Source organism: Diplotaxodon limnothrissa, linkage group LG22 (assembly GCF_057381915.1).
Source record: "Diplotaxodon limnothrissa isolate DT_005_m linkage group LG22, D_limnothrissa_male_GT1.1, whole genome shotgun sequence".
Taxonomy (NCBI): Eukaryota; Metazoa; Chordata; class Actinopteri; order Cichliformes; family Cichlidae; genus Diplotaxodon; species Diplotaxodon limnothrissa.
The window spans coordinates 29,699,313-29,821,208 of NC_140616.1; the positions used below are offsets into that span (position 1 = coordinate 29,699,313).

A 121,896-nucleotide genomic window follows, 5' to 3' on the forward strand; every position below is an offset into this window, starting at 1 on the left:
GCGGACATGGCGGACGTCTTCACCTCTATATATAACACCTCGTTGTCCTGTTCACTGGTACCATCCTGTTTCAAAGCAGCAACCATCGTTCCCATCCCAAAACAGTCAAATGTCACATGTCTGAACGATTTCAGACCTGTGGCACTCACCCCCATTCCCGCCAAATGCCTGGAGAGACTGGTCATTAAACACATCAGAGCTGCTTTTCCACCATCCCTGGACTCGCACCAGTTTGCATACAGGGAGAACCGGTCAACCGAGGATGCGATCGCCACAGTGCTGCACACATTACTGAAGCACTTGGAACACAGGAACACCTATGCACGGCTCCTCTTTGTAGACTACAGCTCGGCTTTTAATACCATCCGGCCATACAAACTCCGTCCCAAACTCCACCAACTGGGACTTAACTCTTCTCTGTGCAACTGGATTGTGGACTTCCTCACTAACCGTAGACAGAGTGTCAGAGTGGGTAAGAACACCTCTTCCACCCTTGTGGTCAACACCGGTGCCCCTCAGGGGTGTGTTCTGAGCCCTCTGCTATACACTCTCTTCACCCATGACTGTATTTCCTCCTGCGCGTCCAATCTCATTGTTAAGTTTGCAGATGACACTACAGTGCTCGGACTTATATCCAACAATGATGAGACAAACTATAGGACAGAGGTGCAACAACTAGAGTCATGGTGCCACGACAATAACTTGGTCTTAAACACCAAAAAGACCAAGGAGATCATTGTAGATTTCCGGAAGAGGGGTCATAACAACCATCTGCCTCTCTTCATTGGCAGTGAGGCGGTGGAGAGGGTGAGCAGTTTTAAATTCTTGGGGGTAACTGTGACCGAGGACCTGTCCTGGGGCAACCATATCACCTCAGTTGTACGGAAGGCCCAACAGCGCCTCTACTACCTGAGGAGACTGCGGAGCGCACACATTCCCAGATCTCTGATGTTGAACTTCTACAACTGTGCCATCAGCAGCGTTCTGACGTATGGATTTCTAGTGTGGTTCCCCAGCTGCACCAAGGCCGATCAGCAAGCACTCCAGCGGGTGGTGAAAGAAGCTGGCAGAATTATTGGAACAAGTCTGCCAGAGATCAGTAATATCTTCCCCACTCGCTGTCTGAGGAGGGTGCACAGTATCCTGCGGGACCAACATCACCCTGCGCGCCACCTTTTCCATCTGCTGCCCTCAGGGAGAAGGTACAGGTCTATACAGGCCAGAACATCCAGACTGGCCAACAGCCTGTATCCACAGGCTGTGAGGCTCCTGAACTCTCTGCCCCCCTCTCACGGACAATAACCATATCCAACTTCTTAATAGCAATGAACTGGTCTGCATTGGTGCATCATATCTTTATTCTCTTCCCCCTCCTGCCCCCCCCCCCTCTTTCTTAAATAGATAACTATCATATCTGATATCATATCTCACAGTACAATAATATTGAATGGGTTGCATTGTTGTATTTTGTCATGTTTCTCAGGTCTTTGTCTGAATTTCTACGAACATTATTGCTAAGGATTGTCTTATTGCATTGGAGTCACACTGGGTTAAATATGTACACTTGGGTTTTAAGGGGTATTTATTATTTTCTTCTTTTTTTTGGGGTTGTATGGAAGCCCCAAACGCAATTTCATTGTTCTTGACAATGACAATAAATAAATAAATACTAAAAAATAAAAAATAAAAAAAATAAAGTAAATTCTTGAAAACGGTTGTTATGGGGATTTCTCTCCTTAGATACCATTTTTATCAAACCAGCTTGAAGGCTGGTGATTTCATTTGACCACTCTGACAAATAAACTATACGGAGAAGCAGCAAAGAAGGATTTATCCCTAACACCTAACTGCTCACTCCTGGTGAAAGAGAAGAGAGAAGAGTGGGAGGAGGTGAAAGACCCATCCTTGGAAACGAGCCAAAAAAGGCTCTGGTTCATTTTTTTCCACAAGTGTAATTAGGTGTGCACCTGGAAAACTGCGAAAATACAAGCAACACTTCACACGCACTGAATGACAAAGGGCAGCGCAAGCTCGGAGTCGACAGCACTTGATGTTGGAGCGGCTATTGAAGAAGAGCGATAGTGAGGAAGCTTCCCCAATGGACAGTAGCCCAAAAAATGGTAATCCTTTTGCATTGTGAGATGAGATACTGTAGTTAGCCAAGTGACCTTGGCTCTGTGTGAGAAGGATATTGCCAGAGGGCTGTACGACTCATGCTGGGAGATACTGCTATTTGGCGCACAGATACTGCAGCTGAAGCCCAGCATGCATTGCACTTTCTGTGTTTAAAAAAAAACACACATTCTTGCAAGTCTTTTATTTTGCTGTTTGGTGTTGTTTACAGTACAGAATGTTTTTCATATATATATAAGTATATATATATATTTAATATTTCAGGGGAAATGATCATTTTTCATTGGTTATCTTTCTCTCATAGTGACAACAGACAAACTCTCTTTCCTCTCCGAGGATGTTCAAAACCAGTGTGAGCCGACCTCTTAGCCCCACATACTGAAATTAATTAACCTATGCTTCATTTAACCTGCCAGACCCTGTACCAATTTCAGATGTTGAAGATTTGCCAGCAGTAGAAAATGAATTCAGTACTTGTACTTTTTTTTTTCTCCTACAACTATTCTTAACCCAGCTGTACTTCTTGAGACACAGCATTAATGAGTCAAGGCAACAAAAATATATTGTCTTGGTTTCTAATCTAAGATGTCTAATGACAAAATAAAATGAAAAGGAAAATGCTGACTGTAAGCTGTTTCTCCAGCAAACACTCTTCCTAATTTAAAACTGACAGATTCAATAGAATTTAAAGCTTTTTTGAAGGCACAAATCCTGACAACATTTGAAACCACAAAATCCATCTACCATTCATTGTTAATTGAACAACTCCAGGGTAGCATTTGAGGAGAATTGTGAATGTTCACAGTATTGATTGCCCTGTACCCGGCCTTCAGAGTAACACTGGCGGCACTGCAGAGAGTGCACAAATCCAATCTTGCCGCCTTTTTTTGTAATTACCAGCTGACATTATCCCATACATTAAAATTTCATGACCTGGGGACAAAGGCATGCTGTCAATCAAAAAATGAACCAGTTAATTATTTATTTATTTATTTATTTATTTAGTTTGTGGCTGCTTTTATGTTTTCTACTTTTGCAGTAAAGACATATAGCTTCAATTTACAGATTACTAAGGTCCTGTTTAATCAGTGATGGTCTAATTATATCTTAGCAAGCATATATAGCATATATACATTGCTTCTATTACTAGTAACAGTCTAGAGGGTTGTGTATGTTGAGGTTTTCCAAAATGGAAACAGAGAAAGTCTGGGTTAATGGTTTCAGGTGGTTTACTAACAGTAGTTGAAAAGTGCAACGCTGTAGCCTTCCAACCCTAAATGGACACTATTTTGGCCCCAGCCACCAGTCTGTCACATGGCTAACACAGAGAGCCTGATATCATTCATACATATTAATCTAAGTAAATTAACCTAATGTGAATAACTGTATGTTTTTGGACTGTAGGAGGAATACATTTAAATACATTTCATTGCAATGTTGACCCTGTGCTAACTTCCATATGACAAATAAAACTGAAGCTGAAGCTGGAGTACCCAGAAAGATCCCACGCAGGAATGGGGAGAACATGCAAACCCTGTACAGAGAAGCAATGGCCAAATGATGGCTTTAACCCTCCTGCCATCCTTTAAAAAACTCACACCCATCACCCTAGGGACCATTCTCAGCCACGCCATAAAAAGACCATATATCCATATCTTATTCCACTTTAAATTAGCCAACCTTGTAAAACTACTTCTCCCTGAAATATTCATGTAAAGTTTTAATTATATTTTCGTTGTTTTAACCCTTCAAATCCCAGTGTTATTACATGAGCGCCCTGTGTTATAAGCCCCAAAAACCAAAAAATGAAACTAAATATTTCCACAAAAAACCAGTTGAAGTAATATGTGATTGTCATTATAAGTAGGCCTTTAGATGGACCAAAGATTGGCACCAACATACATTTTGACCTGCCATTATTTTTTTGCATTTTTTTTGCAATTTAAAAATTAAAACTTCAAGGCCCTGAGTCTTCATTGACATCCAAGAAAAGAAGAAAAAATAAAATCATATGATGATAATTTGGGGTTGAAAAATAGCATTTATAATGGAAGTCAATGGGCAGAAAATGGTCCCCAGGGTGATGGGTGTGGGGATTTCTGCTGCTCAGCCATTTTAGGCTGATTTAAGGAATTCACACTGGAATATTAACATTGACAGGTAAAAACTATCCTGTGGCAAGTTTGGTTATATTCCACTGAACACAGTGGAAATGGCAGCCATTTAACACATAGCAGTGGCACAAAAAGGTCCCAAGAAGGCAGGAAGGTTAAACTCAGGATGTTCTTGATGCGAGGCAACAGTGCAAATCACCATGCCACCATGTTGCCCCACATGAATCTTGAGTGACCTATTTCAACTGATTTCTGATTTATTTTTCATTTCCACTTACTTTTTAATGCTGACTTTGACACGTGCTTTAAAAATAAACTGCATCATATTATTATTAGCTAGCTAACAACAACAGTTACAGTTTTTTTCAGGAACTGCTTAACGTTGCTAGTCATTATTTTCAGTAACTGTACATTTTGGTGACCACCCTATATAGGTTATCAAAATTCACCCAAGTGTTGCTGTATATAACTGACAACTACATGGAAAGGTAACTACTAACAGGAGTAGGCTATAAGAACTGAAAAATAGGTATTGTTTTGCAGTGGGACTAACGCGTTATTGTGTAACGCATCACAGCAACTACGTTATTATTGTGGTAACGACCATGGTAACTAGTTATTATGCCGAAATCAGGAACGCGTTAATCGTTACTGGGATTTAGATAGGGTCGTTATTTGTTACTTTGTGTGTTGCGTTTGACTTACCTCGAAATCGGAACACGGACCTGGGAATAATGTCACACTCGAGTAAACGGCGTTCTGGTTAGCCTTGTCAGAGAAGTCGGGATTCCAATATGGCCATGCCCTTGAAAACTGTTGTTTTGCTAGCCCTCTACAAAAAGAAATTACTACTAAACACATATGCAGCCATAGCTGGACTCGGTGGGCCGATGGTGTGTGTAGTTTATTTTCGTTATGCTGACTTTTTACAGTCAGTTACAATCACTCATAATGCGTACTAGCTAGCATGACGGAGTTTATATACTGCTGGGCGGGTGCTATGATGTTACTGATAGTGAACTTTATTTTATTCGTAAGGTTAGTTATAAGAGTTGCCAACCGTCCTGTAAAAAACATAATCGTCCCATATTCAGAGAAAATATTTCATATTGAGGTGAAAAGGAATGCAATTTGGCCCGTACTTCAGCTACGATGAAAAAAAGACACAAAGCTGGAGTTATTCTGTGTCTTTACGCTGCAGCTGTCTCTTCTTCTCTCATTCTCTCCCCCTCCCTCTCCTGTTGCTACTTCAATCATGAAGCTGATCAATGATCAGCTGATCGGCTTTTCTGTCCTAAGTCCCGTCTCTCTTGTTTGTTTATTTTTGTTTTCACTTTGCGCCAGAAAGAAGAAACCAGTGGAGGTCGCGTTAAACAACAGCAGCATGTTTAAGCTTGGTCAGCTGTTGTTAGAATTTATTTAACATTACCTTCTACTATCAGCTGATGTTTGCTGGAGCCAGGGCCGTAAAAGCTGCTGGTCATAATATCGGTTTGGTTTTCTGGTGAGAGGGAAACATGAAGATAAAACCAGGAGACGTCCTTACTGAATCTACGGAGCCCCGCAGGGGACATGGGAGAAAAAAAATTAAGACGGACTTTTGCGAGATCTCGCAAAACTAACTCGGGATCTCGCAAAACTTTTGCGAGATCTCGCAAAAGTCCATCTTAATTGTTTTTTTTTCTCCCATGTCTCCTGCAGGGCTCCGTATGAATCATAAGAGCTGAACAGGGGATGGAGAAACAGGTTTACCTTTTAGGTGACATGAATGAGTTGAAGGTGTCATGATCCTGGGTCCTTTTGACCCAGCGTTTTGTGTTTTCTCTTCGCGATTTTGGTTCTGTTCTTCCTCTGGTTAGTGTTTACTCTGTTCTGCCCGTGTGTTCCTGTATCTAGTCCGCGTTTCTTAGTTTGTGTCCTTTCATGTGTAAGTTCCTGTTTTATTGTGAAGGTCTGTGTCTTATGTGAGTGTTTTCAGTTTGCCTCCCTAGTCTCGTCATGTTAATTACTCCCAGCTGTGTTCCCACCTGTATGTATCTCCCTGTGTTCTCTGAGTGTATTTAAGTTGTGTCTTCTGTCATAGTAGTTGCTGGTTCGTCTGTGTTGTTTCCCCTCGGTCTCCCTGTATGTATTTCCCCGGACCTCCCTGCACCGTCATTCTTGGTTTGTGTTGTTAGTTTACCCAGTTTAGGTTTCAGTTTCATGTTCCTAGCGCCTTTGTTGTTTGCATTTTTGTTGTTAATAAACACTCACCTGCACCAGAGCTGCCGCCTTTTGGTCCTATATATATTCCACACGGCTTGCCCCTGCAAACCGTGACAGAACGAACCAGCCACCATGGACCCAGCGGCAGTAAATCCGTCCGAGGAGCTCCAGGACGACATCACATACAATGTGGAGATCCTTCTCAGCCTATGGCTGGAACATCCCCCGGAAGAGCTTCGCCGCGCAGCAGAAGACCGGCTGCAACGGCTCTTTTCCGGCCTGCCATGGCTATTGGACTCGCTTCCTCCGACCATGCAGGCTTTTCTCCGGCTCACACCGCACCTTCTCTCTGCCACTCCTGCCTCGCTGCCCGACTCGCCGGATGTGATCTTGCCCGGCCCGTCGGAGCCGTCTGCGGGGAGGAGACGCCAATCGCGCCGCAAGCGCGCCACCCCACAGCTGGACGTTCGGACTTCTAATTCGCCGGCTGTGCCACTCTCAGCCACTCCTGCCTCGCTGCCCGACTCGCCGGATGTGATCTTGCCCGGCCCGTCGGAGCCGTCTGCGGGGAGGAGACGCCAATCGCGCCGCAAGCGCGCCACACCACAGCTGGACGTTTGGACTTCTAATTCGCCGGCTGTGGTGAGTGAGGACTGTTTTCCATTTGCGGACTGTATGACGGTTCATTCAGGGGCGGTGTTCTGTGCGGCAGATGACTTTGTGAACAGCATATCACCTCCCCCGCAGCCACTCTCAGCCCAGTTAGCTCCCGCGCAGCCACTCTCAGCCCAGTTAGCTCCCCCGCAGCCTGTGCCACCCTCAGTTCAGTCTCCTGTGCCACCCTCAGTTCAGTCTCCAGTGCCACCCTCAGTTCAGTCTCCTGTGCCACCCTCAGTTCAGTCTCCTGTGCCACCCTCAGTTCAGTCTCCTGTGCCACCCTCAGTTCAGTCTCCTGTGCCACCCTCAGTTCAGTCTCCTGTGCCGCCTGTAGCGCAGGCCCCAGTAGCTCCTGTGCCGCCTGTAGCGCAGGCCCCAGTAGCTCCAGTGCCGCCTGTAGCGCAGGCCCCAGTAGCTCCAGTGCCGCCTGTAGCGCAGGCCCCAGTAGCTCCAGTGCCGCCTGTAGCGCAGGCCCCAGTAGCTCCAGTGCCGCCTGTAGCGCAGGCCCCAGTAGCTCCAGTGCCGCCTGTAGCGCAGGCCCCAGTAGCTCCAGTGCCGCCTGTAGCGCAGGCCCCAGTAGCTCCAGTGCCGCCTGTAGCGCAGGCCCCAGTAGCTCCAGTGCCGCCTGTAGCGCAGGCCCCAGTAGCTCCAGTGCCGCCTGTAGCGCAGGCCCCAGTATCATCGGCTTCACTCATTCACTCCGTGCAGGGAGAAAGTTTAATTTCACCTCAAGGTGCTTTTCCTGGTTCAGCCGCCATTGGCACTGTTTGCCGCTCCAGGGCTTCCCCAGAGGCTAGGTCCCAGTCCTCAGCTGATTCTGGACCCCTGGAGTTTAAGCAGCCACCTGGGAATTGCCCCGTGTCAGTGCTGTCTGAGCAGGGCCAGTGCTCAGCACAGCACCCATTTCCTTCATGTCTGCCAGTGGACTCCATGCCTGCGGGCTTTGTGATGGCTTCTGCTGGAGGGTCCAAGGGGCCCGTCCAGCCTTCGTCTCGTGTCTCCGCTGGAGGATCCGAGGGACCGCTCCAGCCTTCGTCTCGTGTCTCCGCTGGAGGGTCCGACGGACCGCTCCGGTCTTCGTTTCCTGTTTCCGCTGGAGGGTCCAAGGGACCGCTCCGGCCTTTGTCTCCTGTTTCTGCTGGGGGGCCCGAGGAGCCCGTCCAGCAGCCTTCCTCGTCAGCTGGTGGTTCCGAAGAACCACACCAGCCTCATGCCTCGTCGGCTGGAGGGTCCGAGGGGCCCGTTCAACCTCCTGTCTCCGCTGGAGGGCCCGAGGAGCCTGTCCAGCCGCCACCTGCGGCCGCTTCGGCGTCGCCTGGTCCGGCCTCATCAGAGTCTTCATCCTCGTCTGGTCCGGCCTCATCAGAGTCTTCATCCTCGTCTGGTCCGGCCTCATCAGAGTCTTCATCCTCGCCTGGTCCTGCGGCCTCTGCTTCTGCTACGCCTGGTCCAGCTGCATCCGCCTGTGCTTCCGCTACGCCTGGTCCAGCCGCCTCTGCCTGTGCTTCCGTTACGCCTGGTCCAGCCGCCTCTGCCTGTGCTTCCGCTACGCCTGGTCCAGCCGCCTCTGCCTGTGCTTCCGCTACGCCTGGTCCAGCCGCCTCTGCCTGTGCTTCCGCTACGCCTGGTCCAGCCGCCTCTGCCTGTGCTTCTGCTACGCCTGGTCCAGCCTGTGCTTCTGCTACGCCTGGTCCTGCCTCTGCTTCAGCGTCGCCTGGTCCTGTGCCCTCCAAGCCTCGGCCGGTGCGCCTGACACTTGGGCGCCGCCGCTGCCTTCCGCACGGCCGGCCCCCGGACCGCCATCGCCTGAGTGGCCGCCGTTGCCTTCCGCACGGCCGGCCCCCGGACCGCCATCGCCTGAGTGGCCGCCGTTGCCGTCCGCACGGCCGGCCTCCCGAACTGTATCCACGTCGCCGCCGTTGCCGTCCGCACGGCCGGCCTCCCGAACTGTATCCACGTCGCCGCCGTTGCCGTCCGCACGGTCGGCCCCCTGAACTGTTTTGGACTCCTGTGCTGTCGGCCCCCTGAACTCTTCTGTTTTGGACTCTGTTTTTTTTTCCTGTGTTTTGGTGTGCTTCGTTTCTTTTGGTTTTGGGCTCGTTTTTTGTTTTTGTCTTTTGGCCTTCTGGTGCTCCGGTTTTGTTTTGCTTCGGGCCCTCCTTCCTGGGTCCCCCGCCGCCCGCCCTGGTCGGGTTGTTTTCTGTTTTTTCTGGCTGTTTTGTTTCTTGTTGGGCTGTCTGGAGCCAGCCTTTGAGGGGGGGGTACTGTCATGATCCTGGGTCCTTTTGACCCAGCGTTTTGTGTTTTCTCTTCGCGATTTTGGTTCTGTTCTTCCTCTGGTTAGTGTTTACTCTGTTCTGCCCGTGTGTTCCTGTATCTAGTCCGCGTTTCTTAGTTTGTGTCCTTTCATGTGTAAGTTCCTGTTTTATTGTGAAGGTCTGTGTCTTATGTGAGTGTTTTCAGTTTGCCTCCCTAGTCTCGTCATGTTAATTACTCCCAGCTGTGTTCCCACCTGTATGTATCTCCCTGTGTTCTCTGAGTGTATTTAAGTTGTGTCTTCTGTCATAGTAGTTGCTGGTTCGTCTGTGTTGTTTCCCCTCGGTCTCCCTGTATGTATTTCCCCGGACCTCCCTGCACCGTCATTCTTGGTTTGTGTTGTTAGTTTACCCAGTTTAGGTTTCAGTTTCATGTTCCTAGCGCCTTTGTTGTTTGCATTTTTGTTGTTAATAAACACTCACCTGCACCAGAGCTGCCGCCTTTTGGTCCTATATATATTCCACACGGCTTGCCCCTGCAAACCGTGACAGAAGGGAAGTTATGAACTGTTTCTGAGAGACAAATAACACAAAGGATCCTTTTTTTTAATACGACAAGACAGTGTACATCACTGTCACAACAGCGTTTGTTTTCGTTCAAAGGCTTTATGGTTTTTCCTATAATGGCGGGCCGATTTTTTGTCCCAGTCCAGTATGCAGCTCATCTGCAGTCTGGTGTTACCTACATCTTCCTACACGGAAGGCAGAATTTCCGAGCTCTGAGTACAATCGAAAGCACCACAACTGCAGTTTTCCTGTTGGATGTAAAAAGCGCACATGACGCTGTGATGTAGGTTAGAATCATAGCGGCAGTTGACGACAGTCCAGGCGTGGGATTTCTCTCGTGGAAATATGCACATTATTTTTTCCCTTCTATTGGTAGGTGGCACAGTGCAGTTGTGGCAGGATAGTGCTAACACATTAAGAAGAGAATTCTGAGTAAAGCCAAAGTTACTTTCCCTAGTAACTAGTTACTTTGAGAGTAACGACTAATTTGAAGTAACTGATTTACTTTTGATAGAAGTAACTAGTAATGTAACTAAGTTACTAATTTAAAGTAACTTACCCAACACTGTAGTTTTGTATACTTAGCTTAGCATTTTCAGATAATACATTTATCGACAGCCAGAACCAAGCATACTTTTAGAGCCAGAAGCATTAGCTAAATGCACTAAGTTTGTTGGGTTCAAGGTTATTACATCATCAACATTAAATATGCAAATAACAACCAAAAAGGGGTGACAGGCAGCCCAATATTTTTCTTTGATCAACAAACTCAAACACATGGCTACACACTTTAGGTTTCATTAGCTCTCCTATCAAGAAGGGGAAAAAAGAAATATGAGCTTTTTCTAAATTTAAAACACACCAGTGGTTAGAAGAGTGAGGCGTGTGACCACTGGAGGGTATCCACATGAATTTATACCTTCACAACTCACACCTTCAAACACAATTACCAACACACAGTCTTGTGACAGGCTGACACCCCCGGCCCTCTCTGCAGATCAGGACTGCCGATCAGCAAAGGAATTGGGACGTTAATGTTAGAGCCACATCAAAGGAAGGTCTGCATTATCCCCCCTTTAACAAAACTCATTTTCGGACCCTGAAGCTGGAGTTCAAGCTTAAGAACTAAAAGGGATATGTAGAAGCAGAATATTTTTTTATCCCCTTTCCCCAAGAGTCATATGCTCAAAAGAATAAACGACTTCAATAATAAGACTATTATTTTATTGAGTCACTCACCTTTATACAGTATGCCTAGGGAATGTAAAGCTCTAGCTATACATCTTTGTGTGTAGGTAGTTGCTATTAGCCTGTAGTTAATACATATATATGTATATAATACGCCATTTCCCTTGACTGTTAATTGATCACATTTTGGTTTTGAAATTGTATAGATTGCTGCTAGTCTTTTATTTTGCTGTTTGCAAGAATGTGTGTTTTTCCATTTAAAGTGAGTAGTAAAGCTGTCCTCAACTATCTCCTGACTGTTCAATACAATAAACATCTAAGAGAACAAACTGACTAGTTAATTAAAAATACTGTTGATTGGTGTCAAAATGAATTCTAAAATTACAAGAACAAAAAAACAATCTTGAACAGTACTACAGACTGCTTGATTTTGAGTTACATTCAAAGTAGAATGAAATAGGACTCACAGCAGATACTTCAGCTTTCCCTGCTATGATATGCCAAAATATCTGGTGTAAAAAAGGTAAATGCTCTGCACTTACATAGGGCCTTTTAACCTCACCAGTTCTAGAAAGTTCTCTAAAAAGTGGGTGTTGTGCATCCTCACACACTTACACACTAGATACTGGAAGTGCTGACCTGCTATAGGAGGTCCAGAGTCTTGCTATTTTGCAGATGGGGATGGAGCACCAATGCAATAATACATCTTAATTTACTTTTAATTATTTTTGTCTTATTAAAGAAAAAAATTACAAAGATAAATGTTCATATTACACATTGCCAAAGTTTTATATAATGAAGTCAGTATATTTAGAAACCACTGGATGATAATCGTTTATTCATATTCCCTTTGTCTCATTACATGTGAACTACAATATTAAGATTACAATGGATTTCCAAACTTGTTAAAAAAATTATTTTAATCAAGGTTGAGAAATAATTATAACTTTTCTTTCATTTGCATGACTGTGTATTACTGCTAATGTGACCAGGACCTTTTGTGTGTCTGAGGGACCAGTTCTGGCCTACGGGCCAAATGTTTGTCACCCTTGGTTAAATATTGAAGGTCAAGGAAATACAACAACCACAATGAGTATCTTCAATATTTTAAACGCAGTATTATAAGCCAGTAGATTTGGTCCTAAACCCCATGGCAACAAAGGAAACCACATCCTCCATCACAACCAGAGATGTTGCCCAGAGCAGGGAAAAAAAGACAAAAAGAGAGAGAAAAAGATATTATGGGACATCGCTCTAAATGGGACTCCATTCCTACTGCCCGGCTTCCAGCCTAACCACATTATCTGCACCTCCTCCCTCACTCTTCACAAACTCCATTCCCACCAGCCCCCCTGCACACACACGCTCTCTCTGCTAGAAGCCATCATTCCACCGTGTATGTTCAGCTGGCCCGTCAAGTCCCCATCTAGCCAAGTGCCCAACCATCTGTTGAGCCTAAGACAGCATGCAGCTCTGAAACCAGAAAGGAAATGTTCTATCAAATGATGAACTTATCTGCATTCAAACAGCAGCTTTCAGGGTCTCTGGGCTCAGAACTCATGCAGGGCATGCCACAGAACTACAGGCGAGGCTTCACTTATAAAAGACGTAGTCTTGGCTTTGATTAAGCAAGCAATGTGCTTCCTTTTAACCTCATGTATTTCAATTTCTAACCATTAAAATACAGTTTTTCCTTCTAGTTACACCTAATTTTTTGTATGCTTTAAAAAAAGTATCAATAACTTATTTGCCACATATTTCTTCACACTGTGAGTTCACATTGCAGGCCTTGAAATATGATTCGGCTGACTCAATGGATCTGATAAAGGTTGCTGCAAAAATAATTCCAGACACTTTCAATGAAACCCAATGACAGTAAATATTTCCTATGGCCTGAGGGTGTGAGGGTATGCAGTCACCTTAGCCAAGGGCATGAAAAACTAACAGGTCTCTGCAGGCCTGAGGCTATTATGGCTGAGTGAACTTCAGCTTGGGTGAGTTCACCCTGCTTAAACTCACTGCAGTTAAGCTACCAGTCACCTCTATTATCCTATTAGTCAGCAGCACTTACAGTACAGTATGGAAATCAGCCGTACTGGTCTTGTAAGCAAAATTCATTGGAAGCTTTCCAAAGTTTTAACCTTAAAGATTCTCGGCAGATATTAACTGGGGATGAGCTTGTCATTTACCCTTGCATTTATTTATATATTTATTTTAATAGAGGAAAAGGAATGAGTGAGAGAGAATGATGAAAAAAGACCCATAAATTGATGAAATAAATTCTTTATCACTTTATAAGCGCTTGGTGATTCCTGCGGCACCGAGCTGCGGGCTAACACCAGGACCCGGTCACGCATGCCAAAGGAAGGGAAAGGAAGAAAAAATAAAAACATCCTGATGCAAGTGTGTGCGAGTGAGGATGCTGAGGGGCGTAGCAGCGCTGTGCCCCTCATGGTCAGCGCTCAGGAATTAAAATGCATGCTCCTCACTGCCTGGGAGAGAGTAACGTGTAGCCCGTTTACGTGAGAAAACCTGTTTCCAGCCTTCCCTCCTTCACGGAAACAAACTGACCCCCCCCCCCAAGAAAAGCAAAAACGCACGGATGTGCCGCTTGTTCCAGGAGGGGGGGAGTAAACCTCCTCCCAGCGCTGTCACATTCAAACAGGCAACGGTGCGAGGTTGCCAGTTTGGCGCTATCCCCCCCTCTTCCTCCCTGCTCCTTTAAATTGGACCTTTGGAGCTGTAGCTTGTGGCTGATTTGCATTATTCCGTTGTTTGTGGAGCTGAAGCTGAAGCCGCCGTCACTCCGCGCGGGAATAAAGGGACTTCGCCCGCAGCTCCGGGGACTGACTTTAGGTGAGTGTGGGATCACCGCGCGTGGCTCTAACTGTGTGGACTGCGGTAATAATCACGTCCTATTCTACGTATAGCTTTTAAGCTTAGGTGCCTTACAGTGAGCGGCGCGCGTGCAGGTTTTTAAAGTATTTTAAAGTGCGGCTGAGAAGGTGTTGCGCTGCAACTTTCTGCTGCAACAAAAATAAAAAATCTGCACAATTATTCAGTTGCGCACTGAGAGAAAAGAGATGCATGCTTTCTAATGTTGAGAAAGTGTCATGCTGAAATGTGCACAGTTAGGAGAACAGTTATCAGTGGCCGTAAATCATATTTCACTCTCTTTGTGTAAATATCTCTTAATAAAGGAAACAGCTCGCACTGGAGGGTCATGTTGAGAAAAACAACTTATTCTCTTTGAGGACTGGATTGGATTTCCCACATTTCTGTTCTTCGAGATTTAAGAGAAAAATGACCAAAAGGACAAACTCATCCTCTTATACTCTTATCCCATCAAAGCATCCAAAGAAGGCAGAGATATGCTGCATGGACCATTCACTGCGTTCAGGGTAACTGTTGAATATACAGTAGCAGTGCCAAAAAGGTACCAAGAGGGTCAGTACTGACTATACTGATACTTTTTACTTGTTAAGGCAGCTTATGTAGGCGAGAGCTTCGTGTCATGGGTCAGCTTTGTCAACTTTCCGTGTATTTTCAAACTGTGTGTGTTTTTGGAGACCTAGAATTTAAATGTAGCTGTTTCTAAAGTACTTATGGTTAACTGCTGTTGTTTAAATGTGCTCTAGGCTATGAATAAAATAACCATGAGAGTAAATGCAAAAACGTTTAAGGTATATGTTTAACACAATTCAGTCGGGCTATATACTGAACTTACGGGGTAGAAACAAAGTATCGATCCTATCATGCCAGTATTAGTCCGATACCAGTGTTGGTATCAATGACTGTCAATATCTACTGAAAGGGAAACAGGTCTGTGCTGAGTACATTTCAGGAGCTGTCTGGGGGATGCTGCAAGCAGCCTCATTAAGTTAAAGCAACAATGTTCGCTGTCAGAAATCCTTTCAGTTTGTTGTAAACATTAATCACTCCGGGTTCCATTGTATGCTTAATATCCCAGTGTTCATAAACTCCAGGTTTATGAGTTTTGTAATGATCTGTATTTTGCACGAGACGTCACCTCATTTACTAATGAAGGCGTCTGCCAGCAGGCTGGTTCATTTTCTCCTGAAACCTCTCCTTGCCATTATAAATAATAAGCAAGTAGAACCCATTAGCTCAGCCAGTTCCTCATCATGTCTCCAATCAGACTGGATGGCGTGACCTTGGGGTGGGTGGGTGGGTGGGGGACCGTGCTGCAGCATTTAGAAAGGAGGGTGGCAGAGATGGAGATGGGTTGCTTTTGGTGGCATCCGTTATCAAGGAACCCAATTATATCAAGAAAATGTGGTTGCCATAAGCAATTGCCATTTGTTACGCCGTATAAGATAGTGGGGCTATTTGGAGAGAAATGTGTGTTATTCTGATAATATGTACTTCGGACAGCTCTGGGTGTCGGCCGTCTCATCTTAATGTGCGTCTTTTAATTTAAAAGAAAGGTATGATTCTTCAGAATGAAAAGTCCTTTGTGAGCTCCTTTCAACAACGGTGCATGGAAGAGGCAATGAGTCACAGTGAATCATGGCAGCCTCTCACCAGCTGCCAGCCAGATGAAGACACGCTGCAAGCAAAAAGTCTGACGAAACTGCAGCCGCACTCGTGTGCTGCTCTTTCTACTTCAAAGCACGCCGTGGTATAACGTATAGCGTTCCACGAGCACGCCTAACAGCTTGTTCAAAGTTTGAGTAAGTTTCTCTAACAATCTGACTTCCAGTTTTGTTTTCAGATCTTTCCTGCGAGGTATTTCCAGCTTAAGCTGCCGTGGTGTAAAGGCTGTGCTAAGTCAGTGAAGGCTTTACTGTAATCAGTTATTCAGCTCTGGCATTCAGAGTCTCCGCTCCAGACAGAGGAATCCCCGTGGCTCACCACAAACCCAATCAGGCCCTTTAAGTACACAGCTTTAGAGCAAGGTCTGGGACCACGAGTGCAGCAGCAGCAGCAACAGCAAAAAATGTTTCCAGTTCCCCGGGGTGGTGGTCCACATGCATCTGCAGCCTGTACAAGGGTATTTCACTAATACTTAGTGTCTTTTGTTCAGGCTTCTGTGCTCTGTCACACAGTCTTTTTCCTTCATAGTATTCCCTTCGGACTTCTCCCCGGCTTTTTGATTTGCCCTCTGTTTCCACTTAGCAGTCCTGGCTATTTTCCAAGAAACACCTCAGCACCATTCTCCAGGATAAACAGGCTTCTTGTAGTCTGGCAACATGTGGAGAATGGATTGGAGTTTACTGTATGAGCGAATCTACAAAAAAGCACCTAGGCTGCACCCCCCCTTCTGAGGTTTTAATCACAGACGATTACAAAATGACAATTTGAATGCGGCAACAAAGCGAGCCGTTCCTGTGATTGCTGCCGTAATCTTTCCCGAGTGCAATCAACAACATCGAGAGTGCACATCAGTCCTGCAATTAGGCTTGTCAAAATTACAGCGTGGCTTTTTATCCGCGACTGCTTGTTTGATAATGCTTATTGGCAGGTGCCTTTGGAGGAGCAGAGGAAGGGAGCCCACAGCTGATGCATTATGTAAAGCCATACTGTATCGTGCAGGCAGATGTTTCCTCCCAGCGACATAACCATACATCTCCATATCACAGCGGCGTACTCGGGAGTTCTTCCTGTGATTTTTTTCATTGTCTTTCCCATGGACGCACGTGCCTCGTCCTTGACTTTCATCTTGTCATTGTCTACACAAATTGTTCCAGTGCTGTCTAATCATTTTCTGGTCCAATCAGTTAGTCTGAAAGCGTGCATGCCTACTTCAGTGTCGTCCTCAATGTAAAGCATCTTTGCTTCCTTTCATTCTACTTATAGTCCTGTTGACAGCACCGCAGTATCTATGACCTTGTCAGGGAAAATGCCTTCATTCTCTTCTTTAATAGAGACTTACTGTTACAATACGTATCAACAGTAAGTCACTATGATATACAGGCTGTCAGCTACTTTCTACTTAACTTTAACTGCTGTTTTGTCTTCATGAGGGTTTTATTTGCCAGCACAAAGTAATTTAGTTAGTGGGCTTGACACGTGGATACGTTTTTTGTGGATTTATTTGAAGGAAAGGCTAATTGTTATGCCTCGGAGGTCCGTCGTTAATTAGAAGTTATCTCGGGCAGCTCTCACATGGTCACCGCACTAATTGGCAGTCAAAGCTGTGTACCACCTGGCCCAGCCTTTAACTCACCAGGTGCTCCCAGCAAAGCCACTGGCCTTGGCATTATGTAGCTGTGGCCTCTTAAACGAAGGCAGACAGCGGAGACAGACAGATAGAGGAGAGGGGAAGAGGGTGGGCACCATATCAGGACAACTTTGCTGAAATGGCGAAGCTGAAAAACAGCTGCAAAAGGTTATTTCATGCTACGTAGCTGAGCAAGCCTTTTTTTTTTCTTTTCTTTTTTTTTTTGGAAGCCGGCATGAAAGAAAGGTTCTGAAAAATTTGTGTAATCTTTTGATACACATGTCGTCACACATCACACCTCTTTGTTTCGGATTTCTAACACTTCAGGCAATGTGAGGTGGCAGCACATCAACACCAAGCGCAGCCTGTGCAGGGTTTGTTTACCTGTGCTTTACAGAGGAAAAATAAGTTCATCCTGTGACTGAACAATAGCTGGCATCAGAGAGGTTCTGTCCACAGAGTACAGAGCAGATAAGAGAACAATTGTGTAATTAAGTCTGTTTTGCTCTTTGCGGGGGAAATATGAATGTTCAAATCAATTAAAGCCACATTCTAAATTTTTAATTCAGTGCAGTTGCAACGTGGAGGTAAAATCTGCGGAGAAAAGGCGGCAATTCAATCAAGAGAGAATGCTGCTGCTTTTCACAGCGCGCTGGAAACTCACACCAGGATCCCACAAAGTAAGCTGGAATAGTGTGAGATTTTTTTTTCCCACGCGTGATTGAGAGTCATGATGCGTCTCTGCCATGGGAGAAAATCCATCTTTGACCCCCATTAATCTTGACTAACTGGTCCAAATCTGCAGCAATCACAATGCCCAATCATAAAGTCTGTAGAAGAGGCCAAGGAAGTGTGACCTGTGTATGACTCAAGCAAAATGTGCCCAGCGTCGCCGTGCTCCGGAGGACAAAAGACCTCTGTCTTTTTGTGCCACAAAGTCAAAAGCTTTGTTTTTGTCTTGCAGCTCCAGCATCTAGGGTTCACAGTAATACCCGAATGTGTCGTGCCTTTGTTCTTTGATCACAATGGGAATTTGAGATGTAAAGCGGATTTAGACAATGTGCCATATCTTGATGGATGGAGCAATAGAAGAAGCGCTTAAAAAACGCTTTGGAGCTGCGTTGTGTTTGCAGCTGTAGGCAAAAAACGTTAACGCTCTACAAGAGAGCTGGGGATGATGTGGATGTGTTTGAATTGTTGTTTTTTCTGTTTATTTTTCCAGGAAATGTTGTGTTTAGGCGCAGAGCTTTGGCAGTGTGTGCTTTATGATAGCAGCCTACGAATTCTGCATATCAGTATATTATATGAAGCACGTCATCGATGAGAAAGTGAGTTATTATCAGCAGGATATTAAGCACCAGCAACAATTAGTCTTAACTAAGTTGCAAGAGTCCATTTAATATATATGTATAAAAATCGACAAACCATAAAGAATAACAAAAACAGCAAATTACTGCCATATGAAGACTAATTGGAATAAACAGGCCTATCACTGCTATAATTACTGATAGTGAAATCATTACTTCCCCTAATGCTTCACTGCAACCACCGTTAATAACACTTCATTAATTAAACATACTATGAAAAACAGCAACACTGCAACTCTGCACTTTGGCTCAATGGAAAGGACTTCTAGACTGGGCCCACTGTAGCTTTACTTTGCTCTGGAGGTCATCTCAGGAATAATGAGGTGGGAGAAATGTAAATACTCCTGTTTGCTTAACTGCCAGAGCACTTAGAATACCTGAGACAAGCCAAATTTGAGATTTAGGTTCGTAATGAGGAGCTTATTATGATACAAGCTGGACCAGTGGAGTGAAAAACAGAGATTTTTGCTATGCCAAAAATACCTGAATTGGAATATGCACAGGAGGATGGATCAACGAATGGATGGATGGAAAACCCTCTTATCTCATTGGTGTGACATTGGGAATTCTTGCCTGTGACTATAAATATGGAGATGAAGAAGTTAGCTTACTTCAGTGCAAGGGCTGAAAGACAGGCAATAAGTTACCCTGTCAAAGGGATGTTTGGCAGCTTTTAGAAATAACCCTGCTGTATTGCTGTCCCCCTCCAGTCTTCAAGGTAAACTAAGTTAATCTTAATGTTGCTCAAACGTTGCATGGACAGCAACAACAAGTGAATTTGTAAGACAATGACAGCTACAGGGTATTATTACCATTTATTTGCAGTCATGTTTGTGGTAACTTGTAATTGCAAGTCCAATATCCTTTCGCCTTTAAGCTCTGTGTCAGTGCTAACACCTCAGGGAAGGGAATCGGTCCTTTTACTGTGCAGTAATCACCACTGTTGCCCAGCATGTTACTAATGAGACTGTCATTTGATGCTGGGTAGATAGCGAGTGGTGGGTTTTCTGAACCTTGTGACTGGGTGCAGCTATCTCTGATGAAAACAGCTTTGAAACTAAAGCAAATTGCAATTCAGTTAATCCCAGTATAGCAGTTGAAACACCTCATGTGTAATCGTTGAGTTTCATACACACTGATTTGATATAACCTTTGAAAGTGTAAACCAGCATGGATTATATCGTGTTTATGCACAGGCTCTGCATTGATTTTCTTATTTCACAACAAGATACATTGTGAATAAATACAGTTGGACCAATATACTCTGTATATGTGCCTTTTCAACAGGCTACACTGTATATATAATAGATGGACATAGCCTTTGGATGTCATACACCGGATTTGGACTTTGCCTCAACATGAGTGCTTTTGGTCCACAACTTGAGTGACCAGATGAGGCCCAGTAGATAGCTATCAGCTCCAGCTCCCTGTGTCGGTACACCTGTCAGTCAAACAGACATCCCTCAAACAATAATAACCAATAATAACCAGTCAGAATTGGTTGACTATAGTAAAGCGCAATAGTTGTGGCTAACAGAAAAATTGTTATGTTGAACATTTGTACTAGAGATGGCACGATACCACTTTTTTATGTCCGATACCGATACCGATATCATAAATTTGGATATCTGCCGATACCGATATGAATCCGATATAGTGTTTTTTAATCAACAAAACTGTTTTTTAAATATCTTGCTGCATTTTGTATAAGTTCATACTCAAGTTTAAAACAACAACTACACTAAAGCTATTCTGTTATACCTGTATGCAAAAAAAAAATTTTCATAGTTCAGCAATACTGATCAATCTAATAAACTTAAACCTACACCATCCTCCCTATTCTGGTATTTTAAAGAGTACTTAGCGTAAATATTAAGCAACCTAACTAATAGGGTTCCAACTCCCAGCAACAACAAAAATAAATAAATAAAAAATAGGGAACCACCCCTCACGCTCCACCTCATGATGCTTAATCGACGTAATCAACCTTAATTTGATGCAGTGTGAAAAAAAATGCACAGAAATCAATTATTTTTCAAGAAATATTAAATAGATTCAACATCTTTCTTCAACAAAATTGCAGACTGCACAGATGGTACCTTCCCAAAGGAAAAAGTACTATAGCTTACTAGGGTATATATATTAGACTTAATAGTCACTATATACAGTAATTGACTTCTATTCCTTTTACATCAGATTAAAACTTTGGGTGTAAGATTTGGATAATTATTTATTAAAAGCTCGACATTTTAAATGAGAATAAGAAAGAAAAGTATGTCTTTGTGCCCCCTTTTCCCTGTTAATGCCCTATCGGCCCCCTGGCTAAACTTTGCTAGATCCGCCCCTGCACAGTTACCAGCGTCAGCTACATAGAAAAAGATCCTCGAGTAGAAAGTAATATTAAATAAATTCTAACAACAGCTGATCAAGCTTAAACGTTCTGCTGTTGTTCAGCCGCTGGTTTCCTCTGTCTGGTGCAAAGTGGGCCAAAAACAAACCAGAGAGACGGACTCGCGACAGAAAAGCCGATCAGCTGATCATTAAGCAGTTTCATGATTGAAGTAGCAGCAGGAGAGGCAGTGCTTGTTAAGCTTAACGCAGGAATGCTTTACAAACATTCAGAGATGGACTTACACACTTGCTTTACTTCTCTCGGGGATAACTTTGTCGGAGATGAAATGCCGGGTTGCTAGCGAAGCTCCAAATGCTATCCAGACCACCGACAGGTCCCGCATGCCACAGCTGCTCTATCAGGTGATGCATACTGCTCCGAGTGCTAACGTTCTGAGGTGAGTTACGGCGCGTTGCAAGTTTTGTGAGGTGCTTTCGTGATATTTAATGGATCGGATTACATTTTTTATTTTTCTCCGATATCCGATCCAGTAATTTAGGTCAGTATCGGACCGATACCGATACGTAATATCGGATCGGTCCATCTCTAATTTGTACTGGGCCAGTTTTTCTAAATCGGGACATTTGGACTACCAAAAGCTACACCTTCATTTACAGCATACAAATCATACACAACTAATTTGTGTCACTTTATCAGCATTCGTTTTACTGAGAGTTTACTGAGAGTTTATTAGTGCTCTAAACCTCTCATAACCGTCTTATAATTTTAGAACTTTTATTTTCTGAACACTTTGCAGTCGAGCTTATTAATGTTTCGTTCGAGAAATCCTTGAAATGGAGGAGAATGGGCACCAGTCTTCATCAGAGCAACACAGACATGCTAGTTGGCTTCTGAAATGGTTATGAATAATTACTGTCTTCAGTTCTGTAATCAGTATTGGAAGTACATCTGGCTGGCTTCTGCATGGGTATACCAGGGATATCAGAAATGTACAGACTCTTTCTAATTTTCTAGTATTTATTGCCTTGTAGGCTGGAATGAAACCCTATTAAATCAAAGCTGATTTTTCCATTTTCCTTTGGATATGCTGAAATAAAGAGCCAAAGGTAGAAATGAGAAGCAGCTAATTTCGGGCAATGTATTAAAAAAGGGGAAGCAAAACCTCCATCGTTGCGTAATGCTGAACATCCCGTAATTTTTGCTTTGATAATAGGTATGACTGTTTTGAAAAGATTTCTACCACCCGAGTAATCTGATTTAGAAATTGTCCCACATTTGTGTCTTCAGCTCATGAGCCTATACGCAGTTTTCTTTTTGGTTCTGTCCACAGAGTTTGTACAAATGGAGGGATCCAGGAAAAAGACATCCTTTAGGCTGACTGGGTGGTTGACTTGACTGTGTTCTTTGGGTTGTTGTCAAGTTGAAAGATGAAATTCTTCTTTGACATTAGCAGTGTATTTTTCTTCCAGAGGGCAGCAGATTGTCGCCTCAAACAACTTGGTGTTTGGAGCCATTCATCTTCCCCTCTACACTGACCAGAGCCCCTGTCCAGCCTGTGGCATGATGTAGCACTTCAAGAAGCGTACCAGTGTCATTCCTCCACTAAAGCAAGAGCCAAAGCAGAGGTATGTTTTCCATTTATTTAAGTATTTGTGATCAAGGTTATGTAAAAACTGCAGAGCCAAATTTCATGAAATTTGGGTAAAGGTGGAAAAGAAGCAAATCAAGAGCCTGTCAGCTTTTGTGGCAATCCTGGTCATTGTTAAAGGGCAAAATGTGGCAGATGATGCACCCTCCAAGTGCCCAGAGGAAGACTGCTTAATTATAGCAAAAGTCGTAATCACACGTTTTTTGGTTGCTATTGTTATGTTGCTTATTTACTACGATTATTCAGAAACATAACACATATCGTGCATTTACTGAATACGGTTGTCTGGCTGGGAGTTTGGGCATGGCTAGGGGGTGTTTTTGTATAGCCAGTCTTGCAAAAGCAGCCTCTGTGAGAGTAAAGAAGGTGGCGGACAGAGCCCCAGTCGCATACCTTGGGAAACCTGCATGGTGGTTATGGGCAAGCAACAGAGAGCCGAACTTTTGTACACTATAGAAAGTGGAGTGTGAGGGAGACCCAGAAGGAGCCAGATAAAAAGGTGGCTGCACAAGAACATTTTTGTAAACTTCCTCTAGCTCATCTAGTTGCTCTTCTCTAGCTAGATCAGATGGATCTAGATTTAGATCTTGGCTCAAGCTGACTAAAGTGGCGAGTGAGCTTGCCTTTTAAAGAGATGCAAAAAAGGATGCAATTTACCTCCTGTATAGTACAAGAAAAAGTTTAAGTAAGGAATTACCCCAACTTCTCACTTTTTTTCATTATTTTAAATCATCTTCATGGTGGGCAGGACAATAGGCCAATAAAAACTCTTTTGAATATCAGAATAAGCTACATTAAAATATATATAAATTACTCCAATTTCTTGCTTCTTGATCAGCATTTGATAACAGGTCAGATTTTTACAATGGCATTTTCATAATTTAACAAATGCCTAAGCAGCCTGTCCTCCTTCACTCAGTGCACAGCTTGGAACAAAGGAACAAAAGCCAAATCTCCGCCAGCTACTTTTAATATGAGTCTGAATATCATGAGCAGCACAGAACACGTTTAGCTCAAACTCAGCCTCCATCAATCTCAATCCAGATACCTCCTTCTGCAGCAGCTTCTGCTCAACAGTTGTCTCAACAAGTAATAACATGTATGGAACTGTTCAGCTAACACAGCTTTTTCACATCCTGATGATAAGTCATTAATACATCGCAGCAGCACCACACTGAACTGTCACTGTGGAAGATGCAAAACATGGCATTGTTGCATAGCAGCAGGCATGCAGTGCCAAATCACGACAACAAATCACATCAAGGCACTTTATATTGTAAAATACCAACAGGATAATAATACAAAGAAAACCCCAACAATCAGACGACCGATTATGAGAGTGGGAAGGAAAAACTCCCTTTTACCTTAGGCTGAGGGGCTGGGGGTGAGGGGAGGAAACTGGAGAAAAGACACACTGTGCAAGAGAACCAAAGATTAATAATAACTAATGATAATGCAAAGTGGTGTACAAACACATGGCTGAGGTGCCCAATGCATGAACATGTGATTTGTTTCACAACACTTGCATCTTGATGTAATGGCAGTAATAACCTGATAAATAGTCGTTATTGGGCATAGTTTATGTTTAAAAAAGCGAGTGTAGCTAGAGTTTTGTGGTCCTGCTCTCCTCACTCTTTCTTTTTTTGTGTGTTTTGTGCCCCACATTAGCTCTTGAAGTGGGACACTGACGATATGCAGTCTCTTCCCCGCTCATTTACTCAGCTGCTTTTCTGTGAGTGTTCAAAGAGTTACTATATAGCATTATAATGTCCACTTAACAATGCACATATATTTCTTTGCAACACTACCGAACCGTTTAGGGTGTCTGCTATTATGGGTCCTTGTTAATTATTGATTTTTAAATATGGTGTCATAAAAACCTACAGCAGCTTCAGGAAGTTAATTGTAAGTACATAAAGAGTGCTGCTTTCACGGCTTTAATTGGGATTTTCAGTGAATAATTATTAGAATAAATGTGTCTATGCATATCGAGTGAAAAATTTAATTGCAGCTGTTGTTTCTCCAGCTATGATGACAATGATTGCCCCTAAATTTCACTCATTGTTAATTATGTAAAAGACAAAACGGAGGGGAAACAATCAGACCAGCACAGTAATATTGCAGGATCTATAACTTACAATATAAAACACCTTAAAATTAAAAACTGAATACCTGCCATGAATCCGCAATGTGTCATTTTTACTCTGCTGTTTTAAACCAAGTAGTCTGAACTTTATATGTGCTGGTAGGAGGATTTTGTTAGCTTTGGGCTGAGTTAGTCTAGCTGTTTTATGCAAAGCTGAGCTAGCCTGCCTCTGGCTATATGGACACGTAGGGGTTTAACACAGATTTTTCATCCACCCCTCTGCAAGAAAGTGAATAAGAAGGTTTTTGTTGCTTTTAAGCATATCATATCTTAGATCGCATTTAAAGCCAAACTGAGAAACCACCCATTATACAGATATTTGCATCCTCTATGCAGTCACATGGGTAAAGTTTAGAGCTGTCGTTGGTATCATCAGGTTTTGTCTTATATAAAAATAATATCTGTGTTGCAGACAGTAGATCCACACTTATTTGCTTTATTGGTATACCTCTAATGTAATTTCTTGTGAATAAATGTGAATTGAGGTTGGCTTATATTCTTACAGAAAAATGTTCTAGAAAATCATGTTGAGATGTAAAATTGATTTTCCTTAGCAGACCTGCTGTCTGAAGCTGTGCTGTATGTATGCAGACGTTTCTTGTGCGGGGATATTCCTTGAGGGGGAAAAAAGGTGAGATAGTATATTATAGGATATAGTATCTTTGTACTAAGTGTCAAATGTTTTCAAAATTTAACCAGCCTAGATATCAGACAGCCCACTTTAGCCTTTCGCTTTAGTAAGGACCCATGCTCTTTGTATTGTCCTGCTGAAATAAGCAATGCTTGATTTTCTCCCTGTCATTACTCCTAAAACTCATTTCTACCCAGTCATGTTACTAATGAACCAATCAGTTTATTGTTGTCCTACTCCCAGCAAAACAGCAAATAATTACCTGTTCCAATATAGGATATAGTATCTTTGTACTATTTCAATTAAATATAGGATTTAACAAGCCAGCGGTGGATCTCACAGACAAACAGGACACTGCATGCTCATTGGCTAACGACTTGTTAATGATGACAAGTTGTTAGCAATCACTGGGCAATCTTCCTTTCTGCCTCTTATAATGATCATAAGTCACAAACTGAACTTCATAATTTATTCAACAAGACCTGAAACTAATCAGGAAAATGTTTACTTGAGTGACAGAGCGAGGAAGCCAAGAGCTGTTTTCACATGGACTTCTAAAGAGTGTCACCCCCTTCATGCCATTAAAAATTATCTGGGTGATAGGCACTTCTGCACTGCTTCTCTTTAGCAAGCAGAAGCTATGTATATCTTTTATACTGCTCATGCTCTCTTTATATGGATAGATCAACCCTGTGGCTCTGGTGCCTTTTTAATAGTCCAGCTCAGTGTGGATGTATGTGTAAGTTTGACAAAATCAGTTCTCTGATGCTGGAATAAAAATGGATGTAGTACTGATGCTGAATAAGTTGTCAGTTCAGTAACTGCAGTGAAATTAAGAGTAGGGATTGCAGACAATGGTAAATTAAGATATCTTATTTACATTTAGACAAAATGACAAACTTTCTCTGAAACTGGGTTGGTGCACACCACAGGTGGGAGTCCAGATTTTGTTATAAAACTTTCTTTGAGTGAGTGAAGACATGAATTTGCAGCTGGTGGTGTTACTCAACTTTTGATTCACTGTTGTGCTGGACTTACCCGCTGAGCTTCACAGCAGGAGAGACTTCATCTCATTTCTTAGAATTGCGAACACAGACTAGTGCCTGTGTGGCTTACAAACTGTATCGTTTTCATTTCCATTGATCAAACAGCCAAATTCTTCTATAAAGTTTATGTCACAGATGTTGTTATCAAAGCAGAGCTGCAGAAAAGAATAGAGGGAGGAGGAGGCGAAACAGGCAGATGCTCACCTCCGGTTAATAAAAGGACCGGAGTTCTTAGAAAAGAACTGCTTTCTTCTGTTGGATCTAGTAAATATCTGAATCAGACCTGAAACTTTCTCATCATCCAAGTAAACACACAAAATCTCTTTGTCAGATTAGGTCAGTTCATCTCATGGGGGCTAGTAATCAGCTTAAAGGATAATATCGCCATTATTGAGTTTTTCCTTATCTCCAATGGCTAGTGATCTCCTGTATCCACCTCTGACAATTTCTCTTTGCTATCTACAAATTTGGTTTAGCTTCTTTTATTGCTTCCATTTCCTCCTGAGTGCATGAAAAGACTTTTGTATAGGCTTAATACTTTGTAGCCTTCCACCAGAATGAATGTGATGAAAGTAGACAAATTCATAATCACCAGTCACAGTCACTCAGTCGAGCTTTTCATGAATATGCAGTGCTGATAGTCTGGCCTCCCCCTCGTGAAAGATGTTTTCCCACTTAAACATGACCTTAGTTGGTTAGTTAGCATTCTGGGATATAAAGCAATAACTGTAACAATTAACACATTGGTTGTATTAACCCTGCTTTTACATGCAGGTGATGTATGCAAACTCTGTTATTACAGTTATTAAAGTTTTCAAAAGGGTTACAGGTTTGACTTGCAAATAAATAAAAGTGCCTGCCTGTCAGTATCTTCTGCTCCAGTAATGTTCTCCTTCTTTAAATCCCCCAAATTTGGTTTCATTTCTTTTATGTTACTGACTCCTTGCTGCTGATGCGAATCCCAGTGTAATCTCTGAAGTCAAAGCATGGGCACATGAAGAAAAAATCAATTTTGTGTTCAAGTTTTATTCTTGAGTATGAAAGCTGTTTTTTGAAACAAACAATCCCAACTCGGTGTCTACTTTTCACCGTTCCTTTAGTTTTCAAATCACCATTGTATGGTTTATTTTTCTCTGTTTGCATCACCACTACAGGTTATTTTGACTCTTTGGCATTTTACAAATCATGTAACTCTCTTTAAATAAAATGTCATCATCTGATATTTCATGACTTTTCCTAAAATTGGTCAATTTATAATTCAAAGGGGGGGGGAGGAAGTAAAAGAACCATTGCAGCCACTTATACCAAGAATCACTTATACACAGAATTATTTTGACCACATTTCAATGTAAAAAGCTACTCTTAAAATTTGTAACATATGTTGTTTGCACAACATATAACATTGTGGCAGGGTATGGTTTCTGGCTCAGCTGCAGGGCAGGGGTGGAGCAGTGGGTTTAGGGTGTGGTGTCAGGTGAGGCTGAGCAGATCTCCATCATCTAATCATGCATCCCCTATTTGAGTGGGATTCATAGGACCTGATAAGAGCGTTGCTGGATGGAAAAGAATTGTGGGAGCTTGAAAGCTGCACAAGCAGTTGAGGAAACATCCACTTACCTTGCAATGCTGTGTGCATGGATCTTCTGTTACAAACATGAACCACCTAGCTAGATGTGATTGATAAATAAATATATATAGGACTGCAGTTAGATAAAAGATGAAAAATTACTGCAGGACTGAAATTGCCATGGATGACATGTTAAGCCAGGGCAGATTGTGGAGAACTACTACGAGCAAATCACACAAATCGAGCTGCAGACCGAGGCAGAGCAATGTGAACGGTGGATGAGAGAGAGGCTGTAGGTTAGGTGAAGAGGAGGTAAATGTGGATGAGATGATAAACCATCTTTGTTCTATTTTTAGAATAATTAATTTATTAATATGTGTTTCTTATTTGTTGAAGCCAGCTGAGAAATGACTTACCAAAGAATTTGTCATTGCTGTTGTTGCTGTAAAACAGGGTGAAAATAAAGTCAGTTGCCAGAGAAGCCTCAGTCACGGTGGCCCATTTCTAGCTAAATCTGTGCACACAGCACTAGAAACAACATAACACATTCACAGGAATCAGAGTCTAAACACAACATGGCTGAAATAATGATCACAACACTACTAAATTAACAATTTGTTGTTAAACATTAACCATCTCATGAGTCTTTGCGCTTGCCAGTGCAGAAGTCTTCTATACTTAGAAAAGTCAAATAGAAAAACAAAACAAGTTTGCTCCGGTACATCATTGTGTGGCCAAAGATATAGAAAGAAACTACTGAGTAAATGTTAAAAAACAAACAGCGTCAATTTAGTTACTCATTTTAATTAAGTATGGTCATTGTATGATGACCATATGTTGTATGGTGAAGGTACTATGGTTTCAGCACAAAGGTGGGGAGTGCCTAGGACTTCCATGAGAATTGTGAATTTTGTATCCTCAAGACAAAATTGGACTTGTTGAATTTATCAAAGCAATGCTACAGACATTAATTATTATCAAAAATCATTTCTGGACACAGAACAAAAGTAACAAAATACAGACAGATGTTTTTTCACATTACCTAAATCAAATGAGCAGAAAAGACATGCTGTGTTTCTGTACCCCCACCCTTTCTCTGTGCTCTGAGGTCTTAAAATGACTATTATTGTTTATTGCAATTATTTCTGGAACAATATATTATCCAGCAAAAAGAGCTGGCCTGACAGCCCTAGCACCCTAAAGTGCATTTATGGGCAGTGAACTGAAGCATTTGAACAAACCCTCACTCACTGGAGATGTCTGTTTTCCAGATGGATGTTTAATTGAAAAAGAAGAAGAAGAAAAAACAGCCAAGCTGAGATGAGAGAGTAAGGACAAATTAATGTTACCTAACTTCACTGCCTGCAGAAAACCAATATTCAATTAGAATAAGGTGATGAACTTATATTTAATTTAAAATTATGCCCACATCCATTTCAGTGGACGCTATAGCAATTTCACAAAGCTGAACAGTATTGTAATAAAGTTATCAAATATGGAGTCTGCTGATTCTTCTTTTATATTTGGGGGCTTTCTGTATGGAGATATTATGCTGTGTAATATAGGTTGTGTAATCTAATTTGAGCATTTTTATGTTAGTCTCCAAAGTAACTGGACTATTTCAATCTAGTTGAATGAAAGTCCTGTGCAGTCAGCGACTGTCTGAAGTCTAGAAAACATGGACATCATCAAATGCTTACCTTCCTCCCTTGAGATGCTCTGCCAGGACTTTACTGCAACCACCTCCAGCTGCTGCATGTTTGTGGGTCTCACTACCGTCACCTGTGTCTTCAGTAACTGAAAAGCATCCTCTGCTGAGATCAGGTGAATCACTTGGCCATTGAAAAATATCCTATATAATTGCCTTGAGAAACCCTTGGGTTGCTTTTGAAGCACCTTTTAGGTAATTATTCATTTGCACTGTGAAGTGCTCTCTGATCACTTCTGCATCGTTTGACTGAACGTGAGCTGAGAGTATTTCCCTGTACACTTCAGAATTCATCCTGCTACTTTTCTCTTGATTCTAGTACAGGTTAATCCTGGTTTTATCTGTCCAAAGAATTTCTTTCCAGAACTGTGCCAGCTCTTTAATCAGGCCTTCCTGTTATTCAGTGTAACCAGTGCTTTGCACCTCTGGATTTACATTCCTGAAGATGTCTCTGTATAGCAGACCTCGAGAATAATATAATAATATTAGCTCCTGGGGGAAAAATGTGGTAGGAATTTGATTACACAAGAGGGAAAAGAAGAACTGAGAAATTAGAATTACCACAGCAGAACAAGGCTTCATGTAATTACAAAACAGTTAGATATTTTTTAGATCTAAGCTTTAGGTAATTAGAAGCTGGCTGATGCAGCCGAGTAGCTGGATATCCTTGTAAGGACTGGTGGAAACTACAGGGTGGGCCATTTATATGGATACACCGTAATAAAATGGGAATGGTTGGTGATATTAAAGTCCTGTTTGTGGCACATTAGTATATGTGAGGGGGCAAACTCCAGATGGGTGGTGACCATGGTGGACATTTAGAAGTCGGCCATCTTGGATACAACTTTTGTTTTTTCAATAGGAAGAGGGCCATGTGACACATCAAACTTATTGGTAATGTCACTTGGTTTCAACGCAACGTTATTACGGTGAATGGCCCACCCTGTAGCTGGTTTGTGTGGAGAGAGGGGTTATGTGGTGTGAAGTGGCGATCAAGAGATGTACCCTCTGTCCAGGGTGTCTTGAGTGTTGTGTGAGGCAAAAACAAGCACAGAGATGCCTCGAATGATTTCACTTGAGTTGCAGGAGTGACATCATTGGAGGGGTATCCCAGTTGCATTACTGCTTCCTTTAGATTATGGTCTTCTATTGTTTTCCACAGTCTGTACTGTTGTTCAGTTGTGTAACATTGGTACATTTTGCTTCAAAACATAAATATTAATTTTCCTCTCTGAGCCGAGTCCCCACACTCAGATGTTGTGGTCCTGTAGGTGCAGCCCTTCTTTCTTCTTCATCTTTCTCACATGAAAACAGAACATGCTTCCATTTTTCAGTGATATTTTTTATTTACACTGATTGAAATCACAAGTTTGATGTCTGCTGAAGTTGGAATGACCAATTCTTAATCGCTGTATAATTGTTTAGTCCTTCCTGTTGTTTCCTCCACCTTTCACCATTCTTAGTTCATTTAATAGGTTATACACAGAGCAGAAAATAATGTGAAGAGTCAGGATGTTGCTGGATCTGGATGGGTGACTGGATAACAAAAAGAAGGGGAAAATGGAGCCAAAAATAGTATGCCGGGACTGTAACAGTTTAGCTCGCAGAACAAGCATTCCTGCTTTTGAGACGTTGTTATATCGTTCCAAAAGGGTCAACACAGCAACTTCTGGTTCTTCAAGTCAAGTGTGGAATACCAACTATACTTGAGGCTGACTTCAAAAGTAAAATCAGTCTCAAACACTTGTATCCATGCATCCATTCTCTTCAGCTTATCCTTATCAGGGTCATGGAGGGAAGGGGGCTGCAGCCTATCACAGCTACCATAGGGCGAGGCGGGTACACCCTGGACAGGTCGCCAATCTGATACCAAAGTGGTCCTAACACTCTTATAATCAACATGGTAACAAGTCTAAAACCAGTAGATGGCTTCATGGTTACTGTGTTGGTCTTTTAACTCAGGTTTTGTCCATGTGTGAAGTTTGTATGTGCTCACTATGCTGCACAAATTAGCTTTGAGAGTTTTCCAGTTTTTCCCTCCATGCAGAAAATGAAAATGTGACATTTTTCATAAACCAAAATGTTTTTACTGCTTAATGACAAAAATATCTTAAGAATGTTCAAATGAACTATTTAATTTTCAAAGACAGAGACAGCTTACAGTATTTTGTTTTAAAGGACTAATTAACCAGCTCTATATAGTTGCACTGACACAGGTAAACCCTGATTTAAATTCAAATTGGGTGCCTATTTGCTGTGAAATAAGCACATGATTGTCTGCTGGTTCCCAGTTGGTTTATATTATCTGGTTATTGGTGTCAATAAATTCTGTGATAAATATAAAAATGCAAATTTCCATTCAGCTAGAGCAGTCACTTTATGTCAGCATACAAGTCTTGCTAAATCCTGTGCTTCATGTTTTATTTTTAAGACGCATTTGCAGCATAATTAAAAGCGCAGATATCAAGTCCTGCTGATCAGCCTAATCAACACTGAGAACTGTTGAGGCAGGACGAAAGAACAGAATCATAATCAACCCTGAACCTCTCATCTTTGATTTCAGATAAAGCGCAATGTAGATAAACTGAAAAACAACAACTGATACTAATTGATTAATTTACCAGCCACAAAAAGTAAATTGCTTCTATATTTGCTCATTAATACAGGGTGTGTGACTAACGAGGAGGGTTTATATCGTTAGAATCTTCCAAATGTTCCTCTTGCTGTTGGCCACAAATGTTAACACTGCAAAGAAAAACACTGCTAATACACATATACTATACCACAGCCATTCAAAGAATTGTTTTTATCCTATGATGTGGGATATGCATGACATGAAGTGCAACCTCACATCAATGTTTAAACCCATATTTAAAGCAGTGTTTTGTCTGCAGCACACTGTTGACTAACATTTTCTACCTGTTTCACAGTATGAACTCATCAGATATTTCGGTATTGTTAATGTTTTAGGAGGACAGGGTATCTGACAATGGTCTAAGAAGCACTGAAGCAAATTTCATGTCAGAGTCCCACACACCACCATGCATCATTGTTAAACTTGAGGCTTGGTCCTGAAAAACTGCAGACTACAGCTTTAATAAGTATTTCAGAGATTTCTTGGAGCAGTAATAAAAGTTAATGTGGAAAGGTAAGCAGAAAGAAAAGTAATCTTTAAACAACTGGAGAGAAGCCTCAGAGGGTTCCTGCTGGAACCTTTGTAGCCCCCACCCCAAAATAAAAAATGTTTTTGAAGCACCCTGAAAGCACCCTACTTATTTAAACTACACTGAAGGATGCTTTTACTTCCAATATATAAGCTCTAGGAAGGTAACGCATGCCAAACAGAGACTGCCTGGCAGAAAATGGAAAAATACATGTTAGATGTTAAAGCTGCCTTCTACAGAGAATAAGACCTATACTTCTAGGAGATATTTTGGTGCTGAAAGAAATCCCATGAAATCCCCTCCACCCCATCCCTCTTCAGCTCAAAGGTAGATTATGTAAGATTTATGTAAAATAGCACCCCCTGCAGGCACAACAAAGAGTGACTAATCAAAATCAAAACGAATGCGAACTCCCACTCTGAGTTCTACATTTACAGGGAGGACAGCATGCATGAGGCAAAATAAATATGCCCTAATCCCTGTTTGCTGAACAGGATAGTTTCAGGATCAGGAAATATTATTATAATGCCCGGAAGCCTTGTAGCCTATCAAACTCAAGTATTTTTACTTAATCTTGAGTACAGCTAGCTGCTATTAGCATAATTCATATACACTGAAACATTATAACTTGAAGTATCTCATTACAATGTAATGCTCTGCTTGCAAATGTCTTCATTCAACTGAATTTTATTTCGACATGCACCAACTATCTAAACGTTGCTGCACACAAAGCACATCCATACAATGCATCAACACTTCCTGTGGGAACCACTATACAAGCCAAGTCCACAAATAGCCAACTTTGTAATCTACAACCAAAAGGATCCACTGCCAGTGTCCCATTTGGTATCTTGCAATGTGCTTAGCAAACATTAGCATACTAATCTGCTAAACCAAGATAGCGAAAACTTGTTAGCTACTTACTGGGTGTAATTTATTAATTTATGCACACAAATTCTGTTTATCCTGTGCAGAAAATAAATGCACATGCAACATTACAGTTACACTAATAAAACATACGCATGGACAAGTTTTGTTCTTACCATATGTTTAGGTTAGGGAGTCAGAATAATTCTGTATACATGAGCACATGCTTGCTATCTGCAATCTGCATATACCCATGCCTGTCTTCTTTTAAAGAATGAAGTGTGTTTAATTTGAGGTGGATCATGGAGTAGATGATGTCATTCTAAGTGAGAAACCCAGAGAAAGACAAAACAACGAGGAGGAAGCCAAAAAAGGCAAACCTTTCCAAAAAGTAAATGGGCTGATTCTTATGTAGTGCTTTTCTACCCTCCTGGAGTACTCAAAGCATTAAAGGATGCTTCAAAAAGGAATTTAGGGTTAATATCTTCCTTGTTACACCTGGTAGAGAAGACACACTGATCATTTTATTAAAAAGATGAAAGCATTTAGACAGTTTTTAACTCTCAGTGATGCAGCACTGTTTGCTTGAGTTTAGAAACTGAAGAGGAGTTTGGACCCGGAAACGGCTATTGAGATCAGACTTAAGAGATGGATTAAACTGTAAGTGATGACATCCAACAAGGATGGAAATCTTGTTTTACTCAATGCAGTTTTAATATGCTAAACCAGGAGTAAGCAACATTTTTCTTCATAGACACTAAGCAAAGTAGTAAGCAAAGAGCCACACTTTGAGCAAATTATGCTGAAAAACAAAAAACAAACAAAGGTGAATTATGGTAGACAAAAAAATACTTCAAAACCCAAGAACTTTATGTTAGAATGAATTATTACAGTCGTACACCTCAAACTCATTAACAAAATGTTTCTTTTTGATTACCTTTTTCGCAGTAGGTAGAAGTTGTTTATCTTTCCTTTATGGAGATTGAGATAGTTCATGAGCTGGTTCTGCCCCCCTGGGATGTATTTTATATACTGCACATGTGAAACAGCAGCATGATCATCTATTTTTTTTCTTTTATTTACTGTTTTGTTTGTTCTCTGTGTTGATGAAACCTAGCCGGGAAATTGTTGCCCAGTTAAATTAAAAAAGTGTTGTATAACAAATTCAGTTGAGAAAATGTTGATGAATCCTGGCTTTGTGTGTGTGAAACAATCATACACTCAGTATAATCTGAGATGTGTGGCTATCCACTGTTTGTGAATTAGGCCATGTGAGCATGTCAGTATGCTGGCATTAGCGTTTAGCTTAAGTACAGCTTCAGAGCAGCTGGTCTGTTGAGGACATACTTTGTTTCTGAAATAGTGTTTGTTTTAAAACCTTTAATATTTCACTTGTTGCTATTCTTATATGAATGTGTGGTTAGTCTAAACGAGTGATGCGCATGTACCACTGTCTGGAGCAGTGTTTGACCATAAATGAGTCGCCTGCATATTCTGCTTTTGTTGATAATGTCATGACTATACCAAACCATATTTGCATACATGTGTTTTTTTTACAAGGCTAAAGTTGGACATTTCTGAGAGCATTTACTCTGCAGTTAAATTAATGCTGATCCAAGAATGTGGTACACGGCAACACAATTATCCACAGGGATTAAAGTGGAGCTAATACTCTGGAAATGTGCTTATTTGTCTGTTTGATAAGAAATTGTTTTAAAAGCAGTATTACAAATATTATATATAAAGGCCAGCAGTAAATATATGTGTGTGTATGTCTCTGTTTGTTTTTTTGTTTATTGAATTTTAAATATTGAACATATTTTATATTCATATGGGCAGCAGTGGTTTGAATGGTGACTGTGTTTACAGAGGTAATTTGGTCCTGATTAAAGAGTACATTAAACAATAAACATATAAAGGCTAATTTACATCATGGTGCTCTGCTCTCAAAAACTGACATAGTGCTCATTTATAAAGCGCTTTACAAACCCGAGCATTACGGCTAACGGCTGGATTTTTCCGTTTCATTGCTAGCTAAACAATGCATAGCCACTTACTAGGGGTGCAACGATACACAAAATTCACGGTTCGGTTCGGTTCGATACTTTGGTGTCACGGTTCGATATTTTTTCGATACAAAAAATGTTCATGCCTTTTTAATTTGTCATTTATTAAAATTATAAATATATATTTTAACTCAAAAGTACAGTTTTTAAATTTAACCCTAACCCTTGTGCGCATTTTTTATTTTGACAGCGAATGCGCACCTGCGGACCACTTATGTGCACCCCTGGTTATTTAGCTCGTCATATTGCAGCCACAGAAATTCTTTTGTCCATGAAACCATAAAGCTGCACTTTCTTTTTGCCTTATAGTCTCATTTGTCATAACTTCTCCGTTTTGTGGTAAGCTTTTCTTTGGCTGTCACTTCTTCACCCCGACCTGTCTTATTTGGCTCAGCAGAACTAAAATATATATACTGCTACTTTTACACACGGACTCACATAAGCTCAGCGATTCTCTGCACGATCAACCTCTCACATGTTTAAGCTTGCTGCGGGAGATTTCACTTGTCATGTTTGCATAGTAAGCTAACGATTAATAAGACGATGTCAGAGAAATTGGTGCACAAATTATCATCACTCACAGATCAGTGCTGTCATTGCAAAGTGAAAGCAAAAAAACAAGCGCAAATTCAAACGCGATTTCAATATGTCACATATTGACAGTGGCTCACCGATGCCAATGACATAATTACCCAGCTACATTTCTGAAAGAATGCAAAAGCATTGACATATATTTTTCCTACAATAGCCTGACGGGCAGGGCAGAGAGATTTTTGTAGCCCGACTGGAAAGATCGCTAGCTCCGGGACGTCGGGCTAGCGATTTTGCAAGCCCTGTATCTGATTGAGGAATCACTCATCTTTGGAAAAGAGAGTTTATTACAGAGAAATGTCTCTTTCCAAAATAAAAGCTATACTATCCGCTTCTTCTGGGCTATATTCTCAGCAGCATAAGGAGAATCACGTGCTAACAGCTGTCTAAATGACTCGGCTAAAGTTAGTAGCATGCTTGTTGTTTTTGTCTTTGCACTAGGATGATGTCGGCGTAAATGTGCAGTCATATTCGTTGTGTTCCCACTAGTGCTTTCAGGTTAATCTCGTTGAAATGACCTTAACGCCACAACACGGCAAATCTCCGTTAACGAGCTACCGCCGATCGCCCCGTGCATGGGGCTAGACGGCCAACACGTTAACGAGCTAACTGCGCTAACACACTAGTTCACACCAATGTAATTAAGCATTGCATGGCACATCCAACATACTGTTTTACTTTAGTCCATGACTCGCTTACCTTCAGGGTCATACGTCACATGAAAACCAAAATAATTCCAAACGCCAGATCTGAATGAGGGTGGGGGAGGTCCATCTTGCAAGGAGAGCTTAACTTCTGTCTCGCTAGCTTGCCCTGCGCTCTTCCTCCTGACTATGCTGTCTGTGTTGAGCGCTCAGTGGATCTGCGCTCGACAGTGCAGCCTAGGCGGAGTAGTCGAACGCAGATTCACTGAGCGCTCAACACAGACAGCATCGTCAGAAGGAAAGTTGATAAAATAAATTACAAATGTTGTATTGTTCGATACATATGCGTACCGAACCGAAAGCACTGTATCGAACGGTTCAATATCGATACGAATATCGTTGCACCCCTACCACTTACTGCTAAAGAGACAGAGAGCGAAAGTGGACAGTATATCTTTGGTATTTTAACATAAAACTCATTGTTGCAGTCAGAGGCAGCCCAACAGTGATTCCCTCAAACTGATTTTTAGTTTTAGTGTCCTTATTTTCCCCTGAGTTATCGATTCTTTCACTAGCTAGCTAACTAGCTAACTAATGTAAGTCTATTAGTTGCAATCAGTCAACCAGCTACATCGCATCACGTTTCATACAGACAGAACACGGCTCTAAACATGTTTTTAAAACTTTGAGTGCTTATTTCTTAAATCCTGCTACACAGATAGAGATACATCTGTGTAAGTCTTTGAGAGCAGGGCTCCATGATGTAAAGGCAGTTACAGTGTCAAGTATCTGCATCCATGTAGAGACTGTATGAATGTTTCTGACAGCAGAATTCTCATTTAGTGCTAACACTAAGTTAAAAATATTCATATTCATTATATTTCAGAATTATTAGCTTTGTCAGCTTTAATCGGCCTACATTACAGACTAGCCTGACAGCTGAAATGAATGGACTTTGATGGCAACACTGAAAGAGCTATGAAACAATTTGAATTTTCTGAGTGTGCAGTAGCTTTATAAAGCTGTGTGGAAGCTGAAAAAAAGGGGATCCAGGACATTTACAAAAAGGAGACATTTAAATATTAAAAATATAAGTCCAAGTAACATGAACGTCTGTCTGTTCATCATGAATAATTTTAATAAGTAATGGTAATAAGTGAGTGAAGTGTGTAAGACATAAATGTGCAAAAAGCACAGTCTTCGACACATGCAACATTTAGATGTGTGCACTTTAAGGTATCTGCTCCATTTAAAAAGAAGACGTGCCAAAAATAGAGATCTGCAGAAATCAAATGGGCAAAAATGTTTCCTGTAACCTCTGCTTACAGTCCCCATGGTTCAGCCATAAAAAGTGTTTGCTTTGCACATTTTTTTTCTCACTTCAGACTGAAATACATTTCTTTGACATTTATGCAAAGTACTCCATCTGAGCTGAGTGGGGGATTCAAGAAATTTGGGTGAAAGGAGAAAGCCGGTGTGTAGGCAGCAATCCACTCCACATGCGCTGTTGACAAGTAGCTCGCTGGCAAATCATGTTGTACCACTTGCTGGTCATTTCTTATGTTTAGTTAATAACAAGATATTCTTAGCATCTTTACAGAATTGCTCTGACCTTCTTACTGCTTTCAAGTGTTACACCGACTCCTTTTAGAATTGCTAGATGGGTGGGTGTCCTCTGTTTTCACTTGTATTGAAAAGAAATAAAATGAAGTCCTGTGAAATTCCTTTCTCCAACACTGTCTCTAAAAGTAAATGTGCTGGAATGTTTTTGGTTTTTTTTTTTACCCTTTTCTAAATATTATGAAGGGCATAAAAAGACACCCCTTTTTGATTTAGCAAAGCTCATCAGGAGTTGATTAGCAGACCAGCTGCTGTGTTATACAGTTAGAGCAAGTATTTGGACAGTGACAGCTTTTTAAATTTTCCTCTTTACACCACAACATTAGATTGTAATTATTGCAAAGGTTTACAATAATTATAAGGTCTTAATCCGATACAAGGAAGTAAATTATTCTGTCTTATGTCAGTGAGAGGGTATATCTCTAATGTAATCATCTCAGGCACACAGGTCAGGTTTTAGCACAGTAGCCCAAGCCACCTGTTCAAACATCCTGTTCAAAGATAGACAGCCAATCAGAAGAAAACATCTATCTATCTATCTATCTATCTATCTATCTATCTATCTATCTATCTATCTATCTATCTATCTATCTGGTTTTGAATGATTAATGAGTTGCTACGTTGTTAAAGAGAATAAAGCTAATTCAGTAGAACATAAATTAGGATGTTTAACTGTGAATCAAGCATATGAATTCTAGTAGTAGAAGGAAATGAACTTAATAAATCTACGTTAATACCACTTTTGAGAAAAGTCTGTTCTGTATTGTATATTAAGCAATTATTATGTGAATAAATAATTTTTCTGAAATGTGGTCAGGGGTTAGCAGAAAGAATGAATTGAAGGGATATTTCATGAAGGACTTCATAAAATGAGGGTGGGGGATGGGATCAGAGATGTTAGCGCTATTCTGGTGGTATAAAATTGAAAAAAAAAAATGGACCTATAGGCAGTGAACCAGATGGATGATGGGTGTACCTCCAGCCAGTTTTACAAAGTAGAAAGATCCAAATGGAGAAATTATCTACCCAGATAACCAATTGTATTGGGATAACTTTCAACCCCATAAAGAATATTTAGTGCACTGATATTTCAAGCTCTCGATCCCCTACTGCTCCACTATTTTTGAGCACCATGTCCATTTGTGCCAGAACAATGGGTGCCTCAGAAGCACATATATGCATCCTGGCATTGAGTGAGTGTATAAATAGAAATTTGTGGTTTAAATTAGCATGTCATTATTTTGAGTCTAATTAGTGAAAGTATGCATCATAGGCCCATCATGTTCTATATCACCAGCTTGATTATGTTTAAAACAAATAATCAAGATTGTATTGACATGTAGACATTTAGCTTAAATTAAAGAAGTTTAGCAAAAGTGTCATTAATATGAGCATTTCCCAATGAGTAGTAGACAGACAGATAAACATAAATATCCAATATAAATTGTATGTACTTCGAGTGAAATGGTTGTGAACTTTGAAATGCAGATAGTCCTCCGTAAACAGAGAACTCAGCCATCTCCAGGGTTCCTGCTGCATTGAGTGCTCAAGTACCGTTACACAAACAGTATTGGATTAGTGAGAATCATTGTGATCAATGGTATTTCTAATCCACTGACTTGGCTTTTTACTGGGTCCATGCTATTGATCCAAAGGTCTGAGAGGACAAAAACATTACAACAAGCATTTGCAGGGCCTGCATTTCTTTTGGTGTGTGTAATTGTAAGAATTTTAAGTTTTAAAACGAAAATGTAAAGAAGTGTTTTCCTGTTTCAGTTGAGGACATAAACCTAATTGTAGCTTTAGTGGAACGCGTACTCCGATTTAGCTAATCGAATAAAACAATCTAAATGATAATCTTGCACTCAGAGTCTTTATCAGGTTAACATTGATTATTTGAGTTTATGGAAATTTTATGTCATTACCATCCAGTCTCATACTCTGGCAGATGCCATCGCCCGGCCGCATACTTCTTGCAGTTTAAGTGACTGGGGTTGCACAGTGCTGAGCATTTCTTTTTCTTTTTTCCCTTTAACATCAAACTGCTGTAGGGGGATAAGCTGTGGGGGATGCAGGTGGATGGCCCTGCGGTGTCCTGGATTACAAACTATCTTGCCAAAAGGCTCCTGTTGGTACTGTTCCAGGAGCCACCCCAAGGCACCATCCTGTTATCTTTCATTTGCCTTCTTATCTCCTATTTGATCTTCACATCTCTCTGACCGTAAAGTAACTCAGTCACAGGATTTAACATTTATGAGAGGGATGACTCTCATAAATGATAAGTTTTATGACTCCGTACAATCATAAAAGGCTTGCAGATGGTCTCGTTTCTTAACATTTAGAATAATTTGTAGTGAACTGAGTCCTGAAGTTCGCTGTGAGAATGGATGACACGAGGATGTGTTTGCAGAAGGGTTCACTTTATAAGGTTTGATAGTGGTTTTGTAAGAAGAAGAATAAGCAGATGATGTTATAGCTCCACTTGATTTTCAAATGATTTGTGATGATTTTCTAAACGTGTTTTCCATCTTTCTGATTTCTTAGTTTGTTTGCATGTTTCTCACACTTGGACAAAGATAACCAATTAAAACCTACACCCTGTTTATCAACAGGATGTAGGTTTCTTCTATCTCAACATAATTTCTTATTATAGCCATATTTTAACATGAATGTAACTAACGGCTGTGAAACTGATAATTAACTTGGTGTTTTCATGTTCGTTATAATGATTTGGACACACATATTTGGTTCTGTCAGCAGCTTTGGCTCCTGAAGAGATTGTTGAAAAGCCTTGCACTGTGAGCCCGGCTAAAGTTTTTATGACAATTCATAAAATATTTTCCAGCCCTGGAAATGTCTTGTGGCTAAATCCTGCACCTGAAAAATATTAGACTAAAATAAGCTATAAAAATATGGCAAATTAAAAACATAAAATCTTGACCCACTGTTACGGTGCGACTGAAAGACAATGACACAAACGGAAGAGACTGACGAAGCTATACCACCAATGATTACTTCAAGTTATTGCACCTAAAGCTATTGCTATAGTTTCTCACAGAACTGTATGGGAAGTTTATTTTTTACATGACTGTGTTAATAATAATTAATCATTTAGTAGATAACCAAGAGTAAAATGTAAATATGATTGTTGGCTATGTGCTAAGAGCACATTCATCTGCAAGTCTAATTGACAGACTGAGGTCAGGACTCAAATTTTATGCCCAGAACATAAAATTTGACCCATAAGTAATGTTGCTATTAACATCTGTGATCTTTTGGTTGTGCACTTTTCTCAGCTACATACAACAGTAAATACACATCTCATTAAATGTTGCCTCTACTCTAATCTTTTGTTTTCAGAAAGGAAAAGCTATCTTTAGCATATTCTACTTAGTGTAGAAAAACTGTGAAAATGCTTGATAATTAGAATTTTGCTACACTATACTTTAAATCAGTATTCCTAATATTGCATCTTTTACTTCACTACATTAACATGATGTATAGATACACATACACACATTAATAAACAAGCTGTGTGATGTGTTTCGTTTGGTTTAAATTACACAGCAGTATTTACTGTGCCAACATTAATGTGCGGTACATGAGCACTAATAGATTACACTACATGTTACACTACAATTACGCTACAGTTTTGAATTGCATAACATGTACAAATGAATAAATTAATATATATATTAATTTATATATATATATATGATATAATATATAATAAAACAGGCAATAAACACTATGCTAGATGTTGCTGTACTCTTTATTCACTGGCTGATTTTATTTCTTGCTAACACAGACAGATTTCACCACTTCAAGTCCATCTAGCACTCCACATGGCAGCACCCATCCTGACTGCTCTGCACGGCGGTGGGGTGTCACATTATTAACAACCTGCAGTGGTCTGATAACACTGTGGCAATAGATTAGACAGGGCAGAGCCGGCTGTTCTTCCTGAGAAGTTTCAGGTTATTTAATGCAGCCTGTCTTAATCCCAAAGAAGCCCATCTGTTCCCTGCATATAGGTGTGTATAATGTTTATAATTTATACATATGAAGTTTTAAAAGTTTGGGGCTTGATGACATTGGTTCAAAACAGCATTAAAAGTAATTATGTGGAACTACATGTGGAAATATTTATAGTTGGTGCTTAACCGTTTTGTAGCTTCACTTTTCTCTTGGGAACCAGAAAACACTGATAGAAAATATCTCCTCCCACACAAGCCTCTACACTGCCTACCTTTTCGCTCCCTCATCTGTTAGTGGCGAATAACCAACCCAAAGTTCCAGTGAACAGCATGCAAAGTAATGTAGTGGTAGTCATTTGTGTCCATTAGCATTTTTTCCTGAAAAGCTTTAGTGAGCGCGCTCAGCTACTGCACTGCTACAAATCCATATATGACAGGATATTATTCATGTTCACTAGCCGATCGCTGCATACGAAGGCCAGCCAAAGAGTGCTTTCATGCCTCCAAAATGCACTTTATTGGTGCTTGTTGCACATTTTGACAGTGGTATTTAGAGTTAAGTGTATCCCGCAATCTGGTGTGGCACAGACTGTGCCCATCACCTCACCAGCCTGGGTTTTGATGGAGTTACCACTGTAGGCTGCGTTTAGCACCTTCATTACTCAGAATTTGCTGTTTGCTGTTTATGACGTGTGGACTTTGAATATATATATATATATATATATATATATATATATATATATATATATATATGATAAAACGGGCAATAAACACTATGCTAGATGTTGCTGTACTCTTTATTCATTGGCTGATTTTATTTCTTGCTAACACAGACAGATTTCACCACCACTGTTAGGTGCCTGAATAAAAACAGGCATCTAACACTTTAACACTTATATATGTGTGAAGTTTATCGGGCGGTTTATCCTTCAAGCTCAGGTCCTCTACCAGAGGCCTGGGAGCTTGAGGGTCCTGCGCAGTATCTTAGCTGTTCCCAGGACTGCGCTCTTCTGGACAGAGATCTCCGATGTTGTTCCCGGGATCTGCTGGAGCCACTCGCCTAGCTTGGGAGTCACCGCACCTAGTGCTCCGATTACCGGGACCACTGTTACCTCCACCCTCCACATCCTCTCGAGCTCTTCTCTGAGCCCTTGGTATTTCTCCAGCTCCTCGTGTTCCTTCTTCCTGATATTGCTGTCATTCGGAACCGCTACGGCCGTCTTCTTCTGTTTGTCCACCACCACTTTGTCCGTCAGTATCTGGAAGTCCCACAGGATCTGCTGGATAGCGTAGTGGTTAGACTACACGCCTTTGGAACAGAGGATCGCAAGTTCTATTCCTGCCTGGGGCGTCTGTATCCAGTAAGGGTCCTAAGGTTAGACCCCCTATGCTAAGCGAGCCTACCGCAGACATGAGCGAGACAGATAAATATGAAGGCATGCCGGCTCGGACGTTGCCCGGATCAACAAGGTCCGCGTCAGGTGTTGAGGAACCAGGGCACCCTGACGACAAGTGGGCTACTGGAACAGGAAGGCATCGGTGGGCAAGAGACGAAAACAGGGCGTTGTTGGAATGCTACTGCGTAAGTAACCCTGGCGGAAGGGGCTACATGAATATATGTGTGTGTGTAATAATTGAAATGTAATTTCAATGTTTGTTTAAGATTCCTATTGCAAAATCAGCATCACAATTACAATTGAAACAGTAAAAAAAAGAAGAAAAAAACTGTGAGAAGCTGACTAATCACATTCATCCAGAGTTTTAGCATGCTAAGTAGTGCTGTCAATAGATTAAAAGAAATTAACTAATAAATCGCACAGTTTTCTGTAATCACTCGTGATTAATTGCAATTACTTGATCAACTGCCTGGTTGTAATTGCATTTTTTCAACTTTATATTTAAGCTTGTAACTGACATTTATGCAATATAACGAAATAAATGCAGAATAAACACAAAGAGTGTGTGCTTAAATTCAAAGAGAATTTGAATAGCTTTCTTTTAGCACAGGTTCTCTCCTGTGAAATACAACTTTTTAAAAAACCTAAATAGTAATAGGTAAGTATTCACTAATATGTAATAGAGATGGACCGATCCGATATTACGTATCGGTATCGGTCCGATACTGACCTAAATTACTGGATCGGATATCGGAGAAAAATAAAAAATGTAATCCGATCCATTAAATATCACGAAAGCACCTCACAAAACTTGCAACACGCCGTAACTCACCTCAGAACGTTAGCACGTCGGAGCAGTATGCATCACGTGATAGAGCGGCGGTGGCATTCGGGACCTGTCGGTGGTCTGGATAGCATGTGGAGCTTCGCTAGCAACCCGGCATTTCATCTCCGACAAAGTTATCCCGAGAGAAGTAAAGCAAGTGTGTAAGTCCATCTCTGAATGTTTGTAAAGCATTCCTGCGTTAAGCTTAACGAGCGACTGCCTCTCCTGCTGCTACTTCAATCATGAAACTGCTTAACGATCAGCTGATCGGCTTTTCTGTCGCGAGTCCGTCTCTCTAGTTTGCTTTTGGCCCACTTTGCACCAGAAAGAGGAAACCAGCGGATTTACAACAGCAGCACGTTTAAGCTTGATCAGCTATTGTTAGAATGTATTTAATATTACTTTCTACTCCAGGATCTTTTTCTACGTAGCTGACGCTGGTAATGTGCAGGGGCGGATCTAGCAAAGTTTAGCCAGGGGGCCGATAGGGCATTAACAGGGAAAAGGGGGCACAAAGACATACTCTTATTCTCATTTAAAATGTGTAGCTTTTAATAAATAATTATCTGACACCCAAAGTTTTAATTTGATGTAAAATGAATAGAAGTCAATTACTGTATATAGTGACTATTAGGTCTAATATATATACCCTAGTAAGCTATAGTACTTTTTCCTTTGGGAAGGTACCATCTGTGCAGTCTGCAATTTTGTTGAAGAAAGATGTTGAATCTATTTAATATTTCTTGAAAAATAATTGATTTCTGTGCATTTTTTTTCACACTGCATCAAATTAAGGTTGATTACGTCGATTAAGCATCATGAGGTGGAGCGTGAGGGGTGGTTCCCTATTTTTTATTTATTTATTTTTGTTGTTGCTGGGAGTTGGAACCCTATTAGTTAGGTTGCTTAATATTTACGCTAAGTACTCTTTAAAATACCAGAATAGGGAGGATGGTGTAGGTTTAAGTTTATTAGATTGATCAGTATTGCTGAACTATGAAATATTTTTTTTGCATACAGGTATAACAATAGCTTTAGTGTAGTTGTTGTTTTAAACTTGAGTATGAACTTATACAAAATGCAGCAAGATATTTAAAAAAGCAGTTTTGTTGATTAAAAAACACTATATCGGATTCATATCGGTATCGGCAGATATCCAAATTTATGATATCGGTATCAGTATCGGACATAAAAAAGTGGTATCGTGCCATCTCTAATATGTAATATATATTAGTGCTGTCAAACAATTAAAATGTTTAATGAGATTCATCACAGGGTTACTGTGGATTAATTTTGATTAATCACGATTAATTATCATTAATTTTTATTCTATATTAATCGCATTTCATTTTGCATGAGCAAACAGACTCGAGAAAAAAGGGAAAATTGTCACGGTATGGCATGGCACACCGTGGAAGGAGTGGGGGAAGGAGGACCCAGGCGCGGTGCTCTATGTACAAACAGTGTTTATTTACAGAGTGAAAACAACGTAACAATAAATCCCCGTATTCTCCCAGACTCCCGTGTCGTGTCTCCCGTGAATAGTCCGTGTGCTCTCTGCTCCCGTTTCAGCACCCACCGGTGCTCGCTGCTCTCCGTGCCTTCCACGCTCTTCCTGCGGGAAACAATAACGGCAGCTGTCAGGACACTCAGAATGGCAGGCATACACTTTCAGATTTAGCTTAGACAGGGTGACTAACGTGGAGTCTCATGCAATGATCCCGCGTCGGTGGGAGCTCCAAGACTCTCCTAAGTAGCTCCCCCGACGAGCCCTGATCAGCGGCAGGTGTGTGGCTTCGGGTGTGGCCAGTCCTTCCACAGGGCCACACCCCTCAGGCCTGCAGGTGGCTGAGCTCCATCCTCCAAGCATACCCGCAGACGTACACACACCCACACACACACACACTCACATCTACAAGCATGGAGAAGAGCAGCAGCAACACCAAAATACATATAATAATAATAATAATAATAATAATAATAATAATATAATATAATATAATACATAACTGCTCAGGGATCCTGGGTCGCCCAGTCCCAGGACCCTGGCAAAAACAACAAAACAACAAACCGACCCAGTCCACAGTCTCAGAGTCAGACCGCGCATCCCGCAGCGGTGCAAAAAGAAAACGAAAAGACGCCACAAACAGTCACAGGCGGCCCATCAACACAACAAGAGAGTTCGGGGGGCCTACCTCGAGCCCAACGGCGGCGACGTAGCAGCTCCGGCGGACGGCCCCGGGTCCGGCAGCAGCAGCAAAACAGTTCAGGGGGCCTGCCACGGGTCCGGTGGCGGCGGCGCTGCTCCTCCGGCGGCCTGCCACGGGTCCGGTGGCGGCGGAACGGTTCTGGTGGCCTGCCACGGGTCCGGTGGCGGCGGCGCTGCTCCTCCGGCGGCCTGCCACGGGTCCGGTGGCGGCGGAACGGTTCTGGTGGCCTGCCACGGGTCCGGTGGCGGCGGCGCTGCTCCGGTGAGCAACAGCGAGGCGTGGCACCAGGTCCATGACGTGCCGATCGCTGACGTGGACGCACCGGACGTGGACGGCGAGGAGGCCGCGCTAGACGTGGAGGTCCCTCCGGTCCGCTGACCTCCGGCCGAGCGGGACCCTCCTCGGCCGGCAGCGAGAGCTCCTCCTCGGCCGGCAGCGAGAGCTCCTCCTCGGCCGGCAGCGAGAGCTCCTCAGCTGGCAGAGCGGGCTCCTCCGGCTCGCCGAGCTCCTGCTCAGGCATGCTGGCTCAGGCAGCTGGCGGTGCGGGCTCCTCCGGCACTTAACATGTTTGTTGAACATCTTGCACATTCATGTTAACAAAAAACCAAAAACTCTGTAGACATTTATCCTCTCTCTCTGTCACTCTTGGGGAGGCACTTCAAGTCCTTGAAACGAGGAACCAAAACTATGTAAAACTCATGTTCTCAATGACATTAACAGGTCTGCAGTTTGTTGCAATTCACTTGCCAATTGTGTCAGTCAATATGTCCGAGGTAGACTCACTGAGCCTCCGATGCTCCGCGAGTGGTTTGTCGCAAGCTGTGTGACGCGTTAGCCAAAGTGCTAACAGCATGCCCGGCTAACGTATGCTTCGCGTCAATGGGATATTTTAAGCTGCAAGGGCCAATGTGCATTTATCATCTTCCATATTGAGTTGATTGGTTCAGCTGCCCGTCACTACCAGATCAACTGCCCGTTTGCAGATGTGCGAGGGTAACTCGCTGCCCGAAAACTGCCCGAAATGCATTGACAGAAACATTTTAGGGATTTTTAGTCATTCTGCACTCCAGATGCATTAATTGCGTTACAAAATTTTAATCGCGCTGACTGTAACGGTGGACTAATTTGCCTTAATGCGTTAATTTTGACAGCACTAATGCTGACATTTGTGAATTGAAACATGAAGTACAGTTTTGGTTGGTATGAGGTTAAAAGCAAAATCATTGTACAAATTAAAACTGTGCTTGGTGTTGGCCGTATAAAGCCGTATAACTAGGAATACATAGAAAAAGCTGATTGGGGTTAGATTAAACACTAAAAAGCTCTCTGAAAAAATATTCACAGAATAGAATAGAATAGCCTTTATTGTCATTGTACAGAGTACAACGAAATTGGAGTGCCACTCCCTTGGTGCAAGTTTCAATAATAAATATAAATGTAAAATATAAAAGGTACAAAAAAAAACAATCGTAAGTACTCAAACAATAGTATGTACAATATATACAGGATAGCAGCATTAATATAATGACAGTATGAATAGCAGCATAATATAATGACAGTGACGGTATGGAATAGGTTCAATTGTTTTTGTGCTTATTTACTACGGTGATAGCTCTGGGAAAGAAGCTATCCCTGAATCTGTTTGTCCTGGTTTTATGTGACCTGTACCGTCGGCCTGACGGTAATAGTTCAAACAGTTGGTTGCTGGGGTGAGAGTGGTCCTTGATGATATTGCCAGCTCTGCTGAGGTACCGAGAGTTTGCAGTGACCTCCAGGCTGGGCAGAGAGCAGCCAGTGATCTTCTGGGCTGTGTTGATGACCCTCTGCAGTACTTTCCTGTCTGCAGCTGAGCACCCTGCATACCATGTTGTTATGCCGTACGTTAGGATGCTCTCTATGGTGGCTCTGTAAAATGTCACCAGCAGCCTCTCCTCCAGGTTGTTCCTCCTGAGCACTCTCAGAAAGTGGAGACGCTGCTGGGCCTTTTTAACCACCGCTGTAGTATTTGCAGTCCAGGAGAGGTCATCAGAGATCTGCACGCCCAGAAACCTCATGGAGTGTACCCTCTCCACACAGCTCCCGTGAATGTAAAGTGGGGCCGGGTCTGCTCTGCCCTTCCTGAAGTCCAAGATAAGTTCTTTAGTTTTCGTGGTGTTCAGTTGGAGGTTGTTAACTGAACACCACTCAGTCAGTCTGTTGACCTCATCTCTGTAGTCCGACTCATCCCCCCTTGAGATGAGTCCAACCACTGTGGTGTCATCCGCGAACTTTATGATGGTGTTTGAGAGATGGGTAGGGGAGCAGTCGGATGTGTAGAGCGTAAACAGGAGGGGACTGACAGGAGTCTGACAGACTGTGGTCTATTTGTCAGGAAGTCCTTGATCCAGAGGCAGATGGGGGTGGAGAGTCCCAGGTGAGACAGTTTCTGGACCAGGATCTCCGGGATGATATGATTGAATGCTGAGCTGAAGTCCAGAAAGAGCATTCTCACATAGCTTCCTCGGTGCTCCAGGTGACTCAGCGCAGTGTGGAGCGCTATGGTGATAGCGTCCTCGGTGGAACGATTTGTCCTGTAGGCAAATTGGTGGGGGTCCAGAGTGGGAGGCAGACCGGCCCTGATGTGCTGACAGACCAGTCTCTCAAAGCACTTCATCACTACAGGCGTAAGTGCAACAGGCCTGTAGTCATTTGGGCTGGCCACAGCTGTCTTCTTGGCGATGGGGATGATGGTGGAGGTTTTGAGGCAGGGCGGGACGGTGTTTGATGACAAGGAAAGGTTGAAGATTTTAGTGAAGACTCCGGTCAGTTCGTCAGCACATGCGCTGAGAACCTTTCCATGTATTCCATCAGGACCTGCCGCCTTCCTGGGATTCACTGACCTTAGAACACACCTCACTTGGTGCTCCCTAAGTGTTAGTGTGCCAGTGCTGGGGGCGGGTGGAAGTGGTGTGGCAGCTGAGGGCTTGGTCGTCTCAAAGAAGAAACGGTTTAGATCCTCAGCCAGTGAGGCATCAGTCCTAGATGTTGCCTGGTTATTGCTTCTGTAGTTGGTAATGTGATTGATCCCCTGCCACATTTTTCTGGGGTCGTTGTCAGCAAAGTGATCTTCAATCCTCCTCCTATAGGCAGCCTTAGCTTTCCTGATGCCTCTACTCAGGTCTGCCCTGGCCGCCCTATACACAGCCCTGTCCCCTGACTTGAAGGCAGTGTTGCGGCTTTTTAGGAGGGATTGCACTTCGCTATTCATCCAGGGTTTTTGATTTGGAAACACCCTGACCCTTTTGTTGACGGTGACATTGTCAACACAGTTCCTGATGTACGAGAGTACAGTGTCCGTGTACTCCTGGAGGTTGTGGCTGGAGAATAAATCCCATACAGTTGTTGAGAAGCAGTCCTGCAGTTGAGAAAGGGCTCCTTCAGGCCAGGTTTTTATTGTCTTTGTCTGGGGCTTTGTTTTTCTCAGCAGGGGGGTGTAGGTGGGGGTGAGGGACATGCAGAGGTGGTCAGATCCAGCCAGGTGGGGGAGGGGTGTCGCTCTGAAAGCATGCCTGATGTTTGAATAGACATGGTCCAAAGTGTGTTCTCCTCTCGTAGCAAAGTCCACAAACTGGACAAATTTAGGAAGCACAGTCTTTAGGCACGCTTTGTTAAAGTCGCCGGCGACAATAAAAACCCCATCGGGGTGGGCAAGCTGTTGTTTGTTTATGGTGTTGAGCAAGAGGCTGAGAGCCGTGCTAACGTTAGCATCCGGCGGTATATAAGCAGCTATCACAATAACTACTGTAAACTCCCTCGGGATGTAAAAAGGTCTGCACGAGACTGCCAGAACCTCCAAATCAGGAGAACAGTGTGTGTGAATGATCCTGCTGTTACAACACCACTCGTTATGCACGTAAACACATAGCCCCCCTCCTCTGCTTTTACCTGAGTTGCTGTTTCTGTCAGAAGTGGTTATTAGTGAGTGCATTAGTATTTACATTTTGGATGGATGAGAATCTTTGTTCCTGAACAGGGAGATGCTGTGAAAGCCTGAAATGTCACCAGTGAGACGTGTACTCGTCACAGTACTGGTATTGATCAGCATCACTATGAATTCTGTGTGGATATGCAGTGTTATGGTGCCTGAGCTAACTGAATCTGGATCTTTCAGTGGAGGGTGAGAGCCGAGCGCATACACCAAAAACAGCCTTAAAACAGACTGTTAATGAGCTTCATACTTATCTGCCTACCTGGGGTTAGGCTTTTAATAGCTTCAGGCAAGAAGAGTTAAGGCATAGTCATATTTCTAAAGAAAGTTTGTTTTGTGTGAACCTTCGCAGATTGCTTTAGGTTTCATTTGAGCTGTGGATCAGACACAGTAAGCTGGATATCAGACTCTTAATTTTCAGAATTCTGGTGAATTTGTATGAACTAATTTAGACCTTTTCTGCATCAGTTTGTGGCAGAAACGCACTGAGGCTCTCATGCATTTTGTATTACTTTCAAATAATCATTCTCATCTGTCCTTGTTAAATATTATCCCTACTGAGTCAACAGTCTCTTCTGTACTCATGTGGGTTTGCTTGGGTTTAGATGTGAAGGTCAGAATACTTTCGTTTTCTTTTGTCTGGGGAAGCAACCTGCTTAATGTGCATGTGGCAACTGTTCACACCACTTATACATTTATATATTGGAAACGTATCAACACCTTTTTTTGTTGTCACTCAGATCTGTTTCACTAGGATTTCTATTCATATTCAAACCATGGCAAACATGTCTGTGATCATTTTGGGTATTTCCAGGGTAATTACCAGTTAACAAAATAAACTGTATAGAGGCTACAGCGCATGGAAAGTCATTATTAAGTGCTAAACTCATAGTCTTTTCTTTTCTTTTTACCATTTTCTGTTAACCAACCACACACCTGTGCGTGGATCATTTTCACTGCAGGATCTCCTACCACACTTCCTGCTGTGCCACGGTAGTAAACATAAACATTGGTTCTTTAAAATTTGAACAAACAACCAATGCTTTGGTTCTCTGGAGAGGACACTTTGCTTTTCATGTTCTTCTTGACAGAAGAGGATTTCTTCCAAATGCAGGAGTGAATCTGGAACAAGATCAGAGACAGAGTGAAATCCTCAGTGGATCTGACTGGCACGCTGATAGAGAAATCATTTGATACAAAAACAAAAAACCCAACATTCTGTGGCATTGATGTAGTGACAGATCCACCATCCCACCTGATGCCTGAATAATGACTGTCAGAAATTAAACAAAGGGAGTGTCCTTGTGCCTAGCAGTTAAATAGGACCACTTTCATGATGAAACATGCTGCTGGAAACATGTTTCCTAGTTGTGTGCCAAATTTTTGACTCCACATGGCAAAATAGCTTACAGTGTTGAAGAATCCTCCAAGGACCTCAGTCCTCAGTAAACATGCTGCTGTGCCATCTGATCTCCTTTTGCGGCTTGTATTTTTGCATCTACATAAAGAGGGAAAAGGCATTCGGGTGTAAAACTGCTTTACAGTAAAACAGTCAACGATCAGAAAGACTAAACGTAAAGAATGTGCTGCATCATGGTGGACATTTTTATGTCTGCCAGAAATGCAAATGGACTGCTTTATTTCTTCCCACACCTTACCCTGGTGCTCATGATTAATGGGAGAGGCGTCGCCTTTCGGATGGAGAACTTCCTCGACAAAACACATTAATACTGAGACCTGTTTTACATTCTCTTTCTGGCTGCATCTATCAGTGAAAGTGCAGGAAAATCATTTGTCTGCATGCAAAATGGCCTAATCAAAACTAGAGATAAAAACACCGAAACTGGAGGGGGGAAAAAAGCTGTAGTATCATGGGAACATGGATTGTGTGTTGCCAAATGAACTACACATTTCATTCTATTGGAGGCATTGTGCATTTTTGTTAATGATTAATGAGTGAGACTTCTCATTTTGGACACAGAATGTGCTTGACAACAGACATCAATAATCACAGCCTGCTTTACATTCTGTCCACCTCTCAGTTAACGTGCGTGGACGGGAGCGGACGACATTTGACTGCATGCAAAATTGGTCAGAGATTTTCATTTGAGAGTGAACATCAAACCCAATTTTCACAGGAGGCTGTAGCTGTGCCTGCCTCTACCTGAGTTTGTTTTTTACTACACAAAGAGCTCATCAAATCTGAAAATCATTAGCTGGCCGATACCGAGTTAGAGAGGGCAAATGGTTTGTACAAAATGTGCACCTGTACCTCGTGTGTTTTTTGGAATGGGGGGCTTCATTATCACATTCATGTTTTATTTTTTCTGTGTCATGACACTATAGCAGAGTAAAGAAAAAATATTTAAAGTGAACATCGACTTGTGTTTGTTGTGTTTGACAGCCAAACACATTGTTCCAAACACCAAAATGGCACAAAAGCCTCAATCAGGGAGTTAAACAGATTTCATGGGGCTCTGTTCTAGTGAAAGATTTACCTGTAGTGTACAACCAACTGCAATTTGCAAGCATGTGACAGCATATTAAAACATCAGAAGACGGCTTCTCTTTGGTATACAGTATTTGTCAAATTGGAATTACAGGACACAATAGACGCAACACTGAGTAAAAGACGTTGAGTAAAAAAACCCAACTGTGCCTAAATTTGTCCACTGTCCTCTTGCAGCCCATCCTTGGCTCTTTAGTTTTTCATTTACAATTTAACTGGGTGTGTACAGCAGCCCCAATGGACCTGTGTGGCAGCATTGACTTCACACGTTGAATCTTGACAGTTTTCTTGCTAGTGCCCCCCAAATTTTAATGCATTGTGACAGTTATATCTGGCAAAACGCCTTACATTGTTATTATAATAAAAACTCTTGTAGCTGTCAAAAAAGCAACAAGAACAAAACAAGCATACTCAGTGAAAGATCACCAAAGATTACCCTTTTTAAAAAATATTTTACAGTTTTATTTTGAAAGGGTACAGTGAAGAGGGACAGGAGAGAGAAAGGGGAAGACATTTGGCAAAGGGCCACGGGACAGATTCGAAGCCGGGCTAGCCACTCTCAGCCATGTGGCATATGGTCACCTGCTTATCCTCAACCCACAAATACGATCCTTGCGTTTACCTTGAGTTGTTTATTATATTGCTCTCTTTTTCTTTGCTTTTTTTCTCTTTTTTCTTTCTCAACAGGTGATCAAGGTGATTGATATTAGGGCTGCCACAAACGATTATTTTGATAGTCGACTAGTCACCGATTATTTTTGCGATTAGTCGACTTATCAGATCATCATCCACTGGACATAAAACGTACAGCTTTAATCTCAGCCAAACCGATTTACTCAGGAACAAATAAAATACTAAAAAAAGCCAAACAATAACATTTTTAAGTTATCTAAGTGACTTATTTATCATGTTTAACCTGAGTAGCGAAAGACATCTTCTGTTTCAGTCCGTTATTACACTCTTAAATCCTACTTATTCCTGCATCTTTTGGGATCTTACAAAGCTTCAAACGACGCGTCGACTATTAAATCAGTCGTCGACGATTTTGATAGTCGACGTAATCGTGACTAGTCGACTAACCATGGCAGCCCTAATTGATATATGTATTTTTTGTCTGTTTATTTTGTTGGTTTTTGCCCTTTATCACCGTCCCTCTTCCCTCTCTTTTTCTTTCCCTCTTTCTTTCTCCCTTTCCTTTTCCCCAGTCAAGTCTGCCCCGTGTTCAGCAAATGAAAATAAAATAAACAATAAAAGCAAAGGTGAATCAAATAGACCAATACGGCAAGGCTAGGATGGTCCATTTGATAAAGTAAATCCGTTGGGCATCTTTCTTTGCCTTTAGACAACAATTCTGATGGCAAAAGAACCAAACGGGACAGGCAAAAAAAAAAAGAGAGAGAAAGTAAGAGTTTAAATCACCATTTGAACACGCAGGCGATCAGAATAGCATTTGCCAAGAGCAATCTAAGCCTAAAAGTTGTGCAGCACTACACAAAGGCATGGTCTTAACAAGGGGCTCTGATCCTTTTGTGTTTTTTTTTTTCATTTTGCAGCAAAACCTTTCTCATTTTGAATGATAAAAATCTTCAGTAGAAGTGCCAGTAAAATAACGCACACAAAAATAGCTTTTAAAAGTTGCTGCACTTGCTGAGGTAGCAAAGTTTATTTGACAAATGAAAAACAAGAAAAGATCCAATAGAAATAAAATCATGACATAAACCGAAGCATGTATCATGGCAAAACTTTTAGTAGTGACAAGAACGCAACACATTTCCCCCCTGTTTGCATTACAGCCAGCATGACTTTTAAACAAATGTATTTAAATAGGAAATACAAGACTCATCTGGGATGTAAAATCACCATGGCAACTAAGAAAACCGAGGTTTGAAAAAAAACCTGAACTAACTAAATGAATGAAAGCGGTGTAAAAGTAATAAGAAGATCAGGTTCCATGCTGGAGTCCAAATGTCTCTGAGCTCAGGGTGAAAGTATAATCGCTGTATCCATGAGCCTTTCTTTTATTCATCTGAAATTTTCTTGGCTGGTTTTCAACTATGATATAAAGATTATTAAGCGTTGACCCTTTATAGAAGTCTGTTTCCTTGATTCTTCATATCAGTCAATGAATTTAACCTTTAAACCCTTGCTGACACAGTCTTTAACCTTATATTCAAAAATGAATTCAAACGCATCCTGGCCTGCTGGGTCGCTCTTTGCAAACTTATTCTCTACATGAAAACATTCAGAACTGACAAAAGCTTATTTTCAATTCAGGTAGAGAAGCCAAGTATTCAAAGGTACCACACTTGGAGAGGGGGTGGTTTAGAGAAATTGCACAAGACATCTTTTATTTGATTGACTAGTACAGCCATAAAAAAAAGTACAGAGTTTTAAATATTTCACTGTGTAAACATCATATATCGCTAGAAGCTTGCACAACGTGGCACAGAATATATGTGACACTGTCAGAGTGAGGTAGTTGGAACCAAGCTGGAGGGAAAGGAACGGGGGGGGGGTGGTGGTATGTTAAGGCATTTAAAATGGTAAGCCTGAGCTGAGGGAATTGCTTGGAAACATGGTGTGAAGATTCATCTCAAAGTGCACTGCTCTCTGTTTGTACTTGGTGACATCAGCCTGAAGTGAATAAGGCAGCCTCACAGGGAGTTAACACACCAGAGAAAGTTTATTGCTTCAGGCAACTGCAGGTACATGGAGGGCTGTGAAGGATGTGACGAATGAAAGTCTGCAGTAATCAGTGGAAATGCAATGAGAGGGTGAAAGTGAGTGGATAATGTAATTTTGCAGCAATAAAATTAGATATATAATCAGCTGCTGACTCAAGGCAAATGAGTAAAGGTTTATTACGGCTGTGTTAATAAAAGTAAACCTGATTTCAGCAAGGGCGTTAAAGAAGAAAGCAGGCGGGGATGTAAATGGAAAGAATCTGTGCTGCTTTGTAGCAGTGAAGCACGTCACAGTCATTTACACAAGTCTGCGAGAGATCAAGGGCACGGAGAGCATTTCTTTCCACGCGTGCAGCTGTGCAGTAGTGAGATGCTTTATTTGTTTAAAATCTACACATTCTAGTTACTGTGAGAGAGTGTGACAAACCCAGTGACCTTCAGTCAAATGAAGCGACATGCCCAGAGGTGGAGTGTGATGTAAAGTTTGATACTTTTTTCAAAAGAGCAGTGGAGGTGTGTGTGTATGTGGTGGTGGTGGTATATAATCTACCATTCTTAAAACAGCTATTTTTTCATCTATAAAATGTAGGCATTAACGTTATGAAACTTGTAGACCTCAGGCTTAAATAACATCCAAGTTTTCATATTGTGTTATTATTTTCGACAGATCCCATGACTTTCTGACTTTACTACACTGCCGTTGGCTCTGGACGTAAACCTAGTGATTCCTCCTGAAAACAGTGGAACACATAAAAGGAATGGTTTCAGGAAAATACGCTTTCTGTGAGAAATTTGCATTTGACAATCAATCTTACTCTCATAGCTTCATTAAATAAAAAGCCAGCAGTCAGTTAACTTAACCTGGCACAGATTGGAAAAAAAAAAGTTTCATGTTGTGCTTTGCTGGATTATTTCTGGCTCTGAGCAGTTGTCAGACCGCCAGAAGAGACTCTATTAGTACTAGAAGTAATGTTTTACTTCTCTCTACCCTTCTCTTAATCCCTGACAAACCTGTATGTTGGCATTGAAAGGTTTTAGAGCTGTCTAAAACTGATAGATTTAGGCAGATAAGTCTGATGACTGGTTAGGGTTAGGTTCAAATAACTCCCCAAAATTGGTTTGGGTAGACACCTCAGAATAAAATGTAATGTAAAACACACCTCTGGGCAGCATTAGCTTTTAGGGAAATACTATTGTATATATTTTTACTTCTTTGTTCTTTCGAAATGCACTTTAAGTAGTTTGCAGTCCAGTAAAAACAAGTGCAAAGTGCAGGCTTTCCTTATTTTCTTATTTGCTTACTTCCTGAAACCAATTTTCATATGCTTGAGATCATTTGGAGTAAAATTATTTTTTATTTATTTAGTATATGTGTAGCATTCATTTCATTGTTTAGTAAAGTTTGTTTTATGATCAATTTGACATTGATTGAGAGGTTAAAGATCAAGTGTGACTTGATGTTTTTAATCTTTATACAGTACTTTCTATATGTTGACAATACACACCACGCTTGTATAAAGTTGCTGCTTTTTGACCAATTAATCATGAAGTTGACCTTGAAAACTTTATTATAAACTTTAATGGCTTGTTAACATGACCCAAATCTACAGCCTAACGTTTTCTTAGAATTCATTTAAAGCGTTTCAAGCTAATGTGAAAGACAGAATGACACGCACACAAGCAAAATAACCTCCTTGGCGAGAGGTGACAATTTGAATAACAAGTGAAGAAAACCAAAGTGGGTGCTAAAGAAAACGGACATATTTTTATTTTGTACTTCTTTTTTGTATGAATAAAATAAAGATGATGTAAAGTGTTTAGGATTAAACTTTAAGGCTACCTGTTTGACTTTTTCCAGTGTATGTGTTAAGCTAACATGCTGATATTGACTAAAAATAAAGTGTAACATCAGTCTTCAGTTCAGTATTAATTTGCCAAACAATGAAAAAGGATATGTCTTAAAACTTTCATGCTTTGAAGTTTTCAAAAAAAAAGTATTAGTAAATTCCAGCTGGCAAATTTTCACCAGTTATTTAGCTTCAGTTATCTACCAACTGATCCCATGCTCCATTCACATGTGTGAACTGACCTCAAAAACATTTCTCAGCTTATTCAAATCACCTCAGAAGACTTTGCCCTCACTGTTCAATCCCTCAGTGACCCTGGAATCCTCTTTATCTGCTAGAGCAAGAAACATAACCATAACCCCCCTTTTATTAAAATAGAGCACTGAGCTGAAAGTCAATAACTGTGAAAATGAAATACTCTCCATCAAAGGCAGAGACCAGAACATGAAGACTCATAGATGTGATGCCATCAAATGTAAAATCTGGAGCTGTTTCATTTTTTTATTCACTGAGAGGTATTATTAGTTATGAAGCAGAAATTTCACAGAAAATCCCTCTGGATTTCTTCTTGGTTGCTTTAAACAGCTTTTCTTATTCATCCTGTCTGGTGCACTTTGGGATATTGAATGCTGATGATAAAAGAGGTTTTCTTACACTTAGGTTTGTTATAATGTTGTTTTATTAAATAATTGAGCTGGTAGGCTCCTATATTTGTACAATAAGTGTTTATAAAGCCCTTTTCAGACATGGACTATGTATCATCACTGGCTGTACGTGTTGTTGAGAGTAAAGGCATTTTGCCATTCAGATGGGTTTCACGTTATAAATGCTCTTCTTTTGACCATGTAGAGATCGGCTGCGGCCCTGCATGAAGAAATGCTGCCCCATCATTCATTTGGAACAGAAGGCATTCTGGGTACACAGTGGGAGTCTAGCGTTGGTCAGCAAAAAAGTTTCCCTACTATCCTTTGGTAAGGTGCTGTGGTTCTAAAGTGAAAGCTCTATGTGTGCTAATTCCAAAAATACATGATATAATGTAACAGTGGATGCAGAAAGAAAATTGATGAGTATTGTTATGTTATTAATTTATACAACCATCAAATTGTGAGATATGCTACTTGTCTGAATTTTCTAGCTTTGTTAGCTAGTATGACAGATAAAATACCTCCAAAAGATTAACTCGTGCATTGAGCTGGTTTATTTCAATGGCCTTATAAAATAGCTTATCAGTTGTATAGTAGGGGAATTTCAGTGTAGCATCATTTTAATCATATTTAATGGAGATATTTGATTTAATGTTACAGGTAGTCAAAGAAAATGTGGTTCGGTAGCTTGGCACAGATTTGCATATATATGTGACGCACTACTGCAGTTTAAGAATGCAGCTTGCTAACCAAGTTTGCTAGCATGAGCTGATAAGCTAGAATTCTACTCTCTGGAGAGCTAAACCAACACTGGTCATTTCTGGCTTCAAAATAGCAAGAAGAATGCTGCCAAAATGCCAACACCAAGGCTTTAAAATCCACAAAACAGTACGCCTGTCTTTTATATACAGCCTGTGATGTGGACACATCTTCCCTGCTTCAGTGTTGCCACATTGGGCTTTTCCACATGATACTGGGCTATCTTAGCTTAACTAAGCAGGTAAAGAATGTGTTATAAAATGAGCCACTCTTGTACTCCTATGTGTTTCTAAGCTACAGTCTCGGTCGTTGTGTCCTTGGGCAAGACACTTCACCCGTTGCCTACTGGTGGTGGTCAGAGGGCCCGGTGGCGCCAGTGTCCGGCAGCCTCGCCTCTGTCAGTGCGCCCCAGGGTGGCTGTGGCTACAATGTAGCTTGCCATCACCAGTGTGTGAATGTGTGTGTGAATGGGTGGATGACTGGATATGTAAAGCGCTTTGGGGTCCTTAGGGACTAGAAAAGCGCTATATAAATACAGGCCATTTACCATTTACCATTTACTAAAAGTCTGACAGTATTTCAAATCGAAAGGGACAAGTGGCCGACTTGTAAGGAGAGCTAGAGGGAGGACTGTGAGGCAAAGGGTGTACACCAACGTTCTATAAACAAAGGGTAGTTACTGGAGCCTGGTCCACTAATCATGATGATCAACAGTTGCAGCAGTGGCGGTGACACACTGCCCCACCCACACATAACCTAGAGTAATGACTGGTAAATAAGAAAAACTGATTCTTGAAACAGAAGGTGCAACAAAAAGAAACCAACTAAACCACAGAGGAAGGCGTTGAAATGTGACGCTCACTATTGTCTAAATTAATCACTTCATATTTAAGTTAAAACAACTGATATTTTTAATATTGAAGCATTACTAGAATCAGGTGGGTTTGGGTTTGACTTTTAGTTTGCAGTCAGGCTGGGACTTGGATATCACTATATTTTTTTTAAAGTTGGGGTAACATTGATGAATGATTACTGATATCGTTAATGATCACTGGTTTCACTAGTTAGCAGTTCCTGGTTTCAAAGAACCGCTATGCCTTTTGCTATAAAATCCAGAAATCAGTGGGTGATGATAGATCTAACAGGAACTGTAAGGAGTTAATTTGTATTTGATCAGCATGGCAGCTTACCAGACACATCGCTGTGATGCTATAGCTTTGGGACATGGAGGGGAAAGAATACCTTTGTTTATACAAAAATATTCTACAACAAGTGGTAAGGTTGAAGATTTTTAGGTTATTAAATTTAGGTTACACATGTTAGTCTCCTTGTGACAGCATTTTACAGCATTATGTCACCTCTTGGCTAACTAAAAGCTGACAATGTGATGCAATATTGATCCAGGACCAACATGATGCAGGAACGACACCAACAGAGGGATATCAGATCGTGTGCAATCAAACACACATTATTTTATGTTGTGAAAAATGATGGCTGGATGGATGTTTTGTTGACTAGACAATGTTGCTGTAAATTAGGATTACTTATTTAAATTTGACACAATCAGGCATTTAGTTTTATAAAGTGTCCCATGAATGAAGACTTTTCTTGTTCTGCAACACAAGGGGGGAGATTTTTCCATCCTACATGAAAAGATTACCCATTCACTCAGTCTGGCAGTGTGCCACATTGCAAGTATATTATTATTTTTATGTAAAAATGACATTGAAACAGTGGTTGCAGCACTTCTGAGAGTTAACTCCAACTAAGAGGCTTGGTTTAACTCAGCAAGTTCACAGCTCAGCAGATACCTTTCTCAACTATATAATACAAAGGAGTTTAAAAACTGCAGAATTTTGATTTCTAAAATTGTGGCAGAGGTAAGCTTGAGAGAAAAAACTATTTCCACAGAACACAAACTGAAAACACTTTACTGTAACTACACCCTGCAAAGTTGATGACTTCTCAGAACTGAAGATTAGGGGGGGTGCACTCCCCCCCCCCCTTTACTGTTTGCCACCCCATCTCGTTCTCCCTCCCTCTCTCTCCCTAAACCCCCCTGGAGTCTGTGAAGTGTGAACAGACGCTTTGCTGTCTCAGCTTGGCAATCTTTGATCAACGCAGGGTTGCCAGCCTTCAGTCGGACAAGGTCAGAGGAGCGAGATGACAGTCTGTGTGTTGTCAAAAGCAGGGAGGCGCCACCTGTTTGAGAATAAATTCTGCTCACTCTCCCATCTACCTGCACCCTTAATGCCAAAGAGCTTCAAACTGAGTGGAGTCAACAGCTTGTTTTATAGAAGTAGGCCTCTTCATTGATATGTCCATTAGACGTGTCCCCAGGTATCCTTGTCAAACTCGCTGCCTTTGACAATAACCAACCTTGGGCTCTATGCAAATGTGTGTTGCGCCGTGAGTTACTGACTCTCAAACAGCAGACGGGATCACTTCTAAGCCTGCCTGTGCATTGGTCTGTGTCAGTGCAGCAGATAAATGCCTGTACAGTTTGTTTTCCTGCTCCGATAGCGAGAATGAAATCAACAGGCAAGCTGTGTCGCTGTGTAGTCTTTTTCAGGCAGTCTTAAACCCAATCCTCTTTGCTTCCCTCCAGGGTGGAATTTGAATGACCTGATCAATTTCTAATCAGGAAAGACCTGCAGCCTTTCTCTCGTTGTAATGGAGTTTCCCACAGATCTTCTATATGGCAGGCTTGCTCTGAAATTGTTAAGAGCAAAGGGTAGGTTGCATGTTTTCTAGGGTTCATTTTTCTGATGTCTTTTTTGACCTGCATTGCAATGAATGCATTTTATCACCAGTGTGAATCTGCTGTTACCTAAATATAGAGGTATTTGTGGAATCCTAAACACCACTGCACATCACAATGAAGCCCGGGCCCTGGATAAAGGCAGAGGTGGCCTCTTCATGTTGGAAATGAAACCCCAGGAGGTCTGCCTGCTTTGTGCGTCAAGAAAAGCCACGTTCCAAAAAATACTTAATGATATTCTGGAAATTTTATCAGCAGTGTGTTTCTGAATAACTCTATAGGCTCCGTAGTAGGTTGAACGTGGTTTTTACTATTGCTTCCCAACTATTTTTAGCAGACACCCCTCATGGAGCAGTTTGAGTACGCTTTCACTGACACTACATGTCATGCTGTAAATGTATTTGAATTTTAACACAGGGCTTGTCATATTATATCACAGTTTCTCTAAATAATTACCGTGGTCAAATTCTTCTTTGTGTTTGCTTTTTAGGGGTTTTTTGGTCTTGATTTTGCTGGGATTTGTGGATTATCCAGTGTGTATTCTGGGTATTGGCCCAAAGCAGGGGTAGGCAACTCCAGGCCTTGAGTGCCGGTGTCCTGCAGGTTTTAGATATCATCCTGTGGTTATCTAAAACTGGCCTCTGGAGAACTTCAAGCCATGTTGGGGAGGTAATTTAGCCATTTGAATCAGCTGTGTTGGAGGACAAGGACACATCTAAAACCTGCAGGACACCAGCACTCAAGGCCTGGAGTTCGAGACCCCTGGCCTAGAGGCCTGTGGACAGTGGGAAGCCCTTCTGATCCTTCTGGAAAAAAAAAAAAGACTTTCAGATTTTTATTCTGTTCAACCACTAGTTTTGAAACCATACATTATACAGCCATGCAAAACAGAACATTTCACGGGATTCTAAGCAGTCCTGTGAAAAACCAAATACACTCTATGATTTAGTAGTTTGTAAAACAACCTTCAGCAGCACTAAGTTAATCATTTTCCGCATGACTTTATTAGTCTTTCAAATTGTTGTGGAATTTTGTCCCACTCTTTTTTGCATTACTTCAGTTCTTTGACATGTTTGTTATGTAGGGCTTTCTAATGGTCCTGATCAGGTTTGCTTGGATTAACACCTGGATTCTGTTTTCAGCCATTCTGTTGTAGATTTGCTCCTGTGCTTGGGATCATTGTCTTATTGCACGAGGCAATTTTGGCCAAGCTTTAGCTGCCAGACAGATAACCTCACATTTGACTCTAGAATACTTTGATATTCGGAGGTGTTCTTGGTCAACTCCGTGACAGCAAGTTGCCCACTTCTTGTGGGCATGAAATAAGCAAGTTAATCCAGACGTTAGCTGCTGCAACCATCACAGTGGACTCATGACCTGAAAGTGTGGTCAGAGCTAAAGGAAGAGGCCCAACTAGCTGGAGAAGCAAATAACCACTAATGTTGTAACAATGATGTAATGATGTGCTGATCTGCTGTCTCCTTAAAAGTGAAGTTTCACCATAAATCTACCCTCCGAAGGGAATATTCTTATTTTGCCTAGACGAATGAATGTGAATGTGTCTAATTATAAAAGAAAAAGAAGATTTAACACCAAATCCAATTAGCTAGGGCCAACCGAACACTTGTCCCCATGCATCTGTACCTTGATGCCTTTTTGACATCAAAATGGGATTGTTGAGATGAGTAAATATCACCAAAGTGGTATCTGTCAGCTTATCCCAACTAACTAGCTATGCTCTGGTCTCAAAGACGGTATATAAATGATGGCAGTTGCCCCTGATTTTAGGTTGTGCATTTTGAAGTCTAAGAATTATTTTTAATCCTGCTTTAACCCTTGATGTTGCCACTCGCATGGTAGTATCCGGTAGTGCATGGTAGTACCGACAAGCAGGTCTTGCTGTTGGTAACCCACCTTTGGAAGTAGCAGGGTAGTTGTTTTTTATCTAAATGTTTCCCCGATGCTAACTAGCAGACTCCAGGTTTTCCTGTCTCGTGTTTCTCGTGTTTTACCAGCTGACTGGCCAACCGGCCAGGTTGCTAGGTAGCTAGCTAGTTCATTGTTGATATTCCTAATTAATGTGGCTGATGGCAAGTGCAAAACTGCAATACTAATGTCTGCAAAGAAACATGGATGAAAACAGCAGCGTGACTGTTCGTACTGGAGTTTTACAACCAAAAAGTAGTTATTCTCCAGTTAGTCAATGATTTCTATGTTCAGTCTGTCTTTTTATGTATGCCACAGGGGAGTGGGGGGATGAAAAAGGGGATTACGGTTGCTTCCTGTTTCATTCCAGAAAAGCTGATATGATTTTGCTGAAGACATTTATGGTTTTTGATGATGGTCTTTTTTAAGAGCTAAAAGACTTTGATGCATCCTGTGTAATTTGGCAACAACAGAACAATAAAGAAAACATTTTTCACAGTCTTGCAAATTGTACTGCAGTACAGTCTCCTCTTGGAACTGTTAGTGCTGTGAAATTACAAGAAGCCAGCTTTGAAGAATGTGTGTTGTGATGTGTACTGAGCCACCAGCTTTCTGGCAATGTGTTTGATTTGATTTGATATACCTTTATTAGTCCCGCAAGGGGAAATTTCATAAGGCTGCCGACCTATTGCACGCAATGGCGGCGCCATCTTACCCTCTGACCATACGTACATTACACAAAACATCACATGGGGAAGACAGGTCAGAGAGGTATAACAATGGAAAAATGCACCACATGAGGAAAGAGAAAAAAATAACTCCCCCCAGACTGAGCTCCAATAGGGAGATCAGTTTGAGAACAGAAAAAAACACCTCTGCACATAGCACATGAAAAAAACTCTTAATGCACCAAAGAAACACATGACAAGCAACAGGGATGGGTAAAGGTGAGAGACAGCCGATTGAGACAGTACATCCGGGCCTGCAGCCTGTGCGCTGGTCTCCTTGATCCACCGTCAGCATCGGAAGGGAATAAGATTTATAAGATGTATGTGTGTGCGTGTCCAGAGTTCGGCAGAGACAGTGTCCTTCACCCTGCTAGGCTAAGTAAACAGTCTTCCAGCCAATCCAGGTGGCCTTGCATGGAATGGGAAGAACAGACTAAACACAGTCGTTATCAGGGTGTTTTTGTTCGGCTCCAGCCTTGAGACCGCAGGTGGTTAGGATTAGGGTTAGTATTAGGTTTGCCTGTAAACCTATGTATGGAATTCTCCTATTTGACACACAAATGGATATCCTATGATACAGGTACTGTAAGGCCAGAATGGTGGAAAAAAAACTTGATTTTAAGGGTAACATGTTGTAATCTGTGATTCTAGGCTTTCTTAGCATAAAATGCAATCTAACCCTACGCTTAAGTGGTTTGTCAGTGAGCTGGGGGAATTCAAGAAGTCGATGTTACACAATGTCCTTTTATTTGCCTTCTAGGTGGATTATTAAACAATGGATGACACAACAGTCACTGACCTCAAAGAGTCAACATCAGAGCAGTCAGTAAATCGGATTTACACTCATAAACCTGGGACCACCAGGCTGGAAGAACCACACAGCAGATTTATCTTCCTTTGATTTGAAAGGAATCTGCAAAGAAGTCACATTGATGGATTTAATTAAGGACGTTTTTGACTGAAACCCCGAGTTGTCTGAAAAATAATCGCAAGTCATTTTGACGCCGTGTTTTGACACATCTGAGTCACCTGTACCATGTGGTCAATGGGCTTGCTCTTTTCTCATACCTTTTGGACTCTAGATTTATCGTGATGCTGCTTTTTTCTGTTGCGCTCTCGGAGTTTCCCACAAGCGGAATTTGACTATCGACAACATGCCTCTGCTCAAAGTCAGGAAAATCAGGACTTTTGCTCTCCTTTTTTGTGTGATTACATTTACAACTTTCCTGTTCAGCTATACCTTCCGGGACCCTTCACTCTACTTCTTTAAGTACGCATTTCGCCTGTCGGACAACTTCTTCTCCAAAGGGCTGTGTGCCTGTCGTCAGTGCATAGCAGAGCTGGAGGATGACCCGTGGTTCGCCGAACGCTTTAATCAGTCCATCCACCCTCTGATGACCAGAGAGAACAGTGCCCTCTCGGATGAAACCTTTAAGTGGTGGCAGGTAAGATTCAGGGGATGTGTGTGGGGGGAATTTGCAATGCTGTTTCTACACAAGATTGGTAATAAAAAAGCACATTCAGCATTCGAGAGAAGGTGAGGTGCTGAAAAGGAAAGATCATGAATAAAGAACAGATTTTACACACTGCTGTAATGCTCCCACGACACATTTGTGTTTGCCACATTGATTGTTTCAAATCCAACAAGTCCTTACCAGGATCAAGTTGTGAAGCAAACTCCCACGCACAATTTGTTCATATTTAACAAGCAAGATGGAGAATATGGAAATTCTCTCCCAGAGAATCTGTAGATAACGAGAGACATTTTCCATACATGACTTGAAAGTGTAAAAGATGCTTTAACTGTTCACTCACTGGAATCTGTCTCCATCACACTTTAGGCCAGGGTTGTCAAACTCCATTGTAGGCCTTAGTGTTGGGCCACTTAAGTGAGCCGATGTTGTACCGAGGATGGTGTCCCCGACAAAATTTGTTTCCCCTGCGTCGGGAGCGTTCGCTGAGCAGGGAGGCGGATCCAGTTTACTCCGCCTCCATTACAGTCAAGTAGACGTGAATGTAGTGATGTTTTAGTTTTGTAAAAAAGTGAAAAATGAGTGTTGTTGCATTGCATTGTTGAGCGTTACAACAGAAAATCATACATTTATTGTTCTCACGTGGTATTCAATGGGATTATTTCAACAAACCAAGGACATTTTGCCTGATAATTATTTGTATCCTCCTGTAACTTTACTGTTTAAAGAGCTAAAACTTCCAAAGTTTCAGGAGTAATAAGTCATTATAAGAAGTGTTTGGGAACTAAAAATCAAGAATGTGAGATCCTGTTTGTTTGTGATTTGGAGAGCCCAACACATGCTCCCGACGCAGGGGAATCAAATTTTGATTCCCCTGCAGGACACCGGGACCAGTGAAGTCAGTGTAAAGAAGGTTAAATATACATGTAGATATCTTATTATAAGGAAAAGAAGTTAAATTTTTAACAGTACATGTCAGTTTTTCTACATGATAAAGAAATGTTGCTGAGGTAAATGAAAGGAAATTTGCCAACATGACTCTTTGGACTTAAATTGCAAAGTTCTGGTAGCTCATTGCTCTCACTGTCCGGTAAATATGAAACAGTTTCTGCTAATTCACAGAAAGTCCCTTGTTTCTTATTTTTTTAGCCATACCCATTTAAAAAAAAACAATTTTTATAGTCAGTAGTTAAAAAAATAGCAGAATTGTTTATCGTTAATGTAAATACTTTGGTGTGGTATTAAAGGTTATAACTTAATTATCAGTAAATGTTGTAAAACATATTAAAAAATATTTCACATTTTCCAAACCCATCCAGTGGGTCAGATTTGAGCTCAAACCGGGCCGTTTCTGGCCACCGGGCCTTATGTTTAACACCCCTGCTGTAGGCAATTAAACAGTCATAAAACTAGTTTAGCAGTAAACTTTTACAAGAGCTTTCAGAAAGCTTTACTTTAGTGACTTTGTTGCTAGAAAGTTAACAAAAACATCGGTAACACTGTATGTCTGTTTCCTTGTAATAACAAACCACAAGGAACGCAACTATCTCGCATGGCTCTGTTCCCAAATCACAAACATTTGAAGTTCACTAACTTGACTAATATTTCACCAAAATTATAACATTTTCATCACTGCAAGTGACAAAAAGTGTGAGGTGCAGGACCTCATTTCTTTCAGAAAAGGTTTGGCTAATGCTTCGTGACAACTTTCCTCTGAATGGGCTGCCCTACTCTAAACAGCAGAACATGTTTTACTATTTTTTGTAAATCCTTTTCTACTGACATCATATGGAGATAAGAATTGAAAAAATCAACCTCATTTGAAATCTTGGCCACACTTAAGATGAGCATCCAACGCTGTAACATATATGCGTGAGAGGAAATGAGACAAAGCATAAAAGTCTCTGTTTAATCTTACTATTACTGTAACAGTGAAAACTCAGTGCATCCCAGTCTTTTCAAGTCACTGAAGTCTCCATCTGGCAACTGTCTAGTGTCAGACTAAACATAATGTATTTGTTTTGACATGAGCACCATGACTTGACATGGCAGTCAGCAGAGGAATTGTTATCTCTGCCTCTTCCAAGATGGATTTTGTCACCTGTGTGATTGCTGGGCATCACTGACTAAATGGCCCCCTGAGAGTAGAAGCCCTTGGATGCAGAGTGACAGGAAATCCACTTTTTTTTTTACTGTTATTTACTGAGATTTCCCCCATATCAACCTCCATTTTCTCTCCACCGGAAAAAAAGCTTAATGGATGTCACGCCCCCTACATTTGGCCTGTCGCGTGTGGGGAACATAAAACGCAGCAAACATAAAAAGGAATCCACGGTCGCTGGATACCATGGCGCTTAGTGTTTTATGGATCCCTTGCCCCATCTACATAAGTACTTATGTACCAGCCCAATATATAGTTTACTTTCTCTATATGTCATCATTAAACTGCAGCTCTCTAAATCAGAAAGAGCTATTCACAGAAATGATCCTACCTTTGTGTGGAAGGCATCCAGTATTCCCACATTCACCTCACACCATGTCCAATTAGAGGCAGGAATAGGCAAATTACTGCAAGGTTGCCTCCTGTCACTATTCATTCCAGAAAGTGCTTCTCACAGGAAGCTTGATGAGGCAAGCATCACATATCAACGGTTGCCCGGCCAGATGGTGTGGCCTGCTCTGCTCCAAGGCAAGGGCATGACCATAAGGTGCATCTGAGCACTTTTCTCCAAGGAGCTGTCACAATTTACATGTTACACAGCTAAATGTAATTCCTGCATCAATTGCTGCATATTCTAAACTTGCCTGCTGTCCACCTAAAACCTTATTGCCCAGTTGTTTAAATATGATAGAAAAGGCTGAATGAAAATTTTGAACCACATGTATCCAAAGCCATGCTTTAAAATTAGATTGATGTAGAATGTCCTGTATCCATTCAGCAGACAGCACACGCACATTCCTGCGCTTATTTGCTGACTCTCCGAGTTCAAAGCTGCCAGAAGAAAGCAGGGCCAAAAGAGCCCCCGCAGACGGAGCTAAGCCGCCCCTCAGGTTCTTTCAGAAATGTGCTCGGTGTCTTGAGCTCCACTGCCCTTGTTCAATCACTTCTACTTAAAGTGGCCCTGGAGCTGTGTGTCTGTCTCTGAGGCCTGCATGTGCTCTGTCACCAGTGGTTGCAGTCAGAGAGGCAGCCGGCCAACTTCAACGAAGTGGTGGAGGAGCTGTTCCAAGTCATCCCCGATGAGGTGCTTTACATGGATGCCGGTCCCGAGCGCTGCAGGACTTGCGCCGTCGTGGGGAACTCCGGGAACCTGAAGGGGTCCCATTACGGTGGCCTCATCGACTCTAGTGATTTCATCATAAGGTCAGTAAACACGTCAATCAGAGGTTTGATTTTGAAGCTCTCACTTCTATTTACTCTGCACTGTGAAAATTGAATTGTGGATCTGTTGCTTCACTCTGCTTGGGCAGAGTGAATTTAAGAGTTGAATTTAATTTTTCAAGCTTCACAAGTCAGTTCATGTTATGAAAGCATCACACGAGGGCAAGGTAGCTGCCAGTGCAGCCTGTCGTTAGACATCAGAATTACAAAAAAACAAGAAGAAAGAAAAGCAAGCGGCAACCTCTGAGCTGAAAACTGCCACACAAATGTCAAAAATTGCAGTTCCCCTAATGGGCACATGAGGATGATTCCAAAAGCAAGACTTCCATGTAAAATTCCCAACCAAACAACATTAAAAAGTATAATTACAGCCTGGTACAATAGCAGCTTTACCCTCTGTGGAGGCCCAGCATCACAGCCCACCATGGTTGAACTGAGCTGGATGTCTCTACCCTGGAATTATCTGACTAATAATATGGCCTACTGCCTACTGGCTCCACTCCTGACTAAAAACACTGGGTATCTGGGACAGGTCGATATGTGCGACTGATACAGTTCTTTCTTGCTCTGCCTTTAAGTGTGCCATGCTTTATCTTGGAGTAAGAGAGCTAACATACCACGGAGGAAGGTCATTTTGAAGGTTCAGTAGCTTGGAGGTTTTTCATACCTGCGATACCAAAAGCTTTTCTTCTCATTTTTACGGTAGTTTTTGATTTATTTGCAAACTGTGGTTAAGTATTCCGACGTAACTGAAGAGCTCAGATGATGATGCTTCTAGCTCTCTCTTTCACTCCCTTTCATTATGTTCAAGGCAATATTTGCTTTTATTGCACTCGTGGTTAGAGAACATTTGATTAATATTGACTAGATTAATATTATTTTGCTCCATCTGTCTTTTGTCAGCACCACTCCATATATGATATGTGGTGTGTGAGGAGGTGTGCTTACAGGCAGTGCAGGGAAAGTAAAGATGAGCACAGCTTTAAACAGCCGCAGTAGATGCAGTAGCTTACTAACTACAGACTAGTGTAAATTTGAAAAATGAATAACTTGCTTACATTTCTTTTGGATTTATTTAGGTTCTGTTGCCATTTACTATTTTACTGAGATCACCACTTATATTTTAGAACGATAAAATGTGTTGTCTTATATATGAAATGATACAGATATTTGGTGCTTTAAAAATCTTTCAGCTGTCAAAAACATAAACAGACATTCTAAATATTTTTATGTGAAATTATTTGTATTTTTATTGTTTTTTTTTTAGTTAAGAATAGAAATATGGGGGTGCAGAATAAAGGTATTTTATTGTCACAAGAAGTTGTGGAGTACTTGTTTACGTTCTCCCTGACTCTGCTAGGATCAGTTCCTTGTTTGTGCGTTTCCAAACATGTGTGATGCCAAGTTGCAGAGTGCCCCCGGTGGACAAAATGTGTAATATCAGCCCAGATTACATGGTTGAAGGGTGTTTCTCCCTTCTCTTTTTTACTTTTTAAAATCCCATTTATCGCTTGTTATAATTGCAGACACCAATAGATCAGCAAGTAGCTAAATATCAAGGTCAATATATCAGACAGGGTTTAAATTTTGCACTCTAACAAGAAGGCTTCTGCTTTGAAGCCCACACTGTAGTTTCATCCATCATTTATAACCAGTCTATTAGTTGTAGAAGAAGAAAGTTTGCTGGCAGCTGGCATCAATAATAATGATTGCTAACTGAAGCTTAGCTACTTTGCCTTTCAAGTGGCTGGTTGTTGTTATGACTACCATAAAGAACATCAGGCATGCCTACATCCCAACACTGAGGCAACATGTATATTTCAATAATAAACTCTACTTCTTAGATATTTCATAAGTTCAAAATAATATTAAAATATTAACTATACTTATTTCCCTATATCGTATGAATATATTCTTTCCAGCTAATTACTGCTACGACAAACTCAAATAGAGCAGAAAGTCGTGCAGTAAAATGATTAGAAAACACTGTAGCCAAAATATGCTTCCCATTTAATTTAGAGATAATACTGAAAGAAGTCTGCTCAGGGCTGAGTGCACCATTGACTCTATGAGGTCTTGTTCTCAGTGTGTATTCTTGGAATGTGAGAATCTGGCATTCTTTAAACTCATCTCTATATTTAGAGATAGATCTATAGATATAGAGGTAGAATATTAAGGCAATGAAAGATTTCTAATATTTAGGTCATCATTCCTGGTTATGCCCCTAAAATAATTTTTACTTTGCCGGTACAACAAATCAAAGTCGGCCCAGGAACCTGGTTAAATGTGCCAGATGTTTTATCATTTTTAATTTTGTCTTTGTTCTTTCATTTCATAATTTATTAACCTGGAGGCATCCTTGTCTTACTGTTATTGCCTCGTCAGATGTCTTTTCTTTCCCTGGATTTAAAAATGAACTGAGGGGTTTGCTGCTTTTAACAAAAGCAGCTCTTGCTTGTTCAGTCCAACCAGTATTTACCGCCACAGAAGATACAAAAGTACTGCAGTTAACTATCAAAATTTTCAGCTTAACAAAACTTTTACTATGCAAATTTCTATCGGTGTTCTGCTACTGGAAACCGAATTCCCCAGAGGAACCTACCCGATGGATTAATAATGATCTGTCTCTTAGGACTGCGCGATATATCGAGTTTTTAAAAAATATCGATATATTTTCATACAAGATATAAGATATGACATTATCGTTTATATCGATATAGTCTATGTTACGTTATAATTATACTTGTGGAGCCACAAGTTTGCCTCTCTTTCGTCCACTTTTGTCTCTATGCAACGTTACTGGGCCTCGCCTCTCCTTCACTGAACACAACTCCTCCTCCCCCATCACTTCACCTGCAGGCAACGACAAGATGGACACGACAAATCTCCGTTAACGAGTTACCGCGGATCGCCCGTGCGTGGGGCTGCACGCCGTCAACCGCGAGCTAACCGCGCTAACGACATGCATGGCCTAAAATCCTTTCATTTTCTCAAAAAACGACAGTGCGCTTATGGCCATAAATGGCACCTGTTAAAAGACACGGTTACGAAGCAGATTTCAAACTCCAGGCTGTCAGCCACACAGTAGAACATGGGAATAGAGCAGCTGTGAAATCTGTCTTTGTTATTATGCTCAGCGTCTTTTAGTTTACATTTTGACTGCACAATTGTGAGCTTTTTGTTATGCACAAAAACAACATTGTTTTCTTTTATTTATGGAGCATTATTATTTAATAATATTATTTTTGAGTAATTTCTTCATGTACATCTACGCTGTATGTTAATAAAAGTGCCTGTGTGACATCTGGGACACAGCTTTGACTAAGAACTCTCTTTGTGTTCTTACCTTATGGCTTAAAAAAATATATCGAGATATATATCGTATATCGCCATCCAGATAAAAAATATCGAGATATGAATTTATCGCCCAGCCCTACTATCTCTCTATCTATCTTATTATTGCCATAGACTGTATATAAAAGATGGACATAGTCGCCATGACAAAAGTGGCTGCATTTAGATGAACATTTAGTTACTAAATGCAACAAAAAATTTTATGGGTCCATTACACAGACACTGATACTTGCTAACCTGCTAAATGCTATTGTCTATTAATTGGACCAAACACCCAACATACATATAACATACATATAAAGGAGTAAAGCATAGAAACAAGTTTGTTTTTGTGTTTTTGTTTTATTCTTTGTCAGGTTGTAAACACAGATTTTAATACTGTTAAGTTGGAAATTCATTTTAACATCTATGACGTTTGGAGACACAGAGGCTCAAGTGGTCGTTAGAGGAACTGCAGTATTTGGCACACATAAAGTATGTGTCTTTGTGATCTTGTTTTAAAAGAGTAGATGCACTTAGTTTTTATTTTACTGATTTCTCTCATGACTCATATCTCTCTCTCTGTATTTGATTTGCCGACTGCACTCATCAGTCCTGTCTCACTCACACATTTATGCTCTACCGTGAAGCTTTCCAGAAAGAAAGGTGGGGCTAGAGATTTGACTGTCCCACATCCTCATTCTGGGTTAGATAACCATTTGAGTAAATTGCCTCAACAATGCAGGAGATAAAAACCATGCAGTTTGAATATTATAATGTTTCTCCCGTGCCTTGCGGTGATGAGAAACAGAAGAAGAGTCTGTTGCTCTCTGTGTTCTCACATATCAATTACAGCACAGCAGAGAAGGAATTTGAATAGATAAAAAACAACAGAGTTTGCTCTCTGAGGTATAAATGACAAGAATGTACATGAAAGGGTTAAAAAACATGCTCGCTCAGACTTTGTTGATGCTGTTTCTCCAGAGTAGAGAAGTCACTGATTGCATTCTTAAACAACTTAGGAGAAAAATCAAATTGATAGTTATTATATCTGAAGACTGAAGTGTAGTACAGCTTGTTTTTTTAAAGCAGATTAACACCAAAATTTAAAAGATGACTTGAAGAAGATGAGGATGACCACTTAAAGACAAAACCTTGCTTCAAATGTGTTTTCAACTTTTCAATTGGCACAAAACATAAAAGAATTAAACAAATACTATAACATTGATGCCAAACTGAAGCCTTTGCTATGTCCTGATTCTGTTTTATCACTTTGCAGTTTGGATTTGAATGAGACTTGTTGAGCTCTGACTCAGAATAAGCTAAAGGCTGCAGGGGTGGGAAATGTATATTCCTCGAGAGTGGATTTGTATTATCTAGAGGGAGTTCTCAGAATAGTATTTAACAACTCTGAAGGCTGTTACAGTCTGCATCGGAATTATCCTCTGCAACTACAAGAGATAAAACTTCATCCAAAGTTTTTTTTTCTGAACAATAATGTCTGCACTACAGATTGTGAAATAGTTTTATTAAATACCATACCTACTAAATGTTTTATATCAGATCAGAATTGATTAGTGAACAGTAAGCAGAGGGTTTAAAAAAAAAACAACAACAATAAAACAATGCATTTCACCCAGATCCTCTAAAGCCTCCTTTATGGATTATTATGAATATTGAACAGCACTGGCCTGTCTGCTAGAGCCTCTTGTTTGTTCAGCAGATTGAAGTGGAAAATAGATTTGAGTCATAAAAGCAGCCTTTGCATCTTCCTTTCACAGACAGTTTTTGTTCTTCTAAGGCGGTATAATTGATAAGCCGATGCACATGATCACTAAAACCTCCGTTTTTTTGTTTGGGGTGGGGTTGTCTTATCTTTCTGAAATGCACCAGTCCACAAAAGTCCACTTCCTGTTGGCGTGGGAATTCAGATAAGAAGTACATTTTAGACAAAGACTTGGAATCACATTTCATCTGTTTTATAGTTCACAAATAGGGAAGAGAAGGGAGAATAATTTGGAATAAAGAGCAAATAAGCGTGGCCTGGTATGTCTGTGCTTGTTTAAAATTACAGCCAGTGCCATAGAAAGTGCAAAATAACGTGCATGAACTCTAGATAAATATTTCAAGTTACTTTAATGGATATAAGGATATAAAAATAACAATGGATAGAAATAGTTTATGTTCTTCTAAAACATAGTAATTGATAAGCCACACTTAACGCATACATCCATCTGTCTATTCTCTTCTGCTTATCCTGATCAGGGTTAAGGGGATGGGCAGGCTGGAGCCTATCCTAGCTACAAGGTGTTACGGTTAGGCCCACTATGTTGTCCATCTGATATGATGGTCCATTTGAGTTTTGCCAGACAAATATAGTTTTTATGAATAGCATGAGGAGGGACTATAGGCTATACCCAAAAGATGAGCATTACTGTTGTGGTTTCAGCCAATAGTTTCTAGAGTCCACCTTTAAAACCTCAGTGTTAGCCATATTAGCTTTTTAGACCCAGGTGTCACCACATCTAGAAAAGAGGGTGGGTTGCTAACTGAGCAAGTTCTACCTAACTTCGTTGACAAGGTGCAAACTTTGCCTAAAAGAAGACCATATTATTCAGATAAAAAGTAACTTTCAGCTGCACCCTTGCCACCAGGGGTCACCACAGCATGTAGTTCCACATGTTTGTATACCAGACACAATCCCAAGGGAGACTTGTGTCAAGCTAGAATTAAACCCAGCTTTTGCTTGCCAAGTAAATGCTAACCACTAAACTACTGGAGCCACATATTTTTGTTAGCTAGGCCTGAACTAGTTGATTAATCTGATATTATTTATACAGTTGATACAGTTGTCAGCAAAGGGAACAGTAGTTACAGAGTTACTAATGTTTATTAAGTAATGTAGTAACATTAATTACCAAAACTCTTTTTAGGACGAGGCTGCAAACATATTAATTTCATGGCTGAATTTCAACATGGAATTATATGGGGCCTGTCTCAAGTGGCCATTAGAGGAACTGCAGATTTTGGCAATTGGCTTCTTTTTTGAGACTCATAGGGCAGGGCTTTTGTGGTGTCTTTTATATATAAAAACATACCACATTTTCTTGTCTTAAAAACATTGTATATATATACAATGCTTTTAAGATAAGACCTTTTTGGAAAGTCTATTACTACTTCAAATTGAAGTGACATTTTAAAACTAAATATAGTAACTTGAGCCTGAAAAAATTGGATGCTTTTAGAGGAGCAGGGACAAACATTAGCCCAATTCTGTGGACAAGCACTCAGTTATGATCGATAGCAAACAGATAGATAATCTATTCAGCATGATGGTCATATCAACAGATTAACCATTAAGCAAATATCCAAAAGCAAATTTCTTGCATTATTCTTACAAGGCTTTTAATTCAACCCAGCATGGCTTTGCCAACCTGCTATGACATTTTGCCTCTGTATAAAACCATATTATTGCACTTATCTTCTCTGGCAGCCCCCTCCATGGCAGCAGCATGATACTGTCAACCAATTCAATTATAGAATGACAGGACAGCAGCAAGACAAGAGTTATTACTTTGCTATTAGCAGAAGAGCTTCCTCTAGACGTATGCTTTGAAAATGTTTGCTGTCTTTTTATTTACTGTAGGCTGAGCGTCACATTTTCAGTCATGCTTGGTTGGAAGCTGTGGTGCTGAGCCAAAAGGTCACAACAACAGTGAATAGGAAAGGGACCACTAAGGGGTACATACATTTTTTCTTTTCTTTTTCTTGTTTTTTTACAAACCTGAAATAAACTGTTGCGCTGATTGGACTGACGTCTACATGCAAATTTCTAAAGCAGTGGCTGACACTCGCTGGGAGCACTGTCCAGTAAGAACGAGCAGGCTGAAAACAAAGGATTCCAAATATCCACAGTTCAGTTCACTCAGATCCTCTAAAGCCTCCTTCACAGACTATTATGAATATTGAATGGCACTGGCGTATCTGCTAAAGCCTCTTGTTTGCTCAGCAGATTTCATTAAAAAATAGATTTGACTCATAAAAAGAGCTGTGCATTTTCCTTTGACAGACAATAGTGAGCTCATTGGCTTTTGAATGATGAAATCTTATAAGAGATATGCTGTTGAAGCACCAGTAAGTCACTGTAATTATTAAAATTTCATTCAAGATGTTTTTTTTGTTTTCAGCTTGTCTTAGGGAATGTTACAGTGTTACACTATGCTCAATTCCAGTTTGTATCTGCAGATAAGGACATTTTAGACACAAAGTCAATGTTTTTGTCTAGTAAATGTAAAAATACAGCTAACTTTATGGAGGTGAAGACACAAATAGTGGAATCACATTTCATCTGTCCTGCACTGTAGTAGAGATAAGGGAGAGTAATAAGGGGCAAACACCAGACAAAACTTAATGGAAAGCGTAATGGAAAGGGCAGCATAAAGGTGAGGAACTATAATTACAAATTAATACTTTCATGAATAGCTGAATAGAAATACAAGAGACACAATTAAAAATGGCAACTAAGTGGAGAGGAAAATAACAAAAACAAAAAGTCACCAAGCATCAGATGTCCATGGAAGTTATTTTCTGGATTAAAGATCATCAGCTTTGACCTTTAAAAAGACATCCCTTTATTGCTAAATTTGGTTGAAAGGTAAAGTGTAAAAATTGTCTCTATGACCTCATTTTGAATTCATATGACCCGTTGTGCAGTTTTCAGGAGAAAAACTGGATAGATTAGTTAATAGGTAAAAGTTTAGCATACATCATATTCAATTAGAAACCAAGTTCCAAAAACTAGCCACATGGCACTGGCTACAATAGCAGGTCTATCCACATATGGGAACACACAATTTTTGTTCAACTGCTCATTAACATGATATCTAGTCAGCCAATCACGTGGCTGCTGCTCAGTGGATTTAGGCCATTTGGGTCAAAACAACCTGCTGATGTTCAAACTGAGCATCGACAGGATGCAAGGTAAAAGGGGATTCAAGTGACTTAAATTACCTTTCTTCCCCTTATTCCAATGAATTTGGCATACTTGCTGGTGCCAGAGTATTACCTGAGTATTTCAGAAATTGCTGACTGGGATTTTAATGCACATCCATTTCTAAAGTCCCAAAAAACAGAAGACATCCAGTGAGAGGCAGTTCTCTGGGGGAAAAATGCTTTGTTGCCTATCAGCTCGACAGAAATTAGCACTTCTTACAACTAAAGTACAATAGCATCTCTGAATGCACAACACACTGATCCTTGAAGCACATTGAAATTAGCTGGCAAATAATATGTCCAATAATATGTGGTGAAGCCTGTTCAAGAAGTTTGTGATGCTCGTTTTTCAATAATTAGTCACTGCTTGCTAGCATTAGTTAGCACTCCGCTCACTGGTGACATATGGCTCTCAAAATCAACCAGCACTTTTTAAAGAACTTTTGTGCTGTTTCTTGTCTGGTAAAGTCATCTTTTCAATATTTCTAGAGGTGGTATTGGGATAAGTCATGATGTTAGTCAATCTATACCAGAATAACCACTATAACACATACAAAACCTGGGAATTTATTTTTATAAAAAGTCTAATCACTCGAGGCACGTCTGAACAGAGACTATCAGCAATTGCATTCTCTTAGTAGTCTGTATGCTCTGCGGGTACACTAGCATATTTCATTTGAAATAGAAGTAGTCTGTCTGGGATGTATGATTGTCTCATCATTTTTATTTACTCTGCTGAATTGAGGATCAGTCAAGCTTATAGTCGACATGATAATGTAAGCCCTTGCAAATAACTTCATTAAGATGGATCTTGGAGCCAGCAGATGTAATAGGCAGGCATTTGTGACTCAAAGTCTCTGGATGAAATTGGCTATAAAACTGGGATTTTAACACAAGTAATGCACATGCTTTCTCGCTTTGCTTCTCTTCGGTCTTCTCTCAATCTTTTTCTTTGTTTATATACTTGTTTATAAGAAAGAAGTTGGGTGTGTGTGTGTGTGGGGGGGGGGGGGGGGGGGGTTGCCTTTCTCAGTGAGAGACTCATTAAGATATTGATATGTTCCTGGGGGCTGATGAATGGCCAGAAAGCTCCATGTGATGCCTCTTAACCCTGTCTAAGGATAAATAAGCTGCACTTTGGTGTTGGTAATCAGTAGTTTAAAGTTCAAACAAAGATCTAGTATTAAAAGCTAGTCCTTCCATTATTCCTCCTCCTCCTGGTTATTATTACTGCACAATGAGAGTGGTGCCTTCAAAGATTATTTTTTCCTAAAATTTCCATTAAAGACTTTATTTTCATGGGCACCCAATCCACTTTGCAATCAGTGCTGTCCTTGGCTCAGCGGACCTTTGTGTTATTGTGAGGCAAAGAACAATTGAGGTCTCTGGCTTGATTGCTACTCAGGCTACGTCACACTACAAATGAGTGCCACCAGGGCACTGTAGGAAATTTAGATTTGCTGTATGAAATTCACTTGATCGGGTCATGATCATCTTTTTTTCTTTCGTTTTTTTTGCATATACCCTGATGTACAGTGATCAGCAAAGAATATTTGATACTAAGTGTTTCAATGATGATACGAAAATGTTAAGCCATCCCTCATTTCTTTGTGTTTGGAAGGTAAACTGGAAATAGGTATAGCTGTTAAGGGGAACATGTGCAAACATAAATGGACATACAGTGTACAATTTAAAACCAGAGTTTTTACTATTTTAATAAACGTGAAAGTCAATATTTGTCTGTCTGAACAGTCTGAACTCTTAGGCAAGCTTTCTTGTCATTTCTTTAAGTTATCCAGACTTCCTGAAGGACATTTAAAGCTCTTCTTTGGATATTTGCTGGCTGTTGGTCTGGGCTCTTGACTGATCGTGTTGCATCCAGCTATGCGTGTACTATATTAACAGGGTCTTTAGGATTATTTCTCGTCTTTCCTCATGTTGTGCACTTTCCATTGTTATACCTCTCTGACCTGTCAACCCCACGTGATGTTTGTGTAATGTATGTATGGTCGGAAGGGTAAGATGGCGCTGGCACGGCTGGCAGCCTTAACCCAATTTCCCTCGGGATGAATAAAGTATTATCAAATCAAATCAAGTTTCTCGGACAAGAAGTGAAACGTCTTCAAGGAAACTTATAGAAGTCCAAGTGCTTTTCTTTCCAAGGCTCCTTAGACTGTAAAAAAAAAACAAAAAACTTTGGCTTCAGAAAACCTGGTTCAGAAAGACCACTTTCAAAATGACAGGAAAATATGTCTCTTTGGAAGCAAAATAAGAAAAAATAAGAGGTGCCTGAAGACATTTGCAGCAAGAACAGATCATTTCATTTGTTTTAAATATCTTAAAACACACGGAAAAAAGGGATATACTTTCAACTCCCACGCTACAGTAGTAGGATGCATCCTGGCAGCAATATTCCCTTCAGTAAGTGTTGTTGTGTTCATTTTCTGATATAGCAACACAAAAAGTGATAATGTCTCCCTTGTGTCATTACTGAATAAGAGGGCATTGTTGTGCAAATGCTGTGTTAGCACTGTTTCATTCACTTCCGTAAAAAGCTAACCACAGCACGCAGAAGGCTCACCTTTGGAGCTTTTCTGGATTCGAATGATAAGTGCTGGGATTGGCATTGGCCTTTTCTGACAACATTTTTCCCAAAACATTTGAAACTTGAGGAGAAAATTCAAGCTGTTGAAAGGTGATGCAGCCTCCGTATTGTTCATATTCTTCATATACATTTTTATCTTCTGCTTTGTGTGTCAACTGATGTTTGCTTGTCTTTTTCTTTTTTGATAGACACACCCTCAAGTTGGCAGTTTCTAATTTGCTTGAGGTTGGTGGTAGTCAAAGCAGACTCATCCATGACAGTTCTGGGAATCCCAGAGAAAACTTTCAGATAATCCAAATATCACACAACAACTTGAAAAAACATTAATGAACATTTAAGAAAACAGCAGAGTGAAGTAAGCAGATATTGAGATGATGAGATAGCCTTTATTTGTCAGTTGCAGGTCTTTTGCCCACAACTGAGATGACAGACCTTGCCGACCGTACATACAATACAAACATCACATTGGGGAGACAGGTCAGGCCAGGTAGCGAGGAAAAAAAACATTGAAATGTGCAACACAAAAGGATAATACAGGAATGCACAAATATCAACACACCATAACACAATAAACACAGACAAGCAACATGGGAAAGAGTTCCAGTGTGTACATCTGATCTGGGACCGCTGCAATCTTTCGACTGCGCCTCCAGCTGACCCGATGTCCACATCATGGGGGAGGTAAGCGTTGGAGGTGGCGTTGGATCCGGGGTAGGGAGGGTGATGCGTCAGTGAGTGCTTACCAGTATCAGTATATGTATGTGTGTGCGTGTCCATAGTTCAGCTGAGACAGTGTCCTTCGCCCTGCCAGGCTAAGTAAACAGTCTTCCAGCCAACCCAGGTGGCCTCGCATGGAATGGGAAGGAACAGACTCAACACAGTCGTTATCAGGGAGTTTTTGTTCGGCTCCAGCCTTGAGCTCCGGCCTTGAGCCCACAGCTGGCGCCGAAGGGGTAGCCGCATTATGATGGTAATTGAGAATTTCAAGCTGTTTTTAACACTCCGACACTGGTCTCTCAATCTCCCATTAATAGCTGCGAGCTTCTCCGTGATGTTATTAGCCGTCGATATTATTACTCAATACCATTTTATATGTTCAGCTGGCATTTATCCTCAGATATCTGTTAAGCGAGGTCAACAAAAAGATTTATCTCTGTATATGAATGAAGTAAACTGTGATTCAGTCTTGGTTAAGTAGGTTTTGTCTTTTTATACTGGAAACTCCCCAGTGCCTTCCTCAGTCTCCTGTGTATCACCTCCTGTTTTCCAAGATGCAGCAGCCCTGCTCATTTATCTTTACCACCACACAATAAAAAATACAATTCAAGAATTCAGTAATAATTGCACCAAGTCACTCCTCACCCAAGCCCTTGATACAGCTGCCACATCTGCCGGTTTAGCTCACTGGGATGAGCGGGCCTGGGTTTGAACCCGACCATTTTGCCGCATGTCTCCCTCTGCTTTCCTGTCACTCTTCACTGCGTCTGTCCAATAAAGAAGGAGGGGTTCATCCTGGTGTTTATGAGTGCTGTTAAATGCAGGTGAAAGCACCAGCAGCTGATCTAAAACCTACAACTTAGTAGCACACCCATCAGGAATGATGCTGGGAATGCTGAGCCCCACGTGTGAAGCCCCCAGGACTACTTTGTAGCCACATAAGTTTGATGTCCCAGCACACTTCCTGATGAAATACTGCTGGTTGTAAATTAACTTATTCAGGCAAACTTTTTGGTGACCTGGAAACAAAAGTACACATAACATTCTTCTTTGTGGAAAAACCATAAATCAGAGGACCTTCTGGTATCTAATTTGCATGTCTATTGCAGCTGTCTCAGGGACTCATCTCCAGGAAGCGTCAGTATGGAGGCCAGGGGTTGCAGGAATGCTTATTTTTCAGTTGCTCTCCAGTGTTGATGAATCCGGTTCAGTGAGGGCACAGCTGTGCGGTAATGTGCTGGGGTGAGGTTGACATGCAAAACAGCTGTTGTGGGTCCACTGTAACTGATGTTAATTAGACTCTGAGTTATTGTTTTTTCTAACTATGCTGGGCTGCAGAATCTGTACTTCAGTCTGTGGTACACTTTGGGATTGGTGTTTGACTTGTTCAAAGAAATTTTGAACCTTTTAAAAAGAAAAAAATTGGTAAACAGTTTCAGAAAGTTTTATATGATATTCAGAGTACAGCAGAAAACAAGTACAACAAAAACATGAATCAAAGACTAATATACTGCGCATAAAAATTAAAGGAACACTGTGATAGGGACCCAACACACACACAGGATTTCATGCAAGTGCAGGTCCGTTTTATTTTGTTTTAGCAACTGTTTTCGGTACCAGTCACTCCGTAACAGCTGCTCCATTCCACACACCCTCCTCCGTCTCCGCCGTCACTATATATACACAGAGAAGAAGAAGATCATTACAGTGAGTGCTCACACCTGCCCTCTCTGCCACACCTCAGCGCCGCTCTGAGAGCTCACAGTACCACCCCTCCACTGCAGCAGGCCCGAGACCACATCCCTGCCACAAACACTTTTTATCAGAGCAGATATGAGATGTGGTATGGAGCTTGGCAATTTGGAAGGGGTTCAGGATATTGCTGCTATTCCTTCAAATCCATCAGAGCCAGTGGATGTGGTTTGGGTATCTACCTTCTAACTGAGGTGTTTGACCTTCTGAGGAGGTCCCAGTAGGTCAAACCAACCAAGGATTATATCCCTCGTTTGGCTTGGGAACACCTTGGTGTACCCTCAGATGAGCTGGAGAGAGGCGGTCTGGGCTTGTCTGCTTAGATTGCTACCCAGCAATGGATGGATAAAGATTGGAAAGAACCATGAAAGAGTAGTCAGTTCTGCTTAGATTCCCAACTGAATGAAGGGACCTGAAAATATCTCCATGGCAGCCATAATAACAGCTCACCTTAGCTTGTTCTGAAGTTCTTTTCTTGTGTGAAGTGTTTTGTACCATGGGCTTATAAATGAGCCTTTTTTAATTCGGTGAAATGCAGTCATACTCAGTCTTTCAGCACAAGTGTTGAAAGCCTTACTAAAATGCTTATACAGCCATAAAACAACATGGGCAGAGGGACAAGTATCTGAGTTATGCTTTAACAAAGCAGCTACATGTAAGAAACAATTGCTGTGACATTATTAACCCTCTATTGCACGACTTTTTAATTTTGGGGGAAAAAAATATTTCTCCCTATTTTGGGGAAGCTTTAGGTTCCCTAATAATATATCAATCATAAAATTTGACACCCAGACAAGAATAAGTGAAGCTGAGCACAGCGATACTCTTATGAATTCCCCACATCTTTCTTTGTTGTCTTAAGGTCAAGGAAAAGACAAGAAGGCTTTTTTGAGTCTTCAGTTGTACCCAGCTCTGCTTTTATTAGCCAGGCTTGCTGAAAGTCTTTAAATTTATTTGCTGAGCTCTGAACTCCTAAAGGATGAAGTTTAATGTAGATCGATCAGATTCTGTTTAGTTGTTTTTCTGCCAAATACGAAAGAAAATTAAAGAAGAAATATGGAGTGATGGAGGGGTCGAAATGCTTTGCAGCTTAAATAGACTGCCAAATTGGTTGTTTCGATATATGATTTAATGCTAACACTAATACAGTATATACAATCTTTAATTATTTAGCAGCCGATTATATTTTAACTGAATGAAGAAAAAAGAGGAATCCCCTAAAATCTGTATATATAATGGCAAGAAATTTAATTTGGGATGTGAAACGTGCTTTTATAAAGCAAAGCCAGTTTTGTCCACTTTGTGCTACGCATAAAGATTTACAACAGAAACACAAGGAGATACTGTATCTTCTGAGGGGATGCAGTTCAGCTTGTCACACAGAGTATGATAATGAGGAGATGTATGGGTTTGTGTGTGTGTGCTTGTGAAGGTGAATGCCTGTGTGTGTAAAGGAGAGAAAGAATGAAGTCATAGTGGGTCTGGTGGATGTGTGCAATAACCTATCCTGCGGATTCCTCAACATTTCCCCCAAATTGTGTTGTAATTCAGTCAAAAGATTATTCTTGCTTATAGTTAGTTTCCATTCCATCACTTTTCCATCCAAAGGTTAATAACTGCTCATCGAGTGTGATGTACAAGATGAGGGAGGCTTCGTTAGTGCTCACTTAACAAGTCTGAGTGCTCATTATGTGTTTGCACATTCTACAAGTTGAGGGCTGCTTTAACAAGAAGTGTGAGGTGAGGTGAGGGAGTGTGCACGGGTGTGTTTGCTGTGTCAGGGAAAGGACATTAATGGTTGTTGGCTGTCCTGGTGAATGCCTATTAGATGAAGAATTGATTGAAACATCCTGCTACTTAACTATAAAAAGCTCACAGTGTAGTAGCCAAGCTTTCTTTGGGTGTCCACAGAGCAGACTGCTGCTATACATCAGACCGTGCTCGGAAGGCAGGTAGATAATATCAGCTGTCGTTCCAGGACAACTGCAAGCTATTTACTATACCGAGCAGGCGGTGCCAGACTGTTGTAGAGACATCATAAGGGAGAGATATGGCTCAGAGAATCCTGAAATGTAATCTATGGGTGGATTTTACAATCGTACAGATGGTGTTAGAAATATAACTTCCAGGAGCGAAGAAAATGCTTCCAAGCATATCAAATATGACAGGTTATTCTATGCATGCAGTGTTTATGTTCCAACTAGCGTAAAAATAAATGTTATCTTAGAAAATGCTTACAAATGACAACGGTGGTTGCTCATATAAAAAAGTGTAAAACAAAGAGGTCAGATACAGACAGATGTTTATAAGTAATGTGTGTCAACTTAAAGATTCGCATTATTTTTTATTCATTGCTCTGAATGATGTCAGTAAAAAGCAGATATTTCTTAATCTGTTGTTTTTAAGGCAAACAGCTTTGGCTCCTCCCACCTACTGTTCAACTCTTTTCTTTACCAGGGCAGCAAATCAGAAGCTGGTTTAAAGGCAATGGAAGGGGTGATGAAACAACTTCTTTCAGACATAAGGTCAAGATTTATTTTTTATTTTTTTTAATTCTGAGTCATTCACAGCTATTCCAAGAATAGAAAATATGGGGCTGAAAATGAGCATAATTGGTGTCCTTTAAAACACTGGGACATCTCTTCTTTTGTCTCAGTTCTTGCCTCATTCGTGGTCCCATAGCTTTACTCATTCGATAAAAATGTAAATTGCGATTATTGGTCAGTGGAAACTTAACTGTTAGGTTTTAAAAAATGTACAGACACTCGGGTTTTCAAAGGAAAGCAGCAGCAATGTGGAGAATAGAGAGGATTCTGAAACACCAGTGACCTTTAAAGTGTTAGTCAGCTATTACATGCTGCGTGATCCGTAAGCATCAGGCTGCCTTATGGAACTCTGGGGTTCTTGGCTGTGAGCATTTTGGGTGCAAATACATAATAATTGGACAAGTAATGTGCAACCACATGCCGGCAGGCAAACAGTCCTGATATTAAAGATGTCATTATTCATTTATCAGCCTCACACTCCTGTTTTTATCCTTTTTTAAGTAAGTAAATAAACAATTTAAAAATACAATTCCACACACTCATGGACCGGGACCTGCACATTTGCAGGTTTTCACTTCTAGCCTGAGTGCAAACTGAAGTCCATCTGATTCCAGTGATGTTTCAGTCTCAAGGCTATCAGTTGTCTTGACTGAAAATATGAAGACGTACAGTAACAATGTAAATATATTGTCTTAACTGAGCCTAGACCAGTGTTGGGGTCGTTACGTAAAAGCAGGGAAGTATTACACGTTACTTGTTACCTTTCGTAAAAGTAATACATTACATTACTCCAGAGAAAGCAGTTTGTTACACTACTTGTTACATTACTTTCACGCTACTCTGTAAAATGATCTGAAATATGCTGTCACATGATTAGCAGTTAACAATATAAATCTTAGGCTGCAGTCCCACGCACCAGCAGAAATTCCCATCCAGTCGAGGACACACATAGAATGTTTTTTTTTTATATTTACACAATAAAATGATGACCATGATCGTTACTGTCATTTCTACAGTAAAAACATGAACAAATAGAAATGGAGGCTGCGAGGCTGACTGCCCATCATTGCCTTTGTTACCAGTTCAAGTTCAGGCTGCTGCTGCTCGGCTGGAGTCGGCATGCACTCAACTTTATCATCACTCTGGGTTCTTGGCTAGAGTGATGATAAAGTTGGCACCGTGCACTTAGCACTGTTGCCTCACAGCAAGAAGGTCCTGAGTTCAATTCCACCATCAGGCCGGAGTCTTTCTGTGTGGAGTTTGCATGTTCTCCCCATGTTTGCATGGGTACTCCGGCTTCCTCCCACTTTCCAAAGACATGCAGTTAGTGGGGATAGGTCAACTGGAAACTCTAAATTGCCCATATGTGTGAATGTTTGTTTGTCTCTATGTGTTAGCCCTTCGACAGACTGGCAGCCTGTCCAGGGTGTACCCTGCCTCTTGCCCTAAGACAGCTGGGATAGGGTCCAGCCCCTGGAGCCTATCCCAGCTCCAGGGGCTGAAAAGAATAAGCGGAAGAGAATGGATGGATGCATTTTGCCCCTGTTATTTTTGATTTTTTTAGACATTTAAGCTATAAAATTGTGCAAAAAAGTGTTCAAATGCTGCATACAAAATAATTAGAATGTAAGAAATGTGTCTGATGCTTAAAACTCAAGGGAGAGGACCCTCAGACTTGCCGGCTAATGTGGCTCTCCCATTGATCTCACAAGCTTTAAACTACTCTGAGGAGTTCCAAGATATCAGCTAACATTAGCAACACTGATTAGCAAGCCACATCCACAAGCTGTATGGGTGTGTACACAGGTACAGGTAGCAGGCACGGTCTGTGGGGACTGACTCACCTCAAGCGGTTGTTAGAGGAACTGCAGTGCCTGGCACTTCCATGTTGGGTTCATTTCTTAGCTTGGTCCACACTTACGGACTGATAACATCTTTAGGAACTGGCACCAGATGAACCGATCATCGCTGAACCACACAGACAACAAACTTTCAGTCACTGTTTGATTTCATCCAAAAATAAACATTCAATAAGTTACGATGCCATGAATTGATAAGCACGAAGCAGCTGTTAATCCACACTGTCAGGTTTGCTGCAGTGTTAAACCCACGCAGTGCTCCTGTTTGAAATGAAATGCTTCAACTCCAGAAAACCATCTGAGGTGGAAAAAAATTCAAATGAATCCTGTAAATATATGCACATTTCAACCTGCCTCTTAGATTTGAGCCACTAAACTTGAGTGAGGCTGGTTGATGCTCAAATTACTGCATTTATTTATTTTTTTAAACTTATAAGCCTCATTCACCTCTGCTATAAATACCACTTAAGAGATCTGTCATAAATAAAAAGATTTCCTCTCTGATTTTCCTCCCTTCACTGAGAATGAGTTATGTGTCCTGTTTTTATGCATTCCCTTAAAACACTGTTGACATTTTATAATTTCCTGAATCTAATTTCCTGAATCTATCTATCCTGAAGCAACTCTATGTTGCTTCAGGATCTGAATATTAACTATTGTTTGATCGGTTCAAAAAGATATCAGTCAGAGCCATTAAATACGTTTTTTAGGCGGTTTTTTTTTTGCCCATTGATGTCTTCTGTCTTTTCCTGGGTATTTGTGGGTTTCCTGTGCATGAGATGGGCTTTTCAAAGGCCCACTACATCTGCTTTGGTTTGTTTCAAGCCCATCTGGTGCAAATTTCCAGTGCCAAAGGGGTAGTTGAAGCATAAGTTGAATATTGATTGAATATTGTCTGATATATTTGCTTCCTTAACATAGCTGACTCCACACGCACGCCACAACATTAAGTGAGCGAGCAGCCCACAACAAGGTGGCTTGTTGTGTGCCCATACACATTTGCATTCATGTAGTACTGACCTCTGTAGAGATGCATGGCAACATGTATGCAGAGGCTGAAAAATGAAGCCAACACAGAAGTGCTAAAAACTGCAGTTCCTTTAACAACCACTTGTCAGTTCCCATTTAAAGATGATGACTGACTGATAACCCCGCCCTGTCCTCCAAATATGGTCACAAACCGACACATGCTACGCAGCCAAAACGTTAACAAGTCTACAAAGTGGGGAATAATGTCACCAGTGGTTACGTCTATCTTTTACATCTACACATCTATGTGCACAGCAGGTCTTCAGACGAATCACGTCCATTCTTCTAGTTAAAATGAGTAGCAATTTTCTACTATTGAGAGAAAGATGATAGAAAAGTGCCTCACAGTGCCTGCACTGGTTTTGTAAGATGTTAAATTAGATATAGTTTGCTGTTGGGGTTATTTCTGGGAAGATGGAGCAGGGTCTGTTTTCCTATTGTGTGTCAGTGGAAAAGGAACAATATCTGCATCGAATTCTATTAAAGCCTAATCTTGATTCCAGTTGTCTCCCAAACACCTGCATAATAGCTGGGATGTAAATTAAGGGCTAAGAAAAGCTAACACAAAGTAATGTGGTGCAGATGAAGAATATATCTGAATGCACTGCAGGAGTAATGAAGTCTTCACATTTTACTATTTGGTGTTGCTTGGCCCTCTTCGGCATACTTTTTCATCTGCTCTCGACGGGATGCATCCATTTGTAGGGCAATTTTAAAACTCCCAGATGCTGCAGTTACCATTAAGGAAGAAATCTACCAAAGTATTCCTGTCAAAAAGTGCTTTTCTTCTAGTGACATATTGCACCATAAAGCCTATCATCAGTGCTTCTCTTCTTCCATACTTGACAGTTTGAGCTCAGTCAGAGCCATAAACCTAGTTTGTTATACATGAACCTCATCAAAGTAACAAAGGACTACCAAACAGCTGTTGAAACCTGACTGTTTTTTCCCTGAAATGGTACCATTACTTACAAATAGAAAATAAACCAATGCTTCTTCTGTCACGTCAAGTATAAAGTAGACTAAACAGTGTCTTTAGGAGTTCTGTAGGTGTATTAATATGAATGGAGATATTATGTAGTTTAAATGCTTTATGTATCATAATATTCAGTGGTGTGCTGTTAATAACTGCAGTCACATCTGGTGCCGCAGCTTTATTACTAGTAACACAGCACTCTCCTCTGTGAGTAACTGCCATTCCTACCGCTCCACAGCTACTTTTGTCATCTGTTGCATTAACACTGTCTTCGTTTTCATGAGCTTGTTTAATGTTTGATGCTTTTTTATAAAAGGCTTAATGGTTCAATTACATATTTACAGTTACAGCTACATATACTTTATTCTTAGACTCAATGGCTTTGCACGAATAACAGTTCAAAATTATTCTCATTGATGCTTGCTCAGGTTCTCGGTGCAGCCCCTCAGTTTATCCATTGTTTAGAACGAACCTTTTTAGCTGCTTTCCCTTTAGCTGAACTTTCTTCTGATTGGCTCCCCGATGTAAACAGATGATCTAATGGTATGTGTGTGGTGCCTTTGATGATCCCACCTCGAGCTCTCTGAGACGACCAAATCTATTCTAATTTACATCATACAGATTCAAAAGTTAAAAGCTAAAAACTGAATTTTTAGAGCAGCCTGATGCCCGAGCTTTTGGGCTTTAGAAACTACTTAAACACTGGCTGACCTCATTACTAAACGTTTCCCATGTGTAGCATAATCATCCAGCCTTCTCATAGTATTTTGTGTGTGTGTGCTTGCTGCCTGTATGTTGAGTGTTTTTTACAAGACAAGGACACGGGCAATTCGTTTCATTTTTTATGTATATCATACCAAATCACAAAAACAGTTGCCTCAAAGCCCTTTATATCGTAAGGTAAAAACTCTACAATATTACCAAGAAAACAGAGAATATCCTAATAATCATATAACCCTGTATGGGCAAGCACTATGGCAACAGTGAGAAAGAAAAACTCCCTTTTAACAGCAAGAAACCCCCAGCAAAACCAGACTCAGGAACAGGCAGCCATCTGCCTCAACAAGCTGGGGTGAGTGGATGAAGACAGGACAAAGACAGGCTCTGGGTGATACAGTACTATAAATAAAAGGGGGTTGTTTCAAATCAGTTCAATTCAGTTTTAGATAATAGTGCCAGATCACAGCAACAGTCACCTCATCCTACAATAATACAGAGCAAACCCAGCAGTCAAACAACCACCTTTGAGCAAACACTTGGCGACAGTGGGAAGGAAAAAAGGTCGATGCTAGTATACTGGAGAAGAGAGTCAACCCATTAGTTGAAACTCAGATTCAGGGGAAACAATGCTGTTGTCGTCCTGACTGTGGATCTTTGGCTGGACCGTTCCTTACAGGCAGGAGTAAAGTCATTTGAAAAGGACTCAGAGTAGAGCTGCTACTCCTCCACATGGATAGGAGCCAGCTGGTTCAGGCATGATGCCAACTGGGCACCTCTGGGTGAGGTGTTCTGGGCATGTCCTACTGGGAAGAGGCCTGGGATGGACCCCAGATAAGCTGTTTGATGTGAAAGGGAGGCTTAGGCTGCTGCGTCTGTGACCTAGTACCAGATAAGTTGCTAAAGATGGATGGATGGATATTTAAGGATCAAAATCATTTGCCATATCAAATTAAAAATAAGTTCATGAGGTTTTAAAAGAAGGTTTTCTGAGAAAAAAGAGGGAATTTCCAATTTTTATATGTTCAAATACCTGAAATTCACTAAAGAATTGAAATATTCTACTACCATATCCGGTCTAAAATAAAAAATAATATAATATCTTAAGCCCTGGGCCAAGCATTTCAGCACCAATTAGAAGTAAAGTAACAATCATCCGCTCGGGAAATATTTTCCAGATGCTGCAACCGCTTTCTTAAATTTTACTTTTATACCCAGACTGTCACTGTCTCAATTTGTGCAAGGTCATTTCAAATGAAAAGTCGCAACATCAAATAACCCAAACATTTTGGTCAACCATAAATAGCTGCAGCAAAAAGAAGAAGAAAAAAAACAACTAGTCTGTCAGGAGTCAAAATGATTCAAGAAGCAGTCTGAAAATATCACATCTCTGTCACCCAAGAGTCAGTAATGAGGAAGATGATATTGCCCAGACCAGAGCGCTCAAAAAGGTGTTGCTAGTTACATAGGAGGTCAGCTTCATGATTTCTCTTTCCTCTGTGTCACTTTCTGCCATTGACCAAAACCAACTGCCAGTGTCAAGCTATGTTCCTGCCAATTACCGCTCCAGTTTAAGAGAGTATTGTTTGACATAATGAAAGGGATGTTTCGCCTAGCTTGCCAGGTGGTAATTGTTGATCTCAAAATTACTGTCTGGATGCCCAAAAATGGGAGAGCAGGACAAATTGTGCTTTTTATTGTTGTCTTTGTCTCTCACAATCATGGCTGGTTTTGTATGACTCAGCGACATGTGGTTTGGGTGACATGAGAGAATCTTGATAATTAAACACATGGTCTATAAGACAGACCCTTTGAAGATTATAGGGATTCGCATAACAGCAGCCAAATGGTTTCCATCTTTGTAACATGTGGGTGAAATAAAACTCACTTTGAACTGTCGAATGAAAGACAAAGATGGCAAAAGCACTAAAGTGGAAAGAGAATGTGTGACAAATAACTCAGAAAAGTCTTCTTCTATTTCTGCAGGATGAACCAGGCTCCCACCAGTGGTTTTGAGGAGGATGTGGGCAGCAGGACAACTCATCACGTCATGTATCCAGAAAGTGCCATAGACCTGGACAATATTACTAGTCTGGTGCTGATCCCTTTCAAGACTCTGGATCTGCAGTGGATTATTAGTGCTCTGACCACTGGCACTATTAAACAGTAAGTGAACATTAAAGCTGCGCTCATCTATAATTCCACATTCAAAATGGATTAAATATTGATGCATAATGTGAAAGACTGTCAGTGAAGAACCCACAGAGAGTTGTAACATAATGTCATTCTTCTCACTAATCTTATATTATGGGCAGCAACTTGTTTAAATTCACCCGCTCTCATCTTTACTGTTTCCACCTGTAGGCGGTGGACAGGCTCCATCTGTTCACCACCAAATTGCTGCCAAATTTAACAGCAACATATTCACTATTTAGCAGCTAAAGAGTTCTTTTTTTTCCTGAGAAATCCTATGTTTTTCAGTGAACTCCAAATCAATGGAGAAATGGCGCTTTGAACCTTCTGCATGCCTAAAGCTGGGCATATATACGGCTATACGGCTCGAAGCTTTGATACGACCTGAGTGCTCACACTGTGCGTCCAAATTTGCGTCTAAATATTATATAACTAATATATAACACAAAATCTGTCTCTCTCTCCCTCTCTGTCTTTCACTCACATAGACACACACACACGTACCACCATCAACTTTGCTAAATTGCTAATGAAGAACATAATTGAGCAGCAATGTCCATCCAGCTCTTTTCTCGGTTGTTGCAGTCGTGATAGTTTTGTGAGGCCACATCGAAAAGGTTTGCCAAAGTTCTACAAGTTGGGCCTCCACCGCTTGTGTCCAGATCACACGCTGCACTGCCATTCTGCTCTGTCTCTGTCATTTCCATTTCTGTGTTTGTGCATGCGCAGTGTGAGAGGTTGCGTTAAATCGACTCGTGGCACTGCTTCAGCAGTGCAATACCCTCACAGGAGGCGACCAGGATTTCAAACAGGTTTGATTTTCTCGTGGCCACACGATTGCTGATTGGGAGCTGGCGGCGAGGTGTTAATTGCTTCACATTATCCCATGTATACTACACGATGCATGACACACGATTAAGGCGAAACTCGTGCCGATCCCCAAAATGGTTGCATAAGTGAAAAATCATCCCAAAATGGGCCAAAAATCGCACAGTGTATGCCCATCTTAAATGGGTAGTTTGTTGTTAACAAGGTCTAAAGTGACTGTTGCATTGCCCACAACTGACCTTGAACATGTCACTAGCCTATTGCAGATGAACTCAAAGATAATAAAAAAGGCCAGTTGATGCTTATCCAGAATTTAGAGCTGTAACAGTAGATGTCACAGGTTTTCCAGAATGGATACATAAATGTTTAGTCAGTATGAGCTCATTAGAAGGTTTTGTTATTTTAGCTTTAAAGAAATGTATTAAACAAAATGTATTAAATTGTGGAATCATTTAACATATCATATTTTTATGTATAACTATATTGACACTTAAAATTGATCAATAAAAATAACTTAAGTCAGAATTTTTAGGTCCAAAAATAGATTTAGCCAGACCTGCAGCAGCCAGTTTTTATGCAGGAAAAATATTTTGTTCTTTTGAACTGTATTAATTCTAGACCGACCATAATGTATTTATAAGAAGTTAATTACAGTAAAGCATAAACACAGATCACAGGTAATTTTTTTATATATAATTAGCACAAAAGTGTGTCAAAAATCCGGAGCCAAAATGATAATCTTTCTCTGGCCGATCACTTTTGGAATCTCGCTTTTTAGTCTATTAAAAAGTAACAACACTCAAAAAAGAACCTCTGGGAAAAAACAGAGTTTGCTGCAAAACTGATTGTTGACAAAAAGAGCAGGGTCATTAGTCAAAGAATCAAAAGTGTCCCCAGAATGTTTCCCATAAGCACATGCTCCAACAGTGAAAAGAGACTCTTCTGGGCCCTCACTTATATACAGGGTGGGCCATTTATATGGATACACCGTAATAACATGGGAATGGTTGGTGATATTAAAGTCCTGTTTGCGGCACATTAATATATGTGAGGGGGCAAACTCCTCAAGATGGGTGGTGACCATGGTGGCCATTTAGAAGTCGGCCATCTTGGATACAACTTTTGTTTTTTTTAATAGGAAGAGGGCCATGTGACACCATCCATCCATCCATCCATCCATTCGCTTCCGCTTATCCTTTTTCAGGGTCGCGGGGGGCGCTGGAGCCTATCCCAGCTGTCATAGGGCGAGAGGCGGGGTACACCCTGGACAGGTCGGCAGTCTCAACACACAGGGACAGACAACCTTTCGCACTCACATTCACTCGAACATTCACACCTAGTGGCAATTTGGATTGACCAATAAACCTATCCCCACAAGCTGCATGTCTTTGGACGGTGGGAGGAAGCCGGAGTACCCGGAGGGAACCCACGCAAACATGGGGAGAACATGCAAACTCCACACAGAAAGATGTGATGGTAGAATTGAACTCAGGACCTTCTTGCTGTGCGGCAACAGTGCTAACCACCGTGCCACCGTGCTGCCATGTGACACATCAAACTTACACACATCAAACTTATTGGTAATGTCACAAGAAAAACAATGGTGTGCTTGGTTTCAACATAACTTTATTCTTTCATGAGTTATTTACAAGTTTCTGAACACTTATAAACTGTGTTCAATGTGCTGCCCATTGTGTTGGATTGTCAATGCAACCCTACTTCTCCCTCTCTTCACACACTGATAGCAACACCGCAGGAGAAATGCCAGCACAGGCATCCAGTATCCGTAGTTTCAGGTGCTGCACATCTCGTATCTTCACACTATAGACAATTGGCTTCAGATGACCCCAAAGATAAAAGTCTAAGGGGGTCAGATCGGGAGACCTTGGGGGCCATTCAACTGGCCCACAACAACCAATCCACTTTCCAGGAAACTGTTCATCTAGGAATGCTCGGACCTGGCACCCATAATGTGGTGGTGCACCATCTTGCTGGAAAAACTCAGGGAACGTGCCAGCTTCAGTACATAAAGAGGGAATCACATCATCATGTAGCAATTTCAAATATCCAGTGGCCTTGAGGTTTCCATTGATGAAGAATGGACCCACTATCATTGTACCCCATATACCACACCAAACCTTTTGTTGGTCCAACAGTCTTGGAGGGATCCATCCAATGTGGGTTAGTGTCAGACCTATAGCGGTGGTTTTGTTTGTTAACTTCACCATTCACATAACAGTTTGCCTCATCACTGAACAAAATCTTCTGTGTGAACTGAGGGTCCTGTTCCAATTTTTGTTTTGCCCATTCTGCAAATTCTATGCGCCGATCTGGGTCATCCTCGTTAAGATGCTGCAGTAGCTGGAGTTTATCCGCCGAAGGGATGTTCGACTAATGCCACTCTCCAGTGACATGCGGCGAGTGCTACGCTGTGGGCTCTTGCTGAATGAAGCTAGGACAGCCACTGATGTTTCTTGATTAGTGACAGTTTTCTTGCATCAACATTTTGGCAAATCCAACACTGAACCAGTTTCACGAAACTTAGCAAGCAATTTGCTAACTGTAGCATGGGAGATGGGTGGTCTCGTAGGGTGTCTTGCATTGAAATCTGCTGCAATGGCCCGGTTACTGCGTTCACCAGATATCAAAACAATTTCGATCCGCTCCTCATGTGTTAACCTCTTCGACATGTTAATGGCTGTGAACAAAGAGAAACTTGTAAATAACTCTTAAAAGAATAAAGTTATGTTGAAACCAAGCACACCATTGTTTTTCTTGTGACATTACCAATAAGTTTGATGTGTCACATGGCCCTCTTCCTATTGAAAAAACAAAAGTTGTATCCAAGATGGCCGACTTCTAAATGGCCACCATGGTCACCACCCATCTTGAGGAGTTTGCCCCCTCACATATACTAATGTGCCACAAACAGGACTTTAATATCACCAACCATTCCCATTTTATTATGGTGTATCCATATAAATGGCCCACCCTGTAGAGCAAAGAGCCACCGACTCTTGTCTTTGTTATTTAAAGAAAAAATCATGTCATGTATCACAAGCATACACAATATACAAGGATTGATATGCTGGCTACACCATGAATCGTCACTCATATGGCAAACATATCAGGCACAGCTTGACCTTTCCAGCATGCCTGCTACACAACACATCCCATCTACTCCCACTGTGTTCTGCCTGCTGACTGTATGACAGCATACTGTGGCAGTGCCAGCATGTAAGCATAGCCATGAGGTCAAATAGAGTTTAATTCTCAATAGTTACACAGAGTTCAGTTAGTCTATTTTTATTGTGTAACTAGACAATAAAAATGTTTTTCCACACAGGTTTCATGTAGCATAGATCATCCGAGAAGCTTCTTCAGTTCTAAGGTCAAATGGTGGGGACCTTAGAACTGAAGAAGCTTCTCGGATGAGAGGCGAAACGTCTTCAAGCAACTTAAAGAAGTCCAGACACTTTTCTTTGCAATCTCCTTTGACTACGATGACCTGGATGACTGAGAACCTTCACAGACATTCTCTTTTATTCCGAGTTGGATGTGATTTGCTTCATTTACCATCTCATTTGTCACTGGAATCAGCTCAAACATTTTCACTAGCATGGAAATGTAAAAGCCCCAAATGCATAATCAGGCATACTTCATGTGCAGCATTCCCAGATTCATTTACATCCTTCAAATACCAGATTGTCACAGCAATCAGACTTGCTCAATATTGCTGTTTGTCACATAGCCATAACAAGGATAATCACTCACTTTGAAATTTTCCAGTAAATTTCACCTTCAGTTGTTTCACCCCCACACTCTAAGAAATAAAACTGATAATTACTTAAATATTTTGGTGCAACACTTTTACACTCAAAAATAATGAGTAAATGCAAAAACAATCACATCTCTTAAATACACCTTATTAATTGAGTAAATCCAACTAAAATGGAATAAGTTGTTATGAACAATTAAAGATGTTACAGTAACATACAAAATTGAGTAAATACAATTGAAAATGTAAGTCAAAAACAACAGTAACCAAAAGTTCAAAATACATAAAATATTAATTAGGAAATGCTGAAATGCTTGGCACATTTAACCAACACCATTACAATTATTTGTTTTTAAATAATGGTTCAATTTACTTAATATTTTTAAGTTAACTTAAGCAAAAACGTTAATTACAATTAAGTGTTATATATATATATATATATACACACACACACACACACACCCCACAGGAAAAAAGAACCACGTCAGTTCAACATTGTTCACAATGATTTATTTTAAACAGCTTTTTTGTGAATCAGATTTTAGCAGATTCCTTCTCTGAACACAGTGAGCTGAAATCTGTTCTACATTCAGTGGATAGAACTTGGATAAAATTTCAGTCACAACAGCCTTATATAATAAAATTGCATCCAAATTGGCATGCTTAACAAAACTCTGTAAAACTGGCATATTGATGCTAACAACAAGAAAAATGTACCTGCCATACAAAGAATAAAAGTGGCTCAAGTGAACGCAGTGCTTTACCTTTTCAGAAAAGGTCAAATGACAAAAATAAAATTAAGATCCCAAAAAATATAAATCCTGAAAAAAAAAAAAGAAATTTTGCACTGTGACATATTTTTTGAACATCTTATTTTGATTCCAAAAAGTTGGGAAGATTATAACTAAAGAGTGACCAAAAAACATCCATAATTTAAATAAAAAGGTTTCAAAAAGGATTGCGCTAAAAAAAACAAAAAAAAAACAAACAGAAGATACTCTCCCATTTACACCTTAATGTGAATCTGGAAAGTTAATACAAAAACACAGTTTATGGTACAAACATTATTTATGAACAGGAATGTCAACACAATGTAATGCCGCAACTGAACCTTTTGATGAGCATTACATGTCACTTAACAAGTCTAACACTTTAAGAACAGCCCTGTGAAATTTTGTCTACAATGAACAGAGGTCATTTTTCAGTCTTTGAACCTTGACAGAAAGGTTTCCTGGATCCAGCTCCATGAACACTTTTCGAAATGCTTCAAATGTGCATTTGAAATTCTTGGGGTATTTCAGATCCAGAGCATAGCACAGTCCCAAAAGATAGCAACAGGCTTTGCTCAGATTCCCAAGTTTGCCCAGAACAGTAACGCCTTCAATAACAATACCCACATCAGTAGGTTCGCCTGACCTGTCTTGATTCTGCAGCAGGTAAATCTTCATCACCTCCTCAGCCAAAGCCTCTTCAACGAAGACAGCATCAGCACCGTCCTTTAAAAAGAGAAAGAACTGTTTTCAGCTCACATATTTCCAAACATTGAAACAAAAGGTTTCATTTGTATGACATCACCGGTACTCATAATATGTGGACACTGCTCCAAAATCTTTGAGCAAATGCTATTCTTTTGTATGCTTTGAAGTGTTTGCTTTTTTTCTTTAGAACAGTATCTTAAAACTTTTCTATGATCTCACAAGCTAAAATAAACTACTAATATTCCTAAAACAGATTTATTGCGCCAACCTCAAAGGTTTTGATTAAGGCACTTGGATCCTCTCCCAGATGGTCAATGAGACATTTGATGATGACTTCTCGTTTTTTCTCGATGGAATTTCCACTCTGTAAAACAGGAAGTCTCAACTGAGGCAAAATTTGCACATTTAAAACATGACTTACCATTTCTAGCTTAAACATAACTATTTTTTTTCTGTTGTTGACCTGTTTTCACACCCACCATCAAGGTAAGAACACCTGTGGAGCTAAAATATTGAACAGAAACCTAAGAAAAGCCGTTTTTAGTGGAAGGGCCTCTTCAATGCTGTGTTGGAACGTTTTTGTGGTTAGAAAATGCAATCTTCCTTACCTGAAGCAGAAGGTTTAACTGTGCTCTGTGGCGTTGTCCAGCAGCACCTTTCTTGGCTTGAAACAAGGACAGGAGTTTGGATGAATACAAGTCCAACGATGACATGAACTTTGGTTCAAGGTTCAGGGTCGTGATCCTATGAAACTCTGCACTGACCTGGATGGGAGAGGACAAAAAACCAAGGACAAAAAATCTGAAGGCCAAAATTCTGATTCAATCAAAAAAAAAAAAAAAATCTTTAAGTGGAACTACCATTTTTTGCAACCTGGACCTTATTTTCTAACATGCAAAAGATTAATTTACTCATCCAGACATAAATCCATATAAGTGGAGTTGTTCAGTATGCAGACTAAAGCCTTAACATAAAGTATTATCTTCCACTAAGCTTCTAAATTTTATGTTATGAATTGCTTGCACTATTTCCCTGTGAGATTGTATAATCTTTGAGGGAAGAGGCGGAGCCAGGTTGCCCTCTGAACCATCGTCTGCCAGGCAGCGATGCGAGAGGAACACACCTCCACTGAAGTGGCGCAAATATTCAGAATCGCGTCAGCGGCTTTACAGAGAAAGCCTTTCAGCTCCTCTGGCAGCTCTGCTTCCTCCACCTTCCTGGAGATGACAAACGCTAGCAAGGCAGTGTTGTTAGTCACTGCAGCTGACTGAACAGTGCATTGATGTGCGCGATCAGTGAACCTTGCTATCAGCTGGTCAAGTTTGGCGGGATGGGCCGGTTGCTGTCCAACGACCTTGGTCATTTTGGTGCCGAAAACTGAAGCGAGGCTCGGCTCTAGAGGGGGAACAGGCGGAAAACTCCGGTCTGTGAAGCCCTCTGTGAAGCCCTAGGTAGAGACCGCGCTCTAATCTTCGCTGGCTCTGCTGCTGCCTCAGAGAGGTAGGTCATCACCGCCGGGAACTGGGGCCAGATGGGATCTGGGCAACGAGAGTGAGCAGAGCCATACCTTCCCGCCAGATCATCCAATGGGGGGGTGGAGCAGGCTGAGGGACGGAAAGTCCCTTCTCACCAGCTGCCTCCTGGATGATGCCAGGCAGATCCAGGAGCAGCGCACCAACAACTGGGAGCGGCGTCCTCGCCGACATGTGAAGGCCAGGGGTGGATGAGCATCCCTTGAAAAAGGCTGACCTCCACTGCTTTTCCTCTGGCGGGAGGAGCTAACAGGAGCGGCAATAGGATTAAGGTGTGAGGGCGAGGTCTGCATGGTGAGGACCGAGGCAGCCCACGCAGACGGCATGTCGGTCATACGACATGATGTAGCCGGTCTGGCAGGATGGACACAGACGGATGGTCTCGCTGGACATCTTCTGGCTGGCTGAAGAAAAACGGCAGAGTCGATTTCCTGGTCTCACCATAACTTATACTAGACCAGGGTGAGGCCCACACAGCAGGTGGGCGTGGAATAAAATACTTCAGTGCTGCGCGCACAAGGGGAATACCCACTTAAAGGGCTGCGCCTATACTCATAGAATCTGGGGTTACAATACGTAACCAACGTTTCATAAAAATATTAAATTACTCTTCACTCTTTACTCTTCAGTAAAATCTAGTCTGTCGTTATGTGCTCCAGAGTTAGATAAGTGAGACAAAGGCACTTTGCAATCAGCCCAGTCATTCTTCAGTCAGGTTACATTAGCTTAGCCTAAAACAAGTTAAGTGAACGGAAATTATTTATCGTTCCATAGGCTTGGGAATGGTTTCAATAAGAACCATTCTGGTTTTGATTCAGATTCCTCATTCTGATTCAAATTCCTAGCGATTCTAGAGTCTTATGACAAATTAAAGCAACCTGGCTGCTGCAAGATCATCAAAATCACTAGGATGGTAGCAACATGTTTTTTCTCACTTCTCTTATGATGGGGGATCTAACAGACCAAATTTTATTTACAAGTGGATATCCCTTTAAATGTACACTTACTTGGGAGACGTCAAACAACGCCGGCCATCTGTCCTTGATGTCGCTGACACTCAGCTGTTGGCTGATAATATCATGTCTTCTATGTGCAAAGGTTTTGCACATTAAATCCTTGATGGCTGTGCTGTTTTTCTTCTTACACTCATCAATCAGTTGTTGTCGCTCCAGCTCTTGCTGTTCTTTACCATCTTGTCCTGGATAGTGTGGCAGAAACAGCACTTCTCCTTTCCGCGCCTTCTTTATGTTCTTCGCTGGAGCCTTGTCATCAGGGTGCTTGTTCTTCAGTGAGTTGCAAGTAACCTCTGGAACTCCAAGACTTCGTAACTTTGACCTGTAATTTCCCATCTTGTATTTAAGACTATACATCCATCCCATCCAGCCATTACGACTGCCTGGCTCTGTCAGACACGGGTGCTTTTTGACCAGAGCCTCTGCCACTTCTCCAATCTGAAGGCCAGTAGGGTAGGCTGTGTAGCTGTACATATAATCAGCTAATTTTTCCATTATATCTGACTTGACTGAAGTATTGTTCAGCACAGTGCCATTTTGAACAAAGACTTCATTGGCATTTTTCAGTACAGTCTCTGTTGCCACAGAGAAAAGTGGAATGACAATTTCATCTGGCCATGTAGTCTTTAGAGGACTTTGAAGAGGGGAGAGTATGACAGTGTTGTCTGAAGACAGAGATGATCCATCTGTTTGGTCCTCTGTGGTTTTATAGGTTGAAGAGCTTGAACTTTCATTCAGTGAACTTACATCTGAGGGATTTTCACACTGAGGAATCAATGTAAGCACTACTGATGGAATGACCACAGCTTTGACTGTACCCCTATCTTTGATTTGGTTGGGAGAATGAAGTGTAAAGAAATCTCCAAATGAGTCATCATAATAGTGCAATATGAAATCCTCAACTAGCCCAAATGTCTCTCTCACTGTCTCATGCAACTCCTCAACAGTCCTGGGTATTCCTGAAGAGAGCACAAGCTTCTCACTCTGTTGTCCAAAAATTACTTTCAAGGCAACGGAGTCCATCTGCAGAATAAAAACCACAAGAAAAAAGAAAAAGAAAGGGGGTATCTCAGTCTTTCCCCTTACACTAACAAACAATGTGACGTTTTATTGACACCATTTGCTTGCCTTCAACACGATATGGTGTTAAGGGGTAAGTGTCACCAAGTACTCTGGGATGTATTAAGGTCATTTTCCCAGAAGGATCCAGAATAAATGCCCTAAAATGTTCATCATACCAGCTGTTGAGCAACTTCACAATGAAAAGAAATTCATTGCTTAAGACAACAATCTGTAAAATCTCCACAAAGTCAGGTAAGCCACAAGTAGATCCATGAGGCAAAACCATTCCTGAGGCATATTTAGTTCCATGATGAGTCAGAGAGTTGGTCAAATTCACATAGGCTTGTGTTGGATAAAGTTCCTTGAGACACTGCTGTATTTCTACATCAAGCAGTTCCAATGGAAGAGATGATACTTTAGTGACACACACTGATGGCTTCAATGCATTACCATCTGAATAGTATGCCATCATCATCTGGTGCTTTGAGGCAAGTGACAATAGTACATTTCTGAAGCTGTTTGTGTGTTTAACAACCTTCTTAAAGAAACTATGTTTACCCTCAAAGCGCATAGTCCAGAGGCATACTAATGGACCAAATCCTCTGATCAAGTCAGGATAATGCTCCAAAAAATGGTGTTTTGGAGTTAGTTTTTGCTCTGGGAAAACCTCCAATAGCCTGTTGCGATGTTCAGATATAAGTGTGTCCAAGTAGCAAATACTTTCCTCTCTGTGACTAGGGGACACAACAAGTTCAGTTATATCTTTTAGAGTCATAAGAACTTGCCATGCTTCATCATTTTTGGGAATCTTTTCCCCAATAATAAAAGGTAATAGTCTCAATAACGTCCAATTTTCATGTGCGTTGCCACCAATGCTTTTGCGAGTGGAAAAATTTAGGGGGATGATTTGGGGGCGATCTGTTTTATCGGTCCATTTGTAAGGAAATTCTGTTATGAAGTTATTGAGTTCAGTTAAGGAAAAGTAACGTTTACGGATAAACACATGAAGGCATAATGCTAATTCTAGTGGAATTATGCCTTCAAAAAGGTCGTGCAAAAGATCTGGAGGATACCCTGTGACAAAATGGAAATATTTTAATTTCCCCGTTAATGGACAACCTTTCTTCACACCACAAAAATGAACCGAGGAGGAATTTTCCTTTATGGTTTGGACATGTAGATCATAGTTCTCTTTTGTTCTTGGTGGAAAAGCTCCTGAACGAACTTCTTTTTGCTGAAAGTCTGAATGGTCTCCAAGGCAAAATCTACAGATGTAATGTCCAGAAAAGCTTTCCACGAGTCCACTAAGAGAATGAGCGCCAAGATTGTCAGCACAAACACAAAAAACAGTGCCCCTGATATATCTACCAAGCTGTGAACAAAAAATCCCGTCTCTCTCTAATGTTATGAGATCCTTTAAAAGTGGCTCGAGAACAGTTTCATAGCCAAAAGTTTTAACATCACTTGCCTTACACAGGAGAGCCAATTGAATTGATGTTAGCTGTGATCTCAGTTCAGTTGGTATATCAGCAAGTACCCAGTACACAGCTGTGACTTTGTGTTTTTTTCTTGAAGTCCCAAGTGGATTACAAATTTCAAAGTCATCCACATAGAGAACAAGGGAAATACTTAAGTCCTCAATAGCACAAAGTTGGTTTTGCTTGAAATATTGTCCATCGTGGAAAGAGGATAACTGTGAAGTGTTCAAATGTCTAGTTAATATACTGTTAACATCTTCTTTACTCAGTAACAGCTGCAAGGACTGAAGAATAGGCACATACTGAAAAGTGGAATTCTTTTCTGGATCCAAACAGTATTCTACTGGTTCAATAACACAGAAGTTTTCCTTGAAATATTTCTGTCTCTTATATCTTGAAGCAAAGGGACCATCAGGACTAAGGGCTGCACATAAAGGACTACAGTGACATATTTTTTCAGCCAATTCACTGACAAAAGACTGATCAATATTACAGTTATTCTTAATAAGAATATCACTTATTGACTTTGGAATATACTGAAGTGATAATGTGCAGATATAACTGAGCTGTTCTACCAAGTCATCCACACATTTACCAGAAACATTATAGATGCTTTCCAGTTTTAACAAGAGCACACCAATATTTTTCAAAATTTCATTTGTTGTTTCCCTTTCACAACCAAGTTCAGTGGTGACATCCAAGTCCTCGTGATCTTCTAATTCCAGTGCTGGTAAGACGATTTCATTAGATGTACTGACAGTTTGCTTTGAAATCAAGTTAGTTTTAAAGTGCTTCCATGAACAAAATCTGTGCTTTCGACTTCTGTGAGTCGCATAAGTCCCACAAATGTTTGTCTTAAACTCACAACCATCAAAAACACACTCTATGGTTTCATGGCTTTTCAAATGGGAATTTATATGTTGAAAATAGTCTTTTGTGTTTGGGTAAAAAGAGTCACAGATTTTACATCTAATAGTTGGAAGGACCTCACACTCTTCCGTTTCATGCGAACTGTGAGACCTAGACAAGTGTGAGCGTAAGGCACCCCATGTCTTAAAAGAGCAAGGACAATTCAAATGAAGACAGGGTATGGAATAGCCATGACCAAATGTACCATGTTTCACTCGATAATGTTTGAGTAGTGACACTTTTGATGACTCCTCATGTTTGCAGAGTTTACACTGCCATCTCATCACCTGTGACCTAAAAAATTGTGAGAAAATATGTCTCACAGTATGAAGATGACAGAATGGTGTATAACCATATTTACGCAGTTTTTGTATGATTAACTGATTGAATAACCAATACTCACTACCAATTCAGGTGGAGGATACAACTTACAAATAAGTCAACATGGAACAAAGTACAATACTTAACCACATTGAAATAATCTGAATCACATCACCATGCTGTATAAATAAAAAGATAGTATGGTGACACTAGATGACAGACCATGAACTCATCAATATATTTACCGAACTGAAAAATTCTCAAAATTTAGATTTGGCATTTGTATGACTAAAATAACCCACCACAAAACCAGTATAAATATTTAGGTGGTATCACCATCCACTACTCAGCTTGTATAAAACAATATCATATCATTCCAAAATTTAACACATCAAGTCCTCTGAGTAAAATTACCTGCTTTACTTTGTAGTTGATGCAGATTTTTTTCTCCTGGTGGTGAAAATGGTGCTGAAAAAATACAAATCAAAACTTTATCATTACAAAACATGTCACTGAGTAATCTGCCATAACATCAATCTCTTATAAGAAATTTTAGCTTGGATTGAAATAAACATTTATTTATGTAAATTGGGAGTAACTATACTGGAAATGATGGTACTTTTGGCTTGACCCAAAAGACCAAAGCTTTTTTTTTTTCCATTATTTTCTGGGATCTGAAAGGAAGTAGGGCCCCGAGTCTAAATTTACTTAAGGCCCCATAGTACTTTGGACCGGCCCTGGATGAGGTAATCTGCTGACCCGGGCGGTCCTCTCAGCGTTCTCTCAAAAACTGGCCCTGTTCAGGACAAAGCTGAAAGCAGCGTCTTATATGCTCTGAAAGACCCCACATAGAACAAGAAAGCTAAGCAGCATGGTTGCTGCTATGAACTGTTCCGCGGGCAGGTCTTCTTAGTTACCAAAGCCATTGATGACGTCTGTTCATCTCCTCCTGAACAACCTGACAGAGTGAGTCAGGCCGCGTGACTACCGCAGCTCCCGCACCGTGACTCAACAGGGCCATTTTCTAGAAATGTCTGAGCACACCTGCTTTCACGTGGTTCCTAAAATGCCCCCGATTAAACGGTCAGGTCGCTGGTACCGGGACATTCCGGTCAAATTACCCGGAACGCAGATAGCGACTCAGAACGTAAAAGGATAAAAGGGCGCGGTTTCCCGCCGCCTTTACTGGAAGACAGGTTGAAAACTTAAATTAACGTGCACAAACACGCTGCGAAAAGTGAGCCACCATGACAAACGCTTTCTTCAGAACATGTTATAAAAGAACGGTGTGGATAAAGACAGCTAATGTAAGAATGGTCACTTACCTGAAAACGTTACCAAGTCTGCAGTGGATGTGTGTCTGTCTCGTTCAACGTGCAGAAAATCTCCCATGAGGCCATGCTCCCCGCGCGCGGTACATGCCAAAGGTCATTAGTCTTACTCAAAGTTTTAAGTTAGTATTGGGGGACAAAATTATATTGATTTTGAACCATTAATAATTAAAGTTAAAGACAATGATAAATATGAATACCAGTCTCTCAGTTATTTTGAGTACTTTCTATGAGATATATTGAGTAGATTTAAATAATGCACCCTGTGTTTCAAATACAGAATTTTTTCTTTTAAATAAACTTGAACAAAAGAACTCAGTTCAACTCAAAAACTGGTGTTGAAAATTTAAGCATTCTTTTCAGTATTTTCAACTCAAGATAACACTTTTGTGATTTTCAAAGATTTAATCAAGGTCATCTAACTTAGAATTATAATGATATTTACTAAGCCCCTGAATAATTTTTTAGGGTGCAGTGAACCATAATCATTAGCTTGATTACTGGACATCCAGGGAAAAAAATGAAGTCACCGCCAATTAATGCCACTGCCAATAACTCAATCACGCCAGCATGTTAGATGGTGCAAGTAGCCAAACAAATATTGCCCATAAATATGCAGTTGTCTTCCAACTCTGCCAAAGCAATCATTCTGCATCATTAAATTTCACTTTGCTGAGAGTAATGTCAGCATTAACCCAACAGCCAGTAGATCTTAAGTGGGAGATATGAGTTATTATCAGTTATTTATATTGTTTTACATTTTCTAAGCTTGTTAAATTAAATGGGGCTTTGAAAGGACAGAACTAGTTAAATGGACATATGGCTTTCTGTTTCTGGATAGGAACAAATCTTGCTGTACACGCACAAAAAATAAAATCTGACAAATCTGCATAACAGCCTGTAGTTAAATAAAAGAACCAGAAGGGCCTGAAAACAAGTTGTCATGTGCAGTACTGTGAAAAACTAAGGACACTTCTATAGCTTGTAGAACCATCTTTGATGCAGGAATTTTCTGTATGACTGTCGGTCACTCACGTCATTGCTTTGACCCACTCTTATTTACAAGGTTGCTTTAGTTCATTGAGATTCGCAGGTATTGTTTATGCAAACTAGGGCTGGGTATCGTCACTGATTTCTAGAATCGTTTCGATTCCGATTCACAAGGTCCCGAATCAATTCGATCTACGATTCGATTCAAGTCGATTTGAATCGGGGAAATTTTGCCTCAGACAGTCAGAAATATTATAATTCAGATCATGCATCAGTACATGTCCATATTTTTATATCTATAAAAATAAAGCTGACACTTGCGAGACTTTATCAAAGGTGTAAGCATCACAGCAGATGCCTGTGTCAAAGTAACTGAGGATAAAACACAAAAAAACACGAAGGTGATTTTCCTGGCCTGGGATTAAAAAAAAAAATATTCTGTAGTAGATCAACAACGAAAGAAAACCATTAATCAACATCTGAACATTACCTGATGCTGCTGAAGTGAAGCAGAGCAAAGTTACAGAGGTAGTTTTTAGTTTTTTGCCAAATATCATGCTGTGCGTGATAGCTAGACATCGCTACGTTGATCTCATTAGTGGAAAGGACATTGTTTAAAGAGGGTTTTTTTTAAGGTTTCTTTAGATGCAACTCTATAAAGCTGTTGTGCCACTTTGTGGAACGATTACTAGTGGAAGACCTAGCATTACCAAGAGAAAGCTAACCACAAAAGATTAAGCAAATTGGAGGTGTTTTGTGTCTGCAAAAAAGAGCTCTAATTAGATTGCAGTGCAAATAATTGCATAAATTGTAATTTATTATTTTTTTTTTTTAATTATTTGATTTATTAAAATCAGTTCGGTAATATATATATATTCCTGGAAGGATTTTATAAATTTTATTTCTACAGAAGAAAGTTGAAAGTGGGGAGTTTATTCAACAACATTGTTATAAGACCATGAACCAATGAATCTGTATTATATTGAAGCTGTAAAAAATTTTAATTGGTATATGCTGAGTTTTAAGTATAACTAATAATCTGATATGCATAGAAATCTGTTGGGTCCATGAAAAACTGTTTTTTAAGGCTTGAAAAGTCGATTCCCACCTTCATAGTGGTCGCAGCAGATGGCTGGCCGTCCCTGAGCATGAGGTCTCTTCCTGTTAAAAGGGAGTTTTTCCTTCCCAATGTCACCAAGTGCTTGTTCAAAGGAAGCTGTTTGATTGCTGGGGTTTTCTCAGTATTGTTCTAGGGTCTCTCATTTTGCACTAGATGAATTAAATTGAATTAAATTGAATTTGCTTTGCGTATGTGAATCTTAAATAGGATCTGTGAGACTCTCCTTTCTCTCACAATAGAGTCCTGTCTTTCACTTTAGTGACTATATTGTTGTAGGACAGCCATGTCTCCTAATGCACGTTTATGGAGGCTGCAGGTCTGTCCGCAACTAAAATATTTAGGAATTTTCAGACAAATATCAAATGGATGCATATTTATTTCCCACAGGCTCCTCTTGACTGGGTCTTTGCCCCCACTGTGCCCACTTGAATTCCTGGAAACACTTTTCTCTGTACCATCTTCTTTCTTTAAATGAGACACACTTAGGGTTTTTCTGACAGCTAGGATGGGTGACTAAAATGTAAGCACAATTACTTTGCAAAGGCCAAGAGTTTGTGTTATCCTATTCGAAAAGAATGTATGTTATTCCTTTTTTTTTTTTTTTACCATTTAATAAGTTTAACAAATTTATACTATGTTCAAGTAGAAGAAACCTCTATTAACAATTGAGTGTAAACATTTTTTCTTTCTTCACTTTGCTGCATTTTCTTTTGGTTCTTTATGAAGAATAAATCTGAGGGTTTCCAAAAAAATCTCTCCTGAAAAATACCCTACATGCTGCCTCTGAGGCCACAACCTTGATTAACCTTTTTTCTAATTAAACATCTTTATCTTTATTGTAGTTTGCCATGTATTTAGTTTTCATTTGAGCCTAGTAGTTTATCATGCAGTGTGTGAACATATGCACAAGCAGAGTGTGGAATTCCCATGGAGTGTAAATTAAGTTTATTAGCTTCTTTATTTAGGAAAGTAGAGAGTCCCATTTTTTGCATGTGTCTCTGTTTCCATTTGTGATGCGCTACAATCCACACAGCCTAAATGCAGCCACCTCACAGCACTGCACACACACCTCTATTTAAAAATCATGTGTTGTCACTAACAGCTCTGATGTGGGGAACGATGCAAAAAAAGAGGCTGACGGTGAGCATTAGTCACTGTAATGACTGCAAACTCTGTTCATGAGGTTTTAATTACTTTGCCTGATACAGGTGAGGAGGGACACTGGGCATTCATTTTTATACATCATCAGTGGCATTTCATTACAAACATGTAACCTGCCAGATGGTGTTCAGCAGAACATTTCAGGGGATGCTTTAGAGCTGGGGTATCAAACTCATTTTACATTATGGGCCCCATACAGCCCACTTTGATCTCAAGTGGGCTGCACCAGCTAAAGTCCCTTTTCTGTCAGTATAGAGAAGTTTATTTGTACATTTAATCCTGAAGATTAATATTTTCTTAATATAAGGAAAATACATGCAAAAGTATGTTTCTGTAATACATGATTTGGGCTTAAATTATTAGAAGTGAATGTGTAAAATTACAGAAGCAGTTCTGGTAACTCCAGACTGTCCTGTAAGTATAAAACTGAAAGTTTATATTTTTTTAACAAATTTTGTTTCAACGATTGTAAAAATTCTGTTTATCTATTATTTACTCACTTTGTTATAGTAGGACTGCTATGGTCATGAGAGAAGTCTTTTTTAGTAAGAAGAGATTTAAAATTTATGAAAATAAAGTTAGAAATCCAAAATTTATGCCATCCTTCACATTCTCCAAAGCACTCCAGCTAGCTGGGTTGGAGTCTTTGTTGGGCCAATTCTGGCCCCAGGGCCTTATGTTTGACATCCCTGCTTTAGACAATTCAATGGTCTAAACTCCTGTAATTTTTCTTGTCTTACAGCACATATTTACCTGTGATGTCCAGGATAAAGGCAAATAAAGATAAGGTGAGTTATGACTTTATTACAGCATCAGTAGGCGCCGTTGTTTCAAGAGGAAAATGGGTAAATGACTTTTAAAGAGGGTTCACTGTTGGAGATTCACTTAAAAACAAACCGCTCACCTGGATAGTGTTTTAATAGAAACAGCTGCACTGAAGCCAACTGAGTTATTCTTATGCATCAGTGTGATATAAAAGGAAAAACAGAAGAGCAATTCTCCCTCAGCCAAGTGAGAATCTCAATGACGACGTGATCAGACTGCCAGTAAGAACATGCTTGAAGGCCAGATGAGTCATCCTTCACCAAGTTCTCAACAAGTAGATGAGTGCATGGGTGAACATGTAAGAGTAACGCATTAAGAAAATTTCCACGCATTAAACAACATAGTTCCAAAACCAATAATTTATTTGGAACATACAACAGCACAGGAGAGCCTGTGGAGTGGTTATGAACCCTCCCGCTAATGGAGCAAGGCTTGCGAGCTTGTCGAGAGCTGCACTCTGATAGTTTCCACTTCAAGCATACCACATCAATTTGGCCGTCTATTAAAGACGCAGAATTTTTCATGTTCACATGTTCAACCCTTACACCAGCTTCCCAGCATTCACCTCTAGGCTCCTGGGGAATTTTTACTCATCTCTCCCAAATTTGTATCTGTATCATATTTGCAGGGGCTGATGAGCTCTGAGACTTGATGCCAAACTCATAACTGTATTCAGCTGTTGTAATGAATAAGTCATTCCAGATGTGAAATGTCTGCCCGAAATATAATGAATGTAGGCTACAGCAGCGGCCCTTATTTCCCTTCACGCCGGTGATCAGTCATCGGTCACTCTGTAGCGTGTTGAGGTTTGCATTGTAATTTCAGTCCCTCTTGCAATGCAAGTGTTACTTTCAGCTCTTGTTTGTGACCTCCTTGTTCAAAGGAGAGTGATTTTGTCATTTTTTAACTCCTTTATATATATTTTTAACCATTTGTGAGACAACATGTTGAATTTCTTGGCATTAGCAACAGTAATGCCAAGTGTATCACATTTGATACATGAGTTTTTGAGGCCTCTGCGTCATCATTGTGATTGTTTTTAACCATAACTTTAATTCCCTTATATGTTTTTGTTGATTTAAGATAAACTAACTGTGAGCAGTAAATTGCACAGAAATGCCAGATGTAGCAAAAGTTATACAAACTAAAACTTATAGATGCAAATTTATTTGAATTTTCTGGCAGTTGTTTCATGGTTCAGGCTTTAAAGGTTTTAGAAAATGATCAGGACGATTAGAATGCATAAATATTTTATAATAAAAGTACTGACATTGAAATGTTTGTGCCATATTTTAGTATGACTTGAACTGCGTATAAAGTAAAGGTGCAATCGGTTATGTTTTTTGTTCACTTCACAAAATTAGACTGCCGTTGTGAGAACCCCAGCAGGGTTAGAGTCACTGCAAATCCATACAAAGTTTTGAGTGAGTACTTGAATTTTTATGAAATGCACTGAATCATTTCTATCCTGATGTGAACGTGTCACAGACCCTGGGTTTTTGGCATTTACTGTTTGATTTCCTATATTTAGTGTTCTGAGTCTTTGGGTTTCATTTTCTATTTAACAATATTTTCCTTGTAGCCTCAGTTTTATATTTATGTTTTCTTACCTTTAGTTTTCTGATCTAGTCTTCTTTGATCATAGTTATGTTGTATAGATCACTTCCTTAGGTTTCAGGTTTTCTGCCTCTCTGGTGTTTCCCTGTAATTTGTTGTCAAATCTCCATCCCTGTGCCAGATGTTTCTTATTATACCTCCTGTTTTGTTTGGTAGTCTTTTGCTCCTGGTGCCTTATATTTCCGTCCGTCTGTGCCTTATTCCGTCTGTCCAGCCAACTGCTCCCTTTTCACCTGATTAGGCCTTTGTGTTTTTAATAGCTTCAGTTGCCCTTTGTGTTTGTCGCAATGTCTGTTTATCTCACTGTTGTTTGTTTTTATGTGTTTGACTGTCATGTATTCTGTTTCTCTGAATTTTTGGACAGTTTTCCACCATTAAAGGTGAGCCTTTAGTTAAACCTGCCTGCCTGTAGAGTTTCTGCCTGCTTGTAAAGCTTTTGGGTCCAAAGTCCTTCAAACTATAACAGAATGGCTCCAATGATGACAGTGCACTCATCCACTGGTCAGAAAGGGTCATGGAGTGGTTTATTGTGTATGAAAATTATGTGAATCACATGTGGTGGTCTTCACTGCAATCATAGCAGAAGTTCAGTGCTTTGAGGTAATTGCACACTTCCCGATTGCATATTCTTTTTAAATAATCGTCACATTTAAAAGATTCAGCCCATCAAACAAATTACAATATTATTCAACTATAGCTTGTCAAAAAATAGAATGCAGTGTTTCACCCTCAGCTGTGAAAGGCTGATGGGTTATTGCCATTACATGATCGGCTGCCTTGGCATCAGAGTTTTTAAATGCAAAAACGAGCGAATGAGGTGAGGTAGGATTTTGAAATTGAAACCATAGGTGCATCTTCTTAAAATTTAGGACGAGTTTGAATCTCAGTGACATAAACTTAAAGGATAAGGTCAGAGGTCAGGTTTTCTGAAAATCTTGTGAATGCGATAACTCAACATTGAAGCGATGTAGGATTTTGAAATTGAAACCATAGGTGCATCTGTTGGAAGCTGATGGGTAGCACTTGCAGCCACCAGTATTTTTTAATGATGATTTTATTTATTAGGGGGAAAAAATATCCAAACCTACCTGGAAGATGTAATTTCACAAGGTAAATGTCACAAGTCAAAATCCAGGCTTCATTACTTCCAGATATGTTAAATCAAGAAATAATTTAAGTCTGATAAAGTAAACTAGGCTAAAAGATCTAAAAACTAACTATGACATGATATAAAGAAGCAGGTGAGAAACAAAGTCATGGAAAGAGTTAAAAGGTCATTTCTCATGGCTTAGGACTCCAGTGAACCACAAATGAGAAAACCTGGTGGAACGCTGGCGAACCTTAACAGGAGTGGCCAGCCTACGAAAATTACTCCAACATTACATTAATGACTAATCCAGATGTCCACAAAAGAACCCAGAAAAAACATCTAAAGAACTGAGATTTCCAAGGTGAGAATCACTTCTGAGAAAAAAAACAACACAAAGGCTCATCTCACATTTCCAAAAAAAAACATCTTAATGAACTTTTGGAGAAATATTCTGTGGACTGACAAGACAAAAGTTGACCTTTTTGGAAAGTTTGAGTTCTCTTACATCTGGATTGAAAAGAATGGCATTTAATAAAAAGGAGATCATATCAACAGTCAAACATGGTGTTGATCGTGTGATGGTCTGAGGCTGTTTGCTGCTTCAAGACCTGGACAGCTTTCCAAATTGATGGATTCATGAATTCTGCTCTCCAGAAAAATCCTGACGGAGATTGTCCACCCTTCAGTTTGAGCTCTGAAGCTCATGGGCTTGATTATGCAGCAGGACAATGATCTGAAGAACACCAGCAAGTCATCTGCATGGCTCAAAAAACAAAAAACAAAATGAAGATTTAGGAGTGGCCTAGTCAAAGTCCAGACTTAAATCTGATTCAGATGATTAATTAAGACCTTATACAGGCCGCTCATGCACGAAAACTCTTTAGTATGACTGAATAAAGACTAACCTAAAAGGAAGAGTGCGACAAAAGACTGAAAAGACTCCTCGCAAACACTTCATTGTGGTTCTTGCTGCCAAGGGTGCCACAAGCATTTTTTAGTTTTAGGGGTCAAGTACTTTCACACCAGGCCATTAATAAATGAAAATCATCATTTAAAAAATGCTGTTTGGTTTTACTCTGTTATCTTTATCTAATACTAAAATTGTTTAATGATCTGAAATATTTAAAGTTGCAAATATGCACAGCACTGTATTAGAGGATCAGTGGCAATAAAAAAATATTTTAATGCAGTCAAGACAATTTCTAACAACTACAGCCACACGAGTGTAGCGTCGACCGAGTGTAGCATCACGCTAACAGGTCATGCCAGTTCTTTAAAAATATCTTTATAAAATCAAATAGAAGACACAAGTCCTGTTTTCAACTTGAAGTCAACGCTCTTTAATCACACAGATGATAGCAGGGTGTTTTTCAGTGGCTACTGACATCAATTGATTCCATAATATTCAAGAGAAAAAAAATTTTGTGTGTTGTGTGATCAAGGTGAAGTGGAGAGTGTATCTTATTTTCTTTTACACTTTACAAAGCATGATGTGGTAAGAGGGTTTATTTTCCTAGAAAGGGCACACAAAGCACATTCTGGGCACATCTTGGCTTTATTTTGTTGTCTCCACTTTTCTGAAGTGTACCATAAAGAATTCGATTTGGGGCCCAGCACAATCTGCTCTAGACCGAATATCTAAAAAGCAGTCTGCACTGGTGACTTACATTTCTTCATTTCCTGATTTTGATAAATGACAAAGGAGTAGAAATTCTTCTCACTCTTTTTCAGGTGTTGATTTACAGTCCAACATTTTTCAAATACGTCTACGAATCGTGGCTTGACAGTCATGGACGATATCCTTCGACCGGTTTCCTCAGTTTGCTGCTCGCTGTCCACATATGTGATGAGGTAAGGAGAACTACTCTAATAGGTAACATATGTGACTCCTCAGTCATTCCTGCCAACACCTCCATTTTTCATAAGTTTCTCCCATATTTCCCTGCCAATTCCTTATTTATTGTTTTTCCTTGGATAGTCCTCTAATTTGTGTGACCCTCAAACTTCATTATGAATAACTGTCATCCTGGTATCCATATTTTTGTGTGTTTATCTGATGTGTTCTAAGATGTCAGATTGTTTTAGAAATACAGTCCAAACACTGCAGATAATTTCAGCCTGCAGTGATGTCATACTCAATTACATCAAGGTAAAATGATAGAGTTGTGACCTGGCAAAGATTGAGGAACAGACACAGATAAAATATCCGCACATATCAAGAAATTGAGTATTTAATAAACCTAAAGTGAGCTATTTCAGACCTTTGTTTTCATTTTGATCATTATGGCTTACAGGTAATGGAAATCAAAAATAAAATATTATTAGAATATATTATTTTGAGTTTAAGTAAATTAGTATTCAAGTATTAGAAACATCATGGATCTCCTGGTTTAGTTCAATACACACAATCACAATCGTGGGGAAGACTGCTGACTTGACAGCTGTCCAGATGACTATCATCAACACCCCACAGAAAGAGTGCAAACCACAGAAGGTCATTGCTGAAAAGCCTGGCTGTTTTCAAAGTGCTATATCAGGGCACATCAATGGAAAGTTGGAGATTTATGTTCAGTAGTCCAGTGTCCTCTTTTCAGTGGAGGACACTGGACTTAAGATGAGGACATTCAGCATTTCATTTGAAAGTCTGTCTGTCTCAAAGTCTGGAGTAAGAATGGAGAGGCACAGAATCTGAAAAGAATCCAAGCTTTATGGAGATGCCAATTTAATTTTCCAGCTGGACTTAGCACCTCCTCACACAGCCAGTACTGCTACAAAACGGTTTACTGTCAAGGTTGTTTTAGTGTGCTTGACTGATGAGCCAGCTTGCCTAACTTGAACCCCATAGAAAATTTATGACATATTGACAAGAGAAAGATGAGAAACTCCAGACCAAAAAAAAAAAAAGACCAATGGAAGAGCACTATAAAAGCAACCTGGGCTAATTCCTAACCAGTGCCACAAGCTGAGTGCCTCCATGCCAATGTGCTTTGATGTAGTAATTAAGAACTAAGTATACCCATAGAGAGTGTAGAAGAGAAACAGCTACCATAGATCAATTTAAAGCCTCGAGATAAACGTTTCTACCATCACTGGTAATCTGGCATATTTCCAGTGTGCCAACGCACTTTTGGGGCCGATCGACTGGTCTGAAGAGCCACTGCACACTGGCTGTACAATCACTGATAGCATCCCATTCGTTCCTTTCCATTACTGACACTGGATTGCACATTCAAATCTCTTAATGCGAGATTTGAATGTGCCCTCAGTGTGGAAGAACAAAACAATAAAAAGAATGAAGTTTTTTATTCAATATGACCCAAAATGAGTGACTGAGGACATAAACGCTGAAGTCTTTTTTTTAACCATTGCTATCACTATCTGGTAGCGTTCAGAAGTGCTTCTGCAAAGATGTTGACTAAACTTCCAATGTCAATATCGCCTTAATGAAATATTGTTCAAATTAAAGAAACACTTTCCTCCAGTTGCTGTAGTTGTTTCACTTGTAGAGACACATTCTTGAAACATTTCACCCTTTTCTCATAACTCTAAAAACAAAACCCAATTCTCAAACTACATTCGCAAAACCGTTGATTCTTCTGGCAAAATCTAAAAACCCATCCAAACAGTTTTATCTGTGGTCAGAACCACACAATGGTCTGCTCATGCATACAGAGAGTAAAAATAAGAACAGAACTAAGCTTTCAGTACACCCTAGATGAAACAATGAAAAGCACAGTGTTCAGGGGATGTATTCCAGGCCTTTAAACCTCATATTGATGTCTTAGAAGTCTACAAAAATATGAAGCAAAAACAAAAATGGACAATGGCTGAGATATGTCTCCCTTCTTTAAAAAAAAAGAGAAATTATAGGTTGTGTTTAAATTCAGTTGCTCACCTGAAATTACTTTTCTTGACCTGGCTCCACCTCTTCTCCTCAGATTGTTTCCATTGCTTGTTGAATTGATCAGGCTTGTATTGGTTAAATGGCATCATTAGTGACAACAGCGAACTATTTTGTGTAGACAATGGGCTAGAACCAAATTTTCATCAAAATGAGCCATCATCTGATCTAGCCAAATTGAATTCAGTTTCTGTGTAACAGGCTGTGGGATGAGTGCATCCAGACCATCTACAAATTACAACAATTTCTCTTTTTAAATAAAAAAAAATAGGTAGTAGAAACAAAATTGTTTTCTAGTGTCACCAAAATCTCATCACATATCACTGGCCTCATGTGGTGATACTGCACAGTGTATTTCTGTAAAAAATCAATTTCAAAGTTTGCAAAATGCTTCCACAACTGGACTTGTGAAGCAAAGATCGCTCTGTTGATGATTAAAAAAAGGCATTTGGAGAACTTTGGAGATACTGCAAAGTATGTTATTATGCACTAAGAGCATCTGTGGTAGTTTCACTGTGATTAACCTTGTCTCTTACAGGTCAGTGTGTTTGGATTCGGTGCAGACCAGTATGGAAACTGGCACCACTACTGGGAGGAGAACCATTTGGCCGGAGCTTTCCGACACACAGGAGTCCACGATGGAGATTACGAATATAATGTCACCCTGCTGCTGGCAGACAAGCACAAAATCCGAATGTTTAAAGGCAGATGATACCGAGCCCATATGTGCAGCTGGATGACCACCAAATGAACCTCAGCAGCCTTTTAATGTTCGTTACCCACCAAAAGAAGAATTTTGTTTTCATTTTATTTCTTTATTTTACAGATTCCAAAGACATTTTCACTATTCTGCTCAGCCCAGTTTCCTGTCATTTACTGAAGTGGCTGTTTAACAAATGTCACTTCTATTGTCACACCAGGAGACGAGGACAGGCCATCCATAAGACAAAATCAGCACTGCCATGGGAGACCGAGCAGATAATAGTAGAAGGGAGACGAAGATGTATGTTAATAAGCATGTTATTATAAAAAGCTGAAGTTCTACTACATAGTATGTGTATAATCCATGTGTCGCTTTTCTATATACGGTAATGATGTCCAGCACTGTGGCCGCCAAAAGCTTTGTATGCTAATGATCAGACCAAGTGCCGTAATTACCGTTAATGTCATTCAATTGCCTCTGTTGCAAACTGTTTAAGTTTAAATTGATACCCAATAAATGTAAAAGCATTTAAAGCAAAACCCTACAGACCTAACATCAAAATGCATTTTCACAATATGGCATTGGTTTTTTACTTTGTAGTGATGGACATGCGAGAAATTCTGCTGTTTTTTGTCAGACCCACCAATTTTTTAATGTGCAACCTGCACTAAAAAGCTATTTATTAACTTGCTTTCCTGATTACAGCTGTAAAATAAAGTTTAATGACACTAAAGGGGTGCTTAAAATTGAACCCAAAATCTAGCCCCAAGAAATTATTTTACTACATTGGGACATTTACAGAAAACCCCCAGGACTACAGCCACATCTATGGGAAATACTTAAGTGTTCAGTCCAAATGTCAAACACTTTGTCATCCCTACATACTAAGTTTTGCAGTATAGTTTAAAAAATAACCATATTGTCAATGCTAGAGCAAAAATTAAGTCTCTATCAAAAAGAGTCTAAAAATGACTATGCACTTTGTTTTGTGTCTAATAAGCTTCAATAGTGCTATGTATTTCGAGCCAAATGTTAGCTGTCTAACCTGCTAAGCTATGATGGGGAACATGTTAAACATTCCTTCTGCTAATAATGCTAGCATTATCATAAAGAGCATTTTAGCATGCTAGTATTGAGCCCAAGTTCGCCTGTGTCTCAGAGCTGCTGGTATATACAGTGTTTTAATTTTCCCACACTTAATCTTATTTTCTCCTTATTTTGTTGAAGATTTGTGGGCTGTAGTGTTTTTTGTGACACAAGTGTGTATCTCCTAGCAAGTCAGAATTAGCACGGTGACACTAAAAAAAATTAATAAGCTAGTTCCTTAGTTGTCACTCTCTGTGCTCGCTGCGCACTGAGGGTACAAATAAGACTTAGCTTTTTAATCTTATTCTTCTTATTTTGTTGGATATTTCTTGACTGTGATGGTTGAGAAGTAGACACACAAATCTGAGCTAGCACGCTGGTACTCATGGGCTACATTACAGTATCCACCTCCTCTATCCTTGGCTTTTTCAGATATGTCTCAGTCACATAGAGAACAATAGAATGACCACCTCCTTGTGACTAGGAAAAATCAGTCATTGTTTGTACTGACTTTTTTCACATTGGCGACTTATTTCAAATAGTTGGGACCAACAACTGGTTGCCTAAAGGTTAAGTGTGTAACAGTCAACAACTTGTAATTCAACAGCTTGCCACCAAAATTATATTCTCATTATGTCTTTATATATAAGCAAAGTTGCTGAGCGCCAATGTCATCTTGCAGTTAAATGACCGTAATGCAGCAACTACATTATTTGTGGAGGGATTTCTGAATTTTAAATCCATGGTTCTGGTTGGCAGTAGCAGTTAATGTAAATTTCTGTTTAATATGAATTTCTGTGGATACAGACAGCAATGAATTTGTATTTTTCACCAGTTTAACACAGTTGATCACCATATTAACAAAATCTGACCGCATTTAAACGCTAACTTGACCCCATTCAATTGCAAACTGATAGCAGACTAACTCCATCTTATTGCTGTTGCATTGCAATCCTTGAAGTCAGCAAGGATGAGAGTAGTCCCAGACCCAGTCTTTGTTTTCAAAGCAACTTCTTCAAAGGACACCAGTTCAGTCATTTTCATTTTCTCTAGTTGTAGTATCGAATTTTCTACCCACAGTTTAAGTGTTACATACCCAGTGTGTATTAGGAGAGATGACTGTAATGAAAAATCTCTTGAAATTTTCATGAATTATATGAATTATTTCCATCTCTTTGACAGAGGGCTGGCCTGAGCTACATATTCAGAGCACAGACATTACATTAGACAGGATGCAGCGTGTGCTTCAGCTGCTTTCACTAAAAATACCATAATGTGGCACCTTCCTGCGGCTTTATGTGGCGGTGTGGGCGTGTTAATATGTAAAATGTAACCGAGGTGAAACAGAAAATAATGTTTTATTGCTCTTATTTGTTCCCGTGATCACTTCTCTCTCTCTCTCACCACTAACCACTGTGGCTCTCTCTCGCTCTCTTGTTGAGCTGAGGTGAAGGGGGTCAGCTTTTGATGTTTCTCACAATTTCAGCACATTCTACATTTGAAATTGTAGAATACCAACACCAACTTAGTTTCTGTTCTAGACAGAAAGAAAGTTTGGTGCTTGGAATTTGTTTCTTTTATTAAATCTGCTGGGCCAAAAGGACTCTACTGGAGACCTGCAGCTACCTGTGGATTAAGAGTTGTGTTATAGCAAAGCAATCAATGAGATTGTGCCATTGGGTGTGATGGAAAAATGATAGAAAGGTTTTCAGTGTTTGCAGCGTAATACAAACAGCGGGTTCTTTGTCATCGATCATTAACACCTGACATACGAACCAGCCTATACAGGGGTGCCTTATCATTGAAATCAGTGATGTAGTATAAATTTTTTGATGTATTATGTGACACAGTTTGTAAATGAAAAGTATGTGTAAAGTGCCTTACAGTTAAAGTGTACTGTATTGTTGTGTAAATCTGACACTCATATGCTTGGTACACACAGTATAGCTGTCTCGTTTATTGTCAGTAAGATGCCAACATGTTTTGCACTTTTTGATGAGGTGTCGCTCTGTTTTGTCCAGACTTTATTAGCTTGCTGATCACACTGAACTCTCACCTTCTTATTTTTACTCACAGACATCTGACCTGAAATGTTGTGCTTGTTCAGATGATGCAGGAGTTAGGCTTAGCTGCAGTAACAGGCTATGATTTGCTCTGTGTGCCTTGTAACAGATTAGAGACATTTGTATGGCCGGTGTCTTTTCTTCATTCCCGCACACACAGAGACAAACCACAATTTGGTTTTTCCTGTCACCATGAATTCATTCAGCTGCCACAGAAAACAACAGTGGTGTGAATGTGTCATACAGGGAGCAGGGAATACTGCCACCTAGTGGACAAAAACGTGGGTCAGCATTAACGTGTTTTGATTTGGTATTATATGATTCAGTATGAACTGGCACTTTTCAAACTGTATTCATTGTTTATCGTTTAAATAAACTGTAAGTAGTGCAGTTGTTTCAGTCTTCACACACACACTAGCTGTGAAGATGGATGTATGTAAGACTAAGACACAAAATAAAGGCTCCAATGAAAAGAATGGGTGACTTCATTTAGTTTTACAGAAAATTGTTAAACACACGGTCTGACACACATTAGGCTGGAAAATTCCTACAACAGCTCAGCTGGTTTCTTATATCTGTTCAAGCCTTTTTGTTTCCTTTGTATTCGTTTTTTTTTTACTGATATCTTGTTGGAATTTGTTAGTGATTTATATCAAAGAAAGTTCAGTCATTTAGTGTAAGCCTAACTCAAACACAGTGAACAAAACATTTTAGTTATTTTTTTTAGAAATCACAGACACCCTGTCCTCAAGGCTCAAAAAAAGAGGAGCAACATTTCTCTTGAGTGATACAGGTTATAAAACAAAAAACGGTCCTCTCCAGATGATGCCTTTTCAGGGAAGGTCTTGCTTAACCCAGAAGATATTCAACAGCACGGCTATTCCAGCAGCGTAGCTTTGTGGTTTAAAAAAAAAGAAGACCATGTGCAAAACTGGTGTGACTGCAGCCCAGGCCAGTCACCCACAGAAAACTACAGAAAACGGGCTCATGATTTTCTGAACCTTTACAGAGTATCAGCAGTGATGCGGCACAGATGCTTCAGACAAAAGTATTCAACCCTTCAATATTAAAAAAAGATCAG

At 40.5% G+C, this 121,896-nt stretch overlaps 1 protein-coding gene across 1 annotated transcript; it reads left to right on the top strand.

Moving 5' to 3' along the window:
- The first annotated feature begins 22,563 nt into the window (after positions 1–22,563).
- LOC146610126 (CMP-N-acetylneuraminate-beta-galactosamide-alpha-2,3-sialyltransferase 1-like) lies at positions 22,564–121,275 on the top strand. The gene is made up of 7 exons (XM_085346601.1): positions 22,564–22,648; positions 65,717–66,401; positions 69,599–69,792; positions 92,323–92,502; positions 110,273–110,318; positions 114,794–114,913; positions 117,502–121,275. Exons 2-7 carry the CDS (start codon positions 66,111–66,113, stop codon positions 117,673–117,675), a joined length of 1,005 nt encoding a protein of 334 aa, XP_085202727.1. The 5' UTR covers positions 22,564–22,648; positions 65,717–66,110; the 3' UTR covers positions 117,676–121,275.
- The last annotated feature ends 621 nt before the right edge of the window (positions 121,276–121,896 follow it).

Bases quoted from the DNA above. Each gene is read 5' to 3' on its own strand.
- LOC146610126 (XM_085346601.1), top strand. From the start codon at position 66,111: ATGCCTCTGCTCAAAGTCAGGAAAATCAGGACTTTTGCTCTCCTTTTT. The intron at 69,793-92,322 runs GTCAGTAAACAC...CTATTTCTGCAG, and splicing joins TCTAGTGATTTCATCATAAG to GATGAACCAGGCTCCCACCA. The intron at 114,914-117,501 runs GTAAGGAGAACT...TGTCTCTTACAG, and splicing joins CTGTCCACATATGTGATGAG to GTCAGTGTGTTTGGATTCGG.